The 124321-nt window shown below is 50.9% G+C and overlaps 2 protein-coding genes across 3 annotated transcripts; both read right to left on the minus strand.

Moving 5' to 3' along the window:
- Positions 1–41267: 41267 nt before the first annotated feature.
- On the minus strand, positions 41268–45496 carry TNFSF14 (TNF superfamily member 14). 2 transcript variants are annotated; one of them, XM_075535756.1, is made up of 5 exons: positions 45395–45496; positions 43556–43571; positions 43055–43084; positions 42748–42789; positions 41268–41695 (listed from the first exon to the last, which is right to left on the minus strand). In XM_075535756.1, exons 1-5 carry the CDS (start codon positions 45494–45496, stop codon positions 41268–41270), a joined length of 618 nt encoding a protein of 205 aa, XP_075391871.1. The 2 variants fall into 2 exon arrangements, with proteins under 2 accessions (XP_075391871.1, XP_075391865.1); XM_075535750.1 differs by lacking the exon at positions 43556–43571 and having other exon boundaries at positions 43055–43091; positions 45278–45496.
- A 15557-nt stretch (positions 45497–61053) lies between these two features.
- On the minus strand, positions 61054–100350 carry C3 (complement C3). The gene is made up of 41 exons (XM_075535764.1): positions 100239–100350; positions 98379–98571; positions 98097–98256; positions 97768–97838; positions 96068–96162; positions 95864–95946; positions 95691–95781; positions 95448–95550; positions 95165–95291; positions 94661–94776; positions 94421–94567; positions 92355–92564; positions 92045–92251; positions 90951–91109; positions 89720–89849; positions 89154–89225; positions 88789–88986; positions 84229–84337; positions 83562–83647; positions 81124–81263; positions 80822–81034; positions 79770–79836; positions 79582–79668; positions 76982–77185; positions 76517–76592; positions 76122–76281; positions 73394–73492; positions 72074–72230; positions 70074–70237; positions 68819–68977; positions 68603–68662; positions 68381–68471; positions 68189–68240; positions 66776–66863; positions 66577–66666; positions 64183–64288; positions 63554–63643; positions 63286–63369; positions 61546–61629; positions 61326–61461; positions 61054–61225 (listed from the first exon to the last, which is right to left on the minus strand). Exons 1-41 carry the CDS (start codon positions 100310–100312, stop codon positions 61084–61086), a joined length of 4980 nt encoding a protein of 1659 aa, XP_075391879.1. The 5' UTR covers positions 100313–100350; the 3' UTR covers positions 61054–61083.
- Positions 100351–124321: the final 23971 nt, after the last annotated feature.

Here is a 124321-nt window from a genome sequence, read left to right on the forward strand (position 1 = left end):
TGGGGTACCACTGACCCGTTTATAAGCCAAACCCCAGTTTTTCAGCACGTTTCTTGTTCTGAAAAACTTGGCTTATACATGAGTATAGACAAGTATATCAAATGTATCAAGATTTATTAAGGTCCCCAAATTTACATCCTACACCCTTCAGCCTAGTTATTTTTGGTTTGAGGCCTCCAGGCCTGGTGACAAAGTCACAGCTTTGGGAAACCTTGTGGGGTACTTCTACTCTGTCCCCAGGAAATCACTGGTGAGCTACACCCCCCTAAACACCCCTCTGCCCACCGCTGTGAAAGCCCAAGGCTGCATAATTGACCTTAACGGAGAGATCCAATGTCTCAAGGCTCATTTCTGATTCAGGTCTTTGTAGGTGTCACCATTTCTAGCCTCCCCAAGGGGCTTGTCCGGATTTTGATTTCATTTTCGAGATGAACAATTCAGAGAGAGAAAAATGATCGGCCGACTCCATAAAGCCAGGGGCCTGGGTTGCTGGGTAGGGGTGGGTTTGGGGGAAGACCTGGATTTACACTGGGATTTGTATCTTCTATTGGACCCAGAATTTCCCCACCTCCTGAGGCAGCCCAGTCTGCCTCGGGTCATTGGAGGTGGGTGTGAGGTGCATGTCCTTTGTTACACAAGTGGTTTTTTGCAGCCAGGATCACCGAGGCTGCATGGAGGAGACAGAGGGCCACCCAGCCTGGGCTTTTTCGAAGTCAGAAGAGTTGAGGAGGAGCAGTAGCCAGGACAGGGGCAGGAGCTGGAGTAAGAGACCCCTGAGAAACCTGGGTCCCAAACAAAAGGCACCTCCATCCCTGCCCCCCCCAGCCCCCGACACACACAGACACACATTCTGACAGTGCCTGTGCAGCCCTTATGGAGAGAAGACAGAGCAGCCTCCCTTCTTTTTCCTGGACCTCCCTGGCTATTCCAGCAGCCGGCAAGTGCTTCTGGCCCACTCATCTTGTGTCCTGGCAGAAGGAGAGACCCTGTTCCTTCTCTGCCTGCTGCAGGGGACAGACACTGTGGGCCTGGGCCCAGAAAGGAGAGGAAAAGGGCTCTAGTAGGAGAGATGGGGGAGAGAGAGAGAGAGAGAGAGAGAGAGAGAGAGAGAGAGAGAGAGAGAGAGAGAGAGAGAGAGAGAGAGAGAGAGAATTTACGCTGACACCTCTACCCCAGTGCACAGCCTCCTTTGTAGAAAGTATCTGGTCCTAGGGCCTCTGCGGGATGGTTCTGGGTGGGAGACGCTGAGATAGAACAGAAGTCAAAATCATAAAAGCGAGCAAGTTTACTGGTCTGACAGAGACTGGTTGAATTCTGGAGCCTATGGCCTTCAAGTCTAGAACTGGACTCACCTCCATCACCAACCACTCAAGATCACAAGGGAACCATGGGTCCAAGGACAAAGTTCAGAGGGCTCGGAAAGAAAGAGGAATGCGAACAGGAAACACAGAGATGGAGGCGGTGGGTAAGTGATGCTCCACTGGGGGGATTGTAATGGATGAGTTGAATCAGAATGTGTCTGAAGTGTGGAATATAAAACTGATGACCTGCTCTGTAAAGCATCACTGAATTCACAACAAAATATATATTAAACAGAGGTCGCTCAGTGGTGCAAAGGCTAGGTTAGCACACTCCACTGTTAACCAAAAAGTTGGTGATTTGAGTCACCCAGAAATTACTTACCACAAAGGGCTGGTGATCACCAGCAAAAAATCCCACACAAACCAATGACCATTCTGTCGATTCCAACCCATATAGACCCTACAGGGCACAGTTGGGCTGCCACATAGAATTTCCAAAGCTGTAAATAGTTATGCAAACAGAGTGCCACATCTTCCCCCTGCCATGCAGTTGGGGGGGGGGGTGGTGTTGAATCAACAATCTTCTGGTTCACAATTGACCCCTTTAACCAGTGTAAGGGGGTGGGCGCTGTAGAAAACCGAAGGAAAAGACAATGAAACATTTCTTTGAGTTTTCAGAAGCCCCTTCATGCAGGCGGTCCCTACGCAACTCTAGGTTAGGGGTGCCAATACCTTCCCTCTTCCCTCCCACCGCCATTCCCAAATTTTAAAACTGTGTAAAACTTTTGACCTCCATAAAACCTAACGAGAAATCGTCAACTGCTGCCAGGAAACCTTATCTATATCATCAATAGTCAATAAGACGTATTGTGCATGTTATACACATTATACTAAGGATCTCTACTCACCACCCCTCTACCACTCTGTGAGCTTCCAGGCTAGCAGGGGGTGCCTACCCAGATCAAGCGTCCTACCTCAGACTGTTTTCTCCTTTGTTTGTTGTCCCCCTTTTTCTAATAATAATATTATTATTATTCCGTTCTCTGCTTTCCTGTTTTCCTTTCTTTGATTTGGTCTCTCTTTTCTTTTTCCTCTCCCTTTTTCTTTTTACTACAGTCTGAGTTTTATCTTTATTCTCTTTTCTTCTCCACTCCCTAGTTTCATTCATTGTATTTCTTTCTTCCATTTTGCTCTTTCTTTGTTTTTACTTTTTCTTTATAGTCATTAAGTTTTATTTTCTTCTTGTTGTTTTTCTGATTTCCCCTCAACTTTTTCTTTGTTATTTTACTTGTTGTTTTCCTCTTGGCCCACCCAGTGGGAAACAGCAACCATGCCTACAAGGCCCAGCCACACCTTCTGGCTGAGGGCCATTGCCCATTTCTGTGCCACCTCATCTGTGATAAACAGCAGCCAATACCAGACAAACAGAGGAGACAGGTGGTGAGTGCAGGAAACACACCAAGCGACAATCATCAAGGGAATACAAATACAACACCATCCCAACACTTAGACATAACAGAATTTCTGTTCACATGAAGACACTTGAGAATGGTCCAAACAAGTAACCAATACACAGAGCCAGAAGACCTTTTTGAGGAAGAAATGACATTGAAACTACCTGACAAGGAATTCAAGAATGATATTGAGGTACTGTAAGAGTAATGAGTTCAGCTCTCTTCCAAATTGAGTGGGTTCGAGAGGACACCATCTGAAAAGAGAAAATTTATAGATAGGAGATAAAGGGATAGCAAAAGTTGGGGTGCAGGGGACCCTGCAGCACAGTCACTCCAGGGTCCGGAACTTTATTTGAGACAAGTTTACATACACTCACTGTCACATAGTTCGTATCTAATGACAGGTTTCTACACAAAGGTATAACTAACAGTTATCTGAAGACATACAAAGAAACATTAATACATCAACCAAGTTGTTCATAGACAGGAGGGAAGGATAAAGTTGGGAACCGGGAATAACTCATATTTTTTCAGCCTGCTGTGTTTTAGCAGCTTTTCCAGAAAATAGGAGGGAAAGAGTCTCAGGCAGAGAGTCAGACCAGCCACTGCATCCTCAGCTCCCTGGGTCGAGCTGTCAAATGTTCCTACAGGACTTGAACCGTGGAAGGTAGTGGTCCTGTCAAATTTGCCCAAGGAGCAAACAACTTTCCCCCATGTACCCAAGGATTTTTTGTCTTACTTGGGTCCACCATCAATACTCAAGGAAGCAGTATTCAAGAGATCAAAAGGCAAATTGCATTAGGTAAATCTGATGCACAAGACCACTGTGGAGTATTAAAAAGCAAGGATGTTACTTTGAGGACTAAGGTGTGCCTGACTCAAGCACTTTCAATGACCTCATATGCATGTGAACACTGGGCATAGAATAAGGAGGAGCTAAGAAGAACTGATGTGTCAGAATTGTAGAGGTGGAGAAGAATATTGAAAAGTACCGTGGACTGCTAGAAGGACAGACAGATCTGTTTTGCAATAAGTACAGCCAGAGTGCTCCATAAAGGGATGGATGTCTAGACTTGGTCTTACATATTTTGGACATGTTGTCAGGAGAAACCAGTCCCTGGAGAAGGACAGCCTGTTTCCTTAACAGGTGCATGTTGTGCATCTGTTGTGTATAGATTCACTATGGGTCAGAACCAACTCAATGGCCCCTAACATCAACACCACCCAAGGACAAGGTTCAGAAGGGTTAGGAAGGAAGGAGGAACGGAGACAAGAAACACAAGGATGAATCTGAATGGGCGATGCTATATTGTTGCCGTTAGGGGCCATGAAGTCAATTTCAACTCAGCGTGATCTTATGCCCCACAGCATGAAACACTGTCACGTCCTGTACCACCCTCACAGGTGTTCCTATGCTTGAGCCCATGGTTGCAGCCACTGTGTCAGTCCATCTCCTTGAGGACCTTCCTCGTTCTCACTACCTCTCTGCTTTCCCAAACATGATGTCTTTCTCCAGGGACTGGTCTCTCACGTCTAAAGATGAGTCTTGCCATCCTTGCCTCTAAGGAGCTCTATGACAATACTTCTTCCAAAACAGATCAGTTTAGCCTTTTAGCAATACATGGCATTTTCAATATTCTTTCCCAGCCCTGAAATTCAAACACATGAATTCTTAGCTCTTCTTTATTCAAACCCCAACTTCCACATGCATATGCAGCCATTAAAAATACCATGGCTTGGGTCAGGCATACTCTAGTAGTTACATAATCTCCTGCCAATTCGAGGGTACTGGGTGATGGGGTGGTATTTAGCCTGTCAATAAGGTCACCACTTGATGACCTCATTTGGAGGTGCAAAGGAAATGAAAACTCATGGAGCCCTCTCTCTCTCTCTCTCTCTCTCTCTCTCTCTCTCTGCCATCTCTTTCCTGCTGTTGGGACAGTCAGAGAGTTGGAGGAGCTATGTGGAGACCCATGCCAGCATTCAGATGCTTCCATCGCCACTGGATTCACAAGACCTTCTATCCACTGGCCTGTGATCTTCCTGGATTCGACATCAGTGCATGTGCTGTGCAAGTCTAAAGAGAATTTTATTCTTATTAAATCCCATTTGTCGATTTCCAGTTCACCTGTGTGTGTACCCTTCCTTGTTGTAGTGAGCCTATGAGTTCCCTGGGCCAGTGCTCTGAGGTTAGTCCCAATTCCCTCCTTGATGGGCCTGATGGTTTGGGGTTTAACTTCTAGGTCTGTGATCCACCTTGAGTTTATTCTTGGGCATGGGGTGAGGTAAACGTCTCATTTCATCTTTCTACGTGTGGATATCCATTGTTTCCAGCACCACTTGTTAAAAAGGGCATCTGCTTCCCACTTGATGGTTTGGGGACCCTTGTCGAAGATCAGTTGTCAATATGCTGATGGTTTTATTCCTGGGCTTTCTATTCTTTTCCACTGGTCTGAGTGTCTGTCATTGTGCCAGTACCATGCTGTTTTGACCACTGTAGCTGTGTAATAGGCATTAACATGGGGTAAGGTGAGTCCTCCAACTGTGTCCTTCTTCTTGAGGAGTTCTCTGTTGATTCTGGGTTTCTTCCCTCTCCATATGAAGTTGGTGGTCAGTTTTTCCAATTCTTTGAAGAAGGTTGATGGTAATTGGATTGGTATAGCATTGAACTTGTGAAGTGCTTTAGGTAGGATTGTCATCTTTACTATGTTAAGCCTTCCAATCCACGAGCAGGGGATGCTTTTCCATTTGTGGAGGTCGTTTTTGGTTTCCTGTCATGGGGTTTTATAGTTTTCCTTGTATAGGTCTTTAGTAATTTTTGTTAATTATATTCCTGGGTATTTCAGTTTGTTCTTAGCTACTGTGAAGGGTAATTCCTTCTTAATCCCCTCTTCCATGGTCTGTCTGACGTGCATAGAAACCCTACCGACTTCTGTTTATTGATCTTGTATCCTGCTACTCTTCCATATTCCTCTATCGCTGTAAGTACTCCAGCTGTGGAGATTTTGGGGTTTTCAATGTACAGGATCATGTCATCTGCAAATAGTGATTCTTTTCACCTCCTCTTCTCCCATTTGAATCCCTTTGATGTCCTTCCGCTGTCTTATGTTGTTAGCCAGAACCTCCAAAATGATATTGAATAGAAGTGGGGACAGGGAGCATCCTTGTCTTGTACCCTTTTTCAGTGGGATTGTTTTTGTCTTTTCTCCATTGACTATGATGTTGGTCGTTGGTCTATCATAGATAGATTATATCAGTTTAAGGAACTTACCTTCCAATACTATCTTCCTGAGTGTCTTGATTAGGCATGGGTGCTGGATGTTGTCAAATGCTTTTTCTGCGTCTATGGATATTATCATATGCTTTTTATCCTTTTTCTTCTCGATGTGGTATGTGATATTGATGGATTTTCAGATGTTAAACCATCTCTGCATCCCTGGGGTGAATCCTACCTGGTCGTGGTGGATTAAATGTTTTATATACTTTTGTATTCTATTGGCCAATATTTTGTTAAGGATTTTTGCATCTATGTTCATTAGAGATACTGGTCCGTAGTTCTCTATACCTGTGGGGTCCTTGCCCTGTTTGGTTATCAAAGTAATGCTAGCTTTGTAAAATGAGTTTGGGAGTTTGCCATCCTCTTCTATGTTATGGAATACTTTGTGGAGGATCGGTGTCAACTCTTCCTGAATGCCTGATAGAAGTCTGCTGTGAAGCCATCTTGCCCTGGGGCTTTTTTTGTTCGTAGGTTTTTGATGACCTTCTCTATTTCTTCCTTCACTATGGGTTTTTGAGGTTCTTGATCTCTGTCTGAGATAATCTAGGGAGAGACTGTTTTTCCAAATATTTATCCATGTTTCTGAATTCATTAGAATACAGGCCTTCATAGTACTTTGTGATTATCCTTTTAATATCATTGGGGTCTGTTGTTATTGCCCCTGATTCATCCCTCATCTTGGCTATTGATATTTGCTTCTTTCTATCCTTGGTAAGCTTTGCCAGAGGACTGTCAATTTTGTTAATTCTTTCATAGAACCAGCTTTTAGCTGCATCTATCTTTTGCATTGTTCTCTTGTCTTTCCACTAGTTTAACTCTTCCCTGATTTTTAGAAACGCTCTCTGTTTGTATCAGTGGAAGAGACACAAATACAAATAAAAATTTTGTCATAACCACAGTGCAGGAATTGTGCACAATCTGACCCCATCACGCTGGTGCGAAACACTAAGGGCATGCAACAGAGCAGCAAGGGGAGCAAAGTGATGAAATCCTCTGGGAATACCAAATGTAAACTTTGGAGACAGAGTGTGGCACCTATCAGACTCGACTGGAAAACACTTGTGAAGGCCAACAAACAGACCTTGAACTATTTATAGGCCTTTCTATTTTTGTCAGTGGCTTTATTTTTGTTGTTGTTATTGTCATCGTTTTGTTTGTCTTGACTTCCTTTGTTGTTTTATTTGGCTTTGCCGAGTTTTTCCACTTACTAATGTATCTGCATGTCTATCTAGATAAGATAGGCAGGATAAATAATTCAGAGATGAAAAGAATGGGACCAATGGCTCCGGAGGGATACAGGAGAAGGGGAGGTGGGAGAAAGGAAGGTGGCGGGGACCAGCCCAGGGACAAGGGAACAACAAGTGAACTAAAATCAATAGAGAGAAGGGCGTAGGATGCCTAGTGGGGCTTAATCAAGGGAAAGGAATTACTAAACCCAAATGAAGGCTGAAGATGATGGTGGGACAAGAGGAAAGTAAAAGGAAATAGAGGAAAGAACCAGCAGGCAAAGGACATTTACAGAGGTCTAAATACAGGTGTATATATATATATATAGAATAGAATAATGTACTCATATCTATATGTTAAGAATTAAGGTTGCTGATAGACATTGTGCCTTGACTCAAGTACTCCCTCAACACAAGAACGCTTTGTTCTAGCAATCCAGCATTCTGTGATACTCCCCTACTGGACATGATCGCTGAATACAAAATGGATACATAAGCAAATGTGGTGAAGAAAGCTGATGGTGCCCTGCTATTGAAAGATATAGCATCTGGGATCTTAAAGGCTTGAAGATAAACAAGGGGCCATCTGGATCAGAAGCAACAAAATCCACATGGATGAAGCACACCAGCCTGTGTGATTATGAGGTGCTGATGGGCTCAGGTATCTGGCATCTAAGAGCCAGAACAAAATCATACCCAAGGTAAATGTGGTGGTGCGGGGGCATGGAGTGGAGACCAAATATTCATCTGCAGACAATTGGATATCCCCCTACAGAGGGATCACAGGGAAGAAATGAACCAGTCAGGGTGTAGCATAGCACCAATGAAACACACGATGTTCCTCTAGTTCTTTGGTGCTTCCTTCCCCCTACTATCATGACCTTAATTCTACCTTACAAATTGGATTAGACCTGAATATGCAACTGATACAGATAAGAGCCTGAAACACAGGGAGTCCAGGATAGGTAAACCCCCCCAGGGCCAACAATGAGTGTAGAGATACCAGGAAGATTAGGGAAGGGTGTGGGGATAAATGGGAATCCATCACAAAGATCAACCTATAACCCCTTCTCAGGGGGACAAGCAACAGAAAATCGGGTGGAGGGGTGACAGAGGATGATGTAAGATTTGAAAATAATCTATAATAAAAAAAATGTGTCATAGCAAAAACAAAAATGGAAACAACCCACACATTGGCAAACAAAATGAATAAATAGTCACACAATATGTGGATAAATTTGAATCCTGGAACGAAACAATTCAGGCCCATTAACATGAAAGAGCATCCAAATAAATCTATGTCGGAGATGATGAGAGACCACTGATGTATACTGCCATCCCGACAGCACATGAAGGGCATCCCATTCACTGTAAGGGGTTTCAAAATGCAGCAATCTGCCCCAAAGCTCTGTCATCGAGTCGAGTCGGCTGATGGATCGATTCCGTGTGATGATTCGGGGATCATCAGCAATGAGCACCGAGGTCATTGAATACCATGGCTTGAGTTTGGTTTATAGTTACCAACTCTAGTCTTAGACTTTCCAACGTCTCTTTATCACACACAGCAGCAGCAACAAAAAACAATGGTACTGAAGAACCGAAGCTTGTTTGAGAATGATTCCTTGACTGCTGGCCATTTCCTCTGTATCAGTTTATAAAAATAGTGGATAACTAATGGCCAGCTAAGACTGCAGGCAACGATCCGGCCGAGGGACACAGGACTCCGGCTTCCCAGCCCCAGCGGGGCCCTTCTTTCCAGCGGAATTTTTGTTCACCGGCTTGGAATCCCGGGGCCAGGGAGCACGGGTCCACACCGCCTTGCTAGTCAGCAGAAGTGGCCGTGCCCTGCCCCCACAGCCTGCCCTTGGCTCCACTGTAGGACGCACCAGGGGCCGCTCATAAAGTCACTCAAGCCAGGGCCTGGGTATTATTTCTGACATCAGATAGATCTTATCTGAAAGCAGAGAATACCAAACAGTGGTTTCCTTGTGTTTTATGGGCATTCGTCACTGTGGATCAGAACGAACTAAGGATATCGTTGAGAAGAATGGTGAGATCGTTAAAGTTTATTGTGTCAACCTGGCCAATAAACGCATGTGGGGTTAATTGAAGGGCGGAGGGATAAATGGCTCCGTGAGCCTCACTTTTCTAGTTATCGGGTCTCTTGCTCTCTGATGGTCGGACCAGGGTGCAGTTGCTTTAGCCAATTCCCTGATTCAGCTGGCAAGGCTCACTTCCTACAAGACATCCCTGAGTAGAAGCCACATGGACCTGCCCCGATGAAGCCCTGGGTGTTGGAGCACCACGTGGAGACCCCAGCCAGTGTTGAGATGCTTACACACTCGGCTTTCTTCCTGCATTGGTCGTCATTGTGTGTGTTTTGTGAGATGGAGGAGAACTTTGTGCATTGCTGTGGGACATATGGGTTAATGTTGGACTTGTGGGCTTGGGCAGCACTGGGTTGGGATGTTTTCTTGATGTGCACTTAACCTTCATATAAAACTCTCTCTTATACATATGAGTTTCTGTGGATTTCTTTCTCTAAGGTACCCAGACTAACACAAATGGGAATTCCAGAACCTGTCGCTGTGTTCCTGAAGAAATTGCACGTAGACGGAGAGGCAGTCATTCAAACAGAACAAGGGGACACTGCGTGATTGGAAATCAGAATTGGTGTGCGCTAGGTTTGCTTGTTTTCCCCATACTTGTTCAATCCATGTGGTGATAAAATAGTCTGAGTAGCTTGAGAGCAGCTTCTGAACAACCTGTGATTCATAGATAACTCCCTGCCCTCCAGTCAACGCTGACCCACAGCGATCCCCCGTGGGTTTCTGAGACTATAACTGGATACGGGAATAGAAAGTCCAGTCTTTTTCCCTTGGAACTGTTGGTGGTTTAAAACTGCCGACCATGTGGATCGCAGCCCAATGCATAAGCCACAACCTTATGTATGTATAACCCAACCCACTGCCACATTGCGGATTCTGACTGATAAAGACCCTATAGGACAGAATAGAACGACTCCTTAGAGTTTCTGGGACTATAAATCTGTATGGGGCAGACAGCTGTGAGATCTGAACCACCTACCTTGTGGCTAGCAGCCCAGTCAATTACTTAGCCCCAATTGCCCCAAGGGGTACTCCAACAACGCATTTGGTAAGCATTCCCTTTGAATGTACTATGGCGAATGGCCTGTAGGGGGTGACAGTGGCTACGCGCAGGCCAGTTAGGAAGAGGCTTTCGTAGGAAAGTTCAAATGGTATCCGATGCTGACAGATGAAAACATCTACGTTTGAATGTCCAAGGAAGCATCTCGTGGACTAGAGCTAGGATGTGTGATTTCTGAACTAAGCAGTAGATGAAAAGAGTGTGGCTGAGAACAAAGAAAATAACCCCAAACTAGGGAAAGCCGGGGGAGACATAGGCAAGGAGAGACAAACAAAAATCACAAACAAATCCAGACGGTCGTATCAGTAATGGACACATATGCTGGCCACTGACTGCTATGGGGTCCATTCTGGCTCACAGTGACCCCATAGGACAGGGTAGAACTGCCCCTGTGGGTTTCCAAACCTGTGAATCTTTAGCCTTGAATGCACAGTCAACGGTCAGGGAAGCAGCACTCATGAGGTCAAAGGGCACATTGCAGTGGGTAAATCTATGGCACCAGGCCTGTTGAAGGTGTTGAAAAGCAAGGATGCCACTTTGAGGCTGAAGGGTATGCCTGACCCACCCAAGCCCTGGTGTTGCCAATCGCCTCCTGTGCTTGTGAAAGTTGGACACTGAATAAGGAAGACTGAAGAAGAATCGATGCCTTTGAATGACGGTGCCGGGGAAGGATATTGGAAGTACCCCGGACTGCCCAAAGCACCAAGTCTGTCTTAGAAGAAGTACAGTGAGCACGCTCTTTAGAGGCAACGATGGCGAGACTTCATCTCATGTGCCGGATCTTTCGTCAGGAGAGGCCAGTCCCTGGCGAAGGACATCGCGCTTGGGAAAGTGCAGGGAGAGAGAAAAAGAGGAAGGCTCTGGCAAGATGAATGGACACAGTGGCGGCGACAACAGGCCCAAATGTAAGAACATGTGTGAGGTTGGCGCAGGACCGGGCAGCAGGCTGTTCTGCTGTGCATGGGGTCGCTATGGGGCACAACGGACTCGCTGGCACCTAACCACGGCAACAGCAAATGTTTACAGGAGTAAGAAGCCTCGTCTTTCTCCCGAAGAGCCACTGGTGGTTTCAAACTGCTGACCTTGGGATTTGTGGCCCAATGTGGCCGCTGACATAAATGCAGATGGCCTAAGTCTGTCCTGTACAGTTTGGGACAGCGACTAGAGCAGGCTGGAGAGAAGGGCAGCAGCAATGGGCCTGTATGCAGCAGTTGACGCTTCACTTCCACCTGGATGGCTGGTGGCATGGGCTCGCCCAGCGTTGCAGTGAAAGAAAGGCCTGGCATTCCACATCTGCAAAGATCAAAGCCAAGCACACCCCGTACAGTAGTTCTACTCTCCAGCCAGGGGTCGCTAGGAGTCCACATCAAGGGGACCGCCATGGGTTGAGTTTGGTTTGGATTAGTGCAAAAATCACTCTAGGGTTCGAAGGCCTAGAATGGATAAATAGAAGTAGAATGTCTTAACTGTCATCATAATTTTAATTTTATTTTAGCTATGTCTTTTGTTAACCCGATAACCAAACCAAACTCACTGTCACGGAGTCAATACCGACTCACAGCCACCTTGTAGGACAGGGTAGACCTGCCCCTGTGGGTTTCTGAGCCTGTAACTGTCTACAGGAGTAGAAAGTCCAGTATTTCTACCATTTTACCCAATACTTCCAGGATATTATCATTTCAGCTTGCCAATGATATGAAAATGATCAGTGAGATACTGACCGTGAGTCATTTTTACATTGATGGTGCTTTGGCAATCTTCCGGTGCTGCCTATAGCCAGGGAATTAGACTTTGCTGGGTAATTATTTTTCTTCTTTGTGTGTGTGTGTGGGGGGGGGGGGAACTTGATCTCTAGGTTCTTGTTCCTTGTGCTGTTCAATGACATGCATTGTTAAAATTAATACAGCCATTTTTAAGAACCTCTCGATTGTGGCTGCTAAAATATTTTGAACGATAGGGCTGGGTCCTATTATACTGCTGCATTTAAATGACAGTGATGGCGGACATTACATTGCTACACTGTTGTAGCTGCTGCTTATTTGAGTGCCTTCCAGCCTAGGGGGCTCTGCTTCCAGCGAAGTATCAAACAGTGCTCTGTCCTGATTCTGATCACCAGGCCTTTCTTCCTAGTCTGTCTTAGCCTTTGGCTGTCTACTCCTGTAAAGAGTTATAGTCTCAGAGGCCCACAGGGGAAGTTCTACCCTGCCCTATAGGGTGGATAGGAGTCGGCACAGTGCAGGGGCAGCGAGAAAGAGGAAGGCCCTTGACAAGATGGATTAATACAGTGGCTGCAATGACAGGCTCACACCTAACAATTGTGAGGACAGTGCAGGACCACGGGCTGCTGGGTCGTTCTGTTGGAAGAGGGTCGCTGTGTGTCAGACGCAACTCGAGGGCACCTGCCAACAAGGAAAGCTGGCATCCACTCTGAGGCACCGAGTGAGTGGGGACTGGTAGCTCATGCGGATAAAAAGGCAGGGAAGCCTGAACCACTTGAGCTTGACAGGTGGACTCCTAGCCACACTTGTGGGTCGTGCACCAAACCACTACAAAATGTAAGCATTGAGAAGGTGCCTGGGAAGTGTTTTCAAAGGTTGACGTTCCCAGCAGGTACTAAATCATGTTACAACAAGAGCTTGCAGCCGCGGTTCTCAACCTGTGGGTCGCGACCCCTTTGGGGGGGGTGTCGAATGATCCTTTCACAGGGGTCGCCTAAGACCATTGGAAAACACATCAATATTTCACAATGGAGAATTACATATTATTTTTTGATTAATCACTATGCTTTAATTATGTTCAATTTGTAACAATGAAAACACATCCTGCCTATCAGATATTTACATGACAATTCATAACAGTAGCAAAATGACAGCGATGAAGTAGCAACGAAACTAATGTCATGGTTGGGGGTCACCACCACATGAGGAACTCTATCAAAGGTCGCGGCCTGAGGAAGGCTGAGAACCACTGTCTTACAGGCTTTTCTAAGTAATCGGTGGGACATCAAAGAAGAGATAATAATACCACTGAATAAATAATTTAAAGGAAGGTGGGACTTTCCGATGTTTCACACAGGAAGCTCAGCGTTTGCCAGGTGGCTCAATTGGATCTCCACTGTGGCAGGTTTGCTTCCTCTGGGGAGCATTAATCAGCACCTGAAGACATTGTTCAGTAGTCTCTGAGTGAGGTAAACAGCTGAGTGTAGCTGCTAACCAACAAGTGCCTCAGAAGAGAGGCCTGGCAATCTCTCTTTTTTTTTTTTAAATTTTAACAATTTATTGGGGCTCATACAATTCTTATCACAGTTCATACATATACATACATCAATTGTATAAAGCACATCTGTACGGTCTTTGCCCTAATCATTTTTTTCTCCTCTTTTCTTTTTTTACATTTTATTAGGGACTCATACAACTCTTATCACCATCCATACATATACATACATCAATTGTATAAAGCACATCCATACATTCCCTGCCCCAATCATTCTCAAGGCATTTGCTCTCCACTTAAGCCCCTTGCATCAGGTCCTCTTTTTTTCCCCCTCCCTCCCCTTTCCCCCCTCCCTCATGTGTCCTTGGTAATTTATACCTCGTTATTTTGTCATATCTTGCCCTATCCGGAGTTGGCAATCTCTTTTCTGACAGCAGCGGGTTGGGTCAGATTGGGCCATCTGTCTATCGAAGGCTGCTCATGACCTCTCCTCCCACCCTGATGCCCTGTTCTTATTCACAGAGTGTGGCTTCTCGAGGTATTTTGATTTCATTTTGGATCCGTGCAAAATGCACTCTAGACTTTTTTGAATATCATTTTATTGGGGGCTTGTACAGCTCTTATCACAATCCATCCATCCATTGTGTCAAGCGCATTTGTACATAGGTTGCCATCATCATTTTCAAAACATTTTCTTTCTACTTGAACCCTTGGTATCAGCTCCTGCCCACCACCTACCCCCGCGCACTCTAGATTTTTAAGACTTAGGACGGAAAACATAAGGAATTTTGTTTTATTTTTTAATTTTAATCTTGTTAAAAGACTATATTTCATTTGATCCAATTTATTTAACCCATCATAGCGACAACGTTATCATGATAGCTCGATGTAAAGAAGACCAAAATCCTCCCGACTGGACCAATAGAGAACCTCATGATAAACAAAGAAAAGGTTGAAGTTGTCAATGATTTTTTTTTTCTTGCTTGGACCCACAATCAATGCTCATGGAAGCAGCAGTCAGGAGATCAAAAGATGGGTTGCATATGAGATCCAGGATAGATAAATCTACCAAGACGATCACTGTATTAATAGCTCCGTAGACTTATGGCATGGGAGGTAGAGGGGGATTGGAAAGCTAACAATAATGACATGAATAAATAAGGATGAAGAAAACGACCTAAAATTGGTTGTGTGACGAGTGCACAGCTCTTCATGATATGTTTAAACCACTGAGTTTCATAGTAAGTGAATTCTTTGTCAATAACACGGTTGTTATTAATTTTTTAAAAGAGAGACCGACAGGCTTGGAAACCCTGAGGAGCAGTTCTGCTCTATCCTGTAGACTTCTCCTGTGTTGGAACGGACTCAGTGGCAGTGTGCATGTGTTTGTTTCTGACTTTCTAACTAGATATCCAGTAGTTTCTTCATCTAGCTTAGTCTGGAGACAATTTCGGTTGCCTTGACTAGAAAGGGGGTGCTACTGGGATTCAGTGGGTGGAAGTCATGGATGCTGTTCAATACCCCAAAGTGGACAGATTGGGCCCCAAATAGTAACAGTGCTGAGGCACAGAAACCCAACAGTTTCAAGTACTGATCATTTTGGAAACAGAGAGTCGGTTTAAATGTTTCTAGGGCAAAAAGAGTTAAGAAAACCAAGCAAAATGAATACATTTCTTGAATAGTGTGATGGTTAGGGGTCATGTCAACTAGACACTCCTGGGGAAGGGTCAGAGTAGAATCCAACCTGAATCCAATCAATTAGGTTGAATCCAATCAATTAGGTTGAATCCAATCAATTAGGTGGCAGCCTGATGACACCTCCTTGGGGGTGTGGCCTTTTGTATAAGAGAGAAACAGGACAGAGTAATTGCCACCATAAACAAGCACTGTGTACGCATTTCATAGCAGCCAGATCTATTGCTTGTGGTATTTTGAACCAAGGACGGATTACCACACAATGTAAAGAGGAGCAAAATCCTCACAACTGGACCAATCGGCAGCATCATGATATATGGAGAAAAGATCAACATTGTGAAGGATTTTTGTCTTGCTTAGATCCCCAGTCAATGTTCATGGAACCAATAGTCAAGAGATCCAAGGAAAGCACTGCATTGGGTAATCAGAGTGATGGAAAGGTGGGAGGTTTCCTTTGAGGAGTTAGGTACCCCTGACCTAAGCCATGATATTTTAAATGGTCTCATCTGAGATGAATGTTGGACATTGAATAAGGAAGACTGAATGGGAATCAATACATTTGAATTGTAATGCTGGTGAAGAATCTTGAAAGTACCAGGGCCTGCACAAATCTGTCTTTGAAGAAGTACAGCCAGAGTGGCCCTGGAGGCAAGGATGGAGAAACATCTCTTATACGCTTTGGACATGTTATGAGGAGAGACCAGTACCGAGAGAAGGCCATCATGTTTGATAAAATAGAAGGTGTGTTAGTCTGGGTACTTTAGAGAAACAAATCCACAGAAACTCATCTAAAAGGGAGAGTTTTATATAAAGGGTAAGTGCGCATCAAGAAAATATCCCAACCCAGTGCTTTCCAAACCCACAAGCCCAACATTAACCCATATGTCCGACACCAATCCACAAAGTCCTCCTCCATCTCACAAAACAGACACAATGATCCCGACTGCAGGAGGAAAGCCGAGTCAGTGAATATGTAAGCATCTCAGCACTGGCAGGGGTCTCCACACAGCTTCTCCAGCACCCAGGCCTGCATCAGGGTAGGTCCATGTAGCTTGTCCTTGGGGATTCTTGCGGGAAGTCAGCCTTGCCAGCTGAAGCAGGGATCTGGCTAAGGCAGCTCCATCCTGGTCTGGCCATCACAAAGCAAGAGACCTGAGAACTCGAAAGGCGAGGCTCATGGAGCCACGTATCCCTCCGCCCTTCAATTAACCCCACATGTGTTTATCGGCCAGGTTGGCACAATAAACTAACTACCTCAGAAGGGCACTGAGAAAGAGGAATTCCCTTGGTAGGATGTCACACAGTTGCTGCATCGGTGGGCTGAAGCATGGGAAACATTGTGACGGCACAGGGCCAGCAGTGTTTCATTCCATCGTGAGTTGGGTCACTATGAGATGGAACCGCCTTGATGGCACCTAACAACACCTGGAATCCAACAGATGTGCCCTGTTCAAAGATGGCCGCCTACTGCCAGCTGGGACAGTGGACTGCTTTTCAGCGTCCTCCAGTCACGCTGCTGTCCAAAAGTCCTGTCCTGTTTCTTCCTCCAGAAAGTTTTAGGCAGGGTACTAGAGAGCAGAAAACCCATTGGAAGCATCGAGACTGGTAGCCATCTTTGACCAGGGCAAAGCCGACCTCAAAATATCCCTACAACAGATTTGGTTGCTGTGCCACACGGTCTTGGCTCTTGTTCACAGAGGCAATTACTGAGCACCTCTGAATCCAGTTGAGGCCTTGTTTAAAGAAAAGCAAACAGTAGTTTTACTCAACTAGTAAAGACTGTCTGCTTTGAGCATTGCGCTCATTTAAGATTTCCCTACATGGGATCAACTTGACAGCCACAAGCTCAGACGATCAGAAAGGAACATTAGAGGGCAGTGGGTTTGTGGTAATAAGGGAAAAATAACTCAGAAAAGAAGAGTGGAAATAGTTACATGGCTCAAAAAATGTAATTAATATCACTAAACTGAATGTGTAGCAACCACTGAATTGATGTACTTTTTTCTTTTTTGCTGTGCATATTCTCAAGAACAGCAACAAAAATAGTTTTTTTCCCCCTCCAAATAGTAGTTTTATTGAGGGAGAAAGACAGGGCTTTCTACTTCTGGAAGAGTTGCAGTCTCAGAACACACTGGGGCAGTTCTACTCTGTCCTGTAGGGTCATTTGAGTTGGGATCGACTCCATAGCAGTGAGCTTGTTGTTTTTGTTTAGTTGAGTTTTTGCGTTGGGCAGGGATCTGCAAGGTCAGCGGTTTGAAACCACCAGTCTGTGTGTGGAGAAAGATAAGGCTTTCTACTCCAAGAAAGATCCGCAGGGGCCCACAGGATTCATTGACTGCCGTCCCCGCTGCCACACTATGAGTTAAAAAATACCAACTCATGCCAACCACAAGAGATGCCAGTCACAGCAGTACTAGCCTGAGCACCATCCATGAAGATGTGATTCCAAACGGTCCTTCTCGTGCAGGCGCCAATCCACTGTCAGCGTGCACGTGGGCAGCAGATGAGGAGGAATTCAGCGGGCAGATAGAAGAGGAGTTATGGGAAGAGGAAGTTATGGAATGGTGTTTCCAAGATGCTGAAAGAGGAGGAAGAACACACACGCATGGTCTATTCCAGGGTGAGATCTTCCATAAACTATGGACCAAATCCAGGACCGTTGTTATCAGTGATGGCTCTTCTCTGGAAGGTCTTGTGGTCGAGAGCAATCTGCAGCCACCACAAAGGAGTTTGTTCTTGAGCAGAAAGACTAAAATATCTGCGGAGATGGGGCCCTCTTATGGTGGATGCAGCACAGTTTCCACCCTGTGAAGGCAGCTTTAGAAGACTTCACTGCAAAAGCTCTCTTGTTAGTCTTGCACGCTTAATCAAAGTGCAGAGACTGCTATCAAAGAAGCTGTCAAACATGGTCTGAAAAGAGAATTGTTTCTGTGGGGATGTGAAGTCAGCAAGGGAAGAAGCACCAGTCAGGTTGTGACAAAGCACCAAATAAAATGACCTCTAAATCTTATCTTATAGTAGCACTTGATCCACCTGCCATAAAATTCAAAAATTCCACCATATCAGGAAGAGTTATACAGGGATCACCACATTCAATTCTAGAACTTAGTCTTCTTCCTTGTACTCATTGTTGCTCGTGTAATTATTTTTATTCCATAAGTGTGGCAAAAATATATGCAACAAAACATTCTCCAATTCTGCAACTTCTACGTGTATAATTTCAGAGCCATTGATTATGCCTGTCGTGTTGTACAAGCATGATTGATATCCTTTTCCAAATTATTCTGCCATCATTAACATAAACTCAATGGCCCCTAAGCAACAACTCTTCCTTCTTTCTGCCTGGCAACCATTGGTCAAGTTTGCTTCTTTTTAGTAGTTTTTTTTGGTATAATGTTCATATATCATACACTTCCATTGTTAAATTGCTTTTAAAAAGTTGTATATATTTGAGAATGATGAGGATAATGAATGTACAAATGTGCTTTGCACAATTGATGTATGTATGGATTGTGAGAATTATTGTATGAGCCCCTAATAAAACGATTTTTCAAAAAGTTGTATATACATAATCACAGTCAGTTATAATGCTCCCTACCCACTCCTGCACTCATTGTTTACTCCCAAAATCCTCTCACCTTCTCTATCCTCCATCCTCCCTCCACATCCCCAATAAACCATTGCATCAGTTATTGTCTGTATGCATCCACTCCTCTGTGCTTCACAAACTGGGAAAAGCCAACCACCACCACCACCAACAACAACAACAAATAAGCAAAAACAACACAAAATACTAAGAAGAAAATAATAATAAAATGCAAATATAAAAATTATTGCCTGTTTTGATGCTCAACTGGTTCCTTAAGGGGAACCAGCAACTTGTTAATGTCAAGACTTTTTTTTTTAGTTAGTAAATCTAAATAAGTCCAAATGCTAAGGGAATTTCTCAGTTACCATTTCCATTTTATTTGCCCCCATCAAAAGAAATAAAAACAGCTTCCTTCTTCTAAGAGGACTAGCTAGTTAATTTGGAGTAATTTATTAAAGACTTGTCTTTGGCTAATGAAGTTATAGGCAATGAAAAGAAAATTATGACTGATTTTTGTGATATGTTATTGTGTCAGAAATGTTGAATTTTCCTAATTCATTTGGGTAGCTATGAGACTTTAGAACTGCATATTCTAAGGACTATATACTGCATATATACTGCATACTATATACTGCTATGCCTGTGTGAAGTCTTAAAATTAAACCAACCCTTAATCCAGCTGAGCAAAGAAATTGTAACACTGTGATTTGAGAGGTGCCTTTCTTTGCGTTGCTAACACCAGAATAATCTACAGCACGAATTTGCTTTTAACACAGTTGGCATAGTTTGGGCTTCTTAAATTTCATATCTGGGTAGGTAAAGTTGCCATACATGTTCAGTGTGAATAGCATTTACCATATATACTCGAGTATAAGTCGATCCAAATATCAGCCGAGGCACCTAATTTTACCACAAAACTGCATAAACATGTGCTGAAAAACTCCGCTTATACATGAGTATATACGGTAAGTGGAAAATATTGTAAAAATAAATAAATAAATAATGGTAGGACTGGGTGGGGTGGGGTGGTGGTGGTAGGGAAAGAGTTCCAGTCTGGGAAACCCACTTGGGCAGTTCCACCCTGATCTATCGAGTCATGATGAGTCAGAATCACCTAGATAGCAGTGTGTTTGGTTTTCTGGTTTAGTTTGATGACACCAATGGGTATATGATTTTTAAAAATTTTTAACAACTGTTGAGGAAAAAGGAAGGTTTTTCACCCCATGAGGTTTCTCCTTTCTTCCTTCCTTTTTAACCAGAGATCAGGAAGCCTTGTGACATTCAAGGCCATGTGTGGGAATTTTGTTAGTGACAACAAGCAGACTCAAAGAGCTTAAGAGGTGTATGGAAAAAGCTTAAAGCATCCATTCACAAACAGGTCGTGGGGGATCAAATGCATGCTATCTCTAGGAGGGAAAATAGTGGAGAGAGTACATGAAATGTTGGGTCACATCTGGTCTGCCCTGACTCGTAGTGATCCTGTGTACAACAGACCCAAACCCCGCCCCACCCGGCACCACTCTCATTATTGTTTCTGTATTTGAGCTCATTGTAATGACTGTGCCAATCAATCTCCTTAACAGTCTTCCTCTTTTGGGGCTGACTTATTATTTTATCAAGCAAGATGTCCTTTTCCAGAGAGAAGGTCCCTCCCAATAACATGCCCAAAATGCACGAAAAGTCTTGCCATTCTCATTTCTAAGAAGCATTCTGGCTGCAATTCTCCAGAACGGGTATATGTAATATTCTTTGCCAGCATCGTGATTCAAAGGCATCACTTCATCTCCACTTTCCCTTACTTGGTATTTTATATTCACATTCATATAAGGCAGTGGTTCTCAACCTTCCTCATGATGTGACCCTTTAGTACAGTTCCTCGTGTGGTGGTGACCCCCAACCATAAAATTAATTTCGTTGCTACTTCATAACTGTAATTTTGCTACTGTTATGAATTGGGCGACCCTGTGAAAGGTTCCTTCGACCCCTCAAAGGGGTCGCGACCCACAGGTTGGGAACCGCCGATATAAGGTGATTGACGATACCATGGCTTGGGTCAGGTGCACCTTAGTCCTCAAAGTAACAGCCTTGCTCTTTAGCACTCCAAAGAGGTATTGTGCTACTCAATGCAACCCGTCTTTTGACCTCTTGATTGCTGCTTCAATGAACATTTTTTTGTGGACTCAAACAAGACAAAATCCTTGCCAACGGCAGCCTTTCCTCCATTTATCATGATATTACCTCTTGGTCCAGCTGTGAGGATTCTGGGCTTAGATAACTTGTGGGATGACATGGCCATAAAAGGACAGGAAAGAAATGAAGGCCTCAGATGAAGGTTAGAACTGAATTTGAAACTTGCTCTCGGGTGTTGGGAAGCTAAAGGGAAAGGAAGAAATGCCACATTGAGCGAAACGAAATATCTCAAAGGCTGGCTTGAGAAAGCAAAGTAAAACAATAAAATGTGCCAAGACCTGAACCTTATAAGCTGAAATAACTGAAGAAAAACTTAAGGTTTGTTCAAATTTGCACCCCAGCCACTTGAGGTGCAATACTGGAGGATTCTATGAGCAAGATAGTAAACAATGCAGGAAGCATCAAAAGAAAATGGAAGCAATACACAGAATCACTCTCCCAAAGAGAATTCATCAACATTCAGGTCATTTCAGGAGGCAGCATGTGATCACAAATAGATCACAAATGGATGGAGTCCAAGCTGCAAAGCAAGCATTGGTGGAAAGCTTGGAGGATGAAGACCTCTCTATTGCAAAAGGAGTGTGTATTGGCCCAGATCATTGATGAAATTAGGAAATTTCTAGAAAACAACTAAGAGGAGAACACGACACACCAAGTTATGGAACACAGCAAAGGCAGTTGTCAGAGGAAGTTTCATAGCAATACATGATTGATATACTGGCACAAAATGTACAGCAACTACAGCAGAGTCAACAGGACAATCTGACAAATGAAAAGAAATAATAAAGATCAGGGCTGGGATTCAGGAGAGGAAAAATGAGGAAACTACAGAAAAAAAATAATGTTGCTAAAAGTTGGTTCTTTGAAAGGATAAACAGAGTTGACAGACTGTGGGCAAATCTAACCAAATAAAGGAAGGATGAGGGATGAAAGAGGAGACATTACAACAGACCCTAATGAAATCAAAAGGATAATTACACAGTACTAAAAGGACTGTACTCCAATGCATTCAACAACTAGGAAGACAAGGACAAATTCTTGGAAAAACAATCCCTTCCTAGACTATCCCTGATGGATGTCAAGAATGTCAACAGACCCATAGCAATAGAAGAAATAGACAAGGTTATCAAGGGATTACCAACCAAAAAAATCACCTCGGCCAGATGGCTGCACAGCAGAATTCTATCAAGCATTCAGGGAAGAACTGACACCAATCCTGTACAAACTCTTTCAGATCATAGAAGAAGATGGCAAACTCCAGAATTCCTTCTATGAAGCTCGTATAACTCTGATGCCTAAACAGGGCAAGGATCCCACAAGAATTGAGAACTACAGACCAATATCCCTAATGAACATCAATGCAAAAAACCTTAACAAAATACTAGCCAACAGCATACAAATAATTCACCATGACTAAGAGGGATTCATACCAGGGATGCAGGGATGGTTCAACATACAAAAGACCATTAGTATCAGTTGTCACATTAATATGAAAAACTATAAGAACCGCATGATAATATCGATAGATGTGGATAAAGCATTTGACAACATCCAACACCCATTCCTATTTACGACACTCAAGAAGATAGGAATGGCAGGCAAACGCCTCAAGATAATACAAGCTATATATGAAAAGCCAACAGCCAACGTGGTAGTCAATGGAGAAAAGACAAAAACTATCCCACTGAAAAAGGGGACCAGACAAGGATGTCCCTTCTCCCCACTCTTATTTAATATCATGCTGGAGGTCTTAGCTAACAGCATAAGGCAAAGAGAAGACATCAAAGGTATTCGCTTGGGGAAGGAAGAGGTGAAACTATCGTTATTTGCAGATGATATGATTTTATATATGGAAAATCCCAAAAGCTTCACAAGGAGAGTACTGGACGCAATAGAGGAAGATGGCAGAGTCGCAGGATATACGATCAAGAAACCGAAGTCTATCAGACTGCTATACACATCTGAAAAGCACAAATTGAAATATACAGGGATATACCTAACTAAACTAACAAAAGATCTGTATGAGGAAAATTACAGAACACTATTACAAGAAACCAAGAGTGACCTCAACAAATGGAAGAATATCCCATGCTCATGGATTGGAAGACTCAATATAGTAAATATGTCAGTTCTGCCTAAGGCACTATAAAAGTTTAATGCAATCCCAATACAATTATCATCATCTTTCTTCAAAGAAATGGAAAAACTGATTACCAACTTCATATGGAGAGGGAAGAAGCCCCGAATTCGCAGAGAACTCCTCTAGAAGGGCACAGTGGGAGGGCTTGCTTTACCTGACTGAACACATATTATGCATCCACAAGTGGTCAAAACTGCATGGTATTGTTATAATGACAGATACTCAGACCAATGTAAAAGAAATGTAAATCCAGAAATAAAATCATCCTCATACAGACAACTGATCTTTGATATGGGCCCCAAAAATATCAAATGGCAAGTGGTGCTGGAAAAAATGGATATCCTCTTGTAGAAAAATGAAGCAAGACCTTTATCTCACTCCATGAACAAGAATAAACTCAAGGTGGATCACAGACCTTGAGGTAAAACCCAAACTATTAGGGCCATCTATGAGGGAATTGGGACAAACCTGAGAACTTTGGCACAGGGAATACAGACTAGCAGATATAGGAAAGGACACAAATAGAGATGAGTCCCAAATTGACAAGTGGGTTATACTGAAGATAAAACCCCTGTGTACATCAAAAGAATTCACCAAGAAAATAATAAGAGAGCCCATGGACTGGGAAAACATCTTTAGCAATGACACATCAGACAAAGGCCTTATCAATAAAATCTGCAATACTCTGTGAGCTTCCAAAAGGAAAAAAAATGAATTGCCCAATGAGGAGGTGGGCAAAGGACCTGAACAGAAGTTTCACAGGGGCAGAAATCTGAATGGCCAATAAACATATGAAAAATGTTTGCAATCATTAGTCATAACAGAAATGCAAATTAAAAAAATGAGATACCACCTAACACCCTCAAAGATAACCCAATTAAAAAAATCAGAAAGCAGTTAGTGTTGGAGGGGCTGTGGGGAGACAGGAACTCTCATCCACTGCTGGTGGACCTGTAAGTATGTAGAGCCACTATGGAAATCGATTTGGCGATATCTAAAACAGATGGAAATAAAGCTACCATGCAACCCAGCAATCCCCCAACTGGGCATATACAAAGAAGAGGCAAGAAACAAGCCACGGCCAGACATCAGTGCTGCAGTGTTCATCACGGCACAGTTCACAATTGCAAGCAGTTGGAAGCAACCCAAATTCCCATCAACAGACGAAAGGATTAAAAAACTGTGGTACATCCATACAATGGAGTACCACGCATCCCTAAAAAGCAGGGATGAACGCATGAAGCACATCACCACATGGGAAGACCTGGAGAAAATTATGCTAAGCGAAGTAAGCCAAGCACAAAAGGACAAGTACAACATGAGTCTGCTGAGGTAAGCTTAAAAATGCAAAAAGGGGATAGGGAAAAAGCTACTGTGTACAAACATTCCTGATGTAAGGTCCAGGTAGTACGGCAGGAGCCAGACCAAATCCAGGGATATATATGGTAGCTAACTAAAATGGAACGGGGAGGGGTGGGAAAAAAGAAAGAAAAAGACACGGGTAGCAGGGAAACAGGGCACTAACCCACCCAAGGGGAGGGTATTGTTTACATCTCCACATGGGAAAAGGGACCAGACTTCAACCCGGTGCTCCAAGACATGAATGCAACGTGCCGGCATGAAGCAGGGAACCAATAGAGGGGTCTGAAGGGCTGGCCCCAATCCAACTATGTGGACAGCCAGCCCCCCCTCCCACCTTCCCGCAGAAGAATTCACGTCAGAGAACAGCACTGGAGCTACAGCTCTGGGAGAGGGACATGTCTGATCAGAGCATAAAGGAGCAAATGAAGGGAGAGGAAGAGAGAGTGGAACACATCCTGCCCCACCAAGGCCTGACGATGATATTCCCATTCAGAGCAGCCAAAGCACAGAGGACATAGAGTGAGCCCCACTATGAGACTCGATGTCTCTCACTAACCCATAGCGCTACCCATAGCGGGGATAACACTGGAGAGACAGTGCAGGAATTGCCCCTGATCTGACCCCATCACGCTGAGACAAAGCACTAAGGGTGTGCAACGGTACAGCAAGGGGAACAAAGCAACGAAGTCCCCAAGGAATACCAAAAAGTAGGTTTTGGGGCCAGGGTGTTGGCACCTCATCAGAATCGACCAGAAAACATTCCTAAAGGAGAACAAACATACCTTGAACTATTTACAGGATTTTCTCTCTCTTTTTTGTCATTGGTTTTGTTGTTGTTGTTGCTTTTTCTCTGTCTTGTTTTTTTGCGCATATCATTATTTCTACAGGTCTATCTAGATAAGAGAGACTGGATAAACAATCTGATGGAGAAAACAACTGGACCAATGGTTCTGGGGGAGTGGGGGAGACATGTGAGACGGGGAGACACGGGAGGGGAAGTGGGTGTTAACAATCCCAGGGACAAGGGAACCACAAGTGATGTAAAATTGATGGCAAGGAGGGTGTTGGAGGCCTGGTAGGGCTTGATCAAGAGCAATGTAGCCAAGAGGAATTACTGAAACCCCAATGAAGGTTGAATATGATAGTGGGACAAGAGGAAAGTAAAAGGAAATAGAGGAAGGAAGTAGGAGGTAAATGGTATTTACAGAGGTCTAAATACAGGTATGTACATATGTTTATATATGATGATGGGGAAGTAGACTTATGTGCATGTATTTATAGGTTTAGTATTAATGTAGCAGATGGACATTGGGCCTCTACTCAAGAACTCCCTCAATGCAAGAACACTTTGTTCTCTTAAACTGGCATTCCATAATGCTCACCTTCCTGACACAATTGCTGAAGGCAAAGCAGGTGCATAAGCAAGTGTAGTGAAGAAAGCTGTTGGTGCCCAGCTATCAAAAGATATAGCGTTTGGGGTCTTAAAGGCTTGAAGATAAAGAAGCAGCCATCTAGCTGAGAAGCAACAAAGTCCAAATGGAAGAAGCACACCAGCCTGTGTGATCATAAGGTGTTGATGGGAACAGGTATCAGGCATCAAAGCACAAAAAAAATCATATCATTGTGAATGAGGGAGGGTACATAGTGGAAACCCGAAGCCCATCTGCAGACAACTGGACATCCCCTTACAGAAAGGTGGCAGGGAGGAGATGAGTCAGTTAGGGTGTAGTATAGCACCAATGAAACATACAACTTTCCTCTAGTTCTTTAATACTTCTCCCCCCCTACCCCCACTATCACAATCCCAATTCTACTTTACAAATCCGGCTAAACCAGAGGATGTACACTAGTACAGATCAGAGCTGGAAACACAGGGAATCTAGGACAGATAAATCCTTCAGGACCAATAATGAGAGCAGAGATACCAGGAAGGTAAGGGGAAGGTGGGGGAGAAAGGGAGAACTGATCACAATGATCTACATATAACCCACTCCCTTGGGGACAGACGACAAAAAATGGGTGAAGGGAGGCATCGGTCAGAATAAGACATGAAAAAATTATAATAATTTATAAATTATCAGGGATTCATGAGGGAGAGGGAGTGGGGAGGGAGGGGAAAATGAGGAGGTGATATCAAGGTCTCAAGTAGAAAGAAAATGTTTTGACAATGATGATGGTAACAAATGTACAAATGTGCTTGACACAATGGATAGATGGATGGATTGTGATAAGAGTTGTACGAGACTCCAATAAAATGGTTTTTGTTTTTTAGAAAAGAAGAAGAAACAAGACAACTAAGATTAGACAGGATATTTGAACGGGGTGGTGAGTTTATGTTATTGGCGAGTCTGAAAGGGGGTTGAGAATGGTTGTAGGGATGTAATTAACCAGTTACGGAATTGCAATGGAGAAGGAGTGGAATTGATGTGTATTCTGCTGTGTATAAGTTCAGTAACAGCCACAACGATAAAAGTATTTCTTTTGAAAACGGATTGTCAGTGGGATTGGCTCCTTCTGGAGGGTCTAGGGGAGACTCTCTTTGACTTTCCCATATTTGAGAGGCCCTCTAGCCAGAATGCTCCTCCGAGGGCAGCATGGTGAGATTTGGTCTGACATACTTGGGACCTGTAGCACTTGATGAAGATCAAGGATTTCAGCCTTTCGTAAGGATTATATCTCACTGTCAAGAAGACCACAGGGATAATGGAGAAAAGATCGAAGTTGTCCAGGATTTTGTCTTGCGTGGCTCCACAATTCGAGCTTATGGAAGCAGCCATCAAGAAATCAAAAGACGCACAACCCTGAATAAATCTGCGGCACAAAACTTCTTTATAGTATTGAAAAGTGAGGATGTTACATTCAGGGACCCAAGTGTGCCTGATCCCAAGCCATAGTATTCTCCATTGCATCACATGCATGTGAAAGTTGGACGTTGAATAAGGAAGACCGAAGAAGAATCAATGCACTTGATTGTGGCATTGGGGAATATTGAAAGATTCATGGCCTCTAAGAGACAAGCCCATCTGTCTCAGGAGTCCGGCCAGAGCGGTCCTTGGAAGCAAGCATGGGGAGACTCTGTCTTATATACAGGTTGTCAGGAGACACCAGTCCCTGGAGAAGGACATCATGCTTTGTAAAATGGAAGCAGTGAAAAAGAGGACGGTCCAATCATGGGCATAATTGTGAGGATGGTACAGAACCAGGTAGTGTTTCTTTCTATCGTGCCTAAGGTCGCTATGGGTCAGAACTGACCTGAGGCACCTAACAAGAATGACATTGGACATGCCATCAGGAGACCCCAGTGTCCCGGAGAAGGACATCATGCTTGGTCAAGTGGAAGGTCAGTGAAAAAGAGCAAGAGCCTCAACGAGATGGATGGACACAGTGGCTGCAGCAATGGCTCACACACAGGGACCGTTGTGAAGGTGGCGCACGATTGGGCGGTGTGGGTCCTATTGCTCAAGGCATTGAAGTCAGCACTCACTCGGCCGCACCTAACAATGGCAAGAGGCTGCCGGCAGCATTCCTTGGACCAGAGTCCAACAACCACTCGACTACCACATGCTTCCACTGCCACATCTCCCCTGCATCTGTCTCTGCTCCATCTTTCTCTCACTCAGAAAGAGCTCAACCCCAGTGCCCTACTGCCTGCCACCTCATTCAGAATGAAAATACCCAGGGTTGGTGGAAGAAGGTGTGGGTGTGGGTGTGGGCGTGGGCCGAGTGGGGGTGAGCAAGGAAAGGTCCTGACCCTGTTTTCTAGGTAGAAAACTGTGAGACTATGGCTAGTCCTCCAGGGACATTTCAAAGGAGGCTCAAAATCGCCAGGGGCTTGAGACCTGCTCCTCATTGTAGAACCCCCAAGAGGCTGCTGGACTCATAAAGGAAATGAGTCATGGCATCTCTGGAAAGTTGAAGCCACAGCCAGCCTCCGAGCACTTCCTGTGCAGTGAGCCAACCCAGAGTCAGTCTCTCGAGCAGCCTCAGAGGTGAGAGAACGATGTCAGGAAGACACGCGTGAGTGAAGATCGAATGAGTGAAGTGCAGATTGTTGGAGACAGGGGTCTTCGTGACTACCTGTGTGGACGTATAGCTGGAGGGCTCACCCCCAGAACCTTGCGTCCCACTAAGCTTCCTGGAGCTTCAACCGTCTTGAGAAAGGAGAGCTGTGTGCAGACATGGTTCCGAAGTGGACCGATGTCACGCCCCAAACAACCTTGTCCAAGGGGGTCCTGACATAAGCTCAGTTGCATTATTACTAAAAAGGCTTTTTATTTGGGGCACATCTTATGAACTGTGATTCATGTGTGCTAAACTTTGGTAAGAGTGTGAGGTCCCCCCGTCCCAGAGCAGATCCTGGAACAACAATTTAGGGGCAAGAAGCTTACATGGGAGGTTGTGTTAGCTAGCTCTTGCTGCGTAATAAATGGCCCCAAATATGTAGCAGCTCAGAACAACATACATTTGTCCAGACACGTCCACTAATGGTCACTTGGGACACTACTCACAGTGGTCTATCCACCGGCCTGTGATCTTCCTGCAGTCGGCATCATTGCATGTGCTGCATACGTCTAAAGAGGAACTGATGGACCAGTATCGGACATATGGGCTCATATAGGAATTACGGACTTGGCTGGGATGTTTTATCAACATACAGTTGCTTTTTTATTTAGAGCTCTCTCTTACACACATATAAGTGTCCCTGTGTTTGTTTCTCTAGTTAATCCGGTCTAACACACAAAGCTACGCAGAGGAAGGTTTGCTTGTGCTTGCCACAGCAGGAGGGAGAGAGAAAGGGTCGACATTGTTTAGGAAGCAGTCAGTTCCTGTGTATGACAGTGGGAGATTTGCTCCCGATTACGTGCGATGGTTGAGCAACATGATCCACCCCACTGATATCACTAAATAGTACACAGGAGAAATGTTGACCTGGAAAGTGTGTTCTTTGTTATCTGTTGTTAACCACTGTCAAGTCGGTTCCTGCCCCTTAAACCCTCTGTACCACAGAAAGAAGCACCTCCTGGCCCTGCATCGTCCTCAATATTGTTCTTGTGTTTGAGTCTATTGTCACCACCACCACTGTGTCCATCCATCTCATCAAGGGCTTTCCACTTTTTCACCGCCCCTCCACTTTACCAAGCATGATGTCCTTCTCCAGGGGCTGGTCTCTCCTGATGTGTTAGACTGGGTTGACCAGAGGCACAAGTTCATCTATGTAAGAGAGCACTTTATACCAAGAAGTAATTATGCATTCATAAAACATCCCATCCCAGTCCAGATCAAGGCCATAAGTTTGATATTAGGCCATGTATCCTATACTAGTCCATAAATTCCTCTTTGGACTCACACAGCACTTGTGATGATGTCGAGTGCAGGAAGATCACAGCCAGTGGGCCGAAGCTGTGGATCCAGTGGTGGTGGAAGCATCTCAGCGCTGGCTTGGGTCTCTATGTGGCTCCTCCAGGTTTCTGAGCGTCTCCTCCACAGGAAGGTAGAGCGGAGAATGAGTGTGGCCTGCCTCCAGGAGAAAAAGAGGAAGTTCCCAGAATCCTTATGAGAAGGTCACCAGGAGGCACAGTCAGACCAAAACCTGATTGACAGGCTAAACTCCATCCCTTCACTCTGTTTATCAGGTTGACATAGGTCAACATGCTGAAAATATGTGAGAGAAAGTCTTGTCATCGTGCCTTTCAGGAACATTAGTCTGTACTTTTTCTGAGGCAGATTTTTTTTTTCTGGCAGTCCACGGTACTTTCAACATTCTTTGCCAGCACCTCCATAGCTTAAGTACATCAGTGCTTCTTCAGTCTTGATTATTCATTGTCCAGCTTTCACATGCATCTGGGCAAAGGAACATAGCACGGCTTAGGCCTAGCACACATTAGTCAAAGTAACAGCCTTGCTCTTCGACACTCTAGCAGCAGATTTACCCAATGCAAGGCATCCTTTGGTCTCTTGACTGCTGCTTCTATGAGCATCCGTTGTGGATACAAGCAAGACAAAATCCTTGACAACGTCACACTTTATTTCTCATGATGTTACCTATTGGTCCAGTTGTGAGGGTGTTCCGTGACTGAGGGGAAGCCAATACTGAGGGCATCAATGTGCACTGGACAAGCGGGTATCAGTTTCCTACAGTCCTCTGTGAGACTGGAGAACGTGCCCAAGTTAGGGATGGCCAAGTCGTGTATGCACACATAAAACGCCACCCGCCATTGACTGAGTGAAGCCCTTGGGTGTTGCCTACGGGGAAATGCTCAACTACTACCAGAAAATTGGGGGTTTGGACCCACTCAGAGGCACCCCAGAAGATACGCCTGGAAAAGTACGTCCCCAAACCTTGAAGACCCTCTGAGGCCCAGTTAGACTGTACACACGGGCTCGCCGTGAATTGGAAGACACAACGGCAATGAACAACCGCGTGGATTGAGTGGTACTCCCCGAAGCTCCCCATCACCCATCACGATCTCCATCATTCGTTACTCCGACTTGCGCCATGATTCGTCCAGCTTCATTTTCTCCTGCCCCAACTGCCATGCCACCCTCCCCCGGAACCTGAGACCCAAGATGGCCCTTGGCTTTTCCCCTTGACGTTCGCATCTCCCCGACCCTCATCTGACCTTTTACGGCCCCAGACCACAGAGCTCTCTTCCTTTCCTCTTGACTCTTCGGGGGCGGGGGGGGGGGGGCAGATGCTTGATCCTTGATGGTCAACATGGGACCCTAGTGCCCAACTTCCTTATGAACCCAGGCCTGGACTGCCTCTCTGGACCGGCTAGGGGAGTGGTAGCAATCCCCCTTCTTTCTTTCGTTTTAAATATGTGACAGTGTAGGAAAAGTCTTTTCCAGGTACAATCACTGGTAGCTTGCTTGCCTGAGGCAAGAGTTTCAAATTTGCTGTTGAAATAAACTCAACTGTTTTTGAAAAATAAACTGTTTTATCGGCATGCGCTTGGTGTTTCCACAGAATTTTGTACTGAATAATGGTAACAAGTAGATCACTAGGCTTTCCTTCCTGTTCTTAGTCTGGAAGCCCCGCTGAAACCTGTCCACCATAGGCGCCCCTGCTGGCTCTTTAAATATCGGAGGCATTGCTTCCAGTGTCACGGTCACACATGTAAACCAACACACTGTGACAAACTCACAGACAGGTGGCAGCGTGGGATGGGGGTGGTGGAGCATCCCCAGGTCCTGTTCTTGGAGAGTCCCTAGCTGCTTGGAGGAATGGGCTGAGGAGTCGGAGCTGATAAGACTCTCTCAGCCCTGTGTGTGTGGTCAGGGTGGGGCACACAGCCCCGGGGCTGAAGCCCTTCTGCTCTGCACCTTATCAAGTCAAAGATCACCCACCAGTTTCCTTCTGCACCCACACCCATGTTATCATATCATTCAAGCACTTCAAGCTCACACTCAAAGGTATGCAAGGACTGGGGAGTTAATACAAACAAGGGAAGTGCTGGGGTTCCATTCATTCCATGCATGATTTCGTTTTTTAAAAAAGAAAAAACACATATAAAGCATCCACGAAGTCCTCATAGAAGAACAACAGCCTGTGTGATCCAAGGATTGTGAATAACAAAATCCAGATCCAGAAGAGGGAACCGTTTGCAGTAGACCGTGGGGCCAGTGGAAGCCCCAAATCCATTGGCAGGGCACCACATGGAGTGAGCCTCCTTGCCCACAGTTCAGGGAGGCGGCTCGCCTTGCTAGCCGACTGAGAGCATTGGAAAGTCGGTGATGCCAGATGCAGCCAGGTTAAAACGTAACACCTTTTCGTGGGCTCTCCCTCTGGACTCTTTTTACAGTTTCAGTTTTTACTGTTCTCTGCTTTCTTTTCAATGGAGGATTTTCTCTGTTTTGCTTTGCCACAGTTGTTGGGTTTGTTTGTTTGTGGACGTTTGGTCTTGTACGATTTTCTGTGTATGCAATCCAGGAGAGGTAAATCTATAGAGACAGTAACTGGATTAATAATTACTTAGGGGCATGGCAGGGGAAGCTGGGCTTGGGGGGAGAGATGGGGAGCTAGCAAGAATGAACACAAGAAAGAAGGGAAATGATTGGGTTTAAAATTGACTCTGAAATGGATTGGTGTGGTGACCATACAACTCTTTTTTATATAATTGAACTTTGGAATGGTTTGATTTGTGAATTATATGACAATAAAAAACTTTAAAATTTTTTTCTTTTTAAAAAAAACAAAACATGTTCAAACATGCCTCTGCCATCAGTCAATGGCAGCAGATGTGTCCTCTCTGGAATATCTTGTTCTCAGTCTTGTCAGGCTGTCTTCAAACAGGAAGGTCCAGTCCAGTGGCTTCTGAAGAGATCTGAGGGGACAGTCAAGCTCAAGGCAGAGAGGCCAGCTCAGAAAGTCATGATTTTTGTGGCTTTGGGATTTCCTAGGGTTCATCATGATACATTTCTTGGGGAGACACAGAATGATCACAGGGGTTTGTTGAGAAGTTTGGGGGCACATTGAAAGCTACACTGGTGAGGAGCATTTTCCTTAAAAAATCATTTTATTGGGGGCTCGTACAGCTTTTACCACAGCCCGTCCATCCATCCATCCATCCATCCATCCATTGTATCAAGCACATTTGTACATTTGTTGCCATCATCATTGTCAAAATATTTTCTTTCTACTTGAGCCCTTGGTATCAGCGCCTCATTTTCCCCTCCCTCCCTCATGAACCATGGATAATTTATAAATTATTATTTTTTTCATGTCTTACCCTGACCCATATCTCCCTTCATCCACTTGTCTGTTGTCCGTCCCCCTGGGAGGGGGTTATACGTAGATCATAGTGATTGGTTCCCCCTCTTCCCCCCACTTTCCCCTTCCTCTCCTGGTATGATTAGTCTCATTATTGGTCCTGAGGGGTTTATCTGCCCTGGTTTCCCTGTATTTCCAGCTCTTATCAGTACCTGTGTACATGATCTGGTCTAGGTGGATTTGTAAGGTAGAATTGGGGTCATGATAGTGGGGGAGGAAGCATTAAAGAACTAGACTGCACCCTGACTGGCTCTTTTCTTCCTTGTGACCCTTCTGTAAGGGGGTGTCCAATTGTCTACAGATGGACTTTGGGTCTTCACTCTGCACTTCCCCTCATTCACATTGATATGATTTTTTTGTTCTGGGTCTTTGATGCCTGATACCTGACCCCATCTACACTTCATGATCACACAGGCTGGTGTGCTTCCTCTATGTGGGCTTTGTTGTTTCTCAGCTAGATGACTGCTTGTTTGTCTTCAAGCCTTTATGACCAAGACTGGGAAGTCTTACTCCTATCCCTTACACCTTTGATCTTGCCCCTCCAGGCATTCCTTTTGCTCCCAGAACTCAAAGGACATTCAAAAGGAACATGATTAGAATTCCTGAGGATGCTCAAACCACTTTTCCACGTGGCCTTTATCCAAGAGCACTGAATTTTTCCAGAAAGGGTGCGCAGCATTCACTGCCACCCAGTCAATGCTGACTCATCTCAAGACTGTGACTCTTTACAGGAGTAGAATGCCTCATATTTCTCCCTTAGAGAGACTAGTGGTTTTGAACCGCTGACCTTGAAGTTACCAATGCTTCACCACCATGACACCAGGGTTACATGAAAGCCCCACCTTCAGAAGTGTTTAGACCTAGGGGGGAGCGTATGTCTGGAAACAATAGCTTCACATTTTGATATTTTTGTTTGTTTCATGAAGTTTTCTGTGATTTCTATGGCAACACTTTTGGCTTCTCTTTGTCAACTAGATTCTGTTATATTGTTAACACACACACGCCCTTTGGGTACTAAACCTATAGGACCACTCTACCCTTCCTATGAGGACTACCAGGGTAGACAGAATGGGAGGGGGGTGTTCAATCCTCCCGCAAGGATGTCCAGGCCCTAACCCCTGGAACTCACAAACACGCTCCACTAATTGCTCAGCAAGAGAGACTTTGTGGGCCAGTGTATGCTGAGGACCCCCTTCAGCAAGGGGAGATTATCTGGGCAGGTCAAAGAGCATTGCAGGTCTGTTCACAGACGCGGGAAATCAGGCAAATCTTTCAGGGACATGTCAGAGAGCGGTTGGAACTTGCTCTTTATCCTCCCAGTTCTCCCCCACCCCCTTTATTTTTTTTTCTTCTTCCTTTTTTTTTGTGCACCCACCCACCCCATCCTCCCTCCCTACCCTAAGCATCCTTTGGGTTTTGTCCCCATAGATGACCCCTCTTTATTTTTTATGAAGGAAAAGGGTGGGGTGGTGGTGGTTAAGAACAGCATAACATGGGTTTTTCCCCCAACGGCTTCTGTCAAGTACCTGACCTCCATTTCTTTCGTTTCCTTGCCTGTCGGGTTAGATTATCCTTTAAAAATACCTTGCTCAACCCACACCTTCTCCGGGTCCCAGCAGCTCTCTTTGCGCAGAGGTGACTGCGGTGCCTTTATAATATTGTTATGGAGGGGTCTTACGTTATTTATATTGAGTGACTCAAAGGCTTAAGTCGGGAAGTCCAAGTTGACTCAGTGTGAGGGGCCCCAACGGGCTCCTGAGAACCCTGTACTCAGCCTCCTGCGTGCCACCCGCTGCTCAGAACTGTTGCATCCTGAGTCTGCAACTTGGGTGTAGGCGTCTCTCATCCTGAAAGCTAATGGCTTTCACAGCAATTAGACATTTTGCTCGCCTGCCCCTGCCCCTCCCCTTCTTTACAGACAGTAGATCGGGTACTAATTCCCCCGCGGCTATTGATAAGGTCGTCTGTCCGTGCCCCACCAGCCCCAGCCAGCCCCAGTCCTCTCTCCCCCCTCCGCCTTAGCTTGGCTTCCTTTTGATGTACTCCACGAAGTAATCTGCCCGGTAACAATCAGCGCGCAGTGGCAGGAGCCCCAGAGCTATTGGCTATGCAAATAGAGGGCGCCCCAAACTCTTACCCCTTTAAAAACGATATCTGCCCCCCCCACCCCGACCTCCATTTTCATATTCATCTGATGTGGGGTTATGTTGTTGTTTCCATTTGCTCTGGTCCGCAGCCCCCCTCCGCCTCCTTTCCTCTCCCTCTTCCCTCCTCCCTCTCTCTCCCTGGCAGGTAGATTTTATGCCAGCTTGATGGGGGGTGGGGGTGAAGTCCGATCTGTCAATCAGCCGATGCCTCTTGGGGGTGGGGCCTTTTTATAAATGAGACACTGGGGAGGGGATTAAAAAATGAGACACTGGGAACCTCTCCACCCTCCCTGCTTGCTGGGACTTTGTGCCTGCCTCCAGAGGTGTCCCCATGTCGCCTCTTCACTGACCCAGGGAGCCAACCTGGGAGCTGTCTGCACCCTGCCTTATTTCCACCAACCTGGATCCATGCAACGCTGCACCTACTGGCCCTTACCTCCCCGCTTTCTGGGTCTGCTTTCTGCATCTTCAGCCTGTAGCTCTGTGAGTCTGCAGAGGGCCCCAGCTAGCCCGGGTCCCAGGGACTTGAGTTGGACTGTACTGGGACGCCTTCTTGATATAAAGTTATACTTTGAACATTTTCTATGCGAACCAGTGTCGCTGATGGTTTTGTTCCTCTCGACAACTGGTCCGCCTGGGAAGACGTCCAGCCAGCGTGCTCCTGGGAGCCGGGATGGCGAGACTTTCTCTCCCGTACCGTGGATGTGTCGTCAGGAGAGACCAGACCCTGGAGAAGGACAAGGTCAAGTGGAGGGGCAGAGACAAAGAAGGCCTTCGACCAGATGGGTGGACACAGTGGTTGCACCCAGGGGCTCAGGCGTGGGACCCATGGCGAGGCTGGTACAGGACTGGGCAGCATTTTGTTCCATTGTGCTGAATTCAGGTGTCTGTGGGTCGGAACCAACTCAATGGCACCGGACAAGAACAACAACAGACAACCAACTCCCCCTTCCTCCACACCATTAAAGGCTATTTCTTTTTATAGGAAAACCGTATCCCCCCCTCTTGTAGCAGGGTCTCAAGCAGGTTTTGCCTTTCTGGGGCTGACTGACCCCACTCAGCAGAATATCTTCCAAAGCCATCAACGTCACAAGGTGTTCAGCAACGTCGTCCTCACGTCTGAACAGCGAGCAGCATTCCATGACGTGCGTGCCCGACCTTGGGCTCATCCATCATTGACCCAAGTGTTCTTTATCCATTTCCTCCACCATCGGCCACTTAAGTTGCTTCCATCTTCTGGCCGCTAAGCCTTGTCCTTAGTACCATCGAGTCAATACCAACCCCCACAGAATAAAGCACTTCCCTTCTTCAAAACTTAGGGTCCAGCCCCTTGCAGCCCCAGGTCAATCCATCTTGCCGAGCGTCTTCCTCCGTTCCTGCTGCCCCTCTGCCTCACCAAGCACCGTGTCTCTTTCCGGTATCCGGCATCGTTTCATTGTTGTTTGTAGGGTTTTCAGTGGCCACGTCCTCTGAAGTGGGCCACCCCTTCCTTCCTCGCAGTCTGCGCTTCGTCTTGAAGCTCCGCTGAGACCGGTTCACTGTGGGTGCCCCTCCTGGTGTTTGAAATACCAGGGACATTGCTTCCAGCGTCATAGCAACACACAAACCACCACGGTGCGACACACTGACAAACCACTGGTGGCTTGTGGGGACCGTGCTGGGATCAACTTGGGTGTGCATCCATCTGCTCATGCTGGTCTCCTTATTTCTTGAGGGTATAAACTCCGTGGAGACCTCACTGGGCCACGCACCATAACACTCTCCCCAGTGGTTGTACAGTTTTACACTCCCACCTCAACTACTGGTTTTGAAGGTGGTTTTGGGGACCACAGGGCAAGAAATGTGGGTGGCTTTCGGATGCTGGAAAAGGGGAGGGAGGGATTCTTCCCTTGAGTTTCCAGAGGGAATGTAATATAATATATTTTTGTTTGATATATATTTATATATAAACTTATATATTTATAGTATTATATGTATATGATATGTGTATGCTGTATAATATATGCACGTATATTGTATACATACACATATATATGTATGTACATATATTATGCCTATGTATAAGCTTCACTGGTTTTATATCTCTAGAGAATCCAGTTGAAGACATTGGGTTGTTATTAACTTTCTAACAGAATCCAGAAATCTAGCTTAGTCCAAGTGCAAACATTTTAAAAACATTAAAATATTGGCTCCCACTTAAAAAAAGTGGCTATCTGTAATTTGTGGCTGTCCCACCACCACGGATGCAATCACTGAAAAGAAGCATGGTTCCTCCCATGACTATTCTCACATCTCCACGAAGAGAATCCACTAGGACTTGCAGCCGTCAGCGGGGACCAGGCTCTACAAGACAACGGAATGGCACAAGCCATCGAATCTTCCACGAGCCAGGGCAACACCAGCATCACGATTCAGCCTGGGTTACCAAGGAGGAAGCCTAGGCTCAGAGAGCCCAGGGATGGACCCATGGTCACCCACTTGGGTGGGAGGTAAAGAGAGTGAAGATTTGATCCTAGGCTGCCCATTTCCCTGAGACAAGGCAGGCGAGGTGTTTGAACACAGTGGCCTTCAGCAGGAGGGACACTACACACACAGTGTATGAAACTGATCCAGTAGTCTGTCATCACCCTTTCTACCTTGGCCTCTTCTGGATCTTGGCAAGAGATAAGACACATACGTGTGTGTGTGTTCCTGCTGTGGGTGTACTAGTTATGTGTTGGGCTGAGATATACAAGGTCTGACGTTTAAAACCACCAGCTACTCCTCAGGATAAGCATAAAGACGGGGCTTTCTAGTCCCTGAACCAGCGACAGTCTTGGAAACTCACAGGGGCCGTTCGACCCTGTTCTATGCGTCCACATTGGCTGGACTTGGTGACGGTAAGTTTGGATTAGTGTGTAGGTTGTAGGGCGGGGGGCGCTGGGGTGAGGATGTCACACTTCAGGTTCTGAGGAAGACATGGGGCAGGGAGGGAGAATGAGATCTGACAAGATGCTGGAGCACAGGCCAAGAAGGTGCATTTCTCAGAAGCTTGAAAAATAGGTCAGTGCGTGACCTGGGGGCTTCCTGCCCTCACATTTTATCTGAAATCACATGGAGGTCTGGGCCTCCTGTTACACCAGCCCAGCATCTGGCTGGGTGCTTGCTCGCCCCCTACCTCTCTCCCCTTCCTGTCCCTCCACTTTCTCCCCCTGCCCCCACTTCACGGCGAGGAGACCCCTTCCAGGAATGACCCTCCAAAACCGAAACTGCCACGAGGTCCCACCCCCACGTGGAAGTTGGTGGCTTTTTGTAACCACGCTGTCCTCGTCCCTTGATCTACCCCCTCAAGACCCACAGAAAAGCTGTGGTGAGAGCAAGCGAAAGTCCAGCGGGGACTGGGCCAGGCACTTAGGGGCTGTCCCACCTCCCACCCACTCCAGAAAGAGAGGAGGAGGGAACCTCCTGATGCTCTGGGATAAGGGGACAATACTTCTGCCGAGGACTGAAGTCTGTACATAAACCTATAACTCAAACAAGTCGGTGACGACCGTGTTCCCCCACCCCCAAACTCACAGCCATCAAGTCGAAGCTGGCTTCCAGCGACCCTCTAAGACGGAGGAGTGTTTCCAAGCCTCTTCTCGAAGCAGACTGACACATCGTCAGTGGATGGGCTCAAGCCATCAATCCTTGGGGTTAGTGGCCGGGCACTTTAACTGCAGCACCACCAGGGCTGCTTCACGAGCGGCCTGCTCTGCGGACGCTGCCCAGTCAGGCCAATCTTTGTGACGATTTCTCAATCACCCCCAGACCCTGCACCCTGGGTGAGCTCTTGCTTTCCACCACCACCAGCTACCGGATCCCATTCCATCTTCAACACACACACACACACACACACACACACACACACACACACACACACACACACACACACACACCACACACACGGAGGCCAGCACATCCGAGGGGAACTGGGTGCTGGAGGCAAAGGGGGACGCGGCAGAGTGGGATGAGATCACAGAGCCAGGCTGCCTGCGGTGTTTGCAATGCATTACCCTCCTCTGGTTCACCCCATGCCCTTCCTCCCTGGCTCCCACTTACCCCAAGCTTCCGTCTGGCCTGGATGTCTGCAGGGTGGGACCGCTATCCCAACAGGGGTCGTGGATTTCAGGGCAAGAGAGACTTGGGCATGAGGTCTCTGGTGAACTCCACGTTTCCTGTGTGAGGGTTGGGCCTGAGGGGTTGGGGTTCCTGATCTGTAAAATGACCTTCCCAGATCATGACAGCTCGCCTCTGTTCCTGCGGGCAGCTGCGAATTTGTTTGGGGCTGACGCTCCCCTCCTGTCTTACCCTCCCCACCCCCTTCTCCTTGGGGACCTGGTAATTCAGTTCCACCTTTCACCTAAGAATTGGACCGACCCAGGTGCAATCGTCTGACTTTTATTTCAAGGACCAGTGATCAAAGAGCTGGAGACAAAGTCTGGTTCTAACTCGGGTGTATGTGGGTCTTGGCTGGAGAAGGAACCTTGGTCCAAGCTGTGTGTGTGTGTGTGTGATTGTGATACGGTGCGCATCGATGTATGAGCATGAGGCCATGTTGCAATGTTGTCCTGTGTGTGGTTGTGGGCATGGGCTTGGCTCCGAGGTAGCATGTTCTGGCCATGATTTCGACGTTGATATGCTCCACCTGTTTGGCTCTGTGTTTGCGGAGCTCATGTGCAGCGGTGCGGTGGCGTGTGACCCGTGCGGCTGTGGCTGCTATGCTGTCTTCTGACCTGCTGTCGTGTGTGTGTGACTGTGTGGCGATGTGTGACGGCTGTGACATGAGGTAGTGTCTGCATCTACGTGCTCAGAGCACTGTCTTGTGACTTGAGGGTGGCGGTGAGGGTTGTGTGTGGCCGAGACATGCGTGTGAGGCTGCGGTTGTGGATGGGAGACATCCGGGACTGTGAAGCAGCAACGCCAATGGCCTGCGATGCTGCGGGCGTGACTCGGTCTTCATGTGCGGTTTCTTCCAACCAGCAGGCATTTCCGATGCGTCTGCTGTGCGGCAGAGCAGATGGGCCACTGTGTGGCACTCCCGCTCTGGAGGGACACAGTGGTGCCCTGCAGCCTTTGAAAGATGACACAAAGGAAAGCAGGCATGATGGGCGTATGTACACCATGGAAGTTGGCAAACACCACAAAGCTGCCTCCTCCTGGAGGGGGGTGGGTGTCACATGCTTTACCAAGGCGTTGCTGGGCATACATCTCTGAGCATACTGCTGGATGACAGGCTGGAGGGCGCCCACCAGCCTGTAGGTGGGACTCGACGGTGTGACTGGGCCTGTGGGTGCTGCTGGCTGGATCTCTCCACCGAAGTGGGTCCTGGTGATGACTCTGCCCCAGCCCACGCTCCTGAGGCAGGGGTGGGTAGGGATACTTCCTCACGGCTCCCCTGTCCTCTGATTCAAAAGCATAAACACCCCGCCTGCCCTCCTTCCTTCTTCCTGAATATCAGGCAAATTAGCTTTACCCCACCCTGGGGTGGGGGGTATGACAGGACCCCCAAGTCTTGGCTGGGGGTGTCCCATTTCAGGGTTGTCCACGGCTGGACCTCTGCAGGAGCCTTCTGATTCTTCAGCCTTGCAAGTGGCTCCGTGCTTGGTCCTTGGTGCTTGGTCCTTGGTCCTTGGTCCTGTTGAGTTTAGGAGACCCCCAGACTTCCCCCAAGGTCTGTCGGGTGTCCGCGGAAGCACCCTCTATGATCTCTGCCATCACACCATGAAAGCCCCGAAGTAGGACCGTGTCCCGTCTCGGAGGCGGACCAGGTGATGTTCGGTCACACGGACCACCACCTCCTCCCCAGCTTCCAGGTGCACCACACCACCCAGGAAGCTGCTGTCCCACCACACCCGGGGGCTGGCTGCCTGCCTGCAGAGGGACTGCCGGCTGACCAGCAGCTCCAGTTCCTCCGGGTAGCGGGGCGTGCGTTTGTAGAGGCTGTGAGTGATCGGCAAGTTACTGGCCTTTCCCTGAGGGCAGTCCAGGCCCCCCAGCTGCACTCTGGAATAGATGTAATAGTAGCCCGGTTGGGACATCACCAGGGCCCCATCGCGATAATCCAGGCCCCTCAGGAAGGCCACGCCCAGCTGTGTCTCCCACAGCAGCAGACCCCCAGTGGCTGTCCAACTGGCATTGACCCCTGTGGAGAGAGATCGGGGTGGGGGTGGGGGCAGGCTGTTAGTCCATGCTCCAGGCAGCAGGGCCCCAGGCCACTCCCCACCCACCCCTGAGCCCCATCTCGGCGCTAGACTTGAGGTAGGCGAACCCCTTCCTTTCCAATTTGCCAATGGGGAAACTGAGGCTCAGAAAGGCAAAGCCGCCTGCTTCCTTGTTGTTGGCGCAGCAGGATTCTACGGGACCAGTGTCCGTTCACAGACGTGCCCTGAGACACAGGAGAACTGGCCCCCTGGGGTTTCCCAGGCTGCAGGGGTGGGGGGGACACGGGGCCGCGTGGTCCCGCAAGATGGACAGTCAGCATTGGAAACCCCGCGAGCTTGGTGTCCTGGCCTTTCGATCTTTACGGAGCCGATTGCCAGGCCTCTGTTCCGTGGGGGAGGGGCCGCCAGGTGGGTTCGGTTGGCAGCCAAGTGCTTCCCCGGCTTTGCAGGGGGCATGCACAGAGGTGCGGGTCATGGAAGTGCCTTTGCGTTTCCGGGAAGCTCGGGTCCGCTTCCCCGGAAAGGGGGCTATAAGTGGAGCTTACTCCGGACTTAATAAACTAACCCGTGAAGCAGACTCGGTCTCTGGCACGCTTTACAAACAGACGAAAACACCCATAACCCACAGCAATCGAGTCGATGCTGACTTAGAGTGACCCTCCGGGACAGGGTAGAGCTGCCCCTGTGGGCTCTCTGAGACGTAGCTCTTTACGAGAGTAAAAGCCTCATCTTTCTCCCAAGGAGCAGCAGGTGGTTTCAAACTACCGACCCTTCTCGACACCACCAGGGTTCATAGTGAGCACTACACAGGCCTTTCGCTGAATAAATGGAATTTAAAAGGCGTGACACCCCCCACCCCCACCCCCATCTTGCCCTGGCCTTTCTGTGAACATCTATGGAATGAGAGGGAGTGAGGATTGTCCTTAACAGCAGTGACAGGGAGGCAGGGACATCTCCAGGCGTGAGAGACTCTCGTCTCCCCAAGACACCCCAACATGTCCCTTCCTGGGGCCAACCCCCAGAGTCCCCTCACCTGTGAGGTGTGCGGCCGGGTTGGTCTGGTGGGAGCTCCATTCTAGGGAGAGAGGGTCAGAGGTCAGAGGTCAGAGGGGAAGCAATGTGAGCTCAGGGTGGCTGGCACTTTTCAGGGGTCACTGAGTCTGTCTCCCAGTGCCAGCCCCACCCTTCCTGCATGGCCCAAACTTCCTCTTCTCAGGCCAGGGGGAGGGGCACCTGTGGGACTGCAGCCAGTTCTGCAAATGGTGTTGGGCAATGGTGGGGTTGGGGGTGGATCGGGCAGCGTGGGAACTACGCTGCCCCCTTCCTGGGCCCTGACTCACCTTGAATCAGCTTCTCCCGGGAGCCAGTGTCTCCAGTCTGAAAGGTAGAGGAGTCCACAGTGAGGGGAATGAGGGCCACCCCTGACGTCACCCAGACAGCCCTACACCACTCCCAAACCCACTGCTGGGGAGTCAATACCAACTCATGGCAACCCCACGGGACTGAGCAGCCCTGCCTCAGAGGGCTCCCGAGGTGGCCCTCCTCATGGAGCAGACAGCCTCTTCTTTCTCCCAGGAAGGGAGCACCTGGTGCGTTTGAACGTCCAGCCTTTGGGTTAGCGGCTGAGCGCTTTAACAACTGTGCCACCAATGTGCCTTTCCGCCTCACAGACAGGTGGCTGTGAGCTGTACCGACGGCAGGCACCACCCTCAGATGCACGCACAGAGCCGCATGCACATCTCCTAGCCTGGTGGCCTCAACGCCTCTCTGTGCCTCAGTTTCCCTCTCTGAAAGATGGGTGGGATCTCCTCAGGGCCTGATGAGTGGATCCGTGGAAACACCACCAGTCCTTGGCACCTGTGACTGTGGCCAGGTCATGTCCCCCACTTCCGCCCCCAAAGGAGACCCGTGCAGCACAGAAGGAGCTCCTTCTCAGTCCTGTGCGGCCTCTTCCATGCATGTCGGAACCGACCACTGTGGTCCCTGGGCTGGATTCAGAAGTGGATCTCCAGGCCTTTCCTCCTAGTCTGTCTTAACCTGGAGGCGCCACCGAAATAGCAGCATGCCAGCTTCCACTGATGGCAGGTTGCTCCCACGTGGGATGTGCTAACTGAGCAAAATGAGACAAACCTGGGCCTGTCGACACGTGGACACAAACACCTGACAACAGCCGAGGGGGACTCGGTGTGACACAGGGCACACACCCAAACATTGACACGAACAAAACACACGTGGGCCTCCGGCTGGTGGATCATGCATGTCTGTGGTTCCAGATACCCACAGCAGACTGGTGTGTGCACAGACCGGCACTAATGCACAGACTGTGGCCGGATGGCCAGGTGGATACTTGGACACAGGATGACCACACAGGTCACGTGGACATGTTAAGTGCCATCCCTATGAAGTTGGTTCCCACCCACAGTGACCTTATGTGTAACAGAACAAAACACTGCCCAGTCCTGAGCCATCCGATGCCTGAGCCCATTGTCGCCATGGTGTCCATCCATCTTCTCGAGGGCACAGGGACAGACATGGACACGTGGACAGGCACGTGGATGCATGGAAAGAGACATGGGCATGGGATCCAGGCACCAGCAGAAGGGTGCAGAGACAAGATCACCTGGTCACAGCACTGGATACACAGACTCATGGACACAGCTGACAGACAGATCCACAGCCAAACCACAAACTGACACAGATGCTCAAAAAGGACAAGCTGTCACACACCCCCACCCCCGGTGATAACCCCCACCCCCTGGGTGACAACCCAAACCAAATCAAACTTATTGCCCTCAAGTCGATGGTGACCCTCTAGGGCAGGGTAGAACTGCCCCCATGGGCTTCTGAGACAGTAAATGGGAGTAGAAAGCCTCATCTTTCTTCCAAGGGGTGACCGGTGGTTTCGAACTGCTGAGCTTGCAGTTGGCAAACTAAGGCATAACCCACTACACCACCAGGGTTCCTTAGATGATAATAGGGAGGCTGATCACAATAATAACTGATAGGACTACTGGGAGCTCATGGTGACGCAAACGCTTAGGCATTCTGATACCAACCTAGAGGGTGGTTGTTGAAACCACCCAGAGGGGCCTTGGAAGAAAGTCCTGGCAGTCTGTCTACTAAAGGTCATGGCCCTGAAACCCTCTGGAGCCCAGACGACCACGGACCCACACTATTCAGGTCAGCGCCTCTTCACGGGGCTTCTACAAGCAGCCACTCCCATGCCATTTCTTTTCTTTATTATTGTTAACGTTTTTACAGTTTTAACATTTTTGAAGAGAGAAACTATACAACCTATTTTGATAGTTTTATTTTATTGGCATGCATATCATTCACGGACCTTCCAGCCCAGGGGTTTGAACAGAGTAAAAAGAGTCACTCCCGCGGTATAATTTAGAGCACCCAGGTTGCTTCTCCACCCATTCCCAGGCAACCCGGGAGGTGAGTTGACTGGCCCCGAGCTCTGAGCTGGACAATCCCCGAATCCTGTGCACGTGCAACGCCACCCCGACCCCCAACCCCATCCAGATGCACAGGGACCTGGGAACCCCATCCCAACTCACCAGCAGGAGCAGGTCCACCCTGTCCAGCCGCCAGTGCAGGTGCACCAGGAACCAGCCCTGCAAGGCCAGCCCTGTGCCCAGAAGCAGCAGCAGGAGGCCCAGGCTCAGCTGGCCAGCACTGCAGGCCCGGCTCCGACGGCCGCTCCCCAGTCTGGTGAACGGGATGCCAGTCTGTCCATCTACCATGAACACTGAAGGCCGCACCGCTGGGTCTTCCATGCCCGGGCACACAGGGCAGTGGGGCTGGGCTGGTGCGCTGGATCTCGTGGACTTGGAGGAAGCCGGGATTGCCCAACAACCCCTTCACTTGGCATGCTGCAGGCAGGGTGCTCAAGGGCCTTTAGAACTCTGGTTTAGCCCCACCCCTTTCCCCTACGCACCTTCCCCTCCTTCCTGTCCCCCACCCACCGGGGGCCAGACTCACTCTCACTCACACCATGGCTCACTCTTTCCAGCAGGTTCTGAGAGTATGACTCAGGTGGCGGGGCAGAGGGGGAACATCCTGACCCCCCTCTCAGCTGCTTCCTTGGTCCCATCACCAAGTCTTAGTGGGTGAGTCCTGGGTGCTGGACACAGTTCCAGGCTCAGGGACCCTGCAGTAGATGAGTCAGAAGGCCCTGCCCTTGGGAGGCTGGTCTCCATATTTGTGGGAAACCGAGCCCCTGGATACACAGTTTGCTCCCAGCACTGGTGACCACAGAGTGACGTGCCATCCCTACCGTGATGCACACCTCCCAAGATGGGAATAGCACAATGTCCCACATAAAAGCTTGGACAGAGTTGTACAGATGCTTGACTCATCTGGCATTGCAGTGAAGACTCGCTTATCTCAAAGAACATTTGCTCCTCTTGCCTGTCCTTTGAAGCAGTTCCTCTGAATGCGTGGAATACCACAGGAGTACACCACCCTCTGGGTTGATGTATCTGATTAAGGAGAGGCTAGCGGGCCCCTAGAGCTACAAAAACTCACCGTGCATCAGCCTACAGGCAACTAATCTGTGCCAAAGGGTCTAAAAATATCCCATGGGGGGCAAAGACAGTGTCTCCAACAAAGGATGTTGGACACACTGGGGCCCATATGCAGCAGAATGAAACAAGACCCATGCCGTTCCCCCGGCACAAAGACGAACTCAAGATGGGTGAAAGACCTAAATGTAAAAGCCCCAGGGCTCTCAGGAAAATCAGTGAGAAGGCTGGAACAAACTTGAGGGCCCTATTGCAGGGCATACACGGGTGAGCAAGTATAATACAGGAGGCACACTCATCAGGACACAAGCTAGATGACTGGGCCGTGCTGAAATCACATCGCGTATGCACATCCAAAGGCTTCAGGAGAGTAAAATGAGAGCCCTCAGATTGGGAAATCTTTTTTTAAACCAATGACGACACATCAGAAAAAGGACCAATCACCAACATATACAGAACTCTGCAGCATCTCAGTAAGAAAATAACAAACGACCCATTTAGGAAATGGAAAAAGACATGAATGGTTTACCACAAATGAGGACAAATGGCTGATACACGGATGAAGAAGGCTCACTAGGTGTCAGAGAGAGGCCAATGAAAAACATAATGTGACACCGCGTTCTACCTGTAATACTGGCCCGATTAAAAGACAGAAAGAAAGCAAACAACAAACACTAGAGAGGCTGTGGAGAGATTGGGACTCGTCTGCACTGCTGGTGGGCTTACAAGTACATACAGCCACGGTGGAAAATGATTTGGTGATGCTTAAAGCAACTGGAGATTGAAATTTCACATGACCCAGCAAGGCCCCCATTAGGCATCTACCCTAAAGAAATCAGAGACACAACACGAGTGGAGGTGTGCTCTCACATGTTCGTAGCAGCACAGTTCACAATTGCAAGAAACTGGAAGTAGCCCAAATGCCCAACAGGGGAGGAATGGGTAAACTACAATACATACACACAACGGGATACTATGCATCCCTAGGAAACAGTGATGAACAAATATTGTATGAATCCACTACAATAAGGAGAAACACCACTTAAACAAATCTTAGGGACCAATTCCCAAACAAAGAGGTAGAAGGTCTGCCTACCAGCCATAAGCCATACATCCCCCCCCCACCTATGTGCACTTCCTAAGAACCACCTTGAAAGAGGAGATCTCACATAGGCTGGGGTCACTCCTTAAACAACACTGTGTTGCTATACAACATTGAGATAAAGCTGCGACAAATCAACAGGCCCTCCACAGGGATGAGAGAACCACCGTACAGGAAAATCAAGCCCAAACCAGGGGTCTCCTGGTCTCCAGCAACACCCACCATTTAGAAGAGACACTGATAGTTCTGTTGGGAAATGAGGTGGGGAAATGGGGAGGAGCAAGTTCATGGTGGGAAGGGATGCTAAACAATGAGTGTAGGGAAACCAGGGGGGCAATGGGACAGATTTCATGTTCCTGGGTAGACACTGCAAATATGTTTCTCCCCAGCCCTCAGGGAACCATGCCATGGTCTAAGCACCATGATGCCTTTGGATGCCAGCCTCACAGGCAGAATGGCCTGCCCTAGGGGCCACCCCAGAGAGAGTCAACATCGAGACCCAACTGGATGACTTGAGCCCTGCCTGGAAGCTGTCTGCTCCCTTGGACTGAGGACTGGGGTACTTACATGAGAGAGGAAGCAGAGAGTGGCCATCCTGGGGCTGTGGAAGTGGCAGTCATTAGACCTTGGAGGGAAGCCCTGGCTTGGTGGGTGTCTGTGTTAGTCTGGGTAGACTAGAGAAACAAACTCCCAGAAACTCATATGTATATAAGAGAGAATTCTCTATAAAAAGGTAAATGTATATTAAGAAAGCATCCCACCCCAGTCCAGTCCAAGCCCTTAAATCCAACATTATTAGCCCATATGTCCAACATCCATCTACCAAGTCCTCCTCAAACTCACAAAAACACGCAATGATGCCGACTGCAGGAGAAAAGCCAAATCAGCGAGCGTGTAAGCATCTCAGCACTGGCAGGGTTCTACACACGTCTGCTCCAGCACCCAGAGCTGCATCAGGGTAGGTTCATGTGGCTTCTCCTCAGGGATGTCTCGCAGGAAGTGAGCCTTGTCAGCTGAGGCAAAGAACAGGCTAAGGCAGCCATACCCTAGTCCGACCATCAGAAAGCAAGAGACCAGAGAACAAGAAAGGTGAGGCTCACCGAGCCATTTATCTCTCTGCCCTTCAATTAATCCCACATGGGGTTACCGGCAAGTTGGCACAATAAGCCTTACCTGTCTCAGAGTCCAATGTAAAGGGACCCAGAATCGCCATATATTTAGTACCTCTGTGCCCCCCTGGCATTGATATGACAGGTTGTGAGCTGTTGGGCAGGGAGCTGCACTTGTAAGAATTGATAAAGGAAGCTTTCCCGCTGGCACCAATCCCCATGCTCAGGGTAGGCAGCGCTCCATTGATTAGGAAGTCAAAAGGCACAGGGCAACATCTCATGGTTGTGGCTCACGGTGGAACTACGCTCTCATGGACTCTCCTACCAACAGTGTCTGGAGTTCCATGTCACTGGAAAAAGTGTTGATCTCATCAGTGCAATCGTCTTAGCCCCCAAGGGGATGCTTGACAAGGTGCCTCCTTCTTTGTTTTCCTGCCTTTTGTTCGTTTCTTTGTTGGTTGGTTTGTGGCTGTTGTGGGTGTAGTTGGTCTTATGGAGTTTTGATTTTGTCATAATACGACCACCAAAGTAAACCAGAGTCATGCCTAACTCGTGGACAAGCAGATGGATTGTGGCCGCCCGCTTAACTCTAGCCCCAATCAAAGAACAACTAGTTCTGATAACATCGCCCTCATGAAATGATCACTGAAGATAAGGGTGCTACAGCAAAGTGTGGTGAAGAAAGCAGATGGTGCCTGGATATCAATCTGAACAATGTCTGGGTTCTTAAAGGCTTGTATTCAAACCAGCAGCCATCTCAGTGAATGAGCCTGCTAAGTCCACGTGGAAGAAGCACACTAGCTTGTGTAATCTAGAGATGAAGTAACAAAAGCCAAATATGATGAAGGGAAAAGTATCAGAGCTTAAATGACAAAGGCTCTGGAGGACAATGGAACCCTAAAACCCATCTGCAGACTACCCAGGCCTCTGGCAGATCTCCTCTAGCCACAGGCCAGGGTCTAGAACAGCTGTACCATCAAACAGAGAGCATCATCAATTTGATTATGCTGGATCGAACTTGATACTTGGGTCAGCTGACCTCCCTCTTCACCTAACCTGAATTTCTTCTAGGTGCAAGTATTTCTTGCTTATTCCGTGACAAAAATTTCTTTCCTGGCCTTTGAAATATTGATGGTGGTCTCTTCCAACTTTGTTTTATTTGCATTTTTCATTACATTACTATTATTTTATCCTTAGCACTTTATTTTGGTTTGGGTTTTTTATTGTTTCTGTTGGGTTTCCCAGTTTGAGAAGTGCAGAAGGGGTAGATGCATAGCGATAATACCTGATGCAATGGTTTATAGGGGATGTGGGGGGGAAGGGATAGGGAGGGCGAGGGGATTTGAAGAGCAAACAATGAATGCAAGAGTGGGTAGGGGGAAAAAAGGGTGGGTAGGGAGCACTAGAATTGATTGTTATGATACAGCTCATTTTAAAAGGGATTTTACCATGAAAGTGTATGATATGTGAATATGCTATCGAGAAACCTACTAAAAGAAAAAAAAAAGAAACCATGCTTGACCCATGGTTAGCACAGGTGAAGGACCAAATTTGACCCATGGTTAGCACAGGTGAAGGACCAAATTTGACTCATGGTTAGCACAGGTGAAGGACCAAGCCTGACCCATGGTTAGCACCGGTGAAAGGGAAAAGTTGTTGCGTCGAGGGCATGGACTTTACATCAATGATGGTAGAATACTTTGTAAAAGCATATCAGTCATGGTTGTACAACACGAAGAGCATAATCAATGACTCTGAATTACACAAGTGCAAATGGAATTGGAGGATGCTCTGTTGTGTATATTTTTGGCACAATTAGAAAATAAATAATTACATGAATAACAGCCACTACAGGGAAGAAGAGGATGTTCTAAGATTGAATCTGGGGACAATTGTACAATTCGTCTTGACATGATTGAATTATTGAGTTGTGTAATGTGTGGCTGAAGCACTAATAAAAAGGTTAAAAAAAACATTGTTGACTAAACTCTGGGCTTTCCCCGCTCTTCTTGCTTCTCCCGAGAATGGAGCTGAGACCCCTCCATCTCCTTTTCTGTCTTCTGTAATTGCACGTGCTGCTCCTTGGTCCCACATGACTGTGCTGGACCCCACACACGTGGAGTGAGGAAGATGGCAGATGGGCACTCTAATGAGGGGGACGGTGCCGTGGAGGGCTTAGGGTCCCCAGTTGTACACTCACAGAAGACAGAGTTCAAACGCACCCCGTGACACTGTGGAAGATGGTCCTGGGTACCTCCAGTAAACATCAGAGACAAAGGATTCCCTAGAGCTCAGCTCTACCCTGTGACCTATGGGCTCCCCAGCAGGAGTCTCAATCAATTTGGGATCACTGGGTCTGATTGATTTGCTCTGAATATAGTGAGTTAGATGGCTACAAGTGCAGTGGGAAGTCCCAGTGCTGAGTAAAGGAGCTGGAGGTGTGTGCACATGTGTGTGCATGTATGTGTGTGGGGTCATATGTCTGTGGTGAGTGTGTGTTCATGTATGTACATAGGCATGTGCATGTGAGGGTTGTGCATGAGGCATATGTGCACTCACACGTCTGTGTGAATTATGCCTGTGTGCATGTTTGCATGGTATATGTATGCATGTGTCTGCTGTGATGTGCATGTGTGTATGTGTACCTATATGTGCTGTGCGTTCATACATGTGTGTCGGTGTATGCATGCTGTGTGCATGTGTGTGCGCCTGTATGTGTATGAGTGTGTGTATTCATACATGTGTGCAAGTATATGTGTGGGTGTGTATGTTGTGTGCATGAGTGTAGTGCCTGTGTGCACATATGTGATAGTTACATAATCTGGTATTGATTTGAGGATGCAGAGTGAAGGGGTGGAGTCTATCTTGTCAGGCATTTCATAGCCAATGAGGCCTCTGTGTGGGCATGGCCTTCTCCTGAGGATTCTGGGAGCTCCTGTCTTTCCTCCTTAGAAGTGGGGGACACACTCGTTCTCTTTCTGCTGACTCCCTGTGAGACATCCCTAAGGAGAAGCCACATGGACCTGCCCTAATGCAGCCAGAGCCCTGGGAGCTGGGGAAGCCACGTGGAGACCCACGCCAGCCCTGAGATGCTTCCACCACCAGTGAATCCACAAGACTTCCCACCCCCCGGCCTGCATTCGGCGTCATTGCATGTGCTTGGTGAGTCTGAAGAGGACTTTATAGATTGATCTTGGACATGTGGGCTAATATCGGATTTATGGACTTGATCTGCACTGGGCTGGGATGCCCTCTTAATGTATAATTACTCGTTATGTAAAGCTCGTTCCTTTACCCATAGGAGTCTCCATGGATTTGTTTCTCTGTTCCACCCAGAGGAGCACACTGTAAATTCATGGCCGTGTGTGTGCGTGCATATGTGTGTAGTGCCTATGTGCATTGTGCCTCCGTGTGTGCAGGGTTTCATTGGCACGCACAGTCAGAAAGTAGAACTACCCTGATCCAATTAACTCCCCAACTGGGCTTCAACTCTTACTGACACTGTCATTTATTTGGTAAAAGTAAAAAATAAAAGCTCATAGTCACTACCAGCGAGTCCAACTTGACTCCTAGCAACCCTCTGGGACCAAGGAGAACTGCCCCTGTGAAATCCCTGGGACTGCAGCAATTCAAGGAGTAGGACCCTTCCCCTGTCTTTTACAGGGCACATGGAGGCTCAAACCACTGCCCTTGGCATTAACAGCCCAGTGTGGAACCCGCTATGCCACCAGAGCCCTTTCTGTGGAGAGCTGCACAAAGCAACCCAGGGATCTCTGGGGACACAGTGGAGGAGGCGTTCCTCTGCTGGCCAAGAAGTGTGCAGTCCCACCCACCAGCTGCTCCACAACACGGACCCCAGGTGGCATTGTGGTGACACGTTGGACTGCGGGTCTGCATGGCCGGCAGTTGGAAACCACCAGCCTTCTTCCTCGGGAGACAGACTGGGCTTTCTACTCCCGCCAAAAGTGACAGTCTCAGGAACCCACGGGGGGTGCCATGAGTCATGCCAACTCCATGGTGAGCAGACCCATGGGGGGTGGGGGTGGGGTCGGGGCGCCGTGAGTCCCACTACACACACACACACACACACACACACACACACACACACACACACACACACTGGATGGGCTCACTCATACCATCTGCTCTGTTTTCCTTCCTGGCTGGGCAATTTGGTTCTTCATGATTTCAATCTTTCCTGATCTCCCTGTTAGAATGCACTATGCACCAGAATGCCCGTTGGATGCCCGGGCTGTGCCCTCAGGGCCTAGAACAGACCAGTTACCAGTAAATCAATACTGGCACGCAGTCGTGTCACGAACTGGAATGGATATAATGTCTCTGTTTGGTTTTAGGAAGTAAATGTGCGGGCCTCTGCTTGGCAGTCGGAGCCTGGCAGGTGGGACTTTCTGTGAACAAATCAGTCTGTAATGCTGACAAAACCACCTGGGGTTGGAGGACATGCTGTGAAACAGAGAAGAAGATGCTATTTGCGTAAGAAGAGGGTATTTCCCTGGTATTCCTAGAGTTTGGAGGTGGGGGTTTCCAGGAGCTGTGGGGTCTTAAGAGAAAAGACTGTGCAGGGGCTTTCCAGACTGAAGGGAGGCTTTTCATGAGAAGGGGTCTGGAGTTGAGAGGTTGGGATGTACCCTTGGCTGCTTTTTGAACATCGATGATCAGGCCTTTCTTCCTAGTCTCCCTTAGAGTGGAAGTGTCACAGCAACACTCCAGTCTCACAGGACAGGTGGGTGGTGGATGTGTATGACGGGCACTTGCTGGGACTCGAACCAGGGTCTCCTGCATGCACCACCACAGCGTCCCACCAAAAGACTACAAGTACCACAGGAAGGCACCTTTGGGGGCCCCTTAGCAGCCCCACACAACCCTGAGGAGGCTGTGACAGCAGCAGCTCCCTGACCTGCCCCTGACGGCTGACTCATGCCTGGCCCCACCCAAGACACCCACAGGAAACGCCACCATACCTGCCCCTTAGCGCCCCCTCCTGGTGGAGACACCAAATAGTCTTTTCTGTCTCTTTTTTTTCCCACCCCACCCCACTTAACATTTTTAAAAAGAGTTTTATTGGTCTATACGTATCACACATTTTATTCCTTTAAAGAATGTTTATGATTTATTTTAGTGGGAGCACTTACAGATATTATAACAATCCATAATTCAGTTAGATGGAGCATAATTTTACTATGCCTACCACCAGCAGTTTCAAAATGTCTTCTTTCTTCTTGAACTCTTTGATATCCTTTATCCCCTCCCTCCCCACCCTACCCCTTCAGGAACCCTATTATAATATTATATGTTATTATTTTTTTCCCGTATCTTACATCAGCTAATGGATCCATTCACCTGCAATTCTGTCATTCATTCCCACAAGTGGGGTTGTATAGTCATCAGTGCTATCAGCTCTCCCTTCCCCCCCTTGCCCCTCCCTCTCTTCCTGTACCCTTAGGGAATCATTACTCCATTACGATTTCTGTAGGGATATCTGTCTTGGCTATCATTCATGGAACACTCTTAATTACAGAAATGAACGTATGCAGGTCTAACAAGATTAATGAGGTAAAACAAAGACCATATAGTAAGGGGAAGACATATTAAAAAAACTAGACAAATAATTATTTATAAACTATTAAGGGTTCAGGGGGAAGGGGGGAGCGGGGAGGGAGGGGGAGGGAAAAATAGGAAAACGAGCTGATTCCAGGAACCCAAGTGGAAGGGGAATTTTGAGAATGATGAGGGCAACGAATGTATAAGGGTGCTCTACTCAATTGATGTATGTATGGATTGTGATAAGAGTTGTATAAGTCCCAATAAAAAGATTTATTAAATTAAAAGAAAGAACCAAAAAAACACAAAAATAACTAGACAATTGTTAAATGTCGTTCATCGGTGCTATACTGCACCCTGGATATATCGTCCTTTCCATGTGACTCTTCTGAGAGGGATTGTCCAATTATCTTACAGGAAGGTTTTGGATCTCCACTTTGTCCATGCTCCTTCCCATCAATTTGATGGCTTGTTTTTGATCTTCTGATTCCTATCCCCGTTGACATCTCATGATCACACAGGCTGGTGTCCTTCTTCTATGTGGGTTTTGTGGCTTCCCTGCTAAATGACTGCTTGTTTAACTTTGAGTCTTTAAGACCCCAGACATTGTATCTTTTAATAGCCAGTTGCCTTCAGCTTTCTCCACCACATTAGCTTATGCACCCATTTTGTCTTCAGTGATCGTGTCGGGAAGGTGAGCATCATACAGTGCACATATCATATGATTTAATCATTCAATCTTATTAAGAAGAGTTGTGCAATCATCACCACAATCAATTTTAGAACATTTCTTCTCGTACTCATTATTATTAGCGCCCTCATTTCCCCACAAACCTTCCCTGCTGTGCCCTTAGGTAATTATTTCATTTATTTTCCCAATTCTACACATTCTACTTGTATAATTCAGTGTCACTGATTGTACTCTTTGTGCCGTACAGTCATTATTGCCACCCTTTTCCAAATTAGTCTACCATCATTGACATAAACTCAATGGCTCCTGTGAAACAACCCTTTCCCTTCACCTCTGGTAACCACTGGTCAAGTTTGGTTCCAAATAGCCTTCTCTGACTCACTTAGATGCCCTAGTCTTGACAGGGAAAACAAAATGGGTAGTGAGTCATCTCATGTGGCTTTTCCAGCCAAAGTATCTAACACCCACCAAATGACCTTTCCCTGCATGAATCTGGTAAGAAGATGGGGGAAGATGCTGATGAGATTAACTTGTGAGTCACTGCAAACAGGAGCCCCTGGTGGGCCATCCTGCTGTGTATGAAAAACGAGTCCTCTGAGAAGCAGGAAAAAGGATCTCCCGATCAGCAAGAGCCAAGAGTGCTGTGCATCTTCTAGACCTGAGCAGTGAGCCTCTTGGATCCAGAAGACAGCTAGCCCGTTAGAGGAGCAGCAGCTTAACCAGGTGCCAGAGCGTGGGACTGAGTGACGGCTGTCCCATTGCAGGCAGTGCTTTTGTGCAGGAGGTTGACTTGCAGAGGTGGGACCCCCAGGCATTTCATTCAGGGAGTTGGGTTTGCCGACCCACAGAGCTGGAGCCTTTGGGTTGAGGCTTACAGGGGAGTAGTATGACCCTTGGGGCATTGATTGGTAGACCCGAAACTTTTTTTTCCTTTATTTAAAAAAAATTATTTTATTGGGTGCGTGTACAGCTTGTATCACAATCCATTCATCCATTGGGTCAAGCACATTTGTACATATGTTGCCATCATCATTTTCAAAACATTTTCTTTCTACTTGAACCCTTGATATCAGCTCATTCCCCCCCTTCCCACCCTCCCTCATGAGCCCTTGATAATATATATATTTAAATTTCTTACACTGAGCACTGTCTCCCTTTACCCATCTTTCTGTCCTCAGTCCCAGTGGGAGGGGGTCATAGCAGATCATTGTGATTGGTTTTCACTCTGTCCCCCCCATCTTCTCCTTCCCCTCCTGGTATGGCTACTCTCATTATTGGTCCCGAGGGGTTTATTTGTCCTGGATTCCCTGGGTTTCCAGCTCTTATCTGTACCCACGTACATGCTCTGATCTAGCCGGATTCAAGGTAGAATTGAGGTCATGATAGTGGGGGCTGGGGAGCATTAAAGAACAGAGGAAAGTTGTAAGTTTCGCTGGTGCTATACTGCACCCTGACTGGCTCGTCTCCTCCCCGAAACCCTTTTGTAGGCGATGTCCAGTTGTCTACAGATGGGCTTTGGGTCCCCACTCTGCACTCACCCTCATTTGCAATGATATGATTTTTTTGTTCTTTGATGCCTGATACCTGATCCCATCGACACCTCATGATCACACAGACTGGTGTGCTTCTTCCATATGAGCATTGTTGCTTCTCAGCTAGATAGTCACTTGTTTATTTTCAAGCCCCCAGATGCTATATCTTTTGATAGCTGGGCACCATCAGCTTCCGTCACCACATTTGCTTATATACCTGTTTCATCTTCATTGATCCTGTCGGGAAGGTGAGCGTCAGACCTGAAACTTTATAATGTGTCCTGGTAAACACATACCCTGAGCATTTCTCACTGACATTATACCTTGTTACCTTCCTTAATAAACTCTCTAATTGTGGGTTATGTCTGTGAGTTTCTGTGTAGTTGTGTTAGGCAGGGTTCTCTAGAGAAACTAAACCAAGACACTTATGATTATATATATATTCTATGTAATATATACATTACATATGTTTATACAGTGAGAAGGAATATAGCAGCTAATTAGTCCACACAGCAGTACAGAGGGTTCAATTCAGCTCACTTCCATGGAACAGTTAATACGCTGGAAGTCCTTCAACTCACATGGGCCGCTGGGTCCAAGGTCAAGGAAGCAGACAGAGGAGTCTTTCCTCAGGCAATACAGGCAAAGTCCGTCCGCAGGCAGCAGACTGCAGGGTGGGTCAACAGCAATCAGCAGCAGGAGCTTAGCAAAGCAGGCACCCATGTGATCTTGAACTCAAGGGACTCATCGGACAGGATCCATCAGCCTCAAGCTCAAGCGATGCACGCACCAGCAGTGTGACAAAGCACGTCTCAGAGGAGCCTCGAGCTTTAGCAAAACGATCCACAAGTTGGTTTGGCGCTCAGGTAGTGTTGCTCACGGATTGAGGCAGAGAACTGGCTAAAGCAGCAGCATGCTGGTCCAATCACCAGGGAACAAGAGAGATATGGGATATTGGCCGTCTTCATTTATCATGACCTGATCAAATTCTACCCACGTATACCTATTGGCCTAATTGGCACATTAAACCTAATTATCACAGTAACTATTGCAATGGGTATTAGAACCCAAAGAAGTGAAACGTCATACCGATTAAGTCGGGACACAAGTGAGATGGGAAACAGAGTGAAAGCGGGTGGTGGGGGAAAGGGAAAATGGGTTGAAAATGACAACAGGTGAGGCAGAAGGTGAGAAGGGAAAGGGTAACTATAGGTGTGGGTGCTGATCAAGAAGTGCCACTGAGAAAAAACAAACCAAACTCACTGCCATCAAGTCGATTTCCAACTCCTAGCAACCCATAGCACAGAGTATGGAACCCCTGTGGGTTCCTGACACTGTAACTCTTTACAGAAGTAGAAAGCTTCATCTTTTGCCCAAGGGTAAGAATATAGGTCGTCTGAGATTCAAAGAAAGAACCTGTCTATGGGATTCATTGTCTCTGGATGCCACAGCCTCCTTCCTCTCCCCCGAGACCGGAAGAACTAGATGGTGCCCGGCTCCCATGACAATTCTGATCAGGGCCTTAGTAGATGGATCCTGGTAGAAAGGGAGGAAAACGTGGAACAGAACTTCAAATTCCCAAGCAATGCAGACTTACTTGGCCCTTTGAGACTGGGTCCTGAGATACTCTTCAAACTTGGAAGCAAAAACTATCCCCTGAAATTCATCTTCTTACTAATCAGCTGGTTCTGTGGGGAAATCAAGGGTGTTACCCTGAAGAATGCCTTCTCTGAAGACACCATCTCTGGGAGATTGACTGGTCATGGCCATCCAGTCTATCCTGAATCTCAGTGACCCTATAGGGCAGGGTCGAACTTCCCCTGTGGGTTTCCAAGACCACTTCCAGGAGTAGAAAGCCTCATCTTTTTTCCCCTCGGAGCGGCTGGTGGTTTAGAACAGCTGACTTTGCAGTTAAGAACCCAACGAGTAGCCCACTAAGCTACCAGTGTTCCTTCCATTGACCAGCAGTTCCTCTGAAAGATAAGAATGTTGGAATGGGAATGGGAGACAGGGAAACTAGGGTAGTGGGAGTTGATCCTGTAGAATGGAAGCTGTGAAAACAGACAGGCACGCTTTGACTTCCCACCCAGTTTTCTGATTTATTGAACATGGAGACTTCCTCCCAGAGGAAGGATCCCTGTTATGAAATAGATATATAAAAGTGTCGGCATGGCCTATGTTCAGTTACTTGATGGTGAGCAGAAGGTTATAGAGATGGAGTCCTGAAACCCTGGCTTTGTAACATGAGCTGTGTGATCCTGGGGGAACTTAGCGATGTCTCTGGGCCTCGGCTCCCTTCTCAATGTCTTTGGACTAAAGTGGACCCTAACTCATAGCACTGTCATTAAGGGTTAAATGAGGCGATGACTGTTAGGTTCTCAGACCAGGTCCTGGAAGCCAGGAAGGGTCCACAAGTCATTACTGTGACTCTCTTTAGGACTGAGCCCCTAGAACAGATGTCAGATATGGTGGGCTTATTTGCTTTTCTTCTTATGGGAGGAGCCAGTGTTTTAAACATGAGACCACGGCCTTCTGGTTTGGAGATGGGAAAACCACGGGTGGAATGTTTCTGTTTCAGGTTTGATGTCCGACATAATGATGGATCGATTGTGAGAACGTACATAAGGTGTTCATAGATGGTGAGGTAGTTAGTTTATCTTGACAACCTTGGCTGATAAACACCTGTGGGGTTAGTTGAAGGGCGGAGGGATAAATGGCTTGGTGAGTCTTGCCTTTCTAGTTCTCAGGTCTCTTGCTTTTTGATAATCTGACCAGGGTGCAGTTGCCTTAGCCAGTTCCCTGCTTCAGCTGGCAGGGCTCACTTCCTACAAGACATCCCCAAGAAGCAGCAGCATGGAACCTACCCCGATGCAGCCCTGGGTGCTGAAGTAGTCACATGGAGACCCCTGCCAGCACTGAGATGCTTACACATTCGCTGACTCAGCTTTCCTCCTGCAGTCAGCATCATAGTGTGTGTTTTGTGAGATGGAGGAGGACTTTGTGGATTGGTGTCGGACATATGGGTTAATGTTGGACTTGTGGGCTTGGGCAGCACTGGGTTGGGATGTTTTCTTGATGTGCACTGAACCTTTATATAAAACTCTCTCTTATACATGAGTTTCTGTGGATTTGTTTCTCTAAAGTACCCAGACTAGCACAGATGGAATGAAATGGTCATAAAATAGTATCTTTCAAAGACAGGAGAAAAGAGTCAAGTGGTGATAAACACAGAGAGACTGCCACCCATGCCATTGACTAGGACTTGGAGAAAGCACTGAGGAGTTTTGGGAACCCGAGCACCTTCACTGATGAAACAATATCATGCTTTACGGAACAAGCAAACAGGAGAAGGCAGATGGGAACAATGGACACGTGACAACTGATCACAATGGGCAGAAGGCTAGGGTAAGATTGTCAGCATGGCGATGGGGCTCGAAACAAAATGTGTGTGTAGGGGTGGTGGTGCTGAATGGAAACCAGATCTTCTCTGTACGCTCTCCCCTCAAATCACAGTAAAACGTTAGCAGAAGAAGGACAGGTGAGGATACCGGGAAGAGAGGTGAGCATGCAGGAAGAGAGAGACGGGTAGTGTGCAGGTCAGGACATAGGCTTGAGATGCAGACACAGGAGTCGTCCAGGTCATCATGGGTAGAACGCCGGCATCACTCAGAGATGTTGACAAGGATGAAAACACGCAAGTGGATACAATTGAGGGTGCAGGTGAGTGAGCAGGTTAAGTATTCAAATGACCGTGATGGCATGTGTGGTGGTTACATAATTTTGTGTCCACTTGATGAATGAGTGTAGGGGTGGAGTCTAGCCTGTGCATTAGGTCACAGCCTGATGATATCTTCTTGTGGGTGTGGCCTTCTCATAAGGAGAATCCTGGGGATCTCCCCCGCCACCCCCACTCAGCCTTCACCTTCATGCTGGTGAGCCACATTGAGGTCTGGAGAGTCCTGGTGCTGCATCTGCCATTAGATCTGTAAGACTTTGCACCCACCAGCCTGTGATCTCCCTACATCACTGAATGTGACCTCATGAGTCTGGAGAGGGATTTATGAACCAGAATTGGACTTAGGGGCTCGTATCAGACCTTTTTTTTCTTATGGAAGGAGCCAGTGTGGACGTAAGGACTTGAATTGGACTAGGCTGGGATGTTTTCCTTATCTACAATTACTCCTTGAGATAAAGCTCTTTCTTATACGTATATGAGTGTCTCTGGATTTGTTTCTCTAGTCAACTCAGCCCGATACAGTAAGGGAACAAGTGAAGATGCACTAAGGAAGCCTGTGAGGAAAGAGGTAGGAACACAGTAGACAGGTGATCCAGGTGAGGCTTCAGGTGAAGAATGTAAGTGAGCATACAGGTAAAGGTGGAGCTGAGCTGCTGGCCAAGAAGCAGGTGCACATGATTCTGGGTGTAGGTGGGACAGGTACCTGCTTGTTAGGTGAGGAGGCCTGGGAACTTGCAGGTGAACTGCAGGAGTCGGTGGAGTGGGAATCAGGGGTGTTTTGTTTTGTTTTATTCAAGTAGGCTGCATTCCCCTCCCAAAACACACAGACAAACAAACTCAGTGTCATCGAGTCAATTCAGACTCATAATGACCCTGCTGTAGGATAGACTAGCACTGTCCCTGTTGGTTTCCGAGCCTGTAACTCTATGAGGTTGAAACCTCCTCTTTGTCCCTTGGAGCAGCTGGTGGTTTCAAACTGCTGACCTCGTGGTTTACAACGCAATGCTGAACAATCTTCCCTCCCAACCCAGAAAACAAACACACAAAAAACCACCTCCAGACCGGCAGTGAGGTGGAATACACTGAAACTTTATTGTGGGGCTGGGGCTCAGTTGGGGCACCCAAAGACAATCATGCTCTCCGTGAAGGCCGCCAAGTCTTCGCACTGCTTCTTGTTCTCCTCGTCCTGGCACTCCTCCTCCTCCGGATACTGCTCCACCCAGGTGTCCTTCCCGATGATGTAGCTGGTGCTGCGGAGGGAGGCGGGCAGGGCAGGTGGTGAGGAGGGGGCAGGGTGGGCCGAGGTGTGTGTGTCAGGGCGGGGGTGGGGGCGCACCGCGGGGCACTCACTTGGGTTTCTCTCCCCAGAGGTCAGCGGAGATGCCCCATATGAGGTAGTGCTTCCCCTCGGTCAGCTTTAGGGCTTCTCTGCACTTGACGTGGCTGATGAACGTTCGCTCCACTCCGACGCGCGCCTCGTCAGTGCCTGGGTAGGGGGGAGAGGCTGAGCCCAGGCCGCGGGGGCAGGGGGTGGTGCGGGGCAGGGCGCAAGGGCGAGATGCTGGCTGACCTGATTTGATGAGCTGCTCTATGACCATGATGTAATTGTCGAAATCGTTGGACAGCTCCTTCCTCACCATCCTGGTCTTGTACACTGTAGGGCAGGGGGAAATGGGGTCAGGGGCGCGGGCCTGCTCTGAGGCAGCCTCACCCTCCCAAGCACACCTGGCTCCCCCAGCCTGAGGTGTGCAGGCGGCCACAGCCTGCCACTGGCTCACATACGGCCTGTCTCCCTCTCTTACACCCACACCCTTGTTGTATTGTGCCGCACAGGACCACACACACCCCATCAAAAGTCTCTCTTACACACACTCCTGTTGTATAGTGTCACATACAACCACACCAGCTATGATAGTTAGGTTTATTGTGCCAACCTGGCCAATAGGAACACATGGGGTTAATCAGGTCGCAGTTTGGTTGGAGGGCAAAGAGATAAATGGCTCTGCAAGGCTCCCCCCCCCCCTTATCTCTCTTGCTCTCTGGTGATCAGACGTGCTGGAGTGTGCATGCTGCTGCTGTAGCTAGTTCTCTGTCTCAACATGTGAGCTACACTACCTGTGGGCCAAACCAACCTGTGGATCCTGTTGCTAGAGCTTGAGGCTCCTCGAGCCTTGCTTCCCCACGCTGCTTGAGCCTGAGGCTGAAGCTCAAACTGAAGGTGGGTCCTGTCATCCTGCAAATCCCATCTGGGCCTGCTTCGCTAAGCTCCTGAGCTTGACTGTTGGTGACTCACCCTGCTGCTTGCTGCCTGTTGGCAGGCTCAGCTTGCCTTGCCCTAGGGAGGACTCTGCTGTCTGCCTCCTTGACCCTGGATCTGGCAGCCCACATGAGTTGAAGGACTTCCAGACTATTAACTGTTCCATGGAAGTGAGTTGAACTGAGCCCTCTGTACTGCTGTGTGGACTAATTAGCTGTTAAATCACCTCTCCCTGTATAAATCAATCAATCTGTCTATCTATCTGTCTATCTATCTATCATATTGCAAGTGTCATGGTTTCGTTTCTCTAGAGAACCCTGCCTAACACATCACATATACAGTCTCTGTGATGTACACCCCTACCTTAAACCCCTCTTTCTCTCGCATAAGCATGCCATCCCCATAGTCTCGCTCTCACTTACACACCTCTAATCAAGTCTCTCTCACACACCCATCCTGTACAGTCTAACACACCCCTATAATAAAGCTCTCTCTCACACACACAACCATACTGCTCATACACGCTATCTCTCTCTCACACACACCCTTGCTGTATAGTCATACAACTTACATCTCCCAGTCTCTCTCACACCCAACCCCACCACAGATCTCTCTCTCTCACACGTTTTCTCACACACCTGTGGTAGATAGTCTTAGAATCACACCTCTATACAGTCCTCACATGCATATACCCCTATCATTGGTCTCTCTCTCTCTCTCTCCACATACACACACAATAGTCTGACATACTACCCAGTGTCTCTCTCTCACATGCATACATGCACATGCCTATCGTAAGTCTCTCTCATACACACACATTCCTATCATGTCTCTTTCACACACACACACACACACACACACACACAAAACCATTCTAAGTCTCTCTCTCATACACACACACATCCCTGCTGTACAGTCTCTCACACACAACCAAGGCCATACCTCCTGTGTACCGTGTCTCACCCACACAGCCACACCACGATCATCACACACACCACTGTGCACAACGCCACCCCACAGTCACCCAGGGAGACCCTGCCTCCCTGCACGCACCGTAGTCCACGCCTGGCTCGCAGGCCTTGTCAAGCCGTTGGTCCAGGGTGACCTTGCCATCTGCCTGGCGCATGAAGCAGTTCTCTGCGGGGGTGGGGAGGTGGAGGAAGGGAGGGGCCATCGTCATGATCTGATTTCTCATCCGGAGCCCCCCAATACTAGGGTGGCCATGGCCCCTGGTGGCCACTGTGTGTGGTGGTCAGCACCCTCCCACGGGTACCTGGGGCCCCTGAGCGTCCCCTCTCCCACCCCTGCCCCAGCCCTGCACCCTCAGCGCAGCGGCACATGTCGTTGTGGCAGATCTTGTCCAGCATCCCGTCCTCCTTATCCGGGTGGTAGAATTTGGTGCAGGACTCGTCTGTGGGCAGAGGGGATGGGGCGGGGTCAGCACACAGCAGCCTCTGCTCCAGAGACCCCCGGGTGGGTCCCCGGCTCTCCCTTCTCTGGGGCCCTCAGACTGCCCCACTCTGAGATACCCAGGCCTTGTACATCCAGGGGGCCCTCTGTCCCTGACGGAAGGGACCTCATGCAGGACCCGCTGCAGGTCAGACTGTGGTGGTCCTTGGGTTTTCACTAGCTGGTTTCCGGGCGGTCGATCTCCAGGCCTTTCTCCCTGGTCTACCACTGAGACCTGTGCAGCACCCTAGCAGCCTGTATGCCTCCATCGACAGGGGTGGTGGTGGGCGGGCCTGAGGTGAGCTGGCTAGGAAGGGAGCCTTTGTCTCCCATGTGGAAAGGGAGAAGTCTATCGCTGCCTTCATTCTTGGGTCCTGAGGCAACTTACACCCTCAATTCATGGACCCTCAAGATTCTCGTAGCCGTGAGAGCCTCACACTACCCCCACCCCCACTGCAGAGGCCCATAGCCCCCCCTTCAGCCCCAAGGAAGGCTACTCACCCAGGTTATAGTAGGAGTAAACCTTGACTGACCCAGGCTGGATAAGGCCGACCTTGAAGAACTGGTGGACTTTGAAGGTCAGACACTCCTCTTTGCTGTGTGAGATCTGGAGGGGAAGGGGAGGAGCGTGGTGAGTGGGCTGCATGGGAGGGGGCGAGAGGGAGGGGAGGCAGGAGGGAATCTAGCAGGGGTCCATGGGAGTGGACGTGGTTCACTGTTGCTGAGTGGAGCTGGTGCCCCGGGTGTGCAGAGTAGAAATGGTCCCCCAGCAGTTTCAGGGCTGGGGTCTTTTAGATCACCAGGACTTTTTCCCAAGGTGCTGCCGGGGGGGGGGGGGGATGGGGAGAATAGGGGGGACTCTAAGTAGCAACCTTTCCATTAGTAGCCCGGCACGCCTTCACCTCTCACCCCCTCACCCCAGTGCGTTTGCACCCCCAGAGCACAGTGTGGGTTGGAGCTGTGGTGGAGAAACCGAGGGGTGTGGGTGGGAGACAGCGGGGACCTGCGCCCTTCAAGCTAGGTGACACCTCCCAGGTTCATTTGCATTAGGTGAGGCCACGTGGTTACATTCTGGACAGCAGCCTGCTTTCTTTACCCATAACCCCACCCAGGAATGATGCCCATTTCTGCTAGAAGGAAGGGATCCAAGACAGTAGGGTTGGCCGAGCCACATGATGGAAGGAAGCTGGGTCTCTGAGTGACAGAACGGGGCTGCGAGCCTGCCTCAGCCCTCTGACCAGTTACAAGTCACAGCAGTGCAAAGTACAACCTTCTTAAGTTCTTCAGGGCTTTGTGATTGTGGCGAGTGTTACTGGTGCTGTCTATTAGGGATGGAATTTTGTCCGCCAAAAATATGTGTCATGGAAACCCTGACCTTCGTTCCTGTGAAAAGGGCCCTGGCAATGCAGTGGGTATGAATCTGGCTGCTCACCAGAAGGTCAGTGGTTCAAACCCACCAGCTGCTCCAAGGGAAAAAGATGAGGTTGTCTGTTCCCATGAAGCTGTAGAGTCTCAAAAACCCTAAGAGGTGGTTCTCTGGGGTTCCTATGAGAGGTAGTTAACTGGAGGGCCGTGGGTATAATCAAATTTGGAACATGAGTTATTTGTTATGCTAACGAGGCCGCACCCAGGGTAGAGAGTGTGTTAAGCCAGTCCCTTCTGAGATATAAGGGGTTTGGATGAGAAGCCAGGGAGCCCAGACTACACCAAACTGATGCCACGTGGGGGGGTGACCAAGCTGAGACCAAGCGCTTTCTCCAGTGCAGATGGACGATCTTCCCCTGAGTTCAGACTACGAGCCTCGGACTGAGGATCCCTGGTGGTATTGTGGTGCGGGCTGGGCTGCTAACAAGGTCAGCAGTTCGATACTGCCAGCCACTCCGAGGGACAACAAGACTTTCTACTCTCATAAAGAGTCACAGGCTCAGAAACCACAAGGGCCATTCTGCCCTATCTGATGGATCCCAATGTGTTGGAATCCACTCTATGGCAATGAGTTAAGTTGATCCTGGAACTGAGAAACACTGGTGGCATAGGTCTGCAGTTCAAAACCATCAGTTGGCTTTCTGCTCCCGTAATGAGTCGCAGTTTCAGAAACCCACAGGGGCAGGTCTACCCTCTCCTCCATGGCTCTCCATGAGTCAGCATCGACTCGATGCCAGGGAACGAGTGAGTGAGTGAGTGAGTGAGCCTTAAGCTTTGATAAAATGAATGTTCTGTTCCACAAAGCCTCCCCCTTTTGGTATTTCTGTTCCAGCCACACTACAGAACCAAGATACTAGGCTGATGTGGTGCCGAGGGACACTGGGGTTGGTGGGAACTGTTTTGGTGCCTTCTCGGCCATCCTGACCGATGGCACAGACAGAGCAGCCCTGCCCCATGGGTCAGAAACAGCATGACTGGCTTGTCTTCTAGCATGCCTCTCGATGGGCTTGAACCACCAACCTTTCAGTAAGTAGTAGTGGGGAATGAGCAACCCATTTGCACCATCCAAAAACTGACCCGATCAGCTGTCACTGATGACCTACGCTGTCTGTCATGAATAATAACTGATCCTTGTGAGTTGCCCTGGGGTCGATTCTGACTCTGGGTGGTCCCACAAGGATCACAGCAGGACCGCGCTCCACAGGGCACCCAAGACTGGGGTCAGCCGGAAGCCGACTGTTGGGCCAGTCTCCGGAGCTGCCTCGGGGTGGATTCCCACAGGCAGCCATTTTCAACTAGTCATCCAACGCTAAGCAGTCTGCGCCACTCGCGGGAGCTGTGTTCCTGGGTTCAGTCCCTTGTTTTATATGTGCCCTCCCAGCCGCTCTGTTCGCCTGTGACTGGCCTGCCCAGGAGACCACGGCAGCGAGAAGATGCGGCGCCCAGGTAGCGTGGGGAGGGAATCCGTACCTTGTCCATGTAGATGATGAGGGTGTTCTTGTTGGAGAAGGCTTTCTCCATCTCGTACTTGGAGATGTACCTGTCGATGCCTTTGCTCAACTAGGGAGGGAGGGGTCTTGTGAGCATCACTCCTGGGCCCTCCCCAGCCTCTTCCAGATCCCAGGCCCCTTCCCACCAATCCCCAGCTCCAAGCCCAAGACCTTCCTACCAAGTCCAGGTCACTGGTGTCAGGGGAGAAGCCGGTCATCATGGATATGTCCAGGATCGACATGGTGGCGTCCTGCTGTCCCAGGTACCTGGATGAGACAGAGAGCCAGGGGTCAAGTCTTTGGGATCGGGATCTGGCTGAGTGGGTGCTGGCTAGTGGGGGTGGGGTGGGGCTGAAGCTTCTGGATCCCAGCCGAGAGGGGTGGGAGCTTGCAGGGAGCACGTTCCCAGCAGGAAAAGAGGAACAGAGTGTAGTGGTAAGGAGCCCTGGTGATGCGGTGGTTAAGCCACAGGCGGTTAATGTCGCCGGTTCGAACCCGCTCAGCCACCCAGCAGGAGGAGAGGCTTGGTGAATTGCTCCCGCAAAGATGACTGACCACCTGGGAAACCCTGGTGGTGGCGCTGTGGTTAGATGCCATCGAGCCGGTTCTGACTCAACAGCAGGAAACACCGCTGGACCCTGCGCCCACCCTCCCCTCAGCGGTTGTTAGGTTTGAGCCAGTGGCTGCAGCCGCTGTGTCCATCCATCTCCCCGAGGGCCGTCCTGTTCTAAGGGAAGCATTCTGGCTGTCGCCAGGCCATGGTAGTTTCAATGGCCTCGTAGGCATGTGAGAGTGGGACAGTGAATGAGGAAGGTGGAAGAAACGATGCGATTTGAATCGTGGCGTGAGAGAAGACTATTGAAAAGTGCCGCAGGCTGCTGAAAGGACAAACCGATCTGGGCTGGAAGAAGTGAGGCCGGAGGGCTCCTGAGAGGCAAGGATGGGGAGACTCTGGACGTGTGGTCAAGAGAAGCCAATCCCTGGAGAAGGACATCGTGCTTGGTCAAGTGCAGGGGCGGGGGGGCGGGGGAGAGGAAGGCCCTCGGGAGATGGCTGCAAGTGGGCTCACAGTGGCGGCTACAATGGGCTCAAACACAGGACCATGGTGGGGATGGCGTGGGACCGAGCAGTGCTTTGTTCTGGGTCTTCGTCAAGGGCCACAGCCGACTCAACGGCACCTGAACAGCCAGAAGCCCAACAAGGAAGAGACGAGGATGTTACCTGGAAGTGACACTGGCCAACGGAACAAAAGACAACAACACACCAGGGGAACTCTGGGAGGCCCTGGTTGCACAAGCGGCCAGCCTCCTGGGCGGCGGCTACCTACAAGGTTGGAGCTTGGAGTCCACCGGGAAGTGCCTGGGAAGAAAGGCCTGGAGACCTCCGGCTCCAAACCCGGCCCTGGGAAACCCTCCGGGGCTGGGTTCTGCTCTGACATGGGGCATGGGGGCAATCCCCCGGAGTGGGAGGTGACTCAGCAGCAGTTGGCAGATGCCCGGTAAGCTCTTGAGATGTGCAGACTGCGGCAGACGGCGGGGGTGGGGTGAGGGGAGCAGCAGACATGAACGCTGGCCGGCAGTCCAGCCTCTCACCTGACGCAGATACTCAGGATCATGGTGCTCTGAGCATCCTGCGGCTTCTTGACTAGAGAAGGCACAGAAGGGAGGCAGAAACATGAGAAGTGGCGCTATGGTCCTTGGTCCCCACTGCGGCGGGTGGTGGAGGGTGGAGGGGTGGAGGTTCAGGAGTTCAAGTCCAAGTGGGGGACGCTTGCTTCCTTTTACCTGTAGCAGGGGCAGGGCGGAGGTCCACCCGAAGGTCGAACTTCTTGCAGGAGAGCTGGCCCTTGAGCTTGGCGTGGTACATTGTCACCACCTGGGGGTAGGAGTGTGGGTGGGGGGTCATGAGGTCTGAGGTGCTGAGCCTGGGGATGGCCGAGGACAGGAGAGAGAGGCTCCCCTCCAGGACAAAGAGGGCGGAGAGATGTGCCTCCCTGCATTCCTTACCGACAAGGTGCCCTGGCCCTTCCCTTTGGCTATCAATGAGAATTCCTCATTTTCCTTGGTCTGCAGGAAGAGGGGGAGAGAACAGAGAGAGTGCTTAAGGAGTGCTTTCCTCTCCTGGCTACCTGCTACTTGCCCCCTCTACTGCCCTTCCAGCAGACCCGGGGTGGGTACAAAGAGCAAAACAGAACAAGGAGGCCCGGAGCCAGGAGGACCGACCGATTCCGACCGTAGCAGCCTGGCGGACTCCCACTGGATGCGGTAGTAGATTTTAGAATTGCGGCTGGGCAAGTTGATGGACACATCCAGGTTCAGGTCCTTGTGGTCGGGGACGTCCCTCTGGTACTGAGCCAAGGCCTGGAACACCAGGAACGTGGCCTAGAAACCCCCCAGAGAGAATGGAGGTGAGACCGGGAGCCAGAGCAGGTAGTTTGAAAGTGGCTTGAGTCCATGTGGGGCCAAGAGGCTCAGCTTAGAGCTAGCAGCCAGGCCATGGCCTAGCACTCATGCAGGGCTCAGGTGGCACTTCGGGGGATCTGGGAACGCTGAGGGTAAGTTCTAGAGCTTGCCGAGGCAGAGAGGGGCTCACACTGGGGTTTGGGGGCTTGAAGGCGATGGCTAACCTAGAGGATATGTCTGAGAACTCTCCAAGCTGGAGAGTCACAGATGAGGGTGAGGAAAAGACTTGTGGAGTCGGGCCAAGCTGAGGAGTCAGTGCGGTCTCTCAAGAACCCCTGGGGGAGAGCATTCCAGAGCAGGGCGTGGGCACGGTGGGTGCATTTCAAGCCCCTTCATGCAAGGAAGCCAATTGGAACCTGGTGACACCAAGCAGAAGATCTAGGATCTCAGAAGGGGAGAGATTCAGATCTGGGCCTGGTGATGTCACACCCAGGCCTGGTGATGTCAGACCCGGACCTGGTGATGGCCAGAATGGGATGGAGAGCCCAGCCAAAAAGGAGGGGGTCAAAGTGGACCGTGATGGAGCCTGAAGTTTCTGGGGGCCATGATCTAGAACCTGCCAGGAGGCAGGGGAGAGAATGAGGCGCCCAGGAAATCCAGAATTGGTCTAGAACCTGACAGGGGGCGAGCTGCTTTTAACAGGCTATAGGATAATTTAGAACCTACACACAGGCCCCATCCCCGACACCCGGAAGGTTTAGAACCTTCTGGGATTGGGGCAAAGGGGACGGTGGAGAAGCTTACACCTGAACCTGGGCCCAGAACACATGGGTGTCTCCCTCTACACACCAAGAGGGAGAGGAAGGAGTGGAGTGCATCTCGGGGTGTCAAGAAGGTTGTCTAGAACTCACAGGCAAGTCGCAACTGAGAAAAGTCACGTCGCTCAATCCCACCCCAATCAGCGTCCTCCTGGAATGGAACTGCCTCTCTGGGCTCAGCTTATCTCCCCCGGGGGGGCAGTGGGTGGCCAGAGGAGGGCGAGGTGCAGGTGCCCGGGACTCAGGGAGCCACTTACTTGTGTGGAGCCATAACCACCTCCATAATATCTCTGTTCGTTGAGCCAGCGGGTGACGGGAGGCACAGAGTCAAAGTCTCGGAGAGACAGCAGGGCCAAGAGGGCGTAGGAGGTGGCCTCCACGTTGTACAGCTTCTGGCCATCCTCCTCCCAGCGGTTCCTGTCTGCAGAGAGAATCCCGAGTGCTCACAGTTCTCCCAGCCTGGCTATGGCTGAGAGACAGCGCAGACAAGGACACATGGTAGGACCTCTTGGTACCCCCAATGGTGGATGCCCTCTTGGTGGCTAACCAAGAAGGTTGGAGGTTCGGGTCCACCCGCAGGTGACTCGGAAGAATGTCCTAGCCATCTAGACTTGTAAATGGTCACAGCCGTTGAGCATCCTGTGGAGGAAGTCTTGACACAACATGGGTCACGACCATGAGCGAGAATCAACAAGACGGCACCTGGTAGAACCTCTTGGTACTCATCAATCCTCACTCCTCCTTTTTATGTGTTTGTCCTTCAACCCTACTGAAAGACAGGGAGGGTCCCTAGATAGATCTGCCATGCTCATTTTGACCTCTGTGCCTTGGGATATGCTGTTCCCCTGAATCGGAGACCCTTGTTGAATGTCCCTAAGCTGATTTAGACTCATGGAGACCCCTGGAACAGAGTGGAGCCACATCGTAGAGTTTCAAAGCTGTCATCTTTATAGGAGAAGAAGTTTGTTCTTCGGACATGCCCGAGAATATGAACTCTTCGTCTCCAGCACCGGAACTCAGAGGTGTCCATTCACCTCCAGCCTCTTCCATCTTCATCATCTGGCTTCCGCGTGCTTTTTGATTGCTGAGTGGAAGTGAGTGCCAACGTCTGTGGTGTAAAGATGCCCACTTTGCCCTGTCTTGGCTGTGGATGATGTGCTGTCACTGAGCAAGGAGATGGGCAGTGGTGGCCCAAAGAGGCACTGCCCTGGAGGTAATGGTGACGTGCTTGTCGTGGGTCGATGGTGACCCCTTGTATCAGAGTAGAACTACCCTCTGGGAGTGTACTTGACTTTCATCATTTTAGGCTTAGATTGCCAGGTCTTTCTTCCTCAGAACCACCAGGGAGGTTTGAACCCCCAACCTTCCCATTAGCCATCACACGCTTAACCATTTAGTATCGATAATAAAGCTGATCACGTCACTTCCTGGGCTCACATCCAGTACCAGACTCGCTCTAACTTACATTTCTCCCTGGAATCCGTGACTGTCAAAAGAACAAACAGAATTCGTCTTGAAAGAAGTACAGCCTTGAGAGCTCCTTAGTAGCAAGGATGGTTGGGGGGGATTGAGCAGCTGATACCAAGGGCTCAAGTAGAAAAAAAATGTTTTGAGAATGATGATGGCAACAAATGTACAAATGCGCTTGACACCATGGATGGATGGATGGATTGTGATAAGAGTTGTATGAGCCCCCAATAAAATGATTAAAAAAGGAGAAGCGAGGGTGGTGAAACCTCTCATGTACTTTGGGCATGTTGTCAGGAGAGACCAGTCCCTGGTGAAGGCCATCATGCTTGGTCAAGGATAAGAAGGGCAGTGGGAAAGAGAATGACCCTCGGCATGATGGATGGCCGCAGGGGCTGCAAGCATGGCTCAGACATAAGGACCAGGGTGAGGGTGGTGTGGAGCCGGGTGGCACCTAACAACAACAACAACAACTCGCCAACCCTCACAACCTCCTGAGGATGTAGTTACCGCATGAAGCTGACCAAGCAAAGGTTTCAGAGAGGTCACGTGGCCTGTAGGAGGCCACCCAGGGCGAAGGCAGCGGGTCAGGGTTTGCACTTGGGTCTGTCCGAGGTTGGAGCTACTGGAGTGAGCAGTTTTCAGTGTAGCCTTGGAGAACAAAGGATGCAGCGGACCTCCATGTCTGGCTTTGTTCGCCCTTGCGACATTCACGACAGCTGGACCTGGAGCCATTGCCCAGCTTGGGGTCACTCGCCCGAGTCCCACCCCTGCCCCTGCTGCCCCTCACCTTTGGCCGTGTTCAGAAATTTGCTGAGCAGGGGTTCCTCTAGCTTGCCCAGCTGGGCCAGCGGGTAGGCGGCGATGGCAATGGTGTAGGGCCTCTGCAGGTTCATGTAATTGGCTTCCAGGAAGTCTCTGGCCTTGTTGATGCTGCCTCCAAGGCTCTGTGGGGGAGGGGTCGTATTCCTGGTCAGGTGGGCATCGCTGCCACCGACCGCTGCCCCTGTAGCCTCAGGGGCAGGAAGTGTAATCAATACCAGCTAACAGCACCCACCTCCCCAAAGAGAAGGCGTTCTAGCCCATCACCTTAGGGGTGAATTCATGAACTGTTTGACCAGTCGAACCCTTGCCTGATATTCTCCGTGTCCAAATGGTTCAGGGTTTTGGTCACTTGGTAACTTCCAAAATCTCACCGCCATCGAAAACACCCCAGAACGCTGTTCTAGTCTGACCCGCTTGGGGACGCTGAGGCAGAGTCCACGCCACTGTAACTGGGGTCCTGCCTGTTACCACGGCCACTGGGCCCAGGGACGCCCCCGGCACTGCGGAGGGCTGGAACTTGCCAGAAGGCGAGTCTTAGAATAAGTGCGAAGAAAGTGGCTTCAAAGAGTTTGTGGAAACATTCCATTATCTCTTCGTTCCGTGTCTCTGCGAACTTTGTGAAGCCCCTTGCACCACTGGGGGGCCCCTTAAAAGCAAGGACGGCGAGCCTGTGGCTCAGGTGCTTTGGACACGTTGTCTGGTCCAGAGACCCCGGAGAAGGACAGCATGCTTGGTAAAGCAGAGAGGCAGCGAAAAAGGAGCTAGGCCCTCCACGAAGTGGATTGACCCCGTCGCTGCAAGAATGGGCTGAGACCTAACAATTGCGAGGATGGAGCAGGACCGGGCAGTGTTTTGTTCTGTTGCACATCCTGAGTAGGCTTCAAAAGGTTCGTGGAAGAATTCCATCCTTGAAATCCATGATTTCACGAACTTTTTTGAAATCCCAGAAAGATCGCTCTGAGTCAGAAGCCAGTCCTAGCACCTAACAAGTGCCCATCTCTAGACCAAGCACTGCAGGAACCCATAGGCTGTGGGATGCAGAAGATGCCCTCCCAACCAGCCAATGAGCAGCGAGGGATGGAGTCCGATCTGGCTCCTGGGCTGGTCTCAGATTGGAGGACTGGTAGGACGACGTATCGCAGTAAGCCAGTAAACTCCTGCACCAGGAGAGTGACGTCCCAGAAAACCAATGAGCAGCGAAGGGCGGGACCCAGTCTGGTCACTGATTAGGCTCTGCCTCACCCTTAGGGTAAGGGGTGTGGGCGCAGGAAAGAGTGACACTTACGTTGACCTGCAACTCGCAGATTTCTTTAGCTTCCAGCAGCGCGATCAGCACGAAGGCGGTGAGGGCCACATCCTTCTCCTGGGTGTTCCGGAAGCCACCCTAAGCACGGGGAGTGGAAAGCAAGAGTAGGTGTCCCGCATCCAGTACACTCCCTGGGTGCACCAGGAAGACTCCCTCTCCCACCAATGTGTTGTAAAGCCTCCTGGATTCATAAAGCTGAAAGCAACCGTTCTGCTCTGCCCTAACAGGGTCGCTAAGGTGTCAGATTCTACAGTGGGTTTGTTTTGCTGGTACTAGAAATTATAATCCCATTTGGCAATGGCTTGTCCGTTGTGTGAATAAGTACGGTGTATGTAGAGTGGATCCCTAGGAAGCTATAACACTTTTATTAAACAAGCGAGCACAGAGAGGGTAAGGTAGATGCCAAGCCAAGTGCGTGTCTCCATGGAACCAGGAAGCGGAATTAGAAGCAAGAATTTGCGCGGAGCGCCCTCTCTGAGAGAAACACCTTCTGTTATAGCCGGGGCCCTGAATTCGGATTTCCAGCTTCAACTGTGAGAAGTGGCCTAGGTGCTATCAGGCGGTTGAGCTGTCAACAGCAAGGTCAACTGCTTGGAAACCACCAGCCCCTCCTAGGGCAAAAGATGAGGCTTTCTACTCCCGTCTTGGAAACCCATACCCGCACGCTGTCCTTGAGGGGTGCTGTGTGTGTCAGAATTGACTGTGGCAGGGAGTGTGGCTTCTGTTTTAATGGCGAGAGAATACATTTCTTTTAAAACCATCCTCTCCTACTTCTCTTACAGCCTTGCCTGAGAACTCAGTGTTCCGGCCTGGTACACTGGTTAAAGAACTTAACTATCACCCAAATAGACTGGTGGGTTAAACCCACCCACCAGTGGTGCCCCAGGAGAAATATGTGGGAGTCTGCTTCTGTAAAGATTCATGACCTTGGAAACCCTATGGGGCAGTTCTACGCTGTCCAGGGCCCAACACTGTAGCATTCCGTTCATTCGTCTGAAGGCGGTTTTTGGGGTGCTGAGGTCATGGAGAAGGTGGTGGTGGGTGGAAACCTGGCTCTATCCCCGCCCCACAGAACCCAACAGCAGTGACCGGAACAAAAGACACACTGCCTTAGGTCAATCTGCTGCACAGGACCTCTTTAGAGTATTGAAAAGCAAGGAGGTTACTTTGTGGACTAGGTAAGGTGTGCCTGACCCAAGCCGTGGTATTTTCAATCGCCTCATAGGCATGTGACAGTTGGACACTGAATAAGAAAGAGCTAAGAAGAAGTGATGCATTTGAACTGTGGCGCTGGAGAAGAATACTGAAAGTACCAGGAACTGCTCAAAGGACAAACCGATGTGCCTTGGAAGATGTACAGCCAGAGAGCTCCTGAGGGGCAAAGGTGGTGAGATTTCGTCTTACATACTTTGGACAGGTTATTAAGAGAGACCAGTCCCTGGAGAAGGACATCATGCTTGGTCAAGTGGAGGGGCAGCAAAGAGGAGGAAGGCCCTCAACGAGATGGATGGACTCAGTGGCTGCAACCATGGGCTCAGGCTAGGGACAGGGGTGAGGATGGCGCAGGACTGGGCAGTGTTTCTTTCTCTGGTGCACAGGGTCGCTATGGGTCGGAACTGACTTGATGGTACCTGACTTCAACAGCTACCCCAGCCCTCAGAAATCTCCCCCTCTAGTAGGGGTGCCAAGACATGAACAAACCAGCTCATCCACAGATAGGTCATTCCAAACTGGGCCACGCAGTGAAGGCGTGGACAGGCTTGGGAACGAACTGTCGGGAGAGCTGGAACAGTCGGGATTCGTAAAGATTATTATTATGTTTTAAATTAACTGCCATTGAGTCGATTCTGATGCACAGTGACCCTACAGAACAGAGTAGAATTGCCCTCGCAGGTTTTCGAGATTTGGGAAGAGAAAGCATCTTTTCCAGAAGGAACGGCTGGTGGTTTCAAACTGCTGACCTATGTTTTGCAGTCTAATGGGTAACCCACGCTACCCCGGAGTAGCCAATCTGAGCCACCTTTCGGAGAAGGTGGGGCTTCGTGCTCCGAACAGAGGGCACAGCACATGCGCAAGGACCCTGTAGCTGGCTACTGCAGACAGCCTCTGGGTAAGAACAGAGGTTGTGCAGGGCCCATGAGCACACAGCAGCACCGCCTGGGGACTTATTGAACCCCCACCTCCACCACCCCACGTCCCGGAGCCTCTGATTCCGAGGTCCCCAGGTGATGTTGCTGCGGGCCTGGGGCCCACACTTGCAAGGACACCCACGGTAAGGAGTGTTCTGTTTAAGAGCAATGGGCAGCCCTGGAAGCTTCGGCGCAGCGAGCTAAGCGAATTTGAGCAATTCAGAGGCACATGCCACATAGCAGATAAGAATCTGGGGGTGGTGGGGCAATGGCCCCGGAGAGGCCATTTGCTAGGCTGCAGGTGAGGGATGGGGGGGCGCATGAATCAAAGGAGGGGCCAAGGAGATAGGAGAAAGAGTGGCTTCTGATTGGAATCATCCAAAGAGCAGGGTGGGAGAGGGGCATGGGGTGGGTTAAGTGGGAGAGGGGGCTCCCCGGCAGCTCCCCGCTTTCTGGAGTGCCCTGCTCTTGGTTGCATGAACTTCTTGGTGCTTCCTGAATGCGGGGTCCCCATTCCATTTTGCATCGATCTCCGACTTCTGCAGCAGGGAAGGGTGAGCCCCATCCCAGCCGCTTACAATCATTTCTTGGTGGATCACCGGCCCGTCCTCCTGGAAGACGCCATCCGGCTTCTGCTTCTCCAGGATCAGCCATTTGACCGCCCCACAGAGGACCAAGGAGTCGATGGCGATGAGGTTGGAAGCCAGAGCAAAGACCTTGACGACGTAGGCCGTCAGCCTGGAAGGGGGCCCAGATTAAGAACGTGCCATCCCACTGCACCAATGAGTAGTGACGCAGGGGGGCTGAGGACTAAGCGTCCCATCAACCAAGAACCAATCGGCTGTCGGAGCTGAAGGGTGCCGTCCTAGTCAACCAATGAGCAGCGAGAGGCGGGGCCTGGCTGGACTCCTAAGTCCACCACGTGCTGGCTTTTCTGAGCACTAGCGTCCCATGCCCAACCTTGGCGCCTCACCAGGTGCTGGACGGCCGGTTCAGGAAGGCGGCGTAGGCGGAGTTGGGCTGTTTGAAGGCCAGCTGCTGGGTGTACCCTGCGGGAAAGAGGGGTCCTCACGGAGGGCATGGCGCCGGGGTGCGCCTCGATGGGGAGAGACTCAGGTGATGGCCAGGGTTTTAGAGAGGAAAGAGGGGCTCTTTCGGGAAAAGGGGAGCAACACAGGAAGGAAGGGAACTTACGTGGGCAGTACTGGACCACAGAGAAATGAGGGGATGTGCGGAGGGACGAGGTTTTTTGGGAGAAGGGAGGGGCATCGCAAGGGAGGGGCCTCTGGGGGCGGCACCAGGAGTCTCAGGAGAGGATTCTTTAGGCGGGTGGGCAGCTCAGGGAAGGGCAGGTGCTCAGCGGGAGAGGTGGTCCCAGGCCTCAGGGGGCTCCGAAGGGGCGGGCCTTTGCAGGTGAGGCTCCGTGGCCTGTGCGCACCCTTCTTGATGAGCTCCAGGGCCGCCTGGCGCTTCTCCAGGCCGAACTTCTCCCACTGCTCCGTGTGGTCCAGGTAGTGCACCGCGATGACCGTGGGCGTCATGCCGATCATGTTCTGCTCGCCACAGCCCGAGGGCGTCACGATGAGGTGATTAAGCCGCTCCCCGTCGATGGCATCCTCCGCCATCTGTGCCACCGGGGTCCCTAGTGGGGAGCGGAGACAGCACACCCGCCAGATGACCCACCGTCTGGTGAGGAGGGTTAGGTCCCCTCTGTAGTACCCCAGCCTGAGACCAGTGTGACCAAGTGGCTCAGCGACAACTGAGGGAGGAGAGGTGGCTGCACACCCCAAAGGGAGCCTGTATAAGGGAGAGACTTCTGCTACGCCTGGAGTCTTCCTGGTGGCTAGTAGTTAGTTGTTGGGCTGCTAACCGCAAGTCCAGTTCGAAACCACCAGTGGTCCCCTGGGGAAATGATGAGGCTTGTTATTAGCTAGCAGTTAGTTTTGGAAACCCAAAGTTAGTCCTCCTCTGCCCAAGAGAGCTGCTGAGTCAGAACACCTTGATGAGCGTGAGAAATCTGTAGAAAGCTGTGAGAAATCTGAAGAAAGGACTAGTGGTCTGTGTCTGAAAAGGCAGTCCCCTAGGGAGCAGTCCTGCCCTGGGACCTGCCCCGCCATGGGGTGCTGTGATCATTTTTTGTGTGCCAACATGACTCCCTAGGAACAGGCAGAGATTCACCTGTCGATCAGGTCGCAGCTTGATTGGAGGGCAACTGAGATAAATGGCTCTGCGGCATCTCTCTCCTCTTTCTCCCCGGCGATCGGAGCAGCACACTGCTGCCTGAGTTAGCTGCTCTGCCTCAACTGTGTGCTGGCTACCAGCGGGCCAGCCAACCCGTGCACAGACCGCGGTGGATTGTACCACTGTGTCATGTGCATCAGTACACCTTACGGCTCCGGCACAATCTGCTTCCCATGGTGCTGGGCTACCGGCCACTGCTCCGCCTCAACATCTCATCCTCCTGCTGCCGCCACCCAGTCTTGCCGCGTTCTGCTCATCTTGCCTGCGGACAGACTCTGCACCTCTCTGCAGCCACTTGGCTGTCTGCTTCCTTGACTTTGGACCAGTGGCTGGCGTGAGTTGGAAGGGAGCTTCAGTATAGTAACTGTCCCCCGAAAGTGAGTTGTCCTGAGCCCTCTGCACTGTGCAGTTGTATTCCTTCTCACTATAGAAACCTGTCCATATATATATATATATATATATATATATATATATATATATATATATATATATATATATATTTATAAGTGTCCTGGTTCTGTTTTTTCTAGAGAACCCTGCCTAATACAGGCTCTGTGAGCTGGGATGGGCAGATGACAGTCTTGCTTGCTGAAAGTGAGGAGGACTTGAAGCACTTGCTGAGAAAGACCAAGGATTGTGGCCTTCAGTATGGATGGTAACTCAACGTAAAAATTAAAATAAATAAACCCTTACAACTGTACCGATAGATAACTGCATGACTCGCTGAGAAGAGGCTGAAGTTGTCAAGGATTTTATCTTGTATGGATCCACAATCGATGCACGTGGAAGCAGCAGTCAAGAGATCAAATGATGCGTTGCATTAGGGAAACATGCGGCACAAGACCTTTTGAACGTGTGAGAAGCAAGGAAGTTGCTTGGAGGACTAAGGCGCGCCTGAGTGCAGCACGGTGGTCCCCAGTGGTCTCATGTGCGTGTGAAAGTTGGACACTAACTAAAGACTGGATGCATTTGAACGATTGTGCTGGTGAGGAATATTGAAAGGACCACGGACTGCCAAAAGAGCCAACAAATCTGTCCTGGCAGAAGTACAGCCAGGATGCTTCTTAGGGGCAAGGGAGGTGAGACTTTGTCTCACATACTTTGGACGTGTGATCAGGAGAGACCAGTCCCTGGAGAAGGACATCATGCTTGGTCAAGTAGACTAAGGGGAAGAAAAATCAAAACCAAAAAATCTCACTGCCATCCGGTCACAGCTGACTCATCGAGACCCTATAGGACACAGTAGAACTGCCCCTGTGAGTTTCTGGGACTGTAACTCTTTATGGGCGTGGAAAGCCTTGTCTTTCTTCTGAGGAGCAGCTCGTGGTTTGAACTGCGGACCTTGTGGTTAGCAGTCCAACAGGTAACTGCTACTCCACCAGGGCTTCTTTGGCAAAGTGGAGGGGCAGCAAAAAACAGGAAGACTCTCAATAAAATGGACGGACACAGTGGCTACATCCATGGGCTCAAACATAAAAACGTGTGAGGCTGGTGCCAGACCAGGCAGTGTTAAAAAAAAACAAACAACCACCCAAACTCACTGCCATAGAGTGGATCCAACTCAGGGACCCTCTAGACCCGGGTAGAACTGCCACTGTGGGTTTCTAAGACTGAACCTCTAGATGGGAGTAGAAAGCCTCTCTCTCCCACAGAGTGGCTGGTGGTTTCAAACTGCTGACCTTAGGGTTCCAATGCATGGAATGCCACCAGGGCATTGGTTAAATGCCCTCAGAATTAGATGGAGTTATTGGGAAGTCCCCCCCCCCACCCCAACACTGTTCTGGGTCTCCCGCTCACCTTGTACGAGGATCTTGGTCTCCAGGTCCGTGTCCGGGACTTGGTCGCTGAGATCTGCCGCTGGGATATCCTCTCTCTGTACTCCCTCTGCCGGGCGAGCATGTGGGACACTCGGTTGGTGCCTGGGGCGCACATGCTAGACCATACCCCCTCAAGCCCCACCCCTGCATACCCCACTCCCCAATCACCTTTGCCGAGTTTTTCCGGATCCAGAGTGCGAACGGCCACTGTTTTGTTCACTCTGATACCTTCAGGCTGCACATCGTTGGGGGACGGGCAGGGATGAGGGTGGGGGGTAGGGTGGGGTCAGACAGAGGAGGTGGCTGAGTGAATGGTCCGCACACAGGCAAGTGGTCAGCAGTATTGCTCTAAGGACCATTCTACCCCTGGCCCGCCCACCTCTGCTGTGTGGCTGGGAACCAGTGACTTAGCCACTCTGTGCCTTGCCGTTGCCTTTACAACGTACTCTGTGGTCTGTACTGTGAGGGCAGAGATCATGGGTTGGTCTCTAGACCACTACACTCAACCGAGTTATTACCATCAAGCCACTGGCACCTAGAGGAGCCCTGGTGGTGTAGTGGTCACGCATTGGGCTGCTAGCCACAAGATCAGCGGTTTGAAACCACCAGCTGCCCCTCTGTAGCTAGATGAGGTGCTCCACCCCTGTAAAGAATGAGTCTCACAGATCCACAGGAGCAGTTCTACTCTGTCCTATGTAGAGTCACTATTAGTTGGAATCGACCCAACAGCAGTGAGTTTGGGTTTGTTGGGTTTTGTTTGCGGGGATGCTGAACAACAATTCCCAGACCAGGACAGACTAAGGAGAAATGCCTGGTGATCAGCTTCTTAAAAAAAAAGGAAAAGTCAGCCATCGAGAGAGACAAATCTCAGCAGCTTGGTCTGTAACGGATGACCAAGGTGGTGAGGGCCAGGCAGCATGTCCTACCGTGGTGTACAGCCTGGGGGGCAAAGGGAAGACCATGAGTTGGGGTGTGTGTGGTGTGGGGGGCTGCACTACTTGACAACAGCCCAGGAAAACAGCCACAACCACAAAATATCCCTGAGATGAGGGCTCTATCCATCTCTACCCCCAAACCCCAAGCTTGCTTCTGAAGTCCCTAAGCTGGGCACAGGGGCTCGTGGTGTCTCAGAGTCCAGGGGCCTCCAACCTGGAATGCCCGGACAGAGAAGAGGAATCTTCCAGGCAGGCCCTGGGCAGCAGGCTTCCCCAAAGACTCACCACCACCTTCAGGATCTTCTTGACACCGTCACTGACAAACTGGTTGAAGACGGCTGCCTTGACCTCCACCTCCTGGAACCCGATCTTCAGGGGGACAATGACGAAGGGGATGGACACGGAGGATTCTTCCTGGATCTCTAGCACTTGCTGGTGGCGCTTCTTGGCAGTGGCCAGGCTGCAGAAGGCTGGATTGTACAGCAATTCCACGCGTACCTGCCAGGGGGAGAGGGCCAGAGGTGAGGGGCCTGCGTGCCCCGTTGGGCCACCCCCAGCCTCCTGGCCTCTGCCCCTCAGGAACCCACCTTGATCTTATTCTTCTGGTAGTTGTAAAGGACGGCCCGGATTTCCACTTGCTCATTCCGGACCACCGAGTAGGGGAGCCGCAGGTCAATGAAGAAGTCCTGCATCACCCGGACCTCATAGGGCTTGGCCACACAGATCCCTACCCGGGCAGGGACAATGCACAGTGGTCAGAGGCAGCGGAAGGGTGGCTGGACAGAGCTTGATTTCTGGCCCACTGCTTCAGTGGCTTCAGACTCACAGCGACCCTATAAGTCAAGGTAGAACTGCCCCTGTGGGGTTCCGAGACCATCAGTCTTGACAGGAGCAGAAAACCTCATCTTTCCCCTGCAGGATGGCTGGTGGGTTCAAACTGCTGACCTTGGGCATCACCAGGGTGCCCTGGAAGTCCCATTAGTAGACTCTGACTCCACCTAGTGTGTGTGAGTGGAACAGTGGCCCATGTAGCCTTCAAGCCTTTGATCTACTTGGAGTAGATGGCCAGACCTTTCTTCCTAGTCTATAAGTTCCACTGAAACCTGTCCACTTTGGCTGACCTCGCTGGTACCGGACATCCGGTGCCACACCTCCCGGCATCACAGCAACACGCATGCCACCACAGGACGACACACTGTTGTCGCTGTCTAATGGATTCCCGCTCGAGGCTCTCCTGTGAGTGTACAGCATAGGGCCGAGCTCAGTCCACGACGTTCTCCAAGCTCCGATCTTTATGGAAGCAGATCGCCAGACCTTGCTTTGGAAGTACCTCTGGGCAGTGGGTGGGGGGGAGGGAGGCGGCTCGAACCAGCAGCCTTTGGGCTAGCTGTTCTTGTTCGGTGCCGCTGAGTCCGCTCCGACCCTTAGGGACCCCGCACAGGGCAGTAGGAATTGCTGCCCGGTCCCGCACCAACTTCACAGTCCTAAGGTTTGAGCCGTGGCTGCGGCCACCATGTCGAGCCATCTCCTCGAGGGGCCGATGACCCTCCGCTTTACCAAGCACGGTGGCCTTCGCTAACGATTGGCCTTTCCTGGTGACCTGTCCGAAGGTTCTCTACCCTCCTTTCTGAGGCGCTGGCTGCTTCCGCGTCTTCTGCGCTTGGTCATGGTGCCGCCCTCACGGATGACGGTGATGCTGGGCAGTTGCTCCACACTGAGTGCCTTCTGTTGTCCTTGCAGTTGTGTCCCGACACCCATGTGTAGCCAGGGAAGGAGTCCTGCAAAACTTCTGTTTGAGAAGGGCCATCGAGCCGGTTCCACCTCACAGCGACCCGATGGACCACAGAAGGACACACCGCCCGCTCCCACGCCATCCTAACACCGGTCCTTCCGGTGGTGCCCGTGGTCGTGGCCACGGTGCCAATCCATCTTGCCAAGGGGAGGGTCTTCCCCTTTTCCATTGCCCTCGACTTGACCAAGCGTGCTGTCCCTCCGGGGACTGGTCTCTCCCGATAACGTTGCCAAAGTACGTGAGACAAAGTCTCCCCATCCTCACTTCCAAGGAGCATGCTGCCGGACGTCTTCCAAGACAGACCCGTTCGTCCTCCTGGAGATCCCAGGGACTTTGAATAGCCTTCGCCAGTCCCGTCATTCCAATACATCGATTCCTCCTCCGTCTTCCTCATGCTTTGCCCGGTTTCCCGTGCAGAGGGGAGATGGAAAATCCCCTGGAGCGTCCTTGATCTTCACTCCAAAGAGGTCCTGGGCAGCAGATTGGAGTTCCTAACCGCTGCTGCTCAGTGCACGGACGGGGGGCCTGGGTGACCAGAAGATCTATACTATAGCTGTAATAGCCAGGGACCTGCCGGGTGGCTGATGCGCACGAGAAACACGCTGCCGTCGTTAGGTGCCATCGAGTCAGATCCAACCTATAGCGACAGAAGGAAACCCTGCCCGGCCCGTGTCGTCCTCACAACCGTCCCGCTGCCTGAACCCATGGGTGCAGCCACTGTGTGCATCCCTCTCCTGGAAGGCTTCCCTCTTTTCCCTCTGAGAGCCGCCAGAGACGCCGTGGGGTGGCTCAAGGATGCACGCAGGCTCTGGGCCGCCAGGAGCCGCTGTTGCCTAGAGCACAACCAACAACGCGCTGATTGGGATCCTCTGGGTGGTGTGAGCAGTGGACGGGCTCAGCTGCTGGCCAGAAGGTTGCAGGTTCAAGCCCACCCCAAGGTGCCTCGAGGGACAAAGAAATCTACTTGTGAAGGCTCCGCCATTGAAAACTGTGCGGGCGAGCCACGTTTGCCTCTGCACACATGGATGGGGTCCACGAGAGTCAAGAGTGACTGTTGACTGTATGCAACGATAATGATCCTCTACATACATACAACGAATGATGCCTAGCCACCACCACCCCACCCCACCCCCAGACAGGGCGCAGGATGTAAGCCACCTGGAAAAATCCAGAGCCGCCCCTCACCCCACCCCCAGGCCCTTCTCCCAAGGACGGCCTACCACCTCCCCTCACCTTTCTTATCGGACATGCTCACGGCCTGAATCTCCCATGTGGTGATGGAGTCTTTCAGGAAGATGTTCATGTTCTTCGTGGAGATTCTGGGTGGGAATGGGAGAGGCGGAAGGCATCAGAGGGGAGGGGAGGGGCACGGGTAAGATGCCCAGCTCCTGGCGCCCCACTTGGTACAGAGTGGAACTGCTCTGGAGGGCTTTCTCAGACGGATGCCTGTCTTTAAGCACCCAACCACTAACTGAAACGGTGGTGGTTGGAGCCCACCCAGAGGCAGCTCGTCTGGAAGTTGCTTCCAAAAGGTGTCAGCCTTGGAAACACCCCTCTCCTCCCAGCAGTGGCCCCTTCCCCTCCGACCCCCCCACTACACACACATGGGGTAACCAGGGGTCAGAACTGACATGTTGAAGACTAGCAGCCTTAATGGAGGCAAGTCACCAGGACGCTCTTCGCTCTAAGTGGATTTGAACCTGTCACCTTACAGTTGCCAGCTGAGCACAAACCTGCTGTACTACCCAGAGGCCAAGGGAAGGGAAGGGAAGGGGACTGGTGATGCAGGTAAATTAAAAGGTGGGTTCTTCAGTGGCTGGGGTGGGAGGAGGAGGCTGCAACTTCAGCTGGGCTGGGGGGTGGGGGGACCCAAGCAGGGCTGGGGAGTTGCAGGGCATACCCATTTTTCCCTGGTTCTTTGAGATCCTCTGTGATCCACAGCCAGCTCTCGGGAAATTGGGTCCTGGACGTGATGTCTTCTTCCGGGATGATGTCTTCATCCAGCTCACCTGGGCAGTGGAGTGGAGGTGAAGGTGGGGGAGGTCAGGGCAGACCTACCCCCACAGCCCCCAGCCCCACTGAGCTACCTCTACAACCCAGGAAAGAATCTTAGCCGCAAAACTCACCCAGGGCCCCATTTAGACTTCCGTGAATTCCTACACCTTGTGCATTTGGATATTCTCCCGTCATGGATTGAGTTGTGCTCCTTCACCCCCCACTTCCACCGCCCTTGGCTCCCCTTCTGATGTGATTCTCCTCCCTTTTGAGCACTGATGTAATTATCCTCTGCGTGGTCCATTCTCACTGCTGTGGTAACTAACCCAGGCCCCATTAGAGGCAGTTCTGCTTATGAAGCAGCATGCAGCCTACAAGGTTAGGCTGGGTCTTGAGTCAACCTCTTTCAGGATTCAGTAGAAATCAAGCCAGCAGAGGTCTGAGGAGCCCTCAGCACTCACTACCAAGAAAGAACATATCCATCGGACCCAGAGTCCCAAAGCTGAGAACCACCTAGACCAAGGGAAGACTGATGCCCAAACGTGGGGGGATCTCCAGGGGATGTCAGGCCCATGTCCATTGACAGGAGACAAGGACTTCCCCCAGAATCCACAGTAAGTGAGAGAGCACCTTGCCCTAGAGCTGGTGCCCTGAATTCAGACTTGTCACTTTCTAAACGGTGACATCATCCGCTGTCACACCATTCCCTTGTGGAGTTTCTGCTATCACAGCATGAGAGAATGCAGACACTCGTTCCTCTTTTTAAAAAAAAGTAAACAAGTAAAACTTATGTTTCATGGCTACATGTGTATAAAGATTAGCAAAAGTCCAGTAGGTTTCTAGTCTCTTTGTGCCCTTCCACGTCAAAGAAGCAGGAGCATTTTCACGGGTCTTTCATGGGCCCAGGGCCTTATGTCTGCTGTCCTCCAGAGGTATGTTAACCATGTAGGTTGAGAGTATCCCCAGACTTGCTGGGGCCACTGAAGATGGGGCAGCCTCTAGAAGCAGTGTGTCATAGTCAGCAGGAGTCAGACTAAATCTCGACTCTCCAGGCGGCGGGTTGGCACCCTAACCCCTGCCCCAGTGGTTGTAATCGTTTGGGCCTGAGGTTTTCTTTGATTTGTGAAACGCGGCCCTCTCTGTGTAGTCTGGGCCCTAAGCCTCGTCGCTTCTGAGTTACAAGGAGCTGAGTTACAAGGAGCTGGGGACAGGAAGGCACACTCAAAGGAGGACAACCTACATGATGGAAGGCAGGCAGGAGCACCTACAAGCCCAGGAACCCCAGGGGCTATGAGCCACTAGAGGCTGGACTGGACTTCTTGGGTGAGTGGATGTTAACACACAAGGCTGCTAACCCAACGATTTGAGGTTTGAGCCCACCTAGGAAGAAAGGCCTGGCAATCTACTTCTCCCAAATCACTCCTTGCAAACCCTAGGGGCCTGGCATGCTCTGACTCATGTGGGATCAGCATGAGTCAGGATGGACCTGTGGAGAATTGGTTTAGAAAGATGATAGATACTGATAGACAGGAAGGAGCTTAACCCTAGAGCCGCATGCCGAATGACTTTGGCAGCCTAACCTAGGAGCCCTGGTGGTTATCCACACAGTCGGCAGTTCGAAACCAGCAGCAGCTCTGAGGGAGAAAGACTGGACTGTCTACTCCCATAAATAGTCACAATCTCAGAGGCCCACAGCGGGTCACGATGAGTCAGTCTTGACTCGGCGGAAGTGAGTTTGAGCTGTCTAAATTGAGCTAAAAGGAGGAAGACTGTCGGCAAGATGGATGGACACAGCGGATGGATGGACACCGTGGCTGCATCGATGGGCTCAGACATCAGAACAGTGATGAGGATGGCATGCGGTCAGGCGGGGTTCCTCTGTTTGTATATAAGGCTGTGCTTAAGTCAGTTCGGAGCCAACCCGATGGCATCTAACAACAAACTGTGAGAAACTCCACTCCTCTTTCTAAAATCCACCCCCTTGTGGTGTCTCTGCTACAGTAGCTCTAAGAAACGAAGACAGCAAGAAAAGAAGATTGGACTGGAATCGAATCCAACCCTGGCTGGGCTTTTGAAAACGTCTCATTAAAAAAAAATTAATGAGACTCTGGGTGTTCATAACAGAATAAAAACAAAACTCACAGACACTGCTGTGGGGTCCGTTCCAACTCCTGGCCACCCTCTAGGGCGGAGTAGGTCTGCTCCCTGGGGTTTCTGCGATAATCTTGAAGGGAGCGGACAGCCTCATTATTCTCGGGCAGAGCGGTGAGTGGGTTGGAACCCCTGACCCAGCAGCCCATAACGGCATGGCCCACATCTCCGGCAGGACTCTCTTCCTCTGTGGAATTTCACCTCCTTGGTTATTTGTTGCCATAACAAGGAAGGGGGTGGAATTCCACAGATGCTAGAATACACCCAGGCTCTGAGCGAAGCCATCCCTGAATTAGCAGTCCTGGGGCACTACCCAGAGCTGGCACCTGCTCACAGATCTGCAAACACGGTCCCAGGAGCTTGGCTGTTTTGATGGCTGTGGCAGGCTCGCTCTCCTTTGCTGGAGAAAGTCTCAAGGCTGCCTCCCTGGGGCAGGGACCATGGCGCCTGCCTCGGCAGTCAATCACTCACAAGAAGGTTGAATGTAAAACTCCTTCAAGCTCTTTGTTCTTGCCAATTGGAAACGGGTATGCATCTCCCTGAAAGCACTTGCTGATGAAGATCCAGGATCACAGCCTTCAGCCTGGATGACTGAATTCAGTGCAAAGAAGAATAAGATCCTCACAACTGGACCAACGGGTAATAATAGCAGGACAAAGGGCGAAGAGAATGAAGGATTTCCTCTTGCTTGGATCCACAATCAATGCTCAGGGAAAGCAGCAGTCAAGAGGTCTACAGACATTGCATTAGGTAAACCTGCCGCACAAGACCTCTTTAAAGTGTTGAAAAGCAAGGATGTTCCTTTGAGGACTGAGATGCTCTTGACTATTGGATGCCGGTTTCAGTGGCCTCATCTGCATGTGAATAAGGAGGGTGGAGAAAGACTGGATGCATTTGAATGGTGGTGCTGGGGAAGACTATTGAAAGTACCATGGGCTACCAGAAGGACAGACAGCTCTATCCTGGAAGCACAACCAGAATGTTCCTTTGAAGCAAGGATAGCAAGACTGTCTCACCTACTTGGGACATGTTAGCGGGACCGATGAGACCCTGGAGAAGGGCATTGTGCCTGGGAAAGTGTGTGTATGTGGTGGTGGGGGGCGGGGCCTGTAGGTTGGAGGAAAGGGTGACAGAGGATGAGGTAAGATAGGAAAATAACAATCTAGGGGTAGGAGGGGAAAAAAGAGGACTCCATGCAAAGGGCTTAAGTGGAGAGCAAATGCTTTGAAAATGATGAGGGCAAAGAATGTACAGATGTGCTTTATACAATTGATGTATGTATATGTATGGATTGTGATAAGAGTTGTATGAGTCCCTAATAAAATGTTTTAAAAAAGAAAATAACAATCTATAATTTATCAAGGGTTCATGAGGGAGGGCAGGGAGAGAGGGGGGGGGGAAATGGGGCTATCAAGGAGGGCTCAAGTAGAAAGAAAATGCTTTGAGAACGATGATGGCCACACAGGTACAGATGTGCTTGGCACATGAATGGATGGGTGGATGGTGATAAGACGTAAGAGCATCCAGTCAAAATATTTAATAAAAATAAAAGTTGGGGGTGGGTGGCAGAAAAGAAGAAGTCCCTCAACGAGATGGGCGGGCACTCTGGCCACAACAGTGACCATGCCGATCTCAGCCCGACGCATAACCACGACACCGCCAGGCTGCAGAAAGAGACCTGTCTCACCTTGAGGTCTATTGCCAGGGGTCAACGAAAAGGAGTGGCTGACAGCACTGGGGCTCAGTGCCCTTCAGCAAGTGGCAGTTATGCCTCAGGTCCTTCTGTAAATGCCACGTGAGGACAGGATGTCCTCCCACCTTAGACCAGAAGCATTCACCCCACCCACCCAGACAGGGCAATCTCCTGCCTCAGCCAGGGACACCTTCCCCTTCAGACAGGGGCCTCCTATCCCTATGGGGACATCCTTGTCCCCCCCACCAACCTCAGACAGTGATGTCCTCCTCTCTCAGGGACATCCTCCTCCAAGATCACCCTCCCTGGCTCGGAAATGGACACTCTTCCCCCTCAGACGGGGTGTCCTCTCTCAGACAGAGGGGTGTCCTCCGTCCTCAGACAGGGTGCCCTGCTTCCTCAGGGTGTCCTCTCCCCTCAGACAGGAATTTCATCCTTCCCCCACCCCTTAGACACAATCTCCTCTCTCAAATAAGAGCCTCCTCCCACATCAGAGATAGACACCACCCCAGCCTCCTCCCCGTGTGAGACAGGAACACCCTCCTCCTTAGACAAGAACACCCCTCTCAGGGTCAGGGCTATCCTCCCCGCTCAGCCCTGGGTCCCCTCGGTCCCACTCACTCCTGGCCAGGTCCAGGGGGTTGTCCCTCCTGAGCTCGCTCCGCAGCTTGGCGATGTACAGGCAGCAGTCCAGGAAGGCCTTGATGCACGACTCGCCCAGGACGTACTGGCTCCTGTGCTCGCACGAGAACCCCATGGGGTTCTCCCGCATGCCCCCCTCACAGCACTTGCGCAGCTCCTTGTCCTGGTACTGGCCCGCTGTGGGAGCCCATTAGACCCTCAGCCACGGTGCCTTGAAGCAGGAGGCACTCGGGGTAGACCCCAGGGAGGACTTCCCAGGGCCAGGTGCTCCCCGCCCCTCTCTCTTGCTCCTACAAGGGGACCTGGGTCTGGTTCTGGGGGTGTGCTGGGGTGTAGGCTCCCACCTTTGTCGGTCCTCTTCTCCATCAGCTGCACCGAGCGGCGGCGGCGGGTGGCTGGCTTCGGGCACTCGGGGTCTGAGGGGGCAGGAGGAGAGGGACCGTGGTGGGTTAAGTGCCCACTCTGTGGCCTTGAGGAGCCCTGGTGCTGTCGAGGTTGCACACTGGGCTGCTTACTGCAAGGTCAGCGGTTTGAAACCACCGGCCACTCTGCTTTCTACTTACTCCCCTCAAGGGCTCCAGTCTGGGAAACCCACAGGGGCAGGTCTAGCCTGTCCTGTAGGGTCGTTATGAGTCGGCATCGACTCGATGGCAGTGGGGGGTTTTATGTTTTCTTTCCTGGTTTCGCTATGACCTGGGCTCTTTCCTCAGAGCAACCGTGGCTCCCATTGGCCAGATGGCAAAACGGAGACTCGGAGAGCAGCAGTTCGCTACCTGGTGGTAGAGGGAGAATTTAAATCCTGGTCCCCCTGACTGCAGAGTCCTGCTCCTCACCACTGGGGTGTGCTGCCTTGAGTGTGTAGGGTAGAGGCACGGTCCCTTCCTGGACTGGACACTAGCTGCACCGTCACCTGTCCTGTCGATGGTCTGCAGGCCCTTGCTGGTCTGAAGGGCCAGGCCTGCATCCTTGAAGACGCCAGCAAAGTCCTTTCCACTGCCTGGTGTGCAGCCAATGTCTGCCTTCTCCACCACGTCCCAGATCTGTGGAGCACAGGGGCCAAGGGCAGGGGGTGCTCAACCCCACAGTACCTCCTCCAAGCGACCAAGGTGCCTATGTGCCCTGCCCCAATCACATTCCCCAGCCCACCTAATCCTTTCCCGGAGCACCCCTGTCCCCTGGGTACCCCAGCCCACCCTCTCCTCCCCCCACACCTTTCCCATGCCCATCCCTGCCCATCCCCACCATCACCTACACCCTATCCCTGCTCTAATCTCCCCTCCCTGCCCAGACCATCAGTCTCCCTTACCCAGCTCCATCTCCAAGTCCATTATATCGTCATTCCCAATTCTAGCCCAGCCCCAGCCTCAGCCCTACTTCCAACCCAATGCCATCTTGAACTCCCCTCCCAACTCTTCTCCAACCCATCCTTCTCTCCCATCGTAATCCATCCATCATTCCCCACTCTGTTTCCAGCTCCATCACCTCCATTCTCAACCCCATGGCCATCTTCATTCCCAATCCAACGTCAACCCCATTCCTCACCCCATCTCCATTCTCCCTCCCACCTCATTTGCATGCCCATCTTCATTGCAACACACTGTCCAACCCCACATCTACCACTCTCCCCAATCATGATCTGCCCCCACCCCCAGGCCCAGGTTTCCACACTGGGCAGCTCCAAAGCCAGCAGCTATTGGACCCTCAGAGCTGGATGGTAAGGTGAAACTGCCCATTCCTCTGGCCTTGGCGCTGTTGGGTTATGTTGGGTCACTTCCAACTGGTAGTGGCCCTACCATCAATGGAACAAAACACTGCCCGGTCCTACGCCATCCCCTGGTCATCCCTGCCTGTAGCCCTGGTCCATCTACATTTTCCGCCTCCCACCTCCACCCATCTCCGTGTCCACACCCTTTCTAAGCTCTGCTTCAGCTCACCCCCATGTTCTTCCTCGTCCATGCCAATCTCCACTACTGAGTCATCCCTTGTCCCTGTCCATTCGAATATCTATTTCTTGTACTTTCTAATGTCCACTACCGGCCCACACCTAACCCCAGCCTGGTCCTTCACTGTGTGCCCGGCTCAGCCCCGGCACTTTGCCCCTTCCATCTTCTCCCCGACCTTAGCTCAAGGCCGGTGCTTACCTTGCTCTGAGTCAGCTTGTTCTTCTTGTTCAGCACGAAGACACCCTTGTCCACAGCCACCAGCCCCACTCGGCTTCCTTGGTCACCTTCTATCTTAAGGGACATCTGCTGTCCTGGCAAATATGTCCTCTCATCCTTCCCTCCACCTTTGACCACCAGCTGAAGGGAGGACAGGGGTGTGAGGGGGGAGTTCACCCTATGAGGCCCCGGTCCTGGGCAATCAAGGTCAGAGGCGGTCCTGAGCTGGACCAAAGGAGAGAGAAAGGTGGGTCTGGGAAAAGAGAGATAAGCCGACTGACGGCAGAAGCAGGAGTCAGACAGGAAGTCAGAGAAAACCTGGGGTGGAGAGATGCCCTGGGGCTGAAGCCCAGAGGAAAGAGGAGACAAAATGGACAGGAGGAAGAGGCAGGCACCTTCCAGGATCCCACAACCTAAACCGAAAGAACCCCATTGTGCTGGCAGATGATCCTCTATGCAAATGAACCAACCCCTTCTATGAAAATAAGGAGGCCTGGTGGCCTAGCGGCTGTATACATGTTGGGCTGCTAACTGCAAGGTCAGCAGTTCGAATTCACCAGCCGGGAAAGATGGAGCTTTCTACTCCTGTAAAGGGTCGCTATGAGTCAGTATTGATTCGATGGCAGTGAGTTTAGTGTTGAGTGTTGGTGGCAAAGTGGTAATGCATTGGGCTGCCCACCACAGGGTCAACAGTTCAAAGCCACCACCATCTCCTCAGGAGAGCGCTGAGGTTTTCTACCCCCATGAAGAGTTACAATCTTGGGAAACCCAAGGGGCCGTTGCAATGAGTTGGCATCGACTCCAGAAAGTTGGGTTTGGGCTTGGGGATTCCATGCAAATGGCGAATATCTGCATGCAATTGCAGAATACCCCTGGGCAAAGGGGAACCTGTCAGGACCCCTCCATGCACAAGAGGAACGGAACCTCCCTGCTAACACAGGATGCCCCTATGTAAACTGACAAGGGGCAGAGAACTGACTCGGGGTTGGGGGGGCTGGAAGGAGGCAAGACAGAGAGGGCAGTGCAGAGGGTGCCATCCCCCAAAGTGGGTATGGGGAGAGACCCCGGCAGCTCACCGTGCCCACGCAGGAGTCTTTGACATCCACCCACACCGAGTCGGCCACGATCTCCCTCTGGCCATTGGCGCCCATCATCGTGTAGTAAGCCACCAGGCGGAAAGAGGGGATGAAGTCCGTGGTAATGGTCAGCGGGAGCACCACCAGGTCCTGGCCAGGTGCCCGTGCCTGGCGTCCCACCTTCAGCAGCTTCCCCTTGTTCATGACCTGGGGGAGACATGGAGGAGGGAGGGGTCAGGGAGTAGGGTGGCGGGGAGAGCCCTGGCAGGGCTGGAGGGGCAAGGAGGAGGGGGCAGCAGGTGGCACAGACCAGGTAGGTGTAGTACTGGATATTCTTCTGCACGTTGGGGTCTGCTCGCAGGTGGAAGTTGACGTTGAGGGTCTCGCCCGGCTTGAGCTCGAAGCGGGGCACGGACAGGTGCAGGAAGTTGTTGGAGTTTGCCATGGTGCTATAGGGGAGGGCCTGCATGGTCTTGGAGGCCTGCCGGCCCTCGGGGATGTTGTCCTTGTTTGTGCGCACCTGGGTGGGGACAGGTGTGTGAATAACGGCCCCAGGCGGGCCCACAGCCACATCCCAGGAACCTGGCCCAAGGCTGGTTGGAGATCAGGATGTTAAGAGTGGAAGCAATTGGACAGCAGCCAGTTTGGTCATTTGTTTGTTTGGGTTGTGTCTGGGACGGGCAGGGGGCAGTGGCAGACTTCTTGCCTTCCAAGCAGGAGACCCATCCATTCCCAGCCAGGAGCCCTCAAGCACAGCCACACCCCTCATCTGCCAGTGGAGGCTGATGTGTTGCCAGGATATGGGGGCGGTTAGATTTTATGTCAACTTGCCCCTGTGTGAAAGTGTAGAGGGTGGAGTCCAGCGGACCAATCAGGTAACAGCCTGGTGATGCCTCCTTGGGGGTATGGTCTTTTATAAGAGAGGAACAGGGAACCTCGCCTCTCTAGGTCCCTTCCTGCTTGCTGGCACTCTGTGCCATATGGGGCCACCCGACCCTGAGAATTGTCAGCCCCCTTCCATGTTCCCATCAACGTTGGATCCATGCCACTCTGCACCCACCAGCTTGTGCTGTCCCCACACCCCGCTTTCCTTTTCTCTGTGTCATTGGCCTTGGGTCTGAAGAGGGTCCTGGTGCCTGACATAATGGACCGGGGGAATTGGTCTGGGCTGGGACACCTTCTTCCTACACATAAAATTACTTCTTGCTATAAAGTTCTCTCGTATACATATAGGAGTATCGCTGGGTTTGCTTCTCCAGACAAGCCGGGCCAACACAGACACTGAACAGGTTTCCCTGAGACTTTCAGGCAACAACAGACCAGGAAGAAAGGCCTGGTGAGCTGCTTCCCAAAACTGGCCAGTGAAAACGCGATGGACCAACAGACATTTGACCCCCAGCCGGTAATGGGATTGGCGCAGGACTAGGCGGGGCCTCTTTCCATGGGACCAGTCAAGTCAAGGTTAAGTCCACTGCAGCTGACAACTGCAAGAGTGAGTCAAAGAAGAGTGCTGGAAGCACAGGTGGGAGAAAGAGCAGACGATGCCGCACCCCTCCCAGTGGGGTGCCACACAACCAGGCCACAAGAGCCAGAACTGAGCCCGCTGTGCAAATGACTATGTTGCAGAGGAGGCCCTCCCAGCAAGATCTGGGTCCGTGTGTGTGTGTGTGTGTGTGTGTGTCTGGAGGATAAACACATGCAGAAGAGGCCCACCCGTGGCAGGCCAGTGACAGACCTCACTGCAAATAGCAGGAGGCCTCTATGCAAATGGAGATCCCTCTCTGCCCAGAAAGAGGAGCCCTGTCCGACAAAGGAGCCCCCCTTCTATGCACACCAGACCCCACTGTGCAAAGAAGGGGCTGCTTGGTGCAAAGGTCAGGAGCCCAGTGTACAAACGTGAACCCCTCTACATGAGTGAAGACACCCCCATGCATATGCAGCACCCCTTGGTGCCAGCAGGGAGCCCCCACCCTAGGCGAATGAAAGCGATCTATGTAAATGACAGAACCCCACTGTGCAAAAACAGACTCCCTCTGTGCAAGAAGCTGAACCCCTTCATGCAAATATCAGGGCCCCACTGATATTCAATGAGGGGGTCCCTCTGTGCAAGGGAAAACCGGGTATGCAAATGAGAACCTGCTAGGCCAATGAGAGTCCTTGTGCAAATGAGAAATGCCTCTGTGCCAGGGGCTGCCCCACTGGAGCAAACATTAGGGTCCCACTGTGTGAATGGGGACTCGCCTGTGCCCAGGAGAAATCCACTATGTCAATGAGGGTTCCTCTATGCCAATGAGACCCCCCTTTTCTCTGCCTATAGCAGGAACCCTATGTGCACGGGAAGGGGTCTTCCTGGCGGGGGCATCTGGAGTGACTCACTGTGATGGTCTCGGGGCTCCGGCTGTCTCGCATGTTGACGCTCAGCTTGGCCACCCCATCCTCCTGGGTTAAGGACTGCACCTTGGTGCCCTGGACCATGACGGGGACTTGACTGGCTGGGGAGCCATCGGGGTTCGTCACAAAGACCTGTGGGGGACAGAAGAGGGCAAGTGGAGGAGGATCCAGAGGGGCGGAGAGTCAGGGGGCAAGGTGGGGGGAAAGCCCCGTCCAGGGTCTCACCATGAGGTCAAAGGGCATGGCTGGCTTGAAGAACTTGGGGGTCTTGGTAAAGTGGATCTGGTAGGGGGAGACCACGATGGGAATCCCGTTGAGCTCCGCTTCCACCATGTCACTACCTGGGAGGGGTGGGGGCAGCCGTGAGGGCAAGTGTCTTTTTCCCCCCTCAGACTGGGCCTGCCTCCTGCAGCTGTCCCCTTCTGCACACTTGGACTCCCCCTTCAGACTGCACCCCATCTGGATACTGGGCCTGCTCCTCCCACAGGCTTCTCCCCAACTGAGCCTCTCCCCTCAGACTGGGTCTCCCTGTACCCTGGGCTTTCTCCTGTGACGTTTCTACCTTCTCAGACCAGCCCCTCCACCCCCAGCCTGTCCCAAGGTGGACCTCTGTGCTCAGGCAGGGCCTCTACCCTCAGAAAGGGTTCCCCCCTCTAACTGGACCTCCCCCCTCAGACAGGGCCTCCCTGCGCCCTGGAACAGGTGCACCCCTCCGTGCGCGGGCCTCACCCGAGTGCAGGATGACCGTGGCAGACACATACAAGGACTTCCCCACCAGGGCATTGGCCTGTGAGGGCTGCACCCCTTTCAGCAGGACATCTCGGCTCAGCACGGCCTCCCCGACACCGTCCTCTATCTGCGAGGACATGACCACTCAGAAGGGTGGAGTGGGCAGGGGGGAGAAGAGGGATGACTCTGGGACCAGGGGTCATCATGGGTGTGTCTGAGAGGGTGAAGAGAGCTAGTGGAAGCGTAGGGAACGGAGAGGCTCAGAGGACCCTGGGCCAGGTACCAGGACTCGGCTGAGGGACTGGGTCAGCGAAATCCTCTGGTCACCGTCCTGCACGCCGAAGATGACGAAGGCCATTCCCTCCACGCTCTTCCCATACAAGAACCTGTGGAGGCCAGGAGGGTCTCAGCGCCACCCCGCCTGGGCCCGCCCACATCGCATGCCAGGCCCCGCCCACCTCGGCCCCGCCCAGGCCGTGGCACTGCCCCGTCCAGATCATGGCCTTGCCCCGACCCCACCCCTCACCGGGCTGTGATGGTGACCGGCAAACCCTTGGGGTCATCAATGTAGTAGAATTTCTCCGCTGGCTCCAGCTGGACCTCAAAGCTCGGCAGCACTGCGTGGGGGAGAGAGGACGGTAACAGAGGAAGAGCCCGGAGATCGGGGCTGGGGGCCCCACCTGCAGCGTCATCTCTTACCGTATTCCTTCACCTCAAACTCCTTGGAGAAAACCTGCTGCGGGCTATCCTCGTAGTGGGCTACGATCTTCCATTGGCCCATGCTAGGGGGTGGGGTGGGGCAGGGAGGCCCTGGTGAGTGTCCCACACCTATCCCTGGCAGCCCCCACCGCCCTCTCTGAGGACCCAGGAACCCCAGCCCCCCTCCTGGAGGGTCTGACATACTTCACCAATTCTGGAATGTCCCAAAGCAAGGACAAGATGCCAAACTGGTTTTGAGAAGTCATGGGATCTCTCTTGACAGGAACGCCATCAGGTGTCTGGGGCAGACACAGGAGGGGCGTCAGCGGTCAGCCCAGCCCTTTGGCTCTTCCCACCTCTCCTGTCCCAAGGAGTTTGTTGGTTTTGTTAAATACTTTAGTCAACTGAGCCACCTGTAAATGCTTGCGTTGCTTCTTGACTGTGTGTTGTCCAACTTCACACACACACACACACACACACACGGGTTCATCAGTTGCCAAAGGTTAAATGTCAGGAGGCCTCCCTTAAAAATCGGATCCTCAGGCTCCTCTTGGAAGTCAGGAAGTAGCGTGAATCAATAAAGGAGCCCTGGTGGCGCTGTGGACTGGGCGCTGGGCTGCTAACCGCAAGGTCGTCAGATCCAGCCCACCAGTGGCTCCAAGGGAGAAGGATGTGAGTCGGAATTGACTTGAAGGCAGTGGGTTGGATTTAGTTTTCTGGGTGTGTGTGGTTGAAAGGTCAGCTCGAGGGGTGGCCACAGAGTTTCCTTAGCTGAGGCCTTGACTGATGGAGCTAGATAGACCACCAGGCCTTTTTTCTGAGGTCCAGAGGGGGTGAGTTTGAACTATCAACCTTGAGGTTACTAGAGTGCCAACTGCGAACACCACCCAAGCCCAAACACCAAGCCACTGCTGCGGGGTCCATTCTGACTCCCCGTGACCCTAGGGGACAGGGTAGAACTGCCCCTGTGGGTTTCCGAGACTAAGTTTACAAGAGCAGACAGCCTCATCTTTCTCCCATGATCCATTGTCCTTTGGGCTAACAGCCAAACTCTTTAACTAACAGTGTCCCAGGACTCCTCTGTACAACCCCCACCCCCCAGGGACTGTCTCCAACCCAACTCAGTGCCATCGAGTCAATTCTGACTCATAGAGACCCCACAGGACAGGAGAGAACTGCCATGGTGGGTTTCAGAGAGCATAACTGTTGACTAGAGTGGAAAGCCTCCTCTTTCTCCTGTGGAGTAGTTGGTGGTTTCGAACTGCTGACCTGATGGTTGGCAGCTCAATGCAAAACCAGTGTGCCACCAGGGCTCCTATGTCACTTGCTTGGTCCTTCCAAATGCTGTGAGGAGGTGCTCCCTCCCTTGCTTTCCCCCCCGTCCTCCAGGGCGGGAGGGTGAGGAGGGAGAGAGAGAATTCTCGAAGGGAAAGACAGGGAGTGCAGTGCCCTGTGGGCCATGGGAGGACTCGGGAGGACCCGAGCCCTGGAGAGCTGTGGGCAGAGTAGGATAGGTGCCCTCGGGCTGCTGCAGGGGAACAGACTATGCAGAATGATCTGTCATTGTCCCCGGTGGCACCGTGGGTCAAGTGCTAGAGGGCTAACCATCCTATTGGTGTTTCAAACCCATCGGCCACTCCAGTGGGAGAAAGATGTGTCTGTCTGCTCCTGTAAAGATGTATCGTCTCAGAAACCCTGTGGAGCCGGTCCACTCTGCCCAGGAGGGTCCTTATGAGTGGGCTCGTGTTGGGCTATTATCGTCATCGTCCCATGGGGACATTGGGACTTGGGAAGGTAAAAGGATGAGCCCAGAGTCACAGTGTCCACAAGCACTGGGTTGGCATCTCTGTCTCTTTCTCTCCCTCTCCTTCCACCCTACTCTCTGCCCCCTGGCTCTTGCGTACCTCAATGGTGACAACCACCGTCCGACTCATGGGCAGCAGGTCCTGGTCCACAGAGAAGATTCGGTAGAGGACTGGGGGCAGGAGGCAAAGAAAGACCTTTTTTCTTGAGTATCCGCCTGCTCCACATACCTACTGCTGTCACAAACCCCTCACCTGTGGGGCCCATCACCTGTGAAGCCCCTGACCTGTGGAGCCCCTGACCTGTGGAGCCCCTGACCTGTGGAGCCCCCAACCTGTGGAGCCCCCCGACCTGTGGAGCCCCCGACCTGTGGAGCTCCTAACCTGTGGAGCCCCTGACCTGTAGAGCTCTCACCTGGGATCCCCCTCACCTGTGGAGCCCGGAGTGTAGATGGTCTTGTCTGTCTGGATGAAGAGGTAGCCACTCTGTTGACTGACCAGCACCACCTTCTTCAGTATGGCGTTCCCGAAGGCCGCCTCCACGGACACAAACATGTTGCCCTTGGTGGCCTTCAGATCCTTGGCTGGGATCTAAATACAGGACCAGGTATGCTTGCGGTCTGCCACAGGCCCACCCACCTCTACCCCCACACCTCAGGTCCTGGTGATCTGGAAAGGAAGGGGCTGTGGGGGCCGGTGCCGCCCATGCCCACCTTCATGGCGATGGTGGCCAGGTGGCCATTGGCGGGGGTCAGCACGATGTTCTCGCTGGTCAGCACATGCTTCTTGGCGGGGAAGTCGTGAATGGTGACGGTGACCGGAACATTCCCTTGCACCTCGTGAGCCTCCAGGACCACCATCTCGGGGTTCTCCAGCCGCATCACGTTGGGGGTGATCATGGAGTACCTGGCGGAAGGTGCCATGGGGCGGCGCTCAAGTCCAGCCCACTTCCCTGAGGACTGGGGCAGGCACTTGGGGTTTGGAGGGCAGCCAGGAGCCGCCTGGGGTTCGGCCAGCCCTGCTTCTCCATCCGCATTCCGGCCATCTTCAGCGGGAGCCACCCCCTCCTCCCCCACACAGTCACCTGAATCCGCCCCCCTCCCCCCCCCCCCCCAGCCCAGCCTGACTTGAGATTCTCCGGTGGGATGACAAGACCAGAAGGCGTGGCCTCCACTCACCCAAAACCTCAGAACTAGAACCTGTCATCCCCTCTAAACTCCCCCAGCCCACGAACACCCCTAAATCTCAACCAGTCGCCCTCCAGACAACTGGGCCTCTCGGCAAGCCCAGGCGTGTTAGGATAAAACGGAGCGCTGGGTTAGCCTGGGCTGCTCTTCAGAAGCCGATCACCAGGGCTTTCTCCCAAGGCCCCTCAGGGTGGGCTCAAGCGCATTGGTCCTTTCCTCCCGCAGGGACACCCCCGCCCCTCCCCCAGTGCAGCTGTCCTCGTTGTTTCCAAGTTTCTTATGCCGCTTTGCTTGGGTGAAAGGCCGACAGGAGTGAGTACCTGTTAGGGAATATTTTGCTTTGGGGCGGGAGTGGGGGCGCGGGGGGGGGGGGGGGGGGACGACCTAAAAGTGAAAACCAGTCATTCCAGCAGCATTTGCAGCGGGAGTGGCGCCCCAAGCTCTTCCCCGGAACTACATAGCCCAGCCACAATTTCTATGTGACAAGGCTTTCCTTGTCCTATCCCAGTGGCTCTCACTTAGTGCCGAGTGTTCTTTGAGGTGCTAGGTGTTCACTGGGCAAGGGTTGGTAAAGTCTCCTCAGGTCTGGGAACAAAATGGAGAGTCATTCTTTCTTGGGCTTATGCAAGATTCATTCCTCCAGAATCCCCTAGCTCTGGGGACCTGCCCAGACCTCTAACACCCAGTGCCGTAAATATCCAAACCGACACGTGGATGAAAACTCTCCGGATTTCAGGCCACCAAACCCGAATCCCTATTACACCAGAACCCCCCCCCCCAAACTTCTAAATCCTGTAACGTCCAAACCTACAAAGCCCAAGTCCTTGCAACCACACAGTATACAAAGCCCGAAATGCTGACACCCCAAAACCAAACTCACTGCCATTGAGTCCGTGCCCACTCATAGCGACCCTATAGGACAGGTGGAATGGCCCCTGTTTTTGAGACTGGGAGTAGAAATCCCTGTCTTGCATCTGTGGAGCGGCTGGTGGTTTTGAACGGCTGTCCTTGCAGTTAGCCCTACTCCCAAATCTGTAAACATTTAAAGCCCAAACAGAACAGGCCACAAATCATGGAGTTCCACAAACACAAACCCTGCAAGCAGCCCAACCCATGGGCAGCCTAAATGTAGGGAGTCTCCTCTGCCCATCAGAAGCCCGGGTGATATTAACCAGAAGGTCAGCAGTTTGAACCCACCAGCACTCCAAGGGAGAAAGAAGAGGCAGTGTGTTCCCATAAAGATGACAGTCTCAGGCCCTTGCAGGACAGTTCTACAGGGTCCAGTCAGAATCTATTTGACTCAGTGGGTGCCCAGTGCACCCTGAATTCTGCAGGGATCTGGGTCCTAAAGAAACCTTGTTGAAGGGGAGGGTGGTGACTACTCACAGAGGGTCTCCCAGGGCCAGGGGCAGGCTGGTCAGCAGCAGCAGCAGCAGGCTGGGACCTGAGGCAGGTCCCATGGTGCAGGGATGATGGAGGGACAGAGGGACAAAGGGACGGAGGGAGAGGACGGGGAAGTGTGAATGCAGACCTGGACGCAGCCTCTTATCTGCCTTGGGCCCTTTCCCCGCCTCCTGCCCCTCCCTGGGCCCCAAATTTCTCAATACTATTTCCTAAGTTTTTCAATCCCTGGGGCCAGCATGTCCTGGGGTGAGTGACCTATGGGCAATTTTCCTCCATCCTGAGCACCTGCCCCCTGGCCTGGCTTCCTGGGGTCAGGGCCGGCCTGTGCAAGCAGACTTTCCTTATTGCAGCCACTTTGTGATGCAGAAATACTGAAGTGCAGGCGGGGGTGGGGAGCTGGGAGGCTAGATTCCTGAGCTATGCAAGCATGTCATCAACCTGTCCTAGGAGTCCTACTCTGTGATGGGAGCTCGAGTCCCAGAGGACCTGCTGGCCTGACTCCTGGAAGCTTCCCTGCCAGGGGGAGGGGCAGAGCCTATCACAGAAACCCCCAGCTCCATGGCCAGGGGTGAAGAAGATTTCTGCTTCTCGGAAGGCCAAGGAAAGATTTGGGGATGAGGGGCTATTTCAGCCGGATGTATATTCAGGGGAGATTTCTTGGAAGGATGTATGGGAGTTCACTTCCAGGTGCACAGGCTTTCTGAGGAAAAACAGGGAAAGCTACAGTCTTAGAAACCCAGTTCCACACTGCCCTGTAGGGTCGCTAGGAGCCGGCATCGACTCAGTGGAAGTGTGTGTGTGTGTGTGTGTGTGTGTTAGGGTTTCCTTAAAGGCGCTGTGGTGAAGTGCCTGAACCTGTAAATGCATGTGTGTGCTTATTAATGCATAAGTTCTCACTGGTTATAAACAGACACAAGTGTTTGATCACATGGTCGCATCTAGATGAACGACCTGGATGGCTGGCAACAGAGGTGGGGGCAAGACTACCTTCAGTGATGGTGTGGTGTAGTGGGCTGGACGGTTCAAATCCACCAGTGGTGGGTTTGAACCGCCAACCTTGCCATGGGCAGCTTACTATATAACAATATATCACATCACCACGAAAGGCAGGCATACTCCCCATCCCTGTTGCCAGCCATTCAGGTTCCTCAGGTTCCTCTCAAGACCAGCCTTCATGTGTTTGCACGATCTAGAACACAAGTAAACATCTTTGTGATGTACTCTGCTTTCTGCCCAAATCCATCTGCCATCATCACGGCTCTCCCTTGTTCCTCATCCTCCTATGAATGCACCTGAACCTCTGGCAGCGCCCCGTCGGTGTTCTGCTGTAACTGGTGTTGGATGATCTTTAGCAAAATATTTGCTCGTCTGTGAGATCAATGATATTGTTTTATAGGTCGAGCATTTTGTTGAGTCCCCTTTCTGTGGAATGGGCACAGACATGGATCTCTTCAAGTCAGTTGGCCAGGTAGCGCTCTTCCAAATTTCCTGGCAAAGACAAGTGAGTGCTTTCCGGACCTCGTGAGATTTCCAAAGCTTTTCAGTGGGGATTCCACCCATTCCTGGAGCCTTGTGTGTGGCTAATGTTCTCAGTGCACCTTGACCATCTTCCGTCAGCACCATTGGGTCTTGCTCATATGCTACCTCCTGAAATGGTGGAATGTGGAACAGGGAGTTTTTGGTTTTTGTACACTGACTGCGTATTCTTTCCATTTTCTTTTGTTGCTCCCTGGATTATTCAATATTTTGCCTACAGAATCTTTCAATACTGCAACTCGAGGCCTGAATTTTCCCTTGAATTCGTTCGATTTAAGATAATGCTGAGCGTGTTCTTCGTTTTGTGGTTTTTCCATTCTGGGACCTTGCACATTTCATTATAATCTTTTATTTTGGCTTCTTGAGCTGCCCTTGGAAATTTCTAGTCAACGGTTTGACTTCTTTTCCTCCATGTGCCTTAGCTACTCTATGATTAAGAGCACGTCTCTCCTGAAATCCACTTTGATCCTTTCTATCCTGTCTCTTTAATGGCCTTCTGTTTCCTTCATGAAGGATGGCCTTGATGTCCCCCCACAGCTCACCAGTCCACTGTCATTAGAGTCCGATGTGTCACATCCGTTTTTGAGATGTTCTCAAAATTTGGAGGAAATTGACTCGAGGTCGTATTTTGGCTCCCTTGGACTTGTTTTAATTGTCTTCAGCTTCAACCTGAACTTACACCTGAGCCATTGATGGCCTGTTTCATGGTCCGCCCCTGGCCTGGATGCAGCTGCTGCTATGGAGCTGCTTCGTCCTCTCTTCCTCCACACGCTTCCTCACACTCACTGTCATCAAGTCAATTCTCATCCATGACGAGCCTACAGGTAAGGGTAGAATTGCCCTTGTGGATTTCTGAGACTGTAACTCAGGTGTAGAAAGCCTTGTCTTTCTCCCTTAGAGCAGCTGGGTGGTTTCGAACCACCATCCTTGAGGTTAGCAGCCCAGCCCAACAAGTAGCTCCGACACCAAAAGCAATCTTAGATGCACTGGTGCAGAACCATAACGAGACGTGATGTCCTGTGTGTGCCACAGACTAGATGAGACCCGAAAACATCACGGTGGATGATATAAGCCAGACTCCAAAGGACAGATCAACTAGAGAGAAGCCCAACTTTGTCCTTAGAGGCAAGGATGGCGAGACTTCACCCCCGTACTTTGGATGTGTCACTGGGAGAGATCAGTCCCTTGTGCTCATGTGGAACTTGGACGTGCATTAAGGGGCAGTTGTGTGACCAGAACAAGGGACTATTGCTTGCTTTAAAGTCAGGAACGGTGTGCATCAGCGTTGTGTCCTCTCACCACACTTCTTCAATTTATATGCTGAGCAAGCAATCAGAGAAGCTGCCTTCCATGTAGAATAATGTGGCAGCAGCATTGGAAGAAGACTTGTCTGAAAAACGCAGATGACACTCTCTTGTTTGCTTGAAGTGAGGAGGACTTGAAGCACTTGCTGATGAAAATTGAGGGTTGCAACCTTCCATGTAAACCCAATGTAAAGACGACCACATCCTCACAACTGGACCAATAGGTCACATCATGATAAATGGAGAGAAAATACCGAAGTTGTCAAGGACTTTGTCTTGCTTGGTTCTACAATCAATGCTCATGGAAGCAGAAGTCGAGAGATCAAAGATGAATTGCATTGGGTAAATCTGCTACACGAGACCTCTTTAGAGGGTTGAAAAACAGGGAGGTTACTTTGAGGACTTAGGTGTGCCTGACCCAAGGTAGGGCATCTCCAATTGCCTTGTAAGCACGAGAGAGTTGGACATTGAATACAGAAAGCTGAAGAAGAATTGGTGCATTTGAATGATGGTGTTTGTGAAGAATACGGAAAGAATCATGGACTGCCAAAAGAACAACCAAACCTGTGTTGGAAGTAGTACAGCCAGCATGCTCCTTAGAGGAGACGATGGTGAGACTTTGAACATACTGCCAGGAGAGACCGGTGTCTGAAGAAGGATGTCATGCTTGGGAAAGTGGAGGGGCAGCAAAAATGAGATAGATTGACAACAATGAGCGAGGTGGGCTGCAACCAGGGGCTCAGGCACAGGAACCATTGTGAGGATGGCTCAGGACCGGGCAGGGTCTCGTTCTGTTGTGCAGAGGGTCGCTATGAATCAAAGCTAAGTGGATGACACCTGGCAACAGCCGTTAACTCTGTGAGCCTTAGGTTTCTCACCTGTAGAACTCAACAGCACCTCCCATGTCGGCTTAAAGGGATTAACGGGAACTTGGGACATCAAGCAAACAGAACAGCTTCACTGTTGCCAAGTTGAGTCAGACACATGGCAACCCCATGTGTTCCGGAGCAGAACGGTGCAAAGATTCCCTGGGCTGTGATCTTCCAGAAACTGGCCATCAGGCCTTTCTTCCGCCCATCGCCCGGTGGATGCAGCCTCCCATCTTTATGTTAGAGGCGGAGGGCAAACTGTTTGCACCCAGCTGGGCTACATGGTTGCTGTTGTTTGCATCTCTGTGATTGCAATTGTGCACACAGGCAAGAGTCTTCGTAGTCCTTCCCTGTCAACGTCTGCCATCTTACTGGGCATCGATCAATTTCCCCTCCAGGAGAGTCGACATCGGTTTACACGGCTGCCCCCACTCTGTCAGCTCCCCCTCCCACATCCTACAGACCTCTGGGAGATTAAGGACTTCACCTGGCACCAGCTGCCCATTCTACTTTGCATTTCTCTGATTCTGAGCCAGGTCAGCCAGCTCGGGGGTGGGGGGTTGGTGGAGGGGGGGTGTGTGGCGTCCAGGCGTCCAGGCACAGGAGGTGGGCAGCTAGGGCCCTGGCAGGGGATGGGGGTGGTGGGGTCCTGATTCCGGAAGGCTGGCACCCAGAGCCCCATTGCAGGGATGAGAGGGGAACTTGCCCTGGTTTCCTGTAAGCCAGCGTTCTCTTCCTGGCTGTGCCCAGAAGCAGCAGGGGCAGAATGCAAACAAACATGGTCTCTATCTGCTGTGGTATTGCAACACCCTCTGTTGAAAGTGGGGGGGGGGGAGGGGGGGCGGGGGGCGGGCAGGGAGCGGGGCAAACACCCGATCCTTTTCTGCAAACTGGGCTAGCCTTCAGAGGCCGAGGGGTACAGTACCTGCTGCCTGGATTCCCCAACCCTCACGCCACCACCTCCCTGCTCCTAAATCTCTTCCTCTTATTTCCCCTCCAACCAAGAGAAAACAACATGGATTCCCACTTGGGGTGGCTCCCCATGTGTCAGAGCAGTGGCCCCTGAGGTTTGTGTAGGTGCTTTCAGAACACCCCATTGATTTCTCTCAGCCTTTGCCCAGTTCTCAGGAAATGCCAGGCAGAGTGCCAGGCTGTGGCTGGGCACCCTCGGGTCCGCATGGACTCTCACCTCAGCACCCCCGACTGTGCTCCCCAACCGCAGCCCACCGCCAGGCCTTTCGGTGTGTGGCTGAGGGCTTCACCAGGGAGCCACCAGGCACCTGGCCTGCGCCTCAGGGTTCTCTTGGCGGTCACCTTGACTGAGCAGACTGCCGGGCCTTTCTTCTGAGGGGCTGCCCAGGGCAGTGTGTCAACACTACCCTGGGGTCTGCCCCCTCCCCCACCTCCACAATGATTCCTCTGCCCTCCCCTGACCCCCCTCTCCCCAGCCCACCCTCAAGCCAAAAGACCAAACCCACTGCGGTGGAGCCAGTGGACAATCATGGCAGGGCCCCACCTGTGTCAGAACAGCACACTGTCCCACAGGCAGGGTGTTCTCGGCTGTGAGCTTTAAGGCAGCAGCTCACCAGGCCTTTCTGCCTTGGCACCATGGGGTGGGTTTGAAGTGCCAGCCTTTCGGTTTAGTCGAATACAGACTATGTACACTGGAAACCTCTTTCCCCTCCAACCCAACCCAAGCTCGAACCCAGACCCACTGCTGCCTGACGCACAGCGAGCCTGGTGGGCAGAGTGGGACCTTCCCACAGGGTAGCCCAGCCCTGGTGGCACAGTGGGTAATACCTAGGGCTGCTAACCACAGGTCAGCCGTTTGAACCCACCACACTCTGCCCAGGGAGAACTCAAAAGCCAAACCCAACCCACCGCCATGGAGTTGAGCCTAACGTGCAGCGGCCCTGCAGCCAGGGGAGAGCCGGCCCTGTGCGCTTCCGTGACAGTAAGGCCACACTTTGCGGTCGTTACCTGCCTCCGGTTCTGGCTCAAAGCGACCCGATCCACCACAGAACGCAACACTGCCCGGCCCCATCCTCATGGTCGTTCCTGTGCCCGGGTCCTTGTGTCAGCCTCTGTGTCTGTCTATCTCATCGGGGGCCTTCCTCTTGAACAGGCATGACTAGGAAGCCTCGTCTTCCTCCCATGGAGAGGCTGGTAGTTTAGAACGTCCAACCTTGTGGTTAACAGCCCAGTGTGGTACCGCTGTCCAGTGGGGGTAGGGGGTGCTCCTTTTCTGAGGAAGAAAGCCCAGTCTCTCTGTCCCGGCAAAGAGCGGCGGTCTCAGAAACCCACGGGGACTGTCACCCTCTGAATGTAGTAGGTCGCTATGAGTCGGAATCAACCCGATGGCGGTGAGTTGGATGGTTTGGGTGTTTTGTCTCCACCACAGCCGATGGCTGCATCTTTCTCCTGCCGCTATGGAGTTGGCCCTGGAGACTTGTCTGTTAGCAACCGAGTCCTTTAACCATTGGGCCACCAGGCCTGTCTCTATCCTGCCCTACCCTCCCCAAACCACCCCGACTCCTGGTTTGGCCTCAGCCTCTCCGCATTCCGCTCTGTGGTTTGAGGACTCTTGGAAGGAGGAAGCCCTGCCCTGCCTCGGCCTGGCTGCTAGGCTGGGTTCCTCCTTGCTCAGAGCCTCAGTTTACCCCTCCAAATAATGGGCGCACCGGCAGTGCTGACGGTTGTGACACTGGAAAGAGGGGAGGCCCTTGATGCCCTGGCAGGAGGGAAGGCTCAGCCAACAGGCTGTTGTGGCTCTTGCCCAAGGTGGTGGGCATCCGGACAGCCCCAAAGTCCTGGAAGTGCGGCCCCAAAGCAGGGCCCAAAGTCCTGGAAGTGATCAGAGTGGCGGAGGTGAGGCTGTGGGGGAAGGTGGCCTGGGCTGGCACGAGTTGAAAGGAGGCATTTTTTTTGGCCATCGTAACGCTACCACCCCCTTTTAAAAAAAAATTATGGTTTGGGTCAAAGTTTACAGAGAAAATAGTTTTCAATTAAGCCACTGATAGGCATCTAATTTCATAACATGTATTGCAATGCCCTTGGCACCCTTCTCTCTGGGGGGTGGGTATGTGTGTCCCTGTGTTTGCCAGACCAGCAGGGGAGAGACAAAAGGCCTGGGTGGAATTCCAGTTTGCTGGCCTACCCACCACCCAGCATTCCTGGCACCAAGGGAGGGAGAGCCAGGCTGTCTGCTGATAACAAGTGGGAGGTTGTGAGGTGGTGGGGCGGGGGGCGGCGGCAGCTGAGAAGAGATACCCTGGGTGGGGTCTGGGGCTGTCGACACCATCTCCACCCAGCCCTGGGCCCCAGCTCAGTGTTCTTCCTGAATACCATGCAGAAGCTGGACCCACACTGCCTGCTCGCTCCTCGGCCCCGACACGTAATGGCTGCATAGCTTTTAGTCCTGTGTGCCAAGCAGACCATCCGAGAAGCTGGACTGTCTGCGGGAGGACCCGGCATCAGATTGGGAGGAGGCTCATTAACAACTTGCCCTATGCAGATGACACGCTGCCTTGCATTGCTGAAAGGGAGAAAGACTCAAAGCCTCGTTGAGGAAGAACAAAGACTGCAGCCTTCAGTAGGAGTTCAAAAACAAACTCACCACCCCGTGAGTCCATGCCGACTCCTAGCGGCCCCGGATGACAGGGCAGGACTGCCTCGGTGGGTTTCCAGGACTGAAACTCTTTACGGGAGTCGAAAGCCCCGCCCCCTCAGTATGGGTGACACGTCACTATAAAGAGGAAAACCCAAACCTCACAACCGGATCGATGAAGAACTGTAGGATAAACCGAGATGAATTTGAAGTTGCCAGGGACTTCATCTGACTTGAACCCACAACCTGAGAAGCAGCAACCAAGAAATCAAATGGCCAATTGCATTGGGCAACTCTGCTGCCCAAGAGCCCTCGGAAGCAAGGAGGTCGCTTTGAGGACTTGGGTGCATCTGCCCCAGGCATGGTGTTTCCATCAAGTGGACGACTGGAGGGGAATCTGCCCCGATGGCCAGAAGAATGAACCGATCTGTCCTAAGGTTCCTTCCAGGCAAAGGCAGCAAGACTTCGTCTCACGAATGTTGGGTGCATCTTCGGGACAGACCCATCCCTGGAGAAGGGCGTCATATCTGGTAAAGTGGAGGGGGCAGCAAAAAAGAGGGCAGCCCTCGACAAGAGGGATTGGCCCCATGGCTGCAAAGGGACTCACATGTGGCAGAGGTTTTGAGCATGGAGCAGGACCAGGCAGTGTTGCCTTCCATTGTCCCAGGTGGCTGAGTTGGAACCGAGTTGATGACCCGTGACAACCACAGCCGTTCCACGCGGGCACGCTCAAGGTCTCCAGGAGTGGGTACTGGCTTGATTACATTCACAGCCAAGGTGGACACCAGGGTAGAAGCAATGGCTCGTGCTGGCCAAGAGGACTGAAGGAAGGAAGGATGAAGGACCAGAGAGGAATGGTGAGGTGGTGGTGGCCAGGGCAGATGAGGTCAGCTGGCAACCGGCAATTCCTCCACTCGCCAGGAGACATTTCTAGGTACAGCATGGGAGGCCTCTTTCCTGGGACCGAAGCAGTGACTGGGCGGTGAGGATGGCCAACTGTCTCAGACCAAAGGCACAAGACAGCCGGTCCGAATCAAATGTCAGGTAAACAGTGAATCACTTCTGAGCCCATGTCTGTCCGTGGCTCGCAGCATTTGGGGAGCAGGGAGGGGGCTTTAGATAGCATTCTAGTTCACAGGTGCATCCACCCACCTACGGGCGGGGGGGGGGAATGTGAGTGGCACCTCTGGGGCACACTTAAGCTGGGAAGTTATTCCTTGTTCACTGAATTGGACTCCCTGGTGGCACTGCGCTGCTAAACACCAGGTCTGCTGTTCGAAACCCCCAGCTGCTGGGTAGGAGAAAGCTGAGGCTTTCAACTCCTGTAAAGTACTAGTCTGCTCCCCGTTGGGGGTTACCATGAGTCAGAATCAGCAGCGAAGGTTGTGAGTGCATCTGGCTGCATCTTTACCTGGGAGACAAAGCAAGCCCAGGGGCAGAGGGGCCCCCTTAAACACACTTTCTCCCACAGAGACCTTGGGGGGGGGGAAGGGAGGACTGCCCAGCCCCCCAAGTTCCCGGATGGGGCACCCCATTCACACTGCCTACCACAAATTCCCCACCAGGACTCAGCCACCCCCCCCCACCCCACCCAGTCATTACTCATTAACCCCCAGTGGTGACCTTGGACAGGCTGATCAATGGGCCCTGGGACAATGGCCCCATTCCCCCAGCTCCCTCACCCATAACTCGGAGGCCAGGGCTCCTGGGACCTCCTCCCCGCAGGATGCTGGGGGAAGAGGTCTTGAAGCCTTCTCTGGAGGACCCCGCCTCGGGCTGGGGTCTCTCTGTCCCTGCTTTCCTACTCTGTACAAGGGTCCTACCCCCTACTGAGTGAGCTCCACCCCTGTCCCCTTGCCCTCCCCCTACCTCCTCCAAGGTCTCCTGCCTCCTCTCACCCCATGCCCATGCACCCCCCAGCAGCTGGGGACTCTTTGTAAAATGCACCCCCTACCCACTCCTTTGACAAGGAGCCCTGGTGGCGCAGCGCTGAGGCGTTCCGCTGCCAACTGGAAGGTCACGATGGGGACCCTTCAGCGGCTCCAAGGGAGAAAGGTGGGGTAGTGGGTGGCAGTAAAGATGGCAGGCCTGGGGGCGGAGGGTAGGGCGTGCACCTGCGGCAGTTCTCCGCGGTCACAAGGGGGCGCTCTGAGTCAGCATCCCCTCCAGCGTCACCGCCAGCAACAAATATGGCTGCGTAGGCCCTGCTTCTGACCTCTAACCTCTGTGGGAGGCTTCCTCCGGAAATGACGTCACAAGCTCGTTCTTACCTGCTCCAGAGAAAACCGCTCAACTCTTGGCACAGTCATAGATGACCGTCAGGAACCGTGCCCCGTCCTGACGCTCCCCCATTCATTCCAGATAGCTACAGAGCCCTGGTAGTGCAGAGGGATCAGCGTTGGGCACTGCTGGCAGCAAGGTCCGTGGTTCAGACCCACCAGCTGCTCGGAGGGAGAAAGAAGAAGACTGACAGCCTCAGAAACCCTCTACCAGGCCGCTGTGAAATCTGCTGCGGAAGGCCTCTTTCAAGGGTTGAAAAGCAAGGGGGGTGACTTTGAGGACCTGACCCAAGCCAGGGCATTTTCCAAATCGCCTGATAGGCAGGTGAACGTGGGCTATCGAATAAGGAGACCAGAGGACAGGTGCATCTGAATGACGGTGCTGAAGAAGGTGGCAGGTACCACGTGCTGCCAAAAGGACAAACCCATCTTCCCTGGAAGAAGTACGGTCAGAGTGCTCCGTAGAGAGCTGTCCTTGGAGAAAGGACAGCATGCTGGGTAAAGTAGAGGGGCAGAGACAAAGAATTGGCGCTGGACAAGATGGGTCCACACAGTGGCTACAGCGATGGGCTCAGACATAAGAAAGCTTGTAGGGCGGCGCAGGACCCGGCAGTGTTTCATCCTGTTGTCCATCAGGTCGTTACGGGTCAGAATGGATTGGACTGTACCTGACAACAACACCATGGCCATAGCAGTGGGCCTGGCTCTTTCATCATGCCACTCCATCTCACCAAGGCTCTCCCCCGTTGTCACTGCTCCTCTGGTTCCCTAAACCCCACCCACCCTCTTCCAGAGACGGATGTCTCCTGAAGGTGTGTTTGCTTCGGAAGCAGAAAGCCAGGCAGTTGGACAATGTCATGCTATGATCCGCTAGGGTGTTTGTTGATCGCCAGGCCTATCTTCTTAGTCTTCCTCTGGGAGCTCTGTTGAAACGTGTCCACTGTGTGTGGACCTTGCTAGTAGGTCCAGCATAGCTTTCAGCATCGTTTGTGGTTGCTAGGTGCCGACGATGCCTCGGTTCTAGCTAATAGGGACCCAGTGTGCAACAGACGGAATCACTGCCCTGTGCTGCACCATCCTCACCATCGCTCTGTGTGGGGTCTCACGGTGACAGCCACTGTGTCACCCATGCTCTCGGAAGTGCTTCCTCTTTTCACTCACCCTCTACAGTACCAAACATGACATCCTTTGCCAGGGCCTGCTCTCCCAGTCACAGGTCTCTCTCTCTCTCTCTCTCTCTCTCTCTCTCTCTCTCTCTCTCTCTCTCTCTCTCTCTCTCACACACACACACACACACACACACACACACACACACACACACACGACAAAGTCTTACTCTCCTCCACCTTCTGATGGGTCAGGAATAGCCTGCTTGCCCCATCGGACCAATAATTCCAGGGGCCAGTGAGTCATCTGCCTCAGCACCAATGATCAAAGCACCACTCTACCTTGGAATTTTTATGGATGGAGGTAGATTACAGCTTCCTGTTTCTACCCACTCCCTTTATTGCTTTACCCTCCTCCACTCCTGACCTGCTTAAAACTCTGGCTCTCCACCACAGAGAAGCACAACTTCTTGGGTCCCCTCAATGGGGCCTGTGGAGTTAGCCCTGGAGTTCAGGGCTCTCATCTCTCCTCTCCCTCCCTGGCAGTGCACATTCTCTGACTCCCTGCTGGAGCCCTTGAATCCCTCCTGGGAAGCACAGAATAAACTTCCCCATTTTCTTGCTCTGGCCTGGCTTCCGTTAATCTTTCCGGCGACCTTAATACTAACAACATAAGTTTGCTTATTTTTCTCGCAGGCCAAGGCATACTCTTTGCCAACAGCATAACCCACAGGCATCCGGTGTTCTCCGACCTTCCTTAGTCAATGCCCAGCTTCACATGCAGCTGAGACAGCTGAAAAATCCCATGGCTGTGTTGCGGGCTCTTATCTGTAGCAGTGTGCATGTTCTGGTCTAATCCGATTTATAAGGTAGAATTGAGGTAATGATAGTGGCCAACAATGAGAGTAGAGATACCAGGAGAATTAGGAGAGGATGGGGGCGGGGGGAGAAAGGGGGAATCTATAATAAGGATTAACCTATAACCCCCTCTCAGGGGGAAAACAATGGAAAAGTGGGTCAGGGGCGACGGAGGACAATGCAAGATATGAAAATAATAATCTATAACTTACCAAGGGCTTGTGAGGGAGGAGGGAGGACGGGGGAGGGAGGGGGAAGAAGTGGGGAGCTGATATCAGGCTCACGTGGGAAGGGAATGCTTTGAAAATGATGATGGCAGCATATGTGCAAATGTGCTTGACATACTGGGTGAATGTATGGATTGTGATGAGGGATGTAAGAGCCCCCAATAAAAGTATTTAATAAAATCAATCAATAAATGATTTTTTTTTAATCCCATGGCTTGGGTCAAGTGCACGTTAGTCTTCTGAGTGGTGGCCTGGCTCTTCCACGCTTTCAAGAGGTCTCGGGGCAGCAGATTTGCCCAGTGCAACAGGCCGTTTGATGTCCTGACTGCTGCCCCCTAAAACATTCACTGTGGATCCAGGTCAAATGCGGTCCTTGCCAACTTCCATTTCCCCTCCATTGAGCCTGTTGCTGCTTGTTGGCCCAGTTGTGAGGTTCTCTGTTTTCTTTACGTTGAGCTGTGACCCGCACGGTAAGTCCTAGTCTTGGAACTTCAGCTGTAACTACTTCCAGACCTTTGGACTTTCAGCCAGGGTACACCATCGGCCCAGAGTGGTAGTGAGCCTTCCTCCAATCCTGATACCCAGTTCTTCACACAGTCCAGCTGCTCGGATGATTTGCTTGACATGGGGTTGGAAGGAGTATGACGAGAAGATGCAACGCTGACACACACTGTGTTCATCTGGGTTGACGAGAAACAAATGCATAGACACTCATGTGTGTAAGAGAGAGTTTTAGATACAGGAGTGATTGAATATTGAGAAAACAGCCCAGCCCAGTTCATATCAAGTCCGTAAGTCCTGTATTAGCCCCTATGTCTGATACCAATCTATAAAGTCGTCTTCAGACTCACAAAACACATGCAATGATGCCAAATGCAGGATGATCACAGACCAGTGGAAAGTCTTGTGGACCCAGTGGCAGTGGAAGCATCTCAGCACTGGCAGGGGGCTTCACATGGTTTCTCCAGCTCTGAAGCTCTGGCTGCTATCAGCCTGTCTCCATGTGTCTTGTCAGCTGAAATGTGTCCCAGGGAGTGAGTGTGTGTCCCACCGCCTCCAATGAGCTATTTATCTCCTTTGTGCCTCCAAATGAGGTCATCAAGCTCTGACCTGATTGACAGGCTAAACTCCACCCCTTCAGTCTTAATGCTCTTAAATTGACAACAGATTATGGAACGGCCACATACACCTTTCCTGATTTTAAACCACGCAGAGTCCCCTTGCTCTGTTAGAACAAGGTAACTTGGAGGATGAGGAAGACACTCAATGAGATGGACTGACCCAGTGGCTGCAGAACCATAAGCTCAAGCATAGGAACAGCTGTGAGTCAGGTGCAGGACCAGAAGGTGTTTTATCTACTGTACTCAGGGTTGCTGTGTGAGTCGGAGCTGACTTGATGGCATCCGATAACCACCACGAGAAGCAAAACAACACACACACACACACACACACACACGAATACAACAAACTGACAGGTGGCTTGTTGGTCACCAACCAGTCAGCGCATCCTCACAGAAACCCCGTGGGACAGAGTGGGACTGTCGCCGCCATGACCATCGAGGGGCCACAAGTAAAATGAAACCCCCCCAACTTCCCCGACGTCCCCATCAAAGCCCACTTACCTGCCAAGCTCCAGGCATCTTGACCCCCTTTTGTTCCTAAGGAGGAGCCCACACTTTAACGGCATACTCATTAGGCTGCTCACCACAAGGTCAGCAGTTCAAATCCACCAGCTTCCCCTCAAACGAAAGATGAGGCTTTCTGCTCTCACAAAGATCGACAGTCTTGGGAATCCGCAGGGGGCCAGTTCTACTCTGTCCTACAGGGTCGCTGTGTGCCAGAACCGACTGGAGGGGAAGGAGGTTTTATTCATTGTTTTAGTTTTTTTTCCCCCATTAGCTTTGTAGTGTCCTTTGGGTTTATGACAATTAGCCTGCTGTTGCTGCTTCCCTTGAGAAACTAGGGATTCATGATTTAAGTATACCATGTAAAGCGAGAAGAAATATCAGCATGCACGCCCCTTTCTACTACATTGAATCGTTGGGTTGGATGGTATGAGAATCGTTGTTGTTGATGCTGTTGAGTCGTTTCAACTTATAGTGATCCTGTGGAGAACAGAATGAAGCCCTGCCCTGCCCGGCGCCATCCGCACCCTTCTTATGTTTGAGCCCATTGTCACTGCCACTGAGTCACTCCATGCTGCCCAGGCCCTCCTCTTTGTCGCTGCCCCTCTGCCTTACCAAGCGTGATGTCCTTCTCCAGGGACTGCACTCTCCTGACAACAGGGGCAGAGGATGTGAGATGAGGTCTCATGCTCCTGGCCTCTCAGCAACACTCTGGCTGCACTTCTCCCAAGACAGATTTGTCTGTGTGTGGTTTTTTGTTGGGGGTGGGGGGTGGGGTGGGGGGGTCAGTCTGTGGTACTTTGCAGATCCTTCGCGGGCAGCATAGTTCAAACACGTGAGTTCTTCATTCTTCCTCGCGCACGGTCCAACTCTCCCATGCCTATGGGAATAGTGTGCCGATGCGATTGTGAAAAATGTGAACAGGTCCGACGGCCCAAGCGAAAGGGATTGGGGTCAGGGAGACAGAATTGAAAGGCACGGATGGGTGCAGCACTTGTTGCAGTTCTCCCCCCACCACCCCTGCATTTTGATTTTCAGTGCCTGACTTTCATTTCCTTAGCAGTCAAAATCGAAATAGAAACAGATCGCTGGCTTGTGGGTTCAGGCCAGAGCACAGGGCCGGGGTAAAGAAACCACACTGAAGCGTGTTCTTTGGGGAGCTGGCGGGGGGCCTGATCAAGATAAACCACCCATTGTGTTGTCCCCGGTGAGCATGGCGACACTGATCAATGGGGCAGAAAGCAGCGGGGGAAGAAGCCGTGATCCGCCCCGCCCCAGCCTCATTCCACTCATGACTTTGGCAAACCGTACCTACCTGAAGACCAAAGAGCCAATGCATGGGAAGGGTGGTGCTAGAGAAGAGAGAATTGAAGGTCCCATGGACTGCTAAAAGCGCAAACCAATCTGACTTGGAAGAAGTACAGCCAGAATGCCCCTTAGAGCCAAAGATGGCGAGACTCCATCTGACGTTCTTTGGACATGCCATCAGGAGAGGCCAGTCCCTGCAGAAGGACGTCATGCTTGGCAAAGTGGAGGGGCAGGAAGGCCCCCAGAGAGATGGGCTGACACAGTGGCTGTATCAGAACAATTTTGAGGATGGGGAGGATGGGACAGCGTTTCATTCGGTTGTACACAGGGTGGCTACAGGCCGGGACTGACTGAATGGCACCCGACACCACCACCTTCCTGAACTCCTTTTGCAAATGTCTAGAAATGCCCTCCGCCTGGCAGACAGCTGGGAGAAGCATTCCCTCCGTTTCCTTGCTCTATCCGCCTCCCAGGAGAACTGCTTTCCTCTTGGCCAGAGGATCTGTGCCGAGCATTTTGGCTCGACTTCCAAGACAGCAGGCAGAGGTTGACTTTTATGATAACAGACATTCCCCACCCCTCCCCCACCCCCAGGGATTTCCTAGGCTGTTAGGTTTACGGAACTCTCTGCTTTGAGCCAAGATCCATCTGCCATCTGCCATCTGCCATCTGCCACGGTACGCCTTGTGCCCTATCCTTTTCTGAACCCAGCCCGAACCTCGGCCAGCTCCCTGTCAATGTCCTGCTGCCATCTTCAGCAACATTTACTTGCACGTGATATTATTCTATACTTTGAGCATTCCGTTGGTCCCCTTTCTTTGAATGGGTACAAATATGGATCTCGTGCAGTCAGTTGGCCCAGTGACTGTCTTCGGTTCCCTGGCCTAGGCGAGCGAGTGCTTCCAGCATTTCCACAGTGGTTGAAACACTGCAGTGGGCAGCCCATCAAGTCCTGGACCCTTGCTTTGGGCTAATGCATTTAGTGCAGTTGGAGCTTCTTCCTCCAGCACCATTGGTTCTGCTCATATGCTGCCTTCTGAAATGGTGGCCGTCGGTTACTTCTTTTTGGTACCGTGACTGGGTAGCCTTTCCATCTTCTTCTGATGCTCCCTCCATCATTCCATAGTTTGCCCATCAGATCAGATCAGATAAGAGAGATCACTGCCATCAAGTTGAAGCTGATTCATAGTTTCCCTATAGGGCAGCGGTTCTCAACCTGTGGGTCGTGACCCATGTGGGGGTTGAACGACCCTTTCACAGGGTTGCCCAATTCATAACTGTGGGGGAAAGGCCAGCCCCTCCCCACTAATCACTGGTTCGATAGGTACAATTGTACGATTGAGATATATAAGATTACAATAAAGTCCTAGAGAGCATGAGAGATAAAAGAGAGATTGAAATAATGGAGTCAGACACATTTCATGGTAGCATGCTCACCTCAGCCCCTTTTGATGGTCCACGTGGAGATGGGAGACCAGAGGGCAGGAGAGAGGGGGAGAGGATGGAGGACAAGGGGAAAGGGAACAGGGGAGAGAGGACCAGAGAGGAGAGGGAGTCAAGGAGAGGCCAAGGGGGACCTTTATTTCTAACCCAGGCTTATATACCTTTGGGGGTCATGCAAGCTCCCTAATTACAGGTAAAGACATGTCACAGGAAAGGGTTGTACTATAGGTAATACAGTAATGAGAGGGGGACAAGATCGGGGTATACATGCAATAGGAAGAGGAGGGATTAGGGCAGATCCTAGATTCAGGATGGCAGCCTAGTTTTGGATGTCACTGAGCAGGTTTGACCTGTTCTCTGGCTCACTATAGAAACAATCTATCAGGTGAATTATGCTCAATTGATGTATGTACGGATTGTGATAAGAGCCTTATGAGCCCCAATAAAAAGATTAAAAAAAAAAAGAAACAATATATCAGTAGTGTGTAAACCCACCTACAGGGGCTAGGCTATGGTCATAAGCCTTTAGGGAGAAGTAGCCCATTGTCCTTAACAGCAGGGAGTGGGCCCTACCTGTGGTGGGTCCAGACAGTTGTCTGGCAACTGACTGCCTTCAAGGAGGTAACTTGACAATCATTTACCATTAGTTACAAGCAGTGTCCTAAGTCTAACATCTATTGGGGGGAGATGACTTGGGAGAAATCTTTCTGTTTCCCACACATAACAATAGCAAAATGACAGTTATAAAGTAGCAACAAAAATAATGTTATGGTTGGGGGAGTCACCACAACATGAGGACCTGTATGAAAGGGTCTAAGAATTAGGAAGGTTGAGAACCACTGCTAAAGGACAAGGTCGAACTGCCCCCTGTGAGTTTCTGAGACTGTTTCTGGGAGTAGAAAGCGCCATCATTTTTCCATGGAACAAATGGTGGTTTTGAACTGCCAACTTTGTGAATCGAAACCCACCATGTAACCACTAACACCGCCAGGGCTCCCTTTTTGTCCATAGAAGCTTTCAGCATTGCAACTCGTGGCTTGAATTCTCTCCTGGGCTCTTTCAGTTTCAGGTGTGCTGAGTGTGTTCTTCCTTTCTGGATTTCTAACTCTCGGGCTGTGCACATTTCATGATAATATTTTACCTAGTCTTCTCAAGCTGCCTTTTGAAATGGTCCGTTTAGCTCTTTGACTTCATCATTTCCTCCATGTCCTTAGCTGCTCTCCGATTAAGAGCAAGCTTCAGAGTCTCTGCTGACATCCATTTTGATTTGTTTTTTTTCTTTATACGACTTCTTACTCTCTTCGGGAATGATGGGCTTCATGTCTTCCCACAACTCATTGGATTTTCTGTTTTAATTTTTCTTTATTTTAAAAATAATTTTATTGGGGGCTCTCACAGTTCTTAAAACAATCCACATATCAATTGTATGAAGCACCTTTGTACATATGTTGCCATCATCATTTACAAAACATTTTCTTTCTACTTGAGCCCTTGGTATTGGCTTCTCTTCTTCCCCTCCCTCCCCCATCTTCCCACCCTGTGAACTCTTGATAATTTAGAAATTATTTTTATTTTCATATTTTACACTGTCCACTGCCTCCCTTCACCTATATTTCTGTTGTTAATCCCCTGGGGAGGGGGATTGCATGTCAATCATTGCGATTGGTTCCCCCTTGTGTTAGTCTAGGTATATGAGAGAAACAAAATTCATGAACAATCATATTTTATAAGACAGAGTTTTATATAAAGGGTAATTGTACATTAAGCATCCTAACCCAGTTCAGTCCAAGCCCCTAAGTCCGACATTAGCCCATATGTCCAACATCCATCTACAAAGTCCTCCTCAAATTCACAAAACACATGCAATGATGCTGACTGCAGGAGGAAAGCTGAATCAGTGAGTGTGTAAGCATCTCAACACTGGCAGGGATCATCCAGCACCCAGGGCTGCATCAAGGTAGGTCCACGTGGCTTCTCCTCAGAGATGTCTTGCAGGAAATGAGCCTTGCCAGCTGAGACAGAGAACTAGCTAAGGCAGCTGCAACTGGTCCGACTATCAGAGAACAAAAGGCCAGACAGGAGAGGCTCAGGGAGCCATTTATCTCTCTGTCCTTTAATCCCACATGTGTTCATCAGCCAGGTTGGCACAATAAACCTTAACTATTACACCCCTTTCTCCCCTCACCTTTCCCCTACCCTCATGGTCTCGCTACTCATTTTTGGTCCTGAAGGCTTTATCTGTCCTGGATTCTCTGTGTTGAGAGCTCTTATCTGTACTAGTGTACATGCTCTGGTCTAGCTGGATTTGTAAGATTGAACCAGGGTCATGAAACTGGGGGGAGGGGGTGCACATTAAAGAACTAGAGGAATGTTGTATGTTTTTTCATGCTACACTGCACCCTGGCTGGCTTGTCCCTTCCTTGTAACTCTTCTGTGAGGAGATGTTCAATTGTCTACAAATGGGTTTTGGGTCTCCATTTTGACCCCCTTTGTTTGCATCACAATTGTTGGTTGTTTGGGGTCTTCTGATGCCTTATACCTGATTCCATCGACACCTCGTGATCACATGGGTTGGTGTGCTTCTTCCAGGTGGACTTTGCTGGGTCTTCTGTTTTTAGTGTTCAGTGCAGCAATCTGTTCTTGAGATGTTCTCAAAATTCAGGCAGGACAGCTTCAAGGTCATATTACTATGAACAACCTGAGATATACAGATGACACACCCTTGCTTGCTGAACGTGAAGAGGACTCGAAGCACTTGCTGAGGAAGATCAAGGATTGCAGCCTTCAGTATGGATGACCACTCAATGTCAAGAAGACCCAAATCCTCACAAGTGGACCAATAATCAGAGAAAAGATTGGGATTCTTCAGGATTTCATCTTGCTGGATCCACACTCAATGCTCATGGGAGCTGCTTGGAGAGATCAGATGACACGTTGCATTGGGTAAATCTGCTGCACAGACCTCTTTAGAGTGTTGAAAAGAAGGAAGTTTACTTCGAATGCTCAGGTGCACCTGAGCCATCCCATAGCACTTTCCTTCAGCTCATGCGCATGCGACTGTTGGACGTTGAATAAGGAAGACTGTAGAAGAATCTATGTGCTTGTATTATGGTGTTGGCGAAGAATATTGATAGGACCATGGATTACCAAAAGACCCAACAAATCTATCTTGGAAGATAGATGGCCAGAATGCTCCTTAAGGGCAAGGCTGGTGAGATGTCATATCATGTACTTGGGACACGGTGTCAGGAGAGACCAGACCCTGGAGACGGACCTCGTGCTTGGTAAAGTTGAGAGGTAGTGAAGGGAGAAGGCCCTTGATTAGGTGAATGAACACGGAAGCTGCAACCACGGGCTCAGGCGTAGAGGAACCATGGTGAGGCTGGCTTAGGGCCGGGCAGGGTTTCCTTCCGTTGTGCATGGGCTCGCTATGGGTCAGGAGCAACCAGATGGCACCTAACAACCACCACCACCACACAGTCTTTATGGGAGCAGATCGGCAGGTCTTTTCTCCTGCAGAGGAACTCTGGTGGAGTAGTGGGTTACAGGTTGGGTTACTAACTGAACTGTCAGCAGTTCAAAACCACCAGCCACTCTGAAGGAGCCAGGTGGAGCTTTCTACTTCCATCAATGGGTACAGTCTAGGAAAGGCACAGGGGGAGGTTCTACCTTGGCCTGTAGGGTCCATATGAGTTGGAATGGACCCAGTGGCAGGGAGTCTGGTTTAGTTTGTCGTTTTCTCTTGCAGCGTTGATGGTTAGGGTTGAACCCCCAAGCTTTGGGTTAGCAAAGGAACACTTCAAGGGGCTCCTTGCCAGGCAGACTGAGGACGCCAGACTCAGCAGGTTGACACAACACAGAAGTGCCACCTTCTAGCTCTGCGGATCGAATGCCTCACTGCCAGCCCACAGCGATCCTCTAGGACAGAGCCGAGCTGCCTCTGTGGGCTTTGAGGCCGTACAACTTTACGGGCGCAGAAAACCCAAACCCCAACCTCACAGCCATGGAGTTGATGCTGACTGATAGTGAGCTTACAGGGAAGGGTATGACTGTGAGTTTCCAAGACTGTAACTCTTTTTGGGAATAGAAAGCCTCCTCTTTCTCCCAGGGTAGAGGCTGGTGAGTTTGAACTGCTGACCCTGTGGTTACCAGCTTATTGCATAGCCACTAAATCACCAGGCTTCTCCGCAGCTTAGCCATCTATGATTAGGGTGACGGCAGATCACTGTCCTTTCCTCTTCTGACTTTCAGAGATGGCCCAGGGAGCCCTAGGGTCACCGTGGCCTAAGCGTTGGGCAAACTGCAAGGCTGGTGGTTCAATTCTATCAGCCATTCCATGGGAGAAGGACAAGGCTGTCTGCTCCCGGGAAGACTGACCATGGGAAAGCTTCTGTAGGATTGTTCTGCATCAGGATCCATCTGAGGAGAATGGCTTGGGCTTGGTGATGATGTTGTGTCCACTCAATCATCCAGGGCAGCCCTCGCTTGCTATCCTTCACCTGCTCCTGGGGAGAAAACTCAACCCCCCCCAACAACAACAAATTCACTGCCATCAAACCAGTTCTGATGCTTAGTGACCCCAGAGGGCAGGGTAGAACTGCCCCTGTGGGTTTCTGAGGCTGTCCATCTTGATGAGAGCAGTCAGCCTCATCTTTCTTTCCCAGAGCGGCCGCTGGGTTCCAACTGCAGACCTGGCAGTTAGCAGCCCAATGTACAAGTCACTATGCCACCGAGGGAGGGAGACTCACCGCTCACTCAAGTCAATTCTGACTCAGAGCGACTCTATAGGGCAGGGTAGAACTGCCGCTGGGAGTTTCCGAGACTGTAACTCTCTACAGGAGTAGAAAGCCTCGTCTTTCTCCTGTGGAGCGGCCGGTGGGTTCAAACTGCTTGCTTTGGTTAGCAGCCTAATGTAGAACCCACTGTGCCACCAGGGGAGAAATACTCACTGCGGTTGAATTGTAAGCCAAGTGATTTGAATTCATGTGGTTAGAAAAATCCCCCTTACAAAATGCAGTTAGCCTAAGGTCTTTGACTGAATGCAGTCTGGGGGAAACCCAGGAAACTTCTTTGTGCTTGCTCCTGGTCAACAGCAGTTTCCTGTGGTTACCGTGACACTGAGGTTAGCTCTCAAGGTGGGCTTCCCAAAGCCAAAGGAATAGATCCCCATGTGTTCTGATTTCACACAGGACACCACCCAGACCCTCTGCTCTGCAGCGCTGTTGTCTCCTTGCCGGGTTACCTTCTAACTAAAACCCTTTCCTCTGACTTGGAGGAGGGATCCTGGCTACACCACTTCCTGGTAAAATACCTGCATCTCAGGTGGCAGAATCAATTCTCATGGCAACCTTAATAAAAAACCCAAACCCCAACTTTACGGCCATAGAGTCCATGCTGACTCATAGGGAACCTACAGGGCAGGGCTCAACTGTCAGCTCCCGAGGCTGCAATCTTGATGGGACTAGAAAGCCTCGTCTTTCTCCCACAAAGCAACTGGCGGTTTTGAACTAACTTGGTGGCTAGCAGCCCAATTTGTAACCCCTACACCACAGGGGAGCGAAGAGTCCCCAAATTCAAATATCATCTAAGAATACCCATTTGTTAAGTCTTAAACTGGACAGAGACAAGTCCTGTTGGTGAGGATGGGCACCCTGAAGGGAACATCACTGTGTCCAAGGGGTCACAGAAAGGCAGTCACGCAGATGGGACTGTGGTCTTTTTGGAAACGGGCCTCTGAAGGCGGCATCAGCTGGACCCACACGAGGTCATGCTGCAGAAGGGTGGCATCTAATCCTGTGGGATGGGGACGAGACTCAGGGGCGCCTAGAGAGGGCAGGCGGCCATGAGACCAGGGAGGCAGAGACTGGAGGGAAGTTGGTCACAAGCCAAGGAAGGGCCACTAGAAGCTGAAAGAGACAGGAGGGGTCCTTCCCCTCTTGAGCCTTAAGGAGCATGGCCCAGAGGACACCGTCAAGTTGGCTTCTTAGCTTCCAGAACTGCTAGGAAATGGTTCTCAGTACCACACTGTGACACTTGCTAAGGTGTAGTGGTTTAAGATCAGCGGTTCAAACCCACCTGCTGCTCAAGAGATGGAGAGAAAGCTAGAGACAGACGAACGAGACTTCTGCTCTCAAGAAGACAGGCAGCCTCGGGAGCCCACAGGGATCTCTACCCTGTTTCGAGGGTCACTGTAAGTTGCTCTTGGCTCCATGGCGGTGACTTTGAAACAAGACTGACAGTCTCAGAAATCCACAGGGTCAGTTCTATTCCGTGCTGTGTCGTCAACTGGGCGGCAGCTGAGTTTGATCTGGGGTGTTCTGTGATAATTGTTACAGCGGCCCTCAGATACTAATACCCATTACCAGTTGCCAGCAAATCCTGGTGACTTCCACTTGGCCCCAGGTTGGTTTTCATTTGTTTTTGAATTACCAGGCCTTTCTTCCTAGGTACTTTTATATGGAATGGAACCTGCTGCTTCTTGGCTAGGGTTAACTGCTTGCACTTTGGGACTCCAGCAGTGAAACATCAGCCCCACCAGGGGACCCAAGTCCCTCCGTCCTTTCCCCTCTGCCTCCACTCCCATGGGCCCAGCCAGCACGTCACAGTGCACAGACGCTACCTGCGGCTGTCTTTGGTCTCTGTCTGCTGCTTTCCCTTGCACTGCCCCCAGCCAGGCCTGCAGTGGGCCTCGCATGGGCCAGGCTATTTCGGGTGCCCCCGCCTTGCTGTACAGCTTCCGTGGGGGCTTGCAATGCCGTCTCACTTCCGTCTTTGTCTGGTTGGGCTATTTATTCCCCTGGGCCCAGCCATACTGGCTTCCGCCAGCAGGAAGTCTAGAGCATGGGGCCTCCCCAACTCGTGCCTGGTGGGACCCCTAATAGCAGGCAGGGCCTGAGGGACCCTGTGGGGCCACTGCTCCAGAACGGAGAGGCGGGAGGGTCCTGGGAACCTGCCCGCAAACCTATCTATTCTAGGTCACCTCTCAAGGTTAAAAGAAGTTCCCTGAGAGGTCAGGATTCCGGACTGAGCAGGTGACACCAGGTACCCTGGATGGCATGCCACAATCCTGAAGCAAGGAAACGAGAGATGTGAAGCCACTTAAGCAGGGACACGCAGCAGATGGGAAGGAGGCTGAAGCTTGCTCCCCCCCACCCCCGTTGAGGCTGAGCTGAGTGGTGGTGGGGAGGGCAGTGCAGGTAGGGGTGGAGGGTGACCCTGGAACCAGACTGCCTGGGGGTGGGGTGGGGCTTCAAGGACTGAGTCTGCAGTCTACTTGCACGTTCCTATGCTGTGTGGCTTAGACCAAGTTACTTGACCTCTCTGTGCCTTGCAGGCTTTTGGAGTGAGAGGCCCAGGCAGGCCCTGTCCATGGTGGTGCTGGGTGCTGTCCTGTCCATTTCACCCCATGGCGTCACGGCGACCCAATGTGACAGGATCAGCCTGCCCTAGTGAGCTTGAGAGGGGCAGATCGCCAGGGTCCCCCCACTGTGGAACCGCAGGCGGGCTGAGCCAGGGTGACGGTGATGAGAATCTGAATGCCCGCTGGTCACTACCCCAACACTTGGTTGGACTCCACTGAGATGTGCCTGGGAGGAAAGGCCTGGAAACCGATTGCCCTGTAAAGCAGCCACTGCTGTGAGCACATTTCTGACACCCTCGGGGTTGCCAGGCTGACTCACGGGCACCCAGCCCCTGTGGGTTCCCAAGACCTTAACTGGTGAGTGGAGTGGAAAGCTTAGTCTTTCACCCTCCGAGCTGCTGGTGGGTTCAAACCTTGGACCAGCACGAAGCAGAAATACTGAGCCCACCAGGGCTCTTTGAGTGGGGCCAGGAACTATATTACTTTTATTCGCCAGCCTGAGCTACTTTGGGGTCTTGGAATCCATTTTTCCCTTTACCTCTC

The sequence above is a fragment of the Tenrec ecaudatus genome, chromosome 1 (genome assembly GCF_050624435.1).
Source record: "Tenrec ecaudatus isolate mTenEca1 chromosome 1, mTenEca1.hap1, whole genome shotgun sequence".
Taxonomy (NCBI): Eukaryota; Metazoa; Chordata; class Mammalia; order Afrosoricida; family Tenrecidae; genus Tenrec; species Tenrec ecaudatus.

Excerpts from the sequence above, each read along its gene's own strand:
- TNFSF14 (XM_075535750.1), bottom strand. The coding sequence starts at position 45,496 with ATGGAAGACCCAGCGGTGCGGCCTTCAGTGTTCATGGTAGATGGACAG. Across the intron at positions 43,092-45,277 it reads GGGTGGACCTGCTCCTGCTG|ACTGGAGACACTGGCTCCCG; the intron begins GTGAGTTGGGAT and ends TCTACCTTTCAG. Across the intron at positions 42,790-43,054 it reads CCGGGAGAAGCTGATTCAAG|AATGGAGCTCCCACCAGACC; the intron begins GTGAGTCAGGGC and ends CTCTCTCCCTAG.
- C3 (XM_075535764.1), bottom strand. The coding sequence starts at position 100,312 with ATGGGACCTGCCTCAGGTCCCAGCCTGCTGCTGCTGCTGCTGACCAGC. Across the intron at positions 61,630-63,285 it reads CGAGCCAGGCGTGGACTACG|TGTACAAGACCAGGATGGTG; the intron begins GTGCGTGCAGGG and ends CCTGCCCTACAG. Across the intron at positions 61,226-61,325 it reads CTCTGGGGAGAGAAACCCAA|CACCAGCTACATCATCGGGA; the intron begins GTGAGTGCCCCG and ends CTCCCTCCGCAG.